The 121,896-nt window shown below is 38.8% G+C and overlaps 1 protein-coding gene across 3 annotated transcripts; it reads right to left on the bottom strand.

Moving 5' to 3' along the window:
• Positions 1-22,317: 22,317 nt before the first annotated feature.
• Positions 22,318-109,278, bottom strand: SCAF8 (SR-related CTD associated factor 8). Of its 3 annotated transcripts, none has more exons than XM_027551912.1 (21): positions 109,084-109,216; positions 108,648-108,781; positions 67,471-67,554; positions 62,444-62,488; positions 57,931-58,092; positions 56,556-56,709; positions 55,535-55,665; positions 52,494-52,670; positions 50,805-50,884; positions 49,062-49,179; positions 43,336-43,467; positions 42,966-43,078; positions 41,360-41,553; positions 39,116-39,216; positions 36,599-36,712; positions 34,797-34,953; positions 32,796-32,929; positions 30,842-30,986; positions 28,928-28,996; positions 25,611-25,829; positions 22,318-24,426 (listed from the first exon to the last, which is right to left on the bottom strand). In XM_027551912.1, exons 1-21 carry the CDS (start codon positions 109,214-109,216, stop codon positions 22,979-22,981), a joined length of 4,044 nt encoding a protein of 1,347 aa, XP_027407713.1. In that variant the 3' UTR covers positions 22,318-22,978. The 3 variants fall into 3 exon arrangements, with proteins under 3 accessions (XP_027407713.1, XP_027407712.1, XP_027407711.1); XM_027551911.1 differs by lacking the exon at positions 109,084-109,216 and adding an exon at positions 103,112-103,175 and having other exon boundaries at positions 108,648-108,730; XM_027551910.1 differs by having other exon boundaries at positions 108,648-109,278.
• Between the last annotated feature and the right edge of the window lie 12,618 nt (positions 109,279-121,896).

The following is a 121,896-nucleotide window of genomic DNA, read 5'->3' as shown; positions in this document are numbered from 1 at the left end:
AAAGCCTCTTGATGAAAATGAAAGAGGAGAGTGAAAAAGTTGGCTTAAAGCTCAACATTCAGAAAACTAAGATCATAGCATCTGGTCCCATCACTTCATGGGAAATAGATGGAGGAACAGTGGAAACAGTGTCAGACTTTATTTTTAGTGGCTCCAAAATCACTGCAGATGGTGACTGCAGCCACGAAATTAAAAGACGCTTACTCCTTGGAAGGAAAGTTATGACCAACCTAGATAGCATATTCAAAAGCAGAGATATTACTTTGCCAACAAAGGTCCGTCTAGTCAAGGCTATGGTTTTTCCAGTGGTCATGTATGGATGTGAGAGTTGGACTGTGAAGAAAGCTGAGCACCGAAGAATTGATGCTTTTGAACCATGGTGCTGGAGAAGACTCTTGAGAGTCCCTTGGACTGCAAGGAGATCCAACCAGTTCATCCTAAAGGAGATCAGTCCAGGGTGTTCATTGGAAGGACTGATGCTAAAGCTGAAACTCCAATACTTTGGCCACCTGATGTGAAGAGCTGACATATTGGAAAAGACCCTGATGCTGGGATGGCTGGATGGCATCACCAACTCGATGCACATGAGTTTGGGTGAACTCCAGGAGTTGGTGATGGACAGGGAGGCCTGGCGTGCTGCGATTCATGGGGTCGCAAAGAGCTGGACACAACCGAGCGACTGAACTGAACTGAAGAATACATATTCAGTGGTTACTATAACACACTCTAAGTTGGAACCTAATAATTACAGAGGATGGGTTCGATCTCTGGGAAGAGAAGATACCTTGGAGAAGGGAATAGCTACCCACTCTACTATTTTTGCCTGGAGAATCTCATGGACAGAGAAACCTGGTGGCCTACATTCCATGGGATCACAAAACGTTGGACCCAACTGAGAGACTAACACTTTCACTTTTTCACTTTTGAAGTAAACAATCTAACAGGTAGAATAGGAATCATTCAACTCCAAACACTGGTAACACTGACATTATTATAGAAAAGGAATTTGATTTAACGAGCTTTGACAAACCAGACACCAGCAACACCAGAAAGGCTGCTTATGTTGCTAGCAGTCAGTCCTTCCAAGGGGGAACTGTTAGCTTTACTACGCAACAAAAACTTGCTTACACTCTAGGAAAAACTGCAGAACTGTGTCCCCCAAATTAGATTATTTAATGTTCATTTAGCTTCCAGCTGAGAGTAAGATGCCACACATAACTTGGTCTACTGAGAAATGTTCCATTAAGACAGAAACTGATCTGAAGGAAATGAAATCTAAGACTACCTGATAGAATAATTCCATAAAAAGTTACAATTCTTTAATCTGTGGTTCTCAAAATTTAGTTATGCCTTTAATATACCTGGATTGCTGGTTTGAAAGGCAGGTTTCCTCTACCTGTTCCCAAAGCTTTTAGCTCCGCTAGGTCTTGGGACGGAGAAGGCAATGGCACCCCACTCCAGTACACTTGCCTGGAAAATCCCATGGATGGAGGAGCCTGGTGGGCTACAGTCCATGGGGTTGCTAGGAGTCGGACACGACTTTCTCTTTTCACTTTCATGCACTGGAAAAGGAAATGGCAACCCACTCCAGTGTTCTTGCCTGGAGAATCCCAGGGACAGGGGAGCCTGGTGGGCTGCCATCTCTGGGGTCACAGAGAGTCGGACACGACTGAAGTGACTTAGCATAGCATAGCATAGGTCTTGGGAGGAGCTAGTTTGCATTTTGAACAATCCTTGCAGATGTTCTAATTCAGGTTACCCTTGGTCCACATTTTGAGAAGCACTGACCTTAAAAAGTGACATGTGGTCCCTTCTTTACTGTGACTCCACTGAGCAGTGAGCCCTGTCCAAAAGTATGAATTTCCTACCATTTTATCATTAGCCTTGTCCAACGAAAATATGACAAAGAAAGCTCTGTTTATAAAATTCACTTACGAAAGTAATTTTTTTGTTAATTACCAACTTAATAAATAACAGCAAATTGTCGTGAAAGGAAAAAGTGAAAAAAAGAAAGCTGACAACGCACTTAGAATTCTGCTGGGACCAGATTTCTGTGTCACAGAGCAGTGACCAGCACCCACACGGGGCACTGCGGAGTGACTCTTCAGGTCTGTCCACTACCATTCGCCTTCTCGACACGCGACTACCGAAATCACCCTCTCCTGAAACACCACTTCATCAGACCATTTTTCAGTTTGAGAACCTATACTAAGTGGTTCCCCACAAGCTAAGTGATGAAATAGGAACCTCTCAGCTCCTGATGCTAAAGATTCTGCGTAACCCAGTCTCACTTAAGCAACCAAACCGTAAGTCACCTGACTCATGGGGTGATTCTACATCTTATCAGCCTCTGAACGGTTGACTACCGTGACTTCAGTCTGCACTGCATCCCTTTTCTGATTAGCTGCAGCATGTCAAACACCTTCACCAAATAGCGAAGCGTCTACTACAGCTGCTCTGTAGAGTTCCACACCCTTCCGTCCCCTGGTGACTTTCCAGTTCCCTGAATGCAGTAACACTGAAAGAATTTCTCACTGTCTCCATCCCAACCCGCTCAACTCCCACTCAAACAAAATACCAGTCATATAATCAACCGGATAATAGTTACCACAATTTCATGTTTTCCTGAAGGAATACCTGCAAATCACCACAAAGATAATCTGAGTATTTGTAGGCACTACAGCTTCACTTAGTAAACTGTCTGTGTCCTCAATCCCCTCTTAGCTGAGTCTTTTAAAACAAAAATGATTTTTTCCCATTTCTGGCATTACATGAAGTTTTATAATACTTCTTCTCTGAAAGTCAGAGTTTTCTACTTGTAGAAGTTCTTAATACTGATACTACAACTAATAGGAGAAGTTAGGGCATTATGCGCTCCCTCCCCGCCCACCCCCTGGCCCAGAACCAAAAGCACGGAATCTGTTTTTTTTAATCATATAACACTTGGAGATGAATTTAAGGTAAGGAGTTTATTTCCTGTGTGCCCTATGCAGTACCTGGCATATATGATCATGAGGTGTTAGCTGCTAATGATTTTGGTTTTACAGTTTCAAAACTAAGGATACATACCATCTGTCATCATTAAAGATTTTTATCTCTATGATTATCTTTTTTGAATTAATAAAAAGAATAGGTCTATAAACATGGTAAATGGAGACTATCCAAGGATAGAAAAATCATTATTAGGCTTGGTATTTATCATCTTCTAAATTGTGGTATAAAATACACAGAATATTAAATTTTACCATTTTAATGACATTTATTCTTATACTAAGAAAACTGTTGAAATAATACTGACTAAAATGTGGAATTTTTTCCTGTTGTTACAACATCTGAATTTGGAATCTAGTGTTAGCAAAAACCTCCTTCACATTATACATACTATTACTGCTGACAAAAAAAATTAAAATACACTATTGAATGGTTAAGTCACCTATAAATGTTTTAGGAGTAAAATAAAATGCTAAGTGTTATACCTGCTAGATTTCCTGCATTTTTCTTCAAATTCACAAATGGTTCCTAGTAACAGTAGCAGATACTCTTTAGAGTATGTTTCAGGTCCTGCTAATAATGCACTTTACATGCATTTCAGATTTTTGTTTTCTTACTGAGGTATAATTCACAGACTATAAAACTCACCCTTTTAAGTGGGCAATTCAGTAGTCTGAAGCATATTCACAAAGTTGTGCAACCATCACCATTATCTAATTTTAGAACATTTTCATCATTCCAAAAATAAACTAGCACCCACCAGTAGTCACCCTCCGTTCCCCCTCAGCCACTAGCAACTACTAATCCACTTTCTGTTTCTACTGATTAGCCTGCTCTGGCCATTTCACAAGAATAAATACACTATGTGGTCTTTTGCATCTGACTTATTTTACTTAAGCATAATATTTTCCAAGGGGTTTCCCAGCTGGCTCAATGGTAAAGAATCCGCCTGCCAATGCAGGAAATGCAAGAGACACAGTAATATCCCTGGGTTGGGAAGATCCCCTGGAGGAGGAAATGGCAACCCACTCCTGTATTCTTGCCTGGGAAAATCCCACGGAGAGGAGCCTGGTGGGCTACAGTCTGTGGGGTTACAAAGAGTCAGACACAACTGAGCAACTGTGCACTCACGGGGTATTTTCCAGATTCAACCATATTGTAGCCTGTATTAGTACCAAGCATTACGTTTTAAGACCTCAAAGTAAACACCTGAGGCAGATTCAACTGGCTCTGGTACACAAAAGAACTTAGACTGAGAGATGAAATAACTTGCCCTTCTTGATCCTCTTTGAATTCTAATTAGTTCACTGCCTCAGTGGAGATGTAGAAAGTATAAACACTATGAGAATTATATACAAACTTTCTATATGGAAGCAACTAGAGTTGACCCTTGAACTGCACGGGTCTATTTATACTCAGATTTCTTGCAATAATAGATAAACACAGTACTGTGTGACCTGAGGTTGGGTGAATCTACCAGTGTGGCACTGCAAATATGGGGAGCCTATTATAGGTTACACACAAATCTTTGAATGTATGGAAACCCCTTTTTTTTGTTCAAGGGTCAGCTGCTGCTGCTGCTGCTACGTTGCTTCAGTCGTGTCCGACCCTGTGAGACCCCATAGATGGCAGCCCACCAGGCTCCCCCGTCCCTGGGATTCTCCAGGCAAGAACACTGGAGTGGGTTGCCATTTCCTTCTCCAACGCATGAAAGTGAAAAGTGAAAGTGAAGACGCTCAGTCATATCCGACTCTTAGCAACCCCATGGACTGCAGCCTACCATGCTCCTCTGTCCATGGGATTTTCCAAGGGTCAGCTACACATGTATTTTTTTTTTTTAAAAACTGCCACCTCTGTCCGCTATCATGGGTAAAAGTCATAATCTTCTAAATTTTGTCATGTTTTAAAAATACAGCCAATGATCTTCATTCAAGCTGTTTTCAAAAGCATTAAGGGGCTTCCCTGGTGGCTCAGACAGTAAAGAATCTGCCTGCCAATGCAGGAGACAAGGGTTCCATCCCTGGGTTGGAGAAGATCCCCTGGAGAAGGAAACGGCAACCCACTTCAGTATTTTCGCCTGGAAAATCCCATGGACAGAGGAGCCTGGCGGGCTACAGTCCATGGGATCACAGAGAAGTCGGACCTGACTTATCGACTAAACAACAGGGGATTATTTACTTTCTCTTCAATTTTTATCTGATTCCCAATCTCTCAGAATAAGTCCTACAACTACATTTACTACTTACAGTTGCTATCTCTCCATATTCTAGAGAATATGGCTTCATATCAGGAATTATACAGTAAACTAAATGGGGCAACAATAGTAATAATAGATTTCATACTATGAAAATGAACTCGGCATTTACTTACATATCTATAAACCCAATTTGCTTTTATAAAAACAAATCAGCAAATAAGAAGTATCATTTTGGGGGCTCCAGAACTTTTTTAAAAAAGGAAGATCCTGATAAGCACTCATGTGGAAATTTCTGGGATGATTTATAGTTTGGTTCTTGGCAAATCAATCTGGAATGTTTGTATAACTGACTACTTCTATTCACTGTAAATTTGCCAGAAGCAGTCAGTAGAGAAACTTTTTAGCCTTTTTGTTATTTTGGCTGGTTTATTCAAAATCACAGCATATCTGTTGATGTGTCTGCCATAATAATAATGTAAAGGGTATATGTGTGCATGCTCAGTTGTGTCCAAATCTTTGCAACGCCATGGACTGCAGCCTACCAGGCTCCTCTGTCCATGGGATTTCCCGGACAAAAATACTAGAGTGGGTTGCCATTTCTTTCTCCAGAGGATATTCCAGACCCAGGAATCGAACCCACGTCTGCAGCACCTCCTACACTCGCAGGCGGATTCTTTACCACTAGCACCACCTGGGAAGCCCTAGTTGCAGTATGAAAACTCTAAATGAATACTGAATATATTTAATTTAATGCAACATTGTTGTCTGTTATCAGAAATAGCATTTTAAAGATGTCTAAAAGTTTTCTCTTAAAACTTCAAGGAAATAAAGAGCCCACTTTTTGGGTCCACTACGATCAGCAATCACCATTTTTTAGAAGAGCACTACAAAACAGAACTTTCTGGCTGTCCAATTTGGGAGCCACAGCCACACGTGGTTCCTGGACATTTTTAAGTGTGGGTGGTGTGACTGGCCAAGAGAATTTTAAATTTTTAGTAACTTAAATAGCCACATATGACTAAGCACTTCCTTGTTGGACAGTGCAGATGTTGAATGAGAGGCAATGTTCCATAAAAGGGCCACACCACTAATATTCTGGAAACTTTTAAAAAGTGAGACAGACTGGGGTTATTTATAATGAAGGAGGAGAACAATGAAGGAAAACGAACTTCCAAAGAAATCTACACCTGACTTCTAAAAACTTTAGAGAGCCTCCTTTAAATCCACAGATGAGGGCTCTGAATAGAGTCCAATTTAAATTTTAGCATTTAAAGTTTTGAAAACAGTTTCAAAGAATCTGGCAAGGAAACTCGGAAATTTAGATGTCTGGTCAAAACATCTAACTTTGAGCCTTCATGGTTTTTCTTTTTAGAACCATTATTCAAAACTATCAGATTTCCCAAAACTTTTGGAAATTATGCTATAAAAAATTTAATACTACAACTGAAGTCCTATTACACAAAATTGTGTTATTTAACACGATTCACCTTTGTGTGTTCATCTTAGAGCAGAGTCACACTGCTTACAGTAACGTTTAAATAAAGCCTTGATAGTTTTCAATCTTTTCATCTCATTTACCAATGACTTTTCTTTTTTAAGCCTTTCATAATTTATTACATCCATTCCTTATGCGGCACATTGCCAGTACCTACAGGGTAAAGTGAGGCCAAGATAAACTTTGGGACCTCCCCCTTCCCAATCAGAAAGGGCCGAAAGGAATCAAGGAATTGATCCAATTCCGTACATCCATAGGCCCACCCTCATCCCAAGATTTATATATATATTATACATTATATACACACACACACAGTCTTTCCTGGTGGCTCAGATGGTAAAGAATCTGCCTCCAGTGCAGGAGACCCGGAAACCCTGGGTCAGGAAGATCCCCTGGAGAAGGACATGGCAATCCACTCCAGTATTTTTGCCTGGAGAATTCCATGGACAAAGGAGCCTGGTGGGCTACAGCCCATGGGGTCCCAAAGAGTCCGACATGACTGAGCTCACACACACACACACATATATGTGTGTGTGTGTGTGTGTATATATATGTGTGTGTGTATGTATATATATATGTGTGTGTGTGTATGTATGTGTATATATATATATATATATATATGTATGTATTCCGTTTGAACATAGGAAATCCCACATTTTTGGGGGAAAAAATGACCTAGAATCCTATTTCTCAAATTTTATAATTACTACAAATCACCTAAGGAACTGATGAGTAAGCAGGTCTGGGAGGGAACCTGCTGGTCAGTAGGGATTCTGAGTTTCTACCAAGCTTCCAAGAGTGTTACTGCAGTTGCAGGTCTAAGGCTTTGTATAGCTGAGAACTGATTTCACTATAGATTTCAGTGATTTTTTTTGTTTTGACTCTAACTTCTTTTCAACGTTCACTTATTCTTTCAACGAAGTTTTTACTGAATGTGTATTATGAGGCAGGCAATTCACTAGGAGGATAAATAAGATCTGATCTCAGCTCTTACGGAAGAGAAGGGCTACTTTCCCAGGGGAAGCAGAAAAGGCTGAAGCTGTGGCCCTTGTACAGAGACTTGGAGATAAAAAGGAGTCTGCAGAGTGGAGAAAATGGGCATTCCTACTCAGGCAGAAGGTACAGCAAGACAGGCTGTAAAGCACTCTCGAGGAACTGTAGATTACATCAAATTGCCATACCACATGGTGAATATGGCAGATATCAGATAGGGGGCCAGGGAAAGGTAAACAGATCAGGGAGCCCAGCATGGCAACCCACTCCAGTGCTCTTGCCTGGAGGATTCCATGGACAGAGGAGCCTGGCAGGCTAGAGGCCATGGGATTGCAAAGAGTTGGACAAGACTGAGCAACCAACACTTTCACTTTCTGCACATTTGAGGTCTCTGTATGATGAGCTCTGATAATGGGCATTAACATATGGAAAAGCCCATGCACTTCACCCAAAACCTGACTACAAATGGTACATAAGCCTACAGCCAAGTGAGCAAAAACATTTACTGGAGGCAAACATGTTCATACAGCAATCAGGGTTATCTCTAAAGCTGTCAGGTTATGTTTTTATTCCTCCAAATACACATGAAAAGCGCACATGATCTGGAAACATGCTGAGAGGTGTTAAGAATTGAGAAAGGCAATGTAAGGACGTTCAAAAAACAGCCTAGATATAAACAATTCAATTATATTTAACAAATCTAAGGGTTTCAATACCTGGCTCAAAACTCAGCTATTGATGAAACAACCCTTATCATCTATTTATTGCTGCAAGCTACTGCATCAATAATTATTTCATGAGGAACATTAAGCAGATAAAACTTCACTGTACACTTTAAGATTCAAGAGAGTCAATAATCTTATCTATAGTACTATTTTTGTTGTAAGCTACTTAAAATTCAGCAACAGAACAGCTAATTGACTAAATGATACAAGATGTGACTGTATCTCAAATGAGGCCACAAACAGAATAATATCTGAACAGCGTTAATCAATGGAAAGTAACATCATGCAATGTCACTTAAGAACTAAAAACCGCACACAGCGAACTGAGAGGACCTGGGGTAACTATCCAAGTCAGGCACATAGTTTTCAATGTTAAAATATTTCAGTGCCACAATGAAGTGGTTTCAGTTCTAACGCTAACAACCGTGACTAGCAGTGGCTGCCGAGAGAGAAGTGGAAAACTCACGGCTTAGCAGGAAAGACTCCCTGGATAGATTAACAGTATCTGTCATAGTTGTACCTGTTAAATATGTGTGTCTTTTGAGGAAAAAAGGAAAATGCTGGTACACCTTCCATACTTTTTAACCTTGCTCTAGATAAAAATTAGAGCACCAATGCACGGTAACAAATTCTGTCACTGAAGAGGATTACAACGCTAACTTTTCCCAGACTCAGGGTTCTTTGTATTGTGCAAGTTACAGGAAAAAGGCACTCTAAAATACGTCAAGTCCTGCTCCTGGGGCTTCACAGATTTTTAATTAACAATGAAAGCTTTAAGATCAGAAGAATACATGAAAGCCAGAAGCAAGAAGGCTGCTAAGTCCTCAGCAATCCCGTTAACAGAAGTGAATTCCACACTGTAAAATGCTTAGAGCAGAGGGGTGTGGGAAGAACCATTGAAAACACTACCAGTTCTCATCTACTAGGATAAGTTGTAATGTTAAAGAGGGCCCTAGGGTGTGGTGATGCTGGTGGTAAAGAACCCGTCTGCCAATGCAGGAGACTAAGAGATGAGTCTTCAATCCCTGGGTAGGGAAGATCCCCTGGAGGAGGGCATGGCAACCCACTCCAGTATTCTTGCCTGGAGAATCCCATGGACAGAGGAGTCTGGCGGGCTACAGTCCACAGGGTCGCAGAGTCAGAGACAACTGCAGCGACTTAGCACGCAAAGGGTGTACATCAGACTGTGTGTAGGAGCACCTGTGAAGTTCTCTTTCCTGGGCTAAATTCTAAAACCATGTAAATGTCTGGGGTTTTTGCATGTTTATCATCACCCCAAGAGGTCTACCGCTTGGGTTTCAAATGCTAACTCTAAATACATGATGAGTCAAACATACTGTCCTTATTCCTATCAATCCTTGCTATGCACCAATGGCTCAATGAAATCATGTATTTTACTCTGAATTTATCAGTTTGATAAAAAGGAGTTCAGAATGGTGGTTCACAAGTTACAACATCCTAAAGAACAGCCATAAAACAGCCTTCAGAAAATTAACAAAAAAGAAAAATAAAAGGTTTCTTTTTGGCAGAACAGTGAATATCAAACAAGTCAGAAGGCCAAGAAGGGGCACATGTGTGCCCACTGCTGTATTCCTCTCACTCCTCTGTCTTCTCTCTGAAGTCGTTCAGTCTCAATTAACTTTTGGCATTATTTGGAACCAGCTAGTCCAAAGAAGCTGGAGAAAATCCACAAAGTGAACCACAGTACTGATGGTATGGAGAGCAGTGGACAGTCCTGATAATTTTAGTCGTGTTCGCAAAGAGTTGGACACGACTGAGCGACTTCACTCACTCACTCAGAGTCCCTTGGACTACAAGGATATCCAACCAGTCCATTCTAAAGGAGATTAGCCCTGGGATTTCTTTGGAAGGACTGATGCTAAAGTTGAAACTCCAGTACTTTGGCCACCTCATGCGAAGAGCTGACTCACTGGAAAAGACTCTGATGCTGGGAGGGATTGGGGGCAGGAGGAGAAGGGGATGACAGAGGATGAGATGGCTGGATGGCATCACTGAATTTGATGGACATGAGTTTGAGTGAACTCTGGGAGTTGGTGATGGACAGGGAGGCCTGGTGTGCTGCAGTTCATGGGGTTGCAGAGTCAGACATGACTGAGCGACTGAACTGAACTGATTAAGTTATAGTAAACCAGAAGATGAATCATTAACTCAAAAATCATTTAAAGTTACTGCTTTTTCTTTTTAAGCCAGCTATCAGAAATATTACTGCTTTAAAAATTAAAGGCAGTTCTCTTATTCACTCTTGGTCTCTGAGAATACATGTAGTATTGAGTAAAATCCTATGGACAGAGGAGCCTGGTGGGCTACAGTCCACTGGATCCCAAAGAGTTAGACACGACTGAGTGACTAAGCACGCATGTGCGTGTGCATGCACACACACAGACAGACACACACACATATTAATTTCCTCTTCTTGGGGCAATTAAAGGAGTCTTTTTTTTTTTTTTCAAGACTGGGTTGAATCTGATGAGGATGTGTCCAGCTTTAAAGATCTAATTCCTAGGAACTACAAGTTTGATAAGCAGATGTGACTCAAAGCAGAAAAAGGAATGGTTTTAAGTTGTCTGATTCCTGAAAGAATATTCAAGTACCATTACAAAGGATCAAAAGAAAATCTACAAGGCTTGCTAAAAAAGGTTCTTTGAGAAGGTGTCTGATATATACACATATGCTTGTGCATATATTTATGTGTGTATACTGTGTTAGACTGTAAGCTGTATTAGATTATTGGAAACCATTTCCAAATGTTAAAACTGTAAACAGTCAAGACAGAAACAAAAGCAAAGTAAGACTACTCATTGAGCAATGGAAAAAAAAAAATTACTGTTAAAAATCAAGTTGGCTCCACCACGTCCAGCCAGAAGAGGTGCTTTGTTTAAGGTGCCAAAGTAGGTATCTGACAACAATCCCAACAACAAGGAGTAAGTAGTCAATAACTCACTTTCTTTTTCCACCAGACCACCAACCACTAGAGCTACAAAAAGGAATACAGAGCTATCTAAACTTTTAGGAACAAAGGGAAAAGTAGCAAAGTATTCCTTTGGAGAAATTTAGAAACGCACACCTTGAAAGGGCTTAATAAGTCATCACAAAATGTCAGCCTTATTCAACTCTCTCAACTTAGATGTCATGACAGTTTTCAAGACCTGGTTATACTACTTCTGTATACTCTTAATTGGAGAAGGAATTGGCAACCCACTCCAGTATTCTTGCCTGGAGAATCCCACTGACAGAGGAGCCTGACAGGCTACAGTCCACGAGATCACAAGAGGCGGACAGGACTTCACGACTAAACCACCACCATATACTCTTAAAATAATTTCCATCTGATATTTAGTGCTTTAGAAACAGTCAAGGCCATACCCTACTCTACAATCCTTGGAGAATTAGAATAATCACACCTGGAGGTTCATGAGATCTAAAGGCTAGTCAGTGCCTTTATTCCCATAGCTTCTCAGCCGAATCCCCCATGAATCAGAATTCTTGTTCATCCATAAACATTCCCACATACCCTACTTTTACTATCAGTTAAATGAAAAATACGGTGTGAAGGAAGCCCTTTGAACACTGACACTAGTTTAGAAATCACTCCGCATCTACCATTAACTAAAACGTACACTACTGATTCTATTTGCTCAGAGTCTAAGAGTCACGTTATGAAGAGAGCATTTAACACACAGCTCAAGTTACAACAAAGGCTTTGAACTGTGAACCTGGTGACAACTACACTTCGTCCTTAGACCTCTGTGAGTCCTAGATCTGCATGTGTGTAGCGTGTGGCAAGGAAAGAGTACGGCTGTAACACAGATGAAGGGGTTGCTGCATTCCAAGGTGAACTTTCTACATCAACAATTCAATTTTACATTATCCTCTTAAGAGTCTAGCTATTATTTTTTTAAAGCTCTGATGAGAAATTAAATTACTGCTTTACATTTGGAAGTACAGGTAACTATGGCTATGGTGGCGTTTCATGATTTCCAACGAAACCAAGATCCCTACTAGGTCTTCCTAAACTGGTTGCTATGAATGACCAAAATAACCTCACTTCTTTCTCTCAAATAGATAACCTCTTTTGAGATCTCAAATTTTATTTGACAGACTTCATTTGGGATAAAATAACACTAAACGTGTTTTTAAAATTCTCAGTATTATACAAAGAGGTCTAATAGAAATGTTTTCAAATCATTTTTCTAAATGTGGTTTCCCCATATAATGGATTGAGTCACACACAATTTTTAAGAAGCTAATTCGTTTATTTCCACAATTAACAACTTTTTTTTTTTTTTTTTTGGTCAAATGGCTGAATGGTGTGGCTTGTGGGATCTTAGTTGTCCAACCAGGGATCGAACCCTTGCCCTCAGCAGTGAAAGCACAGTGTTAACCACTGGACAGCCAAGGAATTCTCAACATTTTTTTAGTATGAATACATTCATGGGAAAAGTATAAATCTTTTTTTCACCTTAATCAGCCTTTTTCAAGTCTCATGAAAAAATATCTACTCTTAAAACTTGAGTTTCTACTTCATTGAATAAGAAAATCAGGAACACTTTTTAGCCACTGAATTCTTCCTATCTGGACACAGGTCTAACTGGCCTGGGCTCTACATGCTTGTGGGTTGCATACCATTGTTAACTTCTCCCACCTGGAAGGGGTTTCAGTATCTGCTGAATAGCTCGAAGATACTGTTGTGTGTATTGATGGGCAAACAGGACCTTGCCCCAAGGCTACTCTAGTCTATCTGTTTCTCCCTGGTCTCTGTATCCCTTCCCATATTTAGACAATCAACAAAAGATGCTGAAAATGAAGCTCCAGTACTTTGGCCACCTGATGCAAAGAGTTGACTCACTGGAACAGACTTTGATGCTGGGAAAGATTCAAGGCAAAATAAGAGGGCAGCAGAGGATGAGATGGTTAGACAGCATCACCTACTCAACGGACATGAATCTGAGCAAACTCTGGGAGATGGGAAAGGGCAGAGAAACCTAGTGTGCTGCAGTCTGTGGGGTCACAGAGTCGCACGTGAACTTAGCAACAGAACCACCACCAAAGAAAGGAAGCCTTCTAACTGTTCTTAGAAAACCGCCATCACTTCCTGATTGGTGAGCCAGGTGCGCCAGCAGGCCTGCCACTGGCCTAGTGAATCAGACCTCCTGTGTTTCAAGACTGGACCAGAAACACAAATACAGCTCGAATAACTAAGTAAGCTTTAGAGGCAGGAAAACTCTGGAGCGTTAAAGCTCCAAGAACTTGTAACTTCACCCATTCCCTCCCTGATATGGGGCTGTAACACAAAACCTGCATAAATTATCCCTTCATTATCTGCAATTAATATAAACCACTGATTTGCATGCCCCCAAAGTCTCTATTGGGTTTCTCAGGTGGTGCTAGTGGTAAAGATCCTGCTTTCCAATGCAGGAGAGGTTAAGAAATTCGATTCCCTGGGTTGAGCGGCTCTCCTGGAGGAGGAAATGGCAACCCACTCCAGTATTCTTGTAATGAAGAATCCCACGGACAGAGGAGCCTGGCCAGCTACAGTCCATAGCGTTGCGGAGTCAGACATGACTGAAGCGACTTAACAGGCACAAAGTCTCAGCCATTTTGGACAATTATAACAATAGCCAACACCAATGTACTCTACAAGCCAGGCAGTGTTCTAAGTGCTTTGGTGCTCTTCAAATGAAAATCAGGGAATTGCCTGTTCAAGTGTCCACAAGTCATAGGGAACACTGTTAAAAGACCTATTTAGTAAAGACCTATATATTCAGACAACTTGGATTCAGTCAGCTACAAAGCTGTTTTTCAACAAAGATTTTGCTGAATAATTATATGAAAAAAAAGAGAAATATATTAAGGTTATACTACTAAATGAAAATAACAAATTGCTAACTTATTTGGTAAATGAGAAAGCTATTTCTAACAAACCACTGAAATAGCAAAATGATAGTCATTATCGCTTGCTTAACAGAAAATCTGGACAAAACAAAAAATACTAACATACTATAAAAAAGAAACAGTAGAAATGAAACACACTGCATATTTTCAGTGAGCTATATTTAATAAAGTCTAAAAAAACCTTCATATTTAAAAGTCAGCATGAATCATTTTAAGTGCAAGAAAAAATTGCAGGAGATGCTTTGCTATATAATGTTAATATTATTGGATCTTCTTTGCTGATTTGTTATGTTAGTTCAAGTATGACTAAAAAACATAAAATTATGGGTATTACAAATTCACCTAAAAAGCTAGGCAGTGTCTATCATATTTAACAATGAAATTCTATAAAGATGTGTTTCGTCACTCTAAAATATGACTATTTTCCCTAAGTATGTTTTAAACTATTCAACGTCTATTTGAAAGTGGAAGTGTCAGTCGCTCAGTCGTTTCCAACTCTTTGGGAAATCAAGGACTGTAGCCTGCCAGGCTCCTCTGTCCATGAATTCTCCAGGCAAGAAAACTGGAGTGGGTAGCATTCCCTTCTCCAGGGGATCTTCCCAACCCAGGGACTGAACTTGGGTTTCCTGCATTGGAGTAGATGCTTTACCATCTGAGCCACCAAGGTTTATTTACTTAGATCTTAAATAGTCACAGAATTCAGTCATAGGCTGTTAACAAAATGTGTCCTCCCAAAATGTGTAAGTTCCAACCTCCAGTACCTCAGAATGGGACCTTGTTTGGAAACAGAGTCATTATAAATATCATTAGTTAAGAAGAGGTCATGCTGGAGTAGGGTGGGCCCCTAATCCAATATAACTAGTATCTAATTGAAGAAGAAAATTTACAGACAGACATAAAAGGAAGGTGATATGAAGACACGTGATCGAAGACAGCAACTTGACGACAGAGGCAGAGACTGAAGTGATGCGTCTACAAGCTGAGAATGACAAGGACTGCTGAGAACTTCCACAAGTTGGGAAGAGACAAGAGAGGCTCTCCTCTAGAGTGTTCAGAGAGAGCACAGTCCTGCCAACAGCTCGATTTCAGATTTTAGCCTCTAGAACAGAATCTAGAGATTCCGTTTCTGTTGTTCTAAGTCACACACTTTTTGGTATGTTGTTACAGCAGCTCTATGGCATTATACAGACCATGTGTTAAAATTAAAATCTGTGGCGCTAGTGCTAAAGAATCCAAGTGCAATGCAGCAGACGTAACGTTGGTTTGATCCCTGGGTCGGGAAGGTCCTCCGGAGGAGGGCATGGCAACCAACTCCAGTATTCTTGACTGGAGAATCTCATGGACAGAGAAGCCTGAGGGGGCTACAGTCCATAGCGTCTTGAAGAGTTGGATGCAACTAAAGTGACTTAGCACACGTCCAAGAGTATCTTTTAAAGTAAAGCACAGCTTTGCCTGGTCAGCAAAAACCTGAGTTCAAATACCTGTACAAATCAAAAGCTGTGTGACTGGGGACTTCAGTTTGCTTATTTGTAAAGAAGGGAAATGGCTCCTACAGAATGGTATGTTTCTGAAGATAAATGATTCAGAATGTCCATGACACAGAGGTTAAAATTTTTCTCTCTCCACTCTCAAACCCTTCTCCCTGTAATGAGAAGGAGTTTTAACATATGGTCAACAGACTATTTGGCTAACAATGCAGAAAGTAATATGATTAAAAAAAAATAAAGGCTGTAATTCATATATTGTTAAATACATATTCTACAAAAAAAAAAAAGCTTTTCTACATGAAGCCCCAATAGCTTCACTACTTAGAAATCTCTAAATCTTTCCTGTGGTGGGTATGACCACAGTGCTATATGCTGTGATTATCTCAGAGTTTTATAGGATGGTAAATGCTACCCTCGCCTATCTAAAAAGCTCAAAGCAGTTTCAATCACCAGAGAAGGAAAGAACAATTCTTACCTAAGTTATCTTTTGTACTTTCAAAGATTATTTTATTTTTTAGTACAAGTCTTCTGATTTTACTAATATCCTTACTAATGTGCCAACTGACCCGACTTCAGTAATAAACACAAGACTCATGTCACTAAAAATCAATTGTTCAAAAGCAAGAACTTTTTATTTCAAATAATAACATAAGCAAAATGGTAATTAACTTTGGCAAGATTAGTAGAAATAGGAGAATAATTCACAGACATGGTAAGCATGTTCCCCTGATGTGTGCATCAGGCAGTAATATGGCCACAGTGTTTAGAACCACATGAGCAAAGCCTGGAAAAGGTCATCGAAGACCAGCACCATGACGTGCTGTGGATTAAACCTCACAAGAATCCAAATTTAGTGACTTGAAGAAAACCTAGAATCAGGTTATATATATTCTAAGAAAGTAAAATAACTGCAAATTATCCACTGCTACCAAAGACAACAGCTAACCTCTAGACTACATGAATTCAAGTGAATAAAAGACTAACACTGAACGCTTACTATATATGTCTAAAACTAACTTTACATATTTCATTTATTTCAAGTCACAAAATATTCCTAATTAGGAGTTTTATACACAAGAAAACTGAGTACTAAGTTTTGGCTAAATATACAGTGTATAACTGGCACAGTTCAGAAAGGAGCTGCCAAAGCCACAACCTAAAATATAAATTTGCAACCTATCACTGGTTCTGCTTTACATACATTAAAACATTAAAATAAAAAAGTTTTGAAATTTTATTTAATTTGTGGGAAAAGGTGCTTTCAAAAAGAAATCTTAAATATCAATGCAATACAAACCTGCCTCTGGAGTAGCAAGTTACTTAAAAGTTAACAATATTATGCTATGGTACCACTTCAGGAAAAAAACAAATCCTGAAAGCAGAATCTAAGCAAATGAACCTGAAGTGAACCTTCAGCCGCTGGAAGAGAAGAAAGCGCCACAGACACTTGAACAACGCAAACACCAGCTGAGTGCTTCCCTGCAGCCTTTCCCTACTTAAGGATAAGCCTGGTAGGGCTGTTCAAGTTTACATTCCTCTGCACCAAATTTATCTGCCTTTTCTAAAGAGAAGAGGAACTAATAGTTGGTGAGCCTCTGCCGCATGTGTCTGGCACTTTATTAAGTGGTTAAGTTTTTAATCTGACAGACTTGGGTTTCAATCTTTGCTGAAACATTTGCGAGCTGTGAGATCTTAGGATATTAAATCTGTGCCTCTCTTTTGTAAGAGATATTAAAATAACAAATACCTCATTGGACTGTCAATGAGAATTACATTATGACGCTAATAAAATCACCCCGGTTCTTGTCACATGGTATATATCTATTAAATATTACCTAATATTATCAACTTAAAAAAAAAAACAAGACAGCCTGCAGGCTAGCTGTTAAGAAATGATGCTGAGAGAGATGCAATCACTTGGCCAAAGACAGACATCTAGAAACATTAAAAGCCAGTTACAAAAACCTAAAGGTAGTAAGAACTGTGTTCTCTTCAAAAGTGTTCCAATATTATTAGCCTTTCTCTCTGTCCAGCCTGCTTCCTCAGCTAGTCTTTTACAGAAGACAAAACTTAATGACTCAAGGTATTTAAATGCTGGAAATGACCTTAGAAATCACTAAGCAAAGGAGCAGCAAACTGCTTTCAACAGACAAACCCAAACTGATAGTCTCTGCTTGGAATGATGGGTTAAAAAGGAGGATGGGAGGCACTATGAGAAGGATAAGAATTCTGAGAAAGGCAGAGAAAATAAGACGAAACAGTGATAGCAGCCCGTGGCTGGTGTAAGGGTGTGGTGTGTATGTGAGATAGTGGTGCAAGGACAAGCATCACAGGCCAGCCAAGTTCTACATCCTGCCACTGCTGTGTAAGTTCAATATGCTCATGAAACGAACCCCTCTATTCTCACTGAACTAAGGGCCCAAGGTCACGAGTTCCAAGAGCGCACTCCACCACCTCCAGGGTTCTGGCTTCTCAGACAGTAGGTCATCCTACTGCCTGAAGCACCTAATGCTTCTCACACAATCTAAAGTTAGCCCACGAGCACCATTTCACCCTGTGACACCCTGCATGTATTTTTTATAAATTACTTGGAATATCTGTTCTGCATTTTGACTAGAACAAGGCAGAGTGATTCCAAGTGTCCATACGAGGCAAAGAGCCTCCTGGTGAATAGAGGGAAGAAAAATGAGCAAAGCTCATGCCAAAACAAAGCACTGGATCGCATTAGCTTTTGATGTGCAACCCACGTCTAAGTAGTCCTACCAGAAACCTTTCTCCTATTCCCTGATAAGACCAGGACTTTTGTTCCAAAGGGGCACTTTCTATAAGCAAAGCATTTAATTACATGGTATCTAGAGGTATCCTATACCAAGGTTTCAGTTGAGTCAAAAATACTTCTTATAAAACCATCTCCTATATACTTCCTTCCATCCCTTGCTATAGTTCATTTTTAGATTAACTCGAATGTAAAACATTTGTGATGATGGACTTTATTCACCCGCCAATACCAATTACCACAATTAAGTATATACTTTATTGAAACAGTAAAAACTCTGTATCACTGTTTTACTTTAAAAAAAAAACAAAACCTTAAAAATCTCAAGTGTATGGTACATTAAGTGTTTACAGATTTTAACATATCTAAAGTGGTAATACATGGAAGGTGTGTGTGTGTCTTTGTGTATGTGTATAAACATGTATCTCCCCAGGAGATTCTGCATTAGTAAGTCTGCAGTGACCACCCCTCAACCCCGTATTTTCAAAGAGCTCCACAGGCGACTCTGTCACACATTTCCTGGCTAAGAGCCACAGAGAAAGTGCATTTCAAACAGCTTTCAGTACCCATGCCCTCTATTTAAAGTATGCCCCCCAAAGAAAACCATCTGGGCCATTAATTTTAAATTCTAGTTCCAGAAAGTTTGCATCAAGGTATCTTGTTTTTAAATCCCCCATTAAAAAATGTAGTAACCTGACTTTTCATTAGTAGAAAATAAATTATTTAGAGCCTACTTATGGTTTAAAATATGTTTCCTATAAAACCACAGCATTATCAATTAAGGAAACATTTATAATTCTCTGCCACACTGTAGTATTTAAGATTGCTTACATAATTTTAATTTATTTTGCCTATCTTAAAAATGAACATACACTTGCTCTCCTCTCCTATATTTAAAGAGTAATATGTTAATGCTTTTCTTTGAAAGAGTTAAAAGCCCTTAAAACATTTTATTAACATAGCACCCAATAATAATGATGAAGGCACATAAGGTATAACAAAGTTATTTTTAACTGAATGTTAAATTTTTTCACTAAATGTTGTGCCCATCTAAAATATATACAATGACAAAAAAATCAAAAATTTTCCTAAATCATTAATGAGTAAAAGAATATATATACACACACACATATATATTCCATATATATATATATACACATACCAAAGAAATACCGTATTTCTTTGATTCTAAGACCCGTTTTACATTTGACATTCCTGAATTACGAATGCATCTTATAATCACTGACATGTCATATTGGGAGCATTTTTAAATTTTTGAATGGTGTTTCTTACAATTAATGGCACCTTAGATCTGATGAACTAGTGTTTATTTAAAACTAGTTAAAAGAGGCAACTTATTCTTTTTAAATGTAACGAAACTGCCCCATTCCCAAAACAATCCCAAATGTGTCACTCCATAAAGCTGTATTTTGTTTGAGTGAAAAATGGCCAACAAATTTGTGGAAGCAACTAAATTATCAGAACAAAGGAAACTGCCCTGGTAAGAATGTATAGCTTAAATAATAACTACATTAATTATTATAGGAAGTGATTTCCAGAGTTTTAAACAAGCAACTTTATACTATTCCATCTTACAATGCTTTCCTAGTCTTCTGTCCACCCTATACAATGAAATAAAATTAAAGTAACATTTCACTGATGATAAGCTATAAAGACTACCTGCTCTAAAAGAAGTTTCTACCTACAACAGAGATGATCAAAGTGCAGTATATGCATTCATGCTAACAGAAGCCAATGTTCAATGGAATGTTTAAAGACGAAAATTTAAAGATGAATATCTATTAATGTTGCAATCTACTAACACCACAGGAAGCCGTATCATTCTCTATCACAAATAAAAACTATGTGACCTCATGTCTGACGTAATTACTGCCTGTGGCAGTTCAAACTATTTTACTGAAATATTTAGGTTACTCCTTGCCCGTTTCGAATTGCTAGCATTCTAGTGACAGCAGTACTGTGAACAAAAGGGTCAAAAATGTGATAGGTCTTAAGTCAAATTTAGCAAAGTAAGACAATTAACTTTTCTCTCCATCACCTTAAAAAAAACAGTGAAAGTATCAGTTTTGGAAATTTGGTATCAGGATGAATACTATCCTTTCACTCAAACATTACACGACAATAAAAGATAAAGTGAGCATAACTAGACATAAATGTTTTTCAGCTGTTTTAAGAGTGTCGCACACTTTCAAGATGGGTCTCGAAGATAACAGTACTGACAGCTGATCAGCAAACTTCCACCATCAGAATCTTCAAGCCAGGGCAATACTTGTACACATTTTGTTTTCAAGTTTGCACATGAAAGCCCAAGGGTGAAAAAAGCTTGGGATCAAAATTCACTGAAAAGTCTCACTTTTTTTGTGGCTACTTAATACAATGTCAATTTTAATAATGATAAATGCAACCAAAGTACTGAGCAGTTTGAAAGAAATTCCACTTAATATAATTTCCTTAAGGGCAAGACAAATCTTTCCAGAACATTAAAACTTTGTACCAGTGTCAGTTCTCCCCACTACCCCAAGGAAATGACAGGAAACCAACTCAAATTACTGGACTGAATTCAATGACCTTAGAAATAAACATCAGATTTCCATTCTCATCTACTTTTCCAAAAAAACAAAATAAATAACATACTATTTCTATTTCAGAACATGTAAGAAGAAAAGAATATTTCTGGTGAGGAACCTTAAGGATCTCTAGATCACAAGAGGTAAGCAAAACCACCCAATTTTAAATGGCTGGTGTCTGGCTATCATTTCTGGGGGAAGCTTGACAAGCATAACTGAAGAATTTTAGATAAAACCAATGATGAATTATCGGAAGAGGAAACAAATGACTATTCACAGGACCAAATGAAAGCCTTCATTAGAAACAAAAAAACACCAATGGTTTTATATATGTGTGTATATATGTAAAACCCAAAGGAGAAACAATCAGCAAATAAATGAAATGCAAAAGCAAATAATAATAAATATAACAGGAAACTAATCCCCAATTTTTCTGCTACTCGGGTTTACCTTGGAGGCTAATCTGAAACAGTGTCACCCAGAGCCTACAAAACCCATGATGGACACACTGTTTCTGGAATACAAATGAATGTTTTTAAATCCATCAACACCCACAACTCTACATTTTGTGCAATTAAGGAATTCACTTTAGGCAAGTGACCAGTAAGTATCAGTAAGTACAAGCACTATCTATGCAGAATAGCAAATATAATGTGAAAGAAAGCAATGCAAGCATTTAGGTGAAATTCGGCTCCATGCTAAATCTGACTTCATGCTTCACTGTACTAAAAAAGAACTGCCATACTGTCAGTGTTATCTCTTTACAATATTTCTTATTTTACCATCATAGAGGCTAGGAGCTGTAACTATGAGCAATGTCAGCCAAATTTCTCTGATTTTCTACCTAGTTTTAAAGAATATTTTATTATCTGAACTATCAACTTTCTATTTTTCTCTGTATGTGCATGAAACAGACATACAGAGAAACAGAAAAATCTACATATGACTTACAGAATAAAAATGCACAGGTATTACACATATACTAATGAGACTGCATGATTTTTTTATATCAAAGTACATGCTTTTTCCACACATGGTTCTTTGTTGTTACTAAGAGTAATAGAAAACTTCTGCAACAACTAAGCACATGCTGCCAATGATTCATGGTTTTAAGAATTTGTAGGTTAAAAAAATACAATTCCTAGAACACTGTTATCAAACAAAGAAGTTTTATTGGCATCTAAAAACAAAGTTCACCCAACATTGAAACGTACTTTAATATTGATGTTGTTTTCTTTTTCTTTTGAACTCACTGCAGTATGAGGAACAAATGACAAACACTTACTTTGGAGAAACAGAGACCAGAGTGTAGATTTTACAAAATCACTTTTTAAAATCTCTGTATTGTGCTCCTCAAATATTTAGAGCCAGTCTTTGCATAAAATATCACAGCTTTGTCTATTACCTTAAAATTCTGCAGCAGCCTAAAGATATGGGTAAGATATACCATCACTTGCTATTCTGAAATATATCTATTACCATATCCAACCTAATGGTAGTATCTAAAAAAAATTCTTTCTTCCATAGGAAGTCTCTGACAAGCTGTTATTCGTTTCCTTGAAGTTAAAAGAATCAGGGGGCAACATTTATATTTTATCAGAAAAATAAAAAAATGTTTACCTACCATGTTCATATTAAGAACAATGTCTATACAAGTCAGTTGTACAATTATTTTAAGAGAAAGGTGCACATGAACATCAGATTAACTTAATTCTGGCGGACGAAAGTGAGCAACTATGGTCCGGTCAGCCATTAATCTATTACAGAGAGATGACAACTTTACAAAATGTATCTTTTACCTACTGAGTGATGATTATGTCCCCTCAGTTTCTGTGCTTTCTACCACTGGTTCACTCTCTACATCAGCAACTGTGTCACTCTTCTTGTTTACCTCACTTGAGGAGGCCAGTTTCTCATACAGTTCAGGATCACTCTGCGCTGGCAAAGGCGGTGGCTGGGCGTGTCTCTCAGTGTTTTCACCATTAACCTGAGGCACGTTATCACCTTTTCGTTGAGAAGTGGCCCCTTCAAAAAACTCAAAAACCCGAGCATGAGGAGGCGGGATCCAGGTGTTCTGAATTCTATCTCGTCCAAGACGATTCCCATTCATTTCTCTGCAGAAATCAAAATCTCTGTCATCCCTGTCCCTCTGCCTCTCCCAGGGTCTTCTGCGGTCATCAAAATCTCTGTGAACCTCTTGTCCGAATCCTCTGTTCCAAGGACCACTTCGAGGATCAAACCGGTAGTTTCCAGACCGAAATCTACCTCTTTCTTCATGTAAGCCTTTCGGACCGCCATAGACAGGTAGAACTCGATGCTCTCGCTCATCAAAATCTCTGGGCCCCCAGGGCTTCTCTGGATTAAAGCCAAAGTGGTCTCTTCGGCCAAGATGATCTATGCCTGGCCTCACGAGATTCTCCCTGATATCTACAGGAGGTCTTCCAAAATGATCTCTAGCGTCTAACGGAGGCCTTCCAGGACCTTCTCGTGGATCAACAGGTCGTCCAACCACATCCCTAACATCCACCGGGGGAGGTCTACTGATGGCTTCCCTGGGTTCAATGGGAGGAAACCGGTAATCTCTGTCACCTTCCTGCTGAATGTTATCATTCCCAAGTGGTATCCTTTTCTCTGGGTTAGGAACATTGTCTACATTTTGTCTTCCAGGAACTAGAAAAGGTCTTTCAGGTGGACTAAAAATATCTCCTGGAGGAAAAGGACCACGGGGTGGTGGATGCAGAGCTGAATCAAGTACTGCTGGGGGAGGGAGTCCCCGCTGGGGTGGAATTCCAGGCTGTATTAAAGGGAATCGTGGTCCAGGCGTCTGTGGGATCAGTCCTGGACGAATGTCTAACATTGGCATTGCAGGCATCCTTTGATTAGGAAGATTTAAAGGGGGTAAGTTTTGAGGCCCAGCTGGTGGTTGTGTTCCCAAAAGCCCAGAAGTACTTGGGATACCAGGTGGCTGTACTCCGATAAGTCCGGAATTATTAGGCATATTTGGGGGGAGCACTCCCAAAAGTCCAGAACTACTTGACACATTTGGTGGCTGTAATCCCAAAATTCCAGAGTTATTTAGAATATTTGGTGGCTGGGGTCCAATAATCCCAGAACTACTGGAAACGTTAGATGGCCGGACTCCAAGAATTTCATTATTACTGGATACGTTTGGTCTTTGGACTCCCAGAATTCCAGAATTGCTTGTCACATTTGGCGGCTGTCCTAAAATCGCAGGGCCACTTGAAATATCATTTGGAATCACTAAAATGGAAAGGAAAACAATAACATAATCAATCACCCTGGTGTGAAAAAGAAATGATACACTTCAGTCCCCTACATACGAACCTTTAAGGTGGGAACTTTCAAAGATGTCAACGTGTGTTCACGCCCAGTCACTAGGTTCATTCACACGTCTAGCATGGTCACCTGCATGCACCCCCGTGTACCTGAATGCCCAGTGCTGCATACAGAGGGCAGCACTATCCCTCCATCCTCCTCTAGGCAGTAACGCTTCTTGCCTGTTCACTCAAGCCAGCCCCTGTCGGCCAGCTGTTATGCTGTACTATTGTACTTTTCAAGGTACTGTACTGTAAGATTAAAAACATTTTCAGTGTTTACTTTTTATGTATTATTTGTGTACAAAGTATTATAAACCTATTACAGTACAGTACTATGTAGCCAATGGTGCTGGTTGGGTACCTAGGCTAACTTTTGTTGGACTTACAAACGTGCTCTCAGAACAGAACTCATTTGTATACAGAAGACTTACTTTATTTATAATTATTCATGCTATAATTTCCAGTAGTCAGCTACTTGTATCTCCCCAAGAATCAAGGTATACCAGATATTAAATAAAAATTAAAGCTAAAATTATAAATACCACACATAGTAAAATTTAAATATGAAAACAAAGTGGACCTCTTACCTAAAATCTTTATATAATATCTTTTTAAGTTAAACTAAAACATCAGGTTTTATATCAATCCTCCACCTTTATTTAACAAAAGCATTTCTAACAGTAATGTCATTAAAAAGAAAAAAGACTTGCCGCTTTCAAACAACACACTTATCTTCTAGACCTAGCTGAATATCTGATAGAAGCTATACCTTTGGTTTGTTTTAATCTTTCTGTTGGTATACATATTTTGTGCAATCTTATTTTGATAACAACACATTAAAAAAGTCCCAATAGGCCAAAAAAACTGAGAAGTCTTAACAAAAAGGTGTCAAAATATATACTATCCTGAATAGAATGCCAAATTTGTTTTTAATAGAAATTTTAGGGGACAGTGTTTTTTTTTCTTTTTTTAAAAGCTGCAATATCCATGCACTGAATCGGTTACATATGCATGACACCTCAGAATTAAACACCAATACAGAGAAGTAGTACTTATGATTTAACTATGTCTTTCTGGGAATTTCTTTTTACTTTTTTTTTTTTTTACCTGATCTGGTGTTTTCTGCAGAAGAAATCTGGTGATCAATAAGATGAGGTACTTTTTCTTCAGGCTCTGCTTGTTTCGTTGGAGGATTAAAAACATTTCCAGCTGGTAGAGTGGCAGTAGCAAGACTGCTGGCAACAGAACCACCTGGTAAAACAAGGCTACCAAATCCAACATCTTTCACAGTTTCTGGAGTCATAGATAATGGCGGCTGCACTAAAGCTGTTTAAAGAAGGAGAATATACAGTTCAGATTTAATTAGCTAATCAATTAATGTGCCAAGTTAAAATATTAAGCATGACGAACACTGGTCTTGAAGTTTTAAATCACCTCCTAGCCTCTTCTCCCAATTATATGGTGAGACTGCTCAGTTGACATGACATTATGTGAATTCTCTTCTGGTCCCTTTATTTCATTTATGATGAAAACTAACCTCTGGGAGCCTGAGTGTTTCATTTAATGGCATCTCTGTATCACTGGAAAAGACGCTGATGCTGGGAAAGATTGAAGTCAGGAGGAGAAGGGGACAATAGAGGATGAGATGGTTGGATGGCATCACCAACTCAATGGACATGAGTTTGAGCAAGCTCTGGGAGTTGGTGATAGACAGGGAAACCTGGCGCACTGCAGTCCGTGAGGTTGCAAAGAGTTGGACATGACTAAGTGACTGAACTGAACTGTATTACCCAGCACATTATAAATATAGTAACTGATACTCAAAATGATAAATAAGACACCATGAAGAGGCTAAATTATACTTAGAAACCTCTTTTAAAAAAATAGGTTCTAAAAAAAAGAAATTTCTAAAAATATTTTAGAAATATTTAGTAGAGAAGGACCCACACTTAAAATCATAATTTTTCAAAGATGGGGCTTCCCTCGTGGCTCAATGGTAAAGAATCCACCTGCCAATGCAGGAGACACTGGTTCAATCCCTGATCCAGGAAGATCCCACATGCCATGGAGCAACTAAGCCTGTACACCACAACTATTTGAGCCTGTGCTCTACAGCCCGCGAGCCTGTCCTCTGCAACGAGAGATGCCACTGCAACAAGAAGTCCACCTACGAGAACTAGAGAGTATTGCCACAACTAGAGAAACGCTCATTCAGCAATGAAGGAAGACCCAGCACAGCCAAAAGTGAATCAATGAAAACAAAACCTAGTAATTTTTCACGGATGTCAGTACGCGACTATCTAAATGTACAGAAATGATTGGTGTAAATACAAAGACGAACAAATGAGAGTGAAAACCTGCCCAATTCTCTAGAAATTCTAAGTACTAGGGTCTTTTACATTCACTACTTTTCGTCAAATGAGGTTAGAAACTCATCAGATTAGAACTACAAATAAAAAGGTACAAAGATTTCGTTTTAAAGAATGGGTAGAAATGTCCTGTTTATATGTCACGTGTATGTTAAAAACTAAGCTAGAGGAATATTAAAATTACAATTGAACAATTAGAAATTCTAGTCAAATTTATGTCACAACACTATTTAGTCATGTACTCTGGGATTCTAAAAAATGTTTTATCCTCACATTTAACTCCAGACTACCTAGACAAACCGTTAACATAGAACAAAGCTGTAAAACAGGGAAAAAATGACCTGAGATCCCATATGGGAATTGTGAGAATTAAATGAGACAGTGTGAACAATCAGGTGAGTATCTGGCACACATGGTATTTCTTTTTTTCCTTTAATTGATCCCAGATTTTCCAAAATAATTAAAATAAGGAGAAGTAAACTTGGTAGAGGGGCTCTTAAGTAAGTAGGATAAGTCTCTGTAAACAGTGAATTCAGAAATGGCTTCTGAACATTTTTCTAATTTTCAGAAAAAATGAACAGTTCTTCCTAATTAATCAACAGTAACATAAAAAGGATCCTCGTGTTGTCTAACAGCACCAGGAGAAAAAGGAGTTTAAAAATATAATAAAAATGAGTTACAATATCAAAAGGTAGGCTCTATAATATACTCTCTTTACAATAAAGTCCTTTGGTCCAATATTATGCCAAAAAGCTAAGAAGCTCCCCAAAACTGATAACAGTCATCCCAAAAGGATAGAGCAGTAACATGAAAGGTCTCATTGTACAAAGATGAACAAACAACTTCAAAAAGAAAAGTGAATTTAACTATTTGAAAGCATAAATCCATGAATCCATACATGTTACTAAAAACGCAGGGGGAACACATAGAGGGAAGGGAGTAGAGAAGAAATAAGAGAAATTCTCCCCTACCTTCAGCCACTGGGTATCACGGATAATAGAATTCGTTACTCTGAAAGATGGCACTTGCAGTAAAGAATTTAGCATCTACCCTGGGTCTCCTGTCCTTCAAGGTAATGAAATATAATTTACAGAACAAATTCTTGCTAAGAAATGTGGAAGGGATCATAAAATTTAGAAGATCACTTTGCAACTAATAAAAGGTAGATTCTGGCAATAATAATCAAAGGATGAAAGCATCAGACGACAATGTGAAAGGCGACTTTTAATGACCAGGTTCCACCATCTGAATGCTCTGACCCATTCTGACATCATTTAACATGAACAAGAAGGCACTGCATGCATGGCTCTTGATGTGAAGTGATATCAAGTCCACAGAACCCCACTTGTTAAGTTTTCTTACCAAAAAAGTTGAAGCATGTTCTAAACAAGCCTATGGTGCTAAAAACTTTCTATCTGCAGGAGGTTCAAGAAGACAAAATAACAAATTCGATACCACAAAGAAGCAAAAAACCCAAATCCATTATTTGGGATCCTATATAGAGAAGGGAGGAATTCCAAGGTGCTGCTGGTGGTAAACAATCTGCCTGCCAATGTGGAGATGTAAGAGATGGGGTTCAATCCCTGGGTCAGAAAGGCCCCTGGAACAGGGTATGGCAACCCACTCCAGACTGTTGCCTGGAGAATCCCTTGGAGAGAGGAGCCTGGTGGGCTACAGTCCATAGGGCTGAAAAGAGCTGGACACGACTAAAGCTACTGAGCACACAGGCACATAAAAATGAACTACTTTTCAACAAGTCAAAGACATGAAGGATTTTTAAAAAGGGAATGTGGGTGGAGCTGCTCCAGATTAAGACATTTTATACATAAAACAAAACAAAAAAACAATGAGAACTTTTGATTAAAATAAAACAATTATAAAAAATCTTGATACAATAGAGCAAATCTGGACTGTCATAGAATACTGCTGATTTGTCAGAAATCATTTAACCCAAAAAACCAAAAAAATGCAACTATCTGACAACTTTCAGAATAAAAAAATTAATAATTCACAGGAATGAGAACCAACACATAATTTTTAATGTAGAAAACTCACATGTTGGTACTACTGGTGGGATAGTAGGTGGTGGTACAACAGGGGGTGGAACTGGAGGAGGCATGAAACCTGCATGGGGGAAAAAAAAGACCAAAAATAAAATAACAAAAAAGTTACTTTCTTTTAAATCAAAGATTTCAATAGCTATAAATGAAATTCTACATTCATTATATAATCCTTACTACAACCTCATATTTATGAATATATTTTCCATTTAAATAATTATTTTTATACACACAACCTTATTTGACACTCAGTAGGCTAAAAAGTAAAAGCACAGAGATCCCTGTCATGAACATATACTATTTGTTTACTCATTCATCTAAATCCTGTGGCACGCGCTGTGATACTCTCAAATCAAACATTAATTCAAGCCAGGCAGTCTGTTTCTATGTTAGCTTGATGACTGCATGAGGGGGAGTTAAGCACTGTATTTCAAGCTGCTGTAATATTATGTGCAATAATGTCACCTGTAAAATGTGCTCCTGTATCTCTCTGATATATATATAGATTCTGTTTTTAGCACTGAAACAAACCTTAATAAAAATAATATCACATGATCCAACTATAAACCTGCTTCTCTGTATTTTTAAAATACAGAGCTATCATTATATTCCATTAGAAAAAGTGGCTAAAAATAATGGGGAAAAAAATATGATTTTCAACAAGTGAATGCAAACGTGTATATGGTTTTTGAAATACCATGTATTTCTTCTGAGAAAACAAATCTAAGTTTAATTTTCAATGACAAATACAGAAGATATTTTATGAGTAATTCTCTAATATTTAAAATATAAAAAGGTACAGTTCTTACTAAAATCTTCATCAACTTCAAGTTATATATTAAACTATAATTTAAAAATTTTACATTACATGATAAATTACAACAGACAATGAGTTTAATTTTTGGTTTGTTTCCAGTTTTTAGGAACTGTATTCAACAATGGCTAAGGATTTAAATTACAGAAATCAATTCAGTCATTCTTTTCATAATATACAAATAATTCATAAAGTTCAAAAAAAGAAACAATTTTGAAAAACAACATATATCATTTGATCCCTTATTCTTCTAAACCTCCCATGATCTAATAATAAAAAGCTCTAAGCTCTCTGTATCTCTTACATATAAGCAACTAATCATATTTAATTGATATGTGTTAGGTAATCCATAGTTTTTACATGGAAACAATGATTTAAGGGCCTTTTTGTTTACCAAAATTAATTAGGTCAAAAGAATTACTACAAATTCAATTAGCACTTTAAGATATACTTTAATTTCTAATGTCAAACTGGAAATAATCTACATATTATTAGATCCAGAGTGGCTCAGATGGTAAAGAATCTGCCTGCAATGCAGGAGACCTGGGTTCAATCTCTGGGTAGGGAAGAACCCCTGGAGAACGGAATGGCAACCCACTCCAGTATACTTGCCTGGAGAATTCCATGGACAGAGGAGCCTGGCAGGCTAGAATCCACGGGGTCGCAGTTGAGCAACTAACACTTTCACTTTTTTCAATCTATATATATTTGATGCATACTTTCTGACAAATGGGTGATAACTGTAGACTTCTATATAAAAAACTTCAACATAAATGTTAAATTATTTTGAAGTATTTCAATGATTTTAAAAGATTCATTTAAATCTTTTCTCTGTCAAATGCTTCTTAAGTGTGGTCTGTGAACAACAAGCATCAGCTGGGAACTTGTTAGAAATGGAACTGTCCTGCCCCACTTCAGTTCCACTGATTCAGAAGGTGGCTCGGCCCAGCAATCTGTGCTTCAACACACCTTACAGGTGATTCGGATGTAAGCTCTGGTTTGAGAATCACTGCTCTTACAGCATTTGAACTTCGAAACAGAACAATTTAAATGACAGAATTCTCAACAGAGTTCATATACAAAATGAATTCTTACCAGGCGGTGGTTGTGAAGGGTTGAAACTTGCTCGGAGAAAAGGAGGCGGAGGGATTGGACTGAAGCCGGGAGGAGGAACTGGCATTGACACAGGAAATGTTGGTGGTACTAAATTAACTGCAGGCACTGCTGGAGCTACCGGAATCTTGGGGGTAGAAAATAAAAAAGTCCATGCACCATGTTATCCATCTGCAACGATTACATCTTAGGACAACCAAGGTAAATGATTTCTGTTTCACAGAAAGGTAAAAACATCATCATATTAAGTTGCTTTTTTTCTTTCTGTATTCTTACAAGTAAACCTACTTGAAGTAGAAGACAGTATTTTTCAACAGAGTCTATGTGGAGATTGTGAAATCTACCTTATAGTCAGGTGATGCAAAAATATGGGCACCTCCTCAACAGTGAATATCATGCTCAATTTTAAACTGCCATCTCCCACTAAGTTTGTAACACCTAACTATGTTATGCACTCTAATCACCATTAGGAAGCACATCACTCACTATCAGCTTTAAAATGGCTGCAATTTCTCATTAACTTGCTTTCTACTCCTAACCATAAATTCTTTTACTCATAATAGGTACAATAATTCCCAAATATTTATCTGCATTTTGGCATGGCTGGCTGTACTTCTCTCCTGAAGAAAAGTTAAAGTCTCTCAGTCATGTCTGACCCTTTGCGACCCCAGGGACTATACAGTCCATGGAATTCTCCAGGCCAGAATACTGGAGTGGGTAGCCATTCCCTTCTCCAGGGGATCATCCCAACCCAGGGATCGAACCCAGGTCTCCCACATTGCAAGTGGATTCTTTACCAGCTGAGCCAGCAGGGAAGCCCACCTCTCTCCTGAAGTTCACATTATATCAATGGTCTATTCAACACCTCAATTTTGTTGTCCAGAAAGACAGTTCAAACTTTCACACACACAAAACTGAACTCCCTCTGTCCTTCCCAAAACCACACTTCCAGAGTCTCACATTCTCAGGTAATGGTAACTCCATCTCTCCAATTTCTCAGACCAAAACCTTGCCTCTGTTCTTTCTCACAACTCAAATCCAATTATGTGCACTGGTTATACCATGACAATACACTTAGTATCTGTCAGCCTTAGCATCTGTCAGCCTCTTGTTGACTTCACTGCCATCAGTCTCGTCCGAGCCACCATCATCTCTTGTCTGAATTGCTGCAATTGTCTTTTAACTTGTCTCTGCTTTAATAAGTGCCCACTATTCTATTCTCAAATCAGTTGCCAGCGCAATCCTTTAAAGCCAGATAGAGTCACTTCTTTCTTCAAAATAAGGGGTCCCCCATCTGAGAGTGAAACCAAAGTCCTCCAAGAAGTCTCACTTTCACTAAGCTGCCTCTCACTCACTATTCTTGCTCACTTGTTTTTCCTGGAACACACCCATAATGTCCCCAGCTGTGGCCTTTGCACTGGTTGTTCCCTCTGCCTCCAAAGCTTTCTTGAGATAGCCACATGATTAACTGCCTCAGCAACTGTAAGTGGTGCTCAAATGTCATTCTCAATAAAGTCTACCCTATTTTAAATTTTAAACTCCTACCGAGGCACTCCTGACATCATAGTTTTATACTACCTTCTCCCTTGCACAGTATCTTATAAACTTACTAATTTCCTAGTTTCTGTCTCTCATAATGAGAACAAATGCTCCAGAAGGGTAGGGATTTATGCGTGTTTTCTTTCCCTGAGGTCTCCCCTATCCCAGGTGACTTGAACAGTGAATGTCACAGAGCAGGCACTCGATAAATTTGTTCAGTAAATAAACATTTAAATATGAATTACTTCTTACCTAAATGAAAATTTTCAAAATACTTATATTTTAATGTTAATCTATTTTGCACAATTTCTCCCAAGTTTTATAAAATAAAAAAATGAGTAAAAACAGAAATGTAAAACAACACCTTGAACAGTTAAAAAAAACACCCAGCACTAACCTGTAACATAGCAACAGGTGGAGGGAAAACCTCTGCCTGGGTTGTGACCACTGTCTCCTTTTCAGCTGGAGGTGGGCTCTGAGTTGTCTGGACCGTCTCTTTAACAGGTTCTGAGCTTTTCACCGTTTCCCACTCTAAATAAAATATTTGAAATTGATTTCCTTTGAGTGGATGCACTTTTTCATTTTCTATTACTATGAATACATTTACTCCAGGTCCAAATGGTCCTTCCTGTACCACGGCTCATCTTCCAGAAGTGTCCACAACTCTAGGTGTTGTGGACAAACTATTTGGTTCTGCTGAGATAAATCCAATTAGGATACTAAGGAGTTCAAAACAACATGAAATGAGGCACAAATCAAAGATGCTAAAATATTTAGTCTAGAGAAAACACATAAAAGGGAAATAAGAGACATATCTCCAAGGCTGCCTGATATAAGAGGAACCAACCTTATTCTATATTTTGTCACAAAGTACAAGGGGAGCCAACAAGGAAAGCATTAACCCAATATAGAAAAATCTTCCTGAAAATACTGAAAAATGCAAAAGCAGCACAAAGAAGCTCCAACGGGTCCTCTAAAGGTTCTTCATCTCCCTTAGAGCACACCCATCAGTAATCAAAATGCTAGTAAGACTTCACATGACCTTGCCACTCTGCCTCTCTGACTTCATCTCCTACTACTCACTTCTCACTATACTCAAGCCATTCTGCTCTTGTAACCATTTAATAGACTTTGCATTCTCTCTGTACGAACCACTCTTTCCCAGAAAGCTGCACATCTCATCCCTCTGAAAATCACCTGCTCCACTAGACCCTCTTCATTCACTTAAAACTGCAAAAGCACCACAATCATGCTGCCTCTCCCTTGCTCTGTTTTTTCTTAGGGCTTACCAACAGTGAAATACTATTAAGTTTATTTACTTTGTTTATTATCCATTTTTCCCCACTAGAACATGGGTTGGCAAACACTTCTTGCTGTAAGTATTCTAGACAGTGCAGGCATGTGTTCTCCATTACAATGACTCAACTGTTGTTGAATTTTAAAGTCATATACAATAGGTAAACACAACTGACCATGGTTATGTTTCAATAAAACTTCATTTACAGAACAGGCAGCCAGTAAGATCTGGCCCAAGGACTGCTGTCCATCCCTGTACTACAGTGCGCACTCTGAGAGGAAGGATTGTTGTCTATCTCCCTGCTATAATCACAGTTCCTAAAATCATGCCTGGCACACAGCAGGAACTGAAACATGCTTTGAATGAATAAATGTTCTGGAAGAGCAGCTATCCAAATGAGAGAGAGAAGGAAATTGCAAGAATACAACAACTGAAAAAAAGTGTTTGAAAACATGTGCACTGGCCAGAGAACAAAAACACTACTCCTAAAATTAAGCTAACTTTAGTAAAGAGCTAAGATGTCAAGAAATGAGGTATATCATATTTCGACTCTTTCCCAAGTATCCATTATCCTGTGAATTTTTTAAAACTAAAAAGACAAATTTTTAAAAAGAACAGGTCAGATTATCACTTGGTTATAAGCTTTATAGAGCTCCATCAATCTGAACTACAGCTCTCTAAACCAAGGTTCTATTCCTGCCATTCTCAACACAGATACTAATCAAAATATTATAATCTTGGAAGATTTTTTTTAAAGAAACACCATCCTAAATCCCCAGTTCTTATTTAAATTCAAGTAAATAAAATAATTAGTCTAAAGATGCCTCCATATTCACAACTCTCTCAAAGACTGAAGCTTTAGAAAAAGGCATACATAAGAAATGCTACATTCAGAGTTTTAGAACACTACACTTTGACACTTATGAATAGATCACAGTAAGCATATACATGGAACAGGGTAATGGTTCATTTTTTTCCCCACTTGTGTGCAAGGGGGAAAAAATCCAGGAAATAACACAATTCACCCCATCATGCAAAATGTTTAGCAGTTACACTTTCAGCGTACTTTTTAAACAATAAAACTCCCCATAGGGTTCTTACCAGTATTTACAGTTTCCTGATCAATCATGCCTCCTTCTGCAAAACCTTCCAAGTCATCCACTTTAACTTTCTCCCATGGTATATACGTAACTCCAAGATCCACATCCCAGAATTGTTTGTATTCTGTTTTCACACCTTTGTTTAAAGCCCAAGCAATCTATAAGAGAAGAAAAAAAAAAGTGCATTTATACTATTAAAAAAAAAGCTAAAACATACAAAATTATAAGCTAATGATGTAAATACAAATAAAATTAGTTTCAAAAATCAGCTGGACAAAAATCACTGCTGGAATAATAATAATCAAAGAATTTTTTCCCATGTGTTTCCTGATTTTGTTTGTAAAATGAAACCTGCATTAGACAGTGACGGTGTCTGTAATATGGGGTTTATTTCCACTTCTTCAGTTCAGCCGCTCAGTCGTGTCCAACTCTTTGTGACCCCATGAATCGCAGCACGCCAGGCCTCCCTGTCCATCACCAACTCCCAGAATTTACTCAAACTCATGTCCATTGAGGCAGTGATGCCATCCAACCATCTCATCCTCTGTCGTCCTCTTTTCTTCCTGCCCACAATCCCTCCCAGCATCAGTCTTTTCCAATGAGTCAACTCTTCACATGAGGTGGCCAAAGTATTCGAGTTTCAGCTTCAGCATCAGTCCTTCCAATGAACACCCAGGACTGATCTCCTTCAGAATGGACTGGTTGGATCCCCTTGCAGTCCAAGGGACTCTCAGGAGTCTTCTCCAACACCACAGTTCAAAAGCATCAATTCTTCGGCGCTCAGCCTTCTTCACAGTCCAACTTTCACATCCATACATGACCACTGGAAAAACCATAGCCTTGACTAGACAGACCTTTGTTGGCAAAGTAATGTCTCTGCTTTTGAATATGTTATCTAGGTTGGTCATAACTTTCCTTCCAAGGAGTAAGCGTCTTTTAATTTCATGGCTGCAATCACCATCTGCAATGATTTTGGAGCCCGAAAGAATAAAGTCTGACACTGTTTCCACTGTTTCCCCATTTATTTCCTATGAAGTGATGGGACCAGATGCCATGATCTTAGTTTTCTGAATGTTGAGCTTTAAGCCAACTTTTTCACTCATCCACTTTCATCAAGAGGCTTTTCAGTTCCTCTTCACTTTCTGACACTTCTTAGTATGATCCTAAAACAATACATTCCTCAATATAATCCAAATCTACTTTTCACCATAAAAATCTCAACTTAGATATAATTATTTAGAAAAAATCTTATAATTAAGCAATTAGATACTTAGATAATTAGCTAAACAAAATCTTGGTACTCCATGAAAGAGACCAGTGACACTTCAGCTTACAAAGAGAAACTCTCTGCCATAAAAGGACAAAGTATGGGTGTATTAACTCCTTTGAAAGTAATTTTAAATTTATTAATTCAGTTACAGAAATTGATAAAATAAATTATCTTCAAAATAGGAGAAATAAAATGTGAATTACAAGATGTTAAAAAGGAGACATCAATAGTATAATTTTGGGTTAGGATTAGGAAGCACTGGCAAGAAAGGAATGAAAGACAAGCCTGATAAAGCTCTGCTCATAAAATGGGGTCCTGGTCGACTAAAGAGCACTGTGCAGGTGCGATTTCAAAGAACTGCTTGAATAAGGTTTTGTTTGGTTGTTGTTTAACCTCAAGCTAATTCTATACTTTAATAATACTGAAATAATAAATTTCTGTCAAGGTTTACCCATAATGCTAAGAAAGGATCCAATACAGGAAACAGAATTCTACAATCTAATAAAACAAGAGCATGTGTCCCCCAGTCTCACCTTAATGACCTTGGATCCAATTTTATACGACCCGGAACTAAGTTTCTGAAGAGCTCGAAATGCATCTTGTCGATGAACCATGCAGACATACGCACAGCCTCTGGGAGGAATCATCTGTTAAAAAATTTTTTTTCTTTAGAAACGGTATTAGGAGGGCAAGTCATTTCTGGCATTTTATGGTTTTAATAGAACAGAACATTGATTACTGATGAATCATTTTCCCCCTTTCTTCCTCTGGCTGTTTATTGGTACAATTCATATACAATTACTTAAAAAGAAAAGTTCAGAAGCTAGCTGGGACTCATTCTAAGCCTAATATACACGAAATCTTAAATATCACATATCAATCAAAGTTTCACTACACAATGAATATTTGAAGCATGTAATTTATTTACAGTAGTATTTATAATTTTACAAATGTTATGTTGGGTATTGTGAGAAGGATTTTTGTTTGGCCAAAATATTTTATCTTTAATATTAAAGTCCAAAATCTACAACAATAAAATGAAAGCTTTTCAATTTTATAAAACTTTACTTTGCCCAACTACTTCCAAAGATTTTAGTATGAATAGGAAGATAGCCTCACCATAAGGATCTCAATTTTTGTAGCATTTAACTACTCTATGAACTGCCAAATCATAAAATTATCTTTAACGTATTAATTCAGAAAAATACATGGAGTATTTCAGTTTATAAAGAACTTACAAGGTCTTCTACCCCTTTATTAGTAGTCATCACATAAGCTTTCGCTGTGAAAATAACCTTTCCCTCAGTCTTGCTAATATCTCAAGCTGCTGCTGCTGCTGCTGCTATCAACTCTTAATTCCAAACTTCTCAAAAGAGAAGCTTATCTAACCCCTTACATAATTCTTCATCTTTCGCAATGTAGATCCAAACCCTCCCCAAACCACCAAAAATATTTTCTTCAAGCTAATGACCTACTAAATTCTAAATCTAATGGACTCTTCTCAGTCTTCAAATTCCCCCCAAACCAACTGAAAGGTTTATTAAGTCTTCCATCAGTGTTTCAAATCCTGGATTTTATCACTAGCCATTTAGTACACTTCACTTCACAAAATAACTTAATGCCTATTACTTGTAAATAATACACTATTATAAGGTAAGACAGAAGAAGAGGGAGACACACTGATGTCCAAATGACTGTGGTGCGAGAAAGCCTAGACATGGCATACACAATGTGAAATACAGCACGCCACTTGGATTCAGGATCTGTGCAGAGCAATGATTCCTGGTTTTGTATCAAATTCACCCGTGTAATTTTGGCACTTTGATAAGAATCTAAAGATACTGATCATGGGCATCATATTTTTTCAAATGTCAGCCCATGTCTGATATGCAGCTAGAGCTGAGAACCATTAGTTTAAACGTAGTACAAAATCAGGAAAAAATTTGAGAGGTTACATGATTACAAACTCTGAAAGATTACTTAAATTCTGACAGGTGAAATTTAAAAAGACAAAAAGAGAAGCCTTCAACACTTTTATGGTATAAAAAGAGGAATCTGAAATACCTAAGTTGAAACATTCAACCAATTATTTATTATTTATTAACTAATCAGTTATTTACTATCCATGTAACTCAGTCAAATCATTTAGGTTCCTCCCTGGTAAAGTAACAATATATGAATAATTATTAACCAGCTTCCTGTGAGGCTCCAATGTGGTCACACTCCACTGAAAGTAAAATTCAAAATGGTCTAATTCAATTTAAATAAACACTGCTGTTACTTATACCAGAAAGTCAAATTTGGCCATATAAGGAACATTGAGACTGTAAGAACTCTAAGACTAGAAAGGAAAAACCAGTTAATTTCCTGGTAAATAATGATGAAAAATGTCCAAAAGACATTAATGTACAGTAACAGTGAATAAAATCAGGATTGAAGTCTCCTCAAACAAATGACTACAAAACATTTCATGGCTTAGTTTTAGCTCCAAGGAGAAACACTAGTCCTTCAGGAAGAAGAAAATATTCAAAGAAGGGGACTGGGTACAGGGAAAGAATCACACTGAGGAGAGAGGGAACTGTGCTCAGGCCACATAGGTTCTCTTGCCTCGGGGTTTGCTCTGAGAGGGCGAGGTGGGGAAGGGGAGGAAGGAGGCTGGCAGAAGACTGGGACCTCCCGTCCAGCTGTGTCTCCACCATCACCGACATGCTCAGGTGCAAATAATGATAATTCTAACTCAGTTTCTCCATTTTCATTAAAAAAGGGAAAAAAAGAATTAAACCAGATCATACATATGGTTCCTGCTAACTCATTTGATGTTTTTAGCAATCAAGTACTACCACACTGTAGTAAGGCCCCTAAAAATATTTTGTTAAGAATTCCATTAAAAAAAGAAAAATTAATTATGGAGACAGCAGGAGAATAAACACAAAAATGATCAGAGTCAAATAATCCTCACAAAAATGTGATTAAAGGCAGATGTAAAGTGACTAAAAACTCCCTATATTTTTCCAAACCCTACACTATTATATTTAAGAATTGATACTTACATTAATGGACTCAATCTGTCCAAACTCTTCAAACAGGTTGGTTAAATCCTGCTGTGTTGCCTTCTTGTCCACCTGACCGACCCACAGAGTAGTACTGCATACTGCCAAGACAGAAGAGACAGATTACCTAAATCGCAGAGAAGTTACTCTTTCAAGTAGCTAAGGAAAAGCACTAGGAACAGTAATAAATTAAAATTTAAGATAGCATATTTTAAATACTTATTAACTGATATTTTTATTTGTTATGTTTAAAATCAACTAAAATGCCAGGTACCCATGTACATCTATGCCAAGACAACATCTTGCATTATTATCACATATTCTCAAGCTTGACAGCACACATTTGTGGATATCTGAGACACACTCTAAAAGATAATCCAAGATACGTGGTACAGAAAATTGGGAACTGGGGTAGTTTAAAAATTCTGTAGGTGATTCTAATGTGCAACAAAGTTTCAAAATCCCTTTTCACTGCAGTCCTATTTGGGAACCTTTTAAGTATCTTTCTGTGCTGAAATGAACAGTTAAATATGAAAACAGTATCTTACCCTTAAGAAAAGAATAATTAGATTAAAAAAAAAAAAAAAGGAAAAGGCTGATTCAGAACTTAACTTGTTACCATGAAAGACCCAGGGATACTAAAAGCCAGAAGCCACCTCCCTTTAATAAGTCCTACACAGGAGACACATCTGGCCTATTTTTGGCTGCACTGTTCATGCCTTCAGAAACATCTCCTTTCCCCGAAAACATTTATTTTAAAAATACTTACAGCTGATATATTTGCAGAGTTTTATTATATTTGGATTTGTGTCAAGGTTATTTAAAAAAAGTCTCCAGCTTTTGGGTTACTGCTTTACTCTAAAGCTAATTCAGCCCTACATTAAAATATGACCATTGCAAGATATCTACTAAATGTGGATTTCAATCAGGCCTCTCTACTCTGGCTGGTCAGAACATGAATGTCTTCCAGACCTAAGAGAGCTTTGGGAATCATTCAGTTAATAGATCCTAAAGACTGTTCTCTCCCTGCTGTTTGTTCTGGGTCTCATGCAGTTCACCTGTCCATTCAACCGAAGTCTCAAAGGGCAATGTATTAGTTTTCTTTTGCTACTGTAACAAAACACCACAAAATCAGTACCTTAAAACACAAAAAGGTAGTCTTCTACACCTCTGGTGGTCTAAAATCAGTGAACAAGTTGCCCTCCTTCTGGAGGCCCTCAGAGCAAATCTGTTTCCTACCTTTGCTGGCTAGCTTCTACAAGTTATCTGCACTCCTCCGCTCATGATCCCAACCCTCATGTTTGAATCAGGGTTACGAGCACCAACATTATTAATCATTTACTACTGGTTCTCATAATCAGGTAAGATTCTGGAAAGACAGCCAAGGCTGGTTCAGATTGCTGGAATGTACTAAGAAGATGCTGTCACCTTTAATGCCACGTAAATGCCATGTAAATGCCATGTAAATGCCTGGGTTTCCAGGATGCTTCAGCAATGTAAGCTGTACCAGTTACCCATCTATCTCCATGGCAGAAAGAATTTGGAGATCTTCAGAAATTAGATAACCTGATCAGTGCTCAGCTCTTGGCAAAGAATGACAATTTGCTCCACTTTATGTACTTCACCCATCTGCAACCTGTTCGTTTACCCTAAAAGTCATACCCCTCTAAATATCGTTTAGGCAGAATCCCACACTGAGTATGACTTACTTTACTACACTTCACGTGCCTGTCAAGTCAATTCTCCTGGAGGTTTCTCCCAAAACAAACCCCCACTAGTACCAAATTTGGTCTAATCATACATTATAGATTAACTATAAAGGAGGGAAAGATTTTACGACAGAACTCTCTCTTTGAGTACTGATCAAGTTTATAATTAGCTTTAAATTGGCATGCTTCCCATAATAATTACTCCTATAGACCTGGTGTTCAAAACTGGTTAGGACACCACACGTGGAAATCATGGTGTCAGTGAAACATTATAGATACAAGGCCTATTCTGCTTTGTAAATCATTAGTCAAGTCATATTTTTAAACTAGTATCAAAAAAAAAAAATCAACTCTCAATGACTTTAGTATTTGAGTAGAAACCTATTACTTATCTTCCTCCTCTGTCACATTACAAAAACCAAACCAGTTTTCAACTTCTCAGTCTGAAAAATCAGGTTGACAGATTGTGTATTAACAGCAGGTAACTATTTTCTCAATGTTACTGAAACCAAAGCTCATAAAGTACATCACTTACCACTTAATGTTTTAGATCTAATTGGAGGTAATCCCTTCTTCTGCCGTTCTTTCTCCCTTTCTCTAGCTCTCCTTTCACTTGAGTATGAACGTGATGATTTCCTTTTTCTTTCTCTAGAGCGGGAGCGTGATCGCTTTCTGTGCTTACGCTTTCGAGAACCAGATCGTGACCTAGACCTTCGTTTTCTTGGTGATCTAACAGTAACCAAAAAAAACGCTTATTTTACTAACGACAATGTTAAAGCATCAAACATGCACTTAAATCTCTATACTGCTTAGGTCCACATTAGACACAGATGTGTGTCTGCAATGATTCTTATTGAGTCTGGGTGATACAAGGAAGAGGAGAAAGAGAATCTAGTTAGGACCTCACTTTCTCTTAGTGTCTAATTTACAAACAAGAGGTCAAGAACAGGGATGAAAGAAAACAGATTCTTTAGGTGACAAAGATGTTGCATTCTTAAAATTAGGAAACAGTGTTTTCAACAGTAGACCACTAAACAATTCAGTTTATAGGTTTTCATCTAATATCTCATAGTACTTGACTTTATAATGTGATACTGAAATACTGTTTCCTTTTTCCTATTAGTCATATGCCACTGAACTCTATTCAAAATACTCCTGTGTTGCAAAGACAAAGAATTTGCTAAGACAAAGATGTTTTCAGGACTAGCACTGTAATTCCCTGGAGAGAAGTCAGTTTAGAGAAAGATGAACTGACAAGCTCTCACTTGCAAGGAAATTCTTGAAAATAAATTCCTGAAACTTTCAAGTAAATACAAGGAAGTTCTTAAAACACACAAGAAATGACTGAAAAAAACATCAAAGATACTGTCCCTCTTCCAGCATTTACTGTTCAGACTTCGTGGGGCATTCATGTGTGGAAAACACAGCATAAAAATGTTACAGATTAATGACTTAAAGTTTTAATTTATAGCAAATACAACATATATTTAAGACAGTTCAAAACAAAAACAAGAAAATTTACCAGATTAAGAATAATGTACCTTAACTCAAATTTGATTGAGCATGTACATTAATGGGCCTTAACATGGCTAAGCCCACAGAGAAAACCATTTCTAGGATATGTTTTTTGAGAGTCCGATATGCTTACTGTTAATAAAAACAATTTTTATAGTTTGATTTTCATGATCATTTTTGGTATTACAAGATGAAACAGAATGTAAAAAAAACAATGGAATTTCTAATACTATTCCTCTATCATGTGATTTAACTGCTGTTCAGGGACAATTACGTCCTAAGCTGACTATCATCATATTATTATTAACTGCAACCATATATAACCCCAAATCCAAGACTCACGATATTGCTGTGACTCATGTAAATAATTCAAATAAAAAGCCACAGACATGTCCAACTGAAAACAAAACAGAACATATTTTCGGTTTTTGAAGTTCTGAGCTACTTTCTCATGAGACAATATGTTACTCTCAAACATACTGAGAGTAACATTTTCTTTTCTCTCAAAACATATTGAGAGAAACATTTTCTTTTACCTTGATGCAAAGAAACAAAGGATGCAAAAAAAGAAAAAGCCAACATTTTAAAAGTTTGCACACAGCTATTTTTAAATAGTACTACAGAACCTTGAACGAGATCGGGAGTGTGTTCTTGATCTTGAACGAACAGCCACTTTCTTTGCTTCCTGTTCAAAGATCTCCTCTTCCACTGCATCTTGCACTTCATCTATATCCATATCCTTGAAAGTCAAAGGAACACAAACAAAATGCCTGGTTGAGATTCAGTTTTTACTGATTATTTCTGCATCCCAAAATATTCACCATAATAACATTAATGCCTAACAGTAAAATGGTTACAATGAACAGCTTAACATGGAGGAAAAAACATTCACATTTATATTATTTTACATAAAATAAAAAATATTACCATATTTTAAGACTTTTTTCTGAAATCAATTTTAGAACTTTATGACCCAAGGAAACATTTACTTTTTACCTGTTGCTGAATATCTATAGAATCATCCAAATTTGCTTCAGGTTCAAGGAAATGCTGCTGACTGCTCCCTTGTGACGGTGATGCAGAATGTTCTGACCCAAATGTTCCTTCTTGACTATCCTGAGGAGTTGCCTGTTGAGTATGTACACAAACACACAAGCATTGGGAAATAATGAATAACATTATAAATGAAAATTTACATGCAAACATCACAATCAAATTTTTAAAAAGAAACCCAATACCAAAAAAATTCTGTTACATCCTTAATGATCAATCTAAAATGGCTCTTTTGTATAAATCCAAGTTTACTTGAAAGCACAGAATACCTCCATAAAGGGGGATACTGTAACACTAGAAGAGACTGGTAAGATTAAGAAAGTCTCCAAACAAAATTTTTCATTGTGAGAAAGATAAACTATCGTGAATAAAGGGACTGTATCATGAATGATATATAAAGAACTAAGTCACCCACTATATATACACAAGCAAAAGCAAAGCTCAAACCTGAATATCAAAATCACTGATCCAGTAAAATCAGTTTAGAACTTGGGTCTTTTTCAACCTCCACTTCTACGAATTCACAAAACAGTATTAGGAGGTGCAATGGCACCCCACTCCAGTACTCTTGCCTGGAAAATCCCATGGATGGAGGAGCCTGGTGGGCTGCCATCTATGGGGTTGCACAGAGTCGGACGCAACTGAAGCGACTTAGCAGCAGCAGCAGCAGCAGCAGATATGTAAAACATTTTAGAAAGACTAAACAAAAGTTAGGCAATGAAGCCTAACTATACGAAAAAAACAAATTTAAATCCCCGCCCCACCCCCCAACCTGGGACTACAATTACAGCAACTTGATACAGGGACTCTGCTTATATGCTGCTGCTGCTGCTCCTTCCGAAGAACTGAGTGTTCTTTGGAAGGAATGATGGTAAAGCTGAAACTCCAATACTTTGGCCACCTCATGAGAAGAGTTGACTCACTGGAAAAGACTCTGATGCTGGGAGGAATTGGGGGCAGGAGGAGGAGGGGATGACAGAGGATGAGATGGCTGGATGGCATCACCGCCTTGATGGACATGAGTTTGAGTGAACTCCAGGAGTTGGTGATGGATAGGGAGGCCTGGCGTGCTGCGATTCATAGGGTCGCAAAGAGTCGGACACAACTGAGCAACTGAACTGAACTGACTGATGATGTTAACTAAAACTGAGAAATTGATTATTATGGAAAAAAAAAATGACTCCCTAATTAAACATCCTAAAACATGATCTCACGGGTGCTAAAAATGAATAAAGAGAGTCCCTGGTAGTACACAAGTTGGGAACTATTGAATATCATAATTATTAACAGAAAAGGATAACTCAAACTACTGTTCCCTTCCTACAAATCTATTACGAAGAACAAAGCTACTCTTGCTATGAATTTGTCTCTGTGTGTAAAAGGAATATAGTACAGTGATTACAGAGAATACTATAAATTTCAAAGTTGCTAAGAGACTAAATCTTAATTGTTCTCATCGCAAAAAAGAAATAATTATTTGACAAGATAGAGGTGTTAGCTAACAATAGAGGTAATCATATCTCAATATATAATCATATCAAATCAATATGTTGTTCACCTTAAACTCACACAATGTTATGTCAATTATATCTCATAAAAAAATTTTTAATTACTCTTATTCTAACGACATTTAAACTGAAAGAAAAGCAAGCAGTAGAAAAACTGAGTCAAAAAAGCATAAAATAACCATTCCAATGTATTAATTTATGAAGGAACAGGCTCCCCAAAGACAAGTAACATTTTCAAGGTTTAGAAATAAATTAAAGCTAAAAAACTTGTTAATTAAATGCCTGCTTTATTCCACACTATTGACCAAAAAGTTGGTAAATTAGTATACTTTTGAGAACAAATCAAAGTGTGTTTTAAGCACAGTCCCAGCCTTCAAAGTGGTACAATAAAAATAAAATTCTTAACACAGCAAGACTATATTCCATTTTATCCCGAGCCCTACTGTTTGGCCCTAATTCAGTACTGCTACACCCCTCACATAATGTACTTCTTAGCTCGCCACCCACCTGGAGCATCCCATCTACCATCCACCCCACCTCTGTCTTTCATCTCTGATTTTCTGTGTAATAGTCTGCTTGGTATAACCAGCAGAATCCACTGCAACCAATGTTAGATTCTGAGGTTCTTTTTGAGCAGTTTTACCTATTTGAAAAGGCTGCGGTTCATGACTCTATTTTTTCTTTGAAATCTTATGAAGAACAAAGAGAAAATTTACTTTAAAAATTCAACTACAGAGCTTCCCAGGTGGCTCAGTGGTAAGAATCTACCTGCCAATGCAGGAGACACAGGTTGGATCCCTTATCTAGGAAGATTCCACGTGCGCCACAACTATTTAGCCTGTGTTCTGGAGCCCGGGAAGTAGCAACTTCTGAGCCCATGTGCTGCAACTTCTGAAGCTCGAGTGTCCTAGAGCCTCTGCTCCGCAACAAGGGAAGCTGCTGCAATGAGAAGCTAGCTCATCCCAACCAGAGAAAAGTCCAAGCAGCAAGGAAGCCCCAGGACAGCCAAAAAATAAAACTGTATTTAAAAATTACAATAAAATTCAACTATAATTTATTTTATGATCTTGCAATTAGCATTAGGACAACTGGACCCTTAACTACATCTAAGGTCTAAGCTATGGAGGAAAAACTATGACAAACCTAGACAGCATATTAAAGAACAGACACATCACTTGGCTGACAAAGGTCCATCTAGTCAAAGCTATGTTTTTTCCAGTAGTCATGTATGGATGTGACAGTTGGACCATAAAGCAAGCAGAGAGCCGAAGAATGGATGCTTTCAAACTGTGGTGCTGGAGAAGATTCTTGGAAGTCCCTTGGATAGTCAATCCTAAAGGAAATCAACCCTGGATATTCACTGGAAGGATTGATGCTGAAGCTGAAGCTCCAATACTATGGCCACCTGATGCAAAGAGTCAACTCACTGGAAAAGACCCTGATGCTGGGAAAGACTGAGCGCAAGAGGAGAAGCAGGCGACGGAGGATAAGATGGTTAGATAATATCACTGACTCAACTGACATGAATATGAGCAAACTCCGGGAGACGGTGAAGGACAGGGAAGCCTGGTGTGCTGCAGACCATGGGGTCGCAAAGTGTTGGAAAAGACAACGACCAAAAACAACAGTACAAAACTACTGAAGCAAAGTTAAGTTACATATTGCTGATATCCCACTGATAGCGCTGTATTATTAATTGGCTGAATCTTTTCTAATCTTTTTATTTCTAACACTTTGTTTAAAGTTCTTTTATTAGTCTTATCACTTTCATCATGAGCATTTCATTCTGAGTTATCTGACATCTTTTGGATATCTGATAAAACAATTATCAAAAGCACAACTCTAACCTACTCAAGACAACAGAAACCATTCCTTTTATGACATGATTGTTAGTTCCTCATGATTCAACCAGTTTCAGAAAGTTCTCCCGTCTTCCACCAGCCTTCCATCATTAGACAAAAGACTTCAAGCCCTTACCCCAGTGTGGTCAGGGCTGCGAGAAACAGAGCAGCACTAGCAATCCTAATACCCTCTTCACTCTGAGACTATGGAAACTTTCAGGTAGCCACACTGAGCTTAGCGGTGACTAGAAACACTTAGCTTTTCTGCATATTCCACCCCATCTTAAATACATAACTGGTTTGGTAGAGCCAATTACACAACTGATTGAATTTAACTGCTACTCTGTTGATGTTTACTCTTCAATTTTAAATTTGTGATAGGTTTTAAACACTATTCATCTTATGCCTAAGAAAAGTTGCTTTTTTTCTTCACTGCCATTTTTGAACAAGGAAACTTTTAAGAACATTTACTCCTTTCAAAGAGATTCTATTACTATACCTTCTAAAATTGTGGAGATGATATATAAGGCAATCAACTATGACCAGAATTCTTTTTTTTCTTTTTCTGTTAAACCTTCATTTTATTGTTTCTGCTAAAACTTCTGAAATGAAATTAGAACTAAGGAAATTCAAAGGTGTCACATTTATAGGTGAGTAAACGTCCATTACTACTACCTCTTGGCTCTGTAATAGCTCTGAAGTTTCTTATATCACTGACAATCTGTTTCCTTTCCTTGAATCACAACTTGTGCTTTTAAATAATATTCAAATGTTTTTTACTCTTTGTCCTCAAGTTCCTAAATTCTCAAGCAGATATATTTTATTTTCCTGACATAAAATAATGCACCTACTTCTATCAGAATTATTTCTTCAAAACAAGGTATGGAATTTCATTCTCATGATTCCAGGTACAAGTTCCAACATACAAATATCAACAAAATCCATTACCATTTGCATTGAAAGGACAATGTCAGACCCTAACAGCGTCTAAGGTTTGCTATCGAAACTAATCTTCCCTCTTCCATATTCCCATAGTCCTTCATTTATACCTCTATTACGAAACCAGTATCCTGCCTTGTAATCAAACAGATATACATGCTCTACTAGAGAAGAGCTTACTTGAGGCAAAATGCTTCTCTGTTCTTCTCTGGATGTATCATCAGTCTAACAATGCTCATACTTTAAAAACATTTGTGGTATTGTATTAAATTCATTAGCGCCAGAAAGATTTGATTAGAAGAAGTATGAGATTCCCAGAAACTCATAATGTAAAGAGTTTTACATCCATAACTATTTCTCAAATAGAGAAAAATCAGGCTTTGCAATGGATTTAACCTTAGCTTCACAATAATTTGACATGTTATCCATTCTAAGGTACAACTTTACATTTCATCATGCCTGAAATTTAGAAGATTCTTAAAACTATACGGAATGTTACATGTAATTTGTGTGTGTGTGTGTCCATTCACTCAGTTCTGTTTGACTCTTTGCAACCCCATGGACTGTAGCTTGCCAGGCTTCTCTGTCCATGGAATTTTCCAGGCAAGAATTCTGGAGCAGTGAATCTTCCTGACTCAGAGACTGAACCTCCATTTCTTGTGTCTCCTGCGTCGGCAAGTGGACTCTTTACCACTGTGCAACCTGGGAAGCCTACATATACTTCAGAAATATTCTAAACTTCTTGGGTATATATAAAATAATGGTGAGTCTTAGGACAGAAGGTATTTCATACTAGCAGTGCACTTTAACAGTGGATGCTTCATTTCACTAAGCTTCAATTTCCTACAGTGTAAATGAGACTCAAAATACCTATATGATAGCATATAAAAGATGTGGTCAAAGAAACTATACCTTTTTAAAGAAAAGGATCAAATGAAAGATAAAAATGAACTGTAAAAAAACTATCTGATAAGCATTAACTGTAATCATGCCTAATAAAGCTCTTGCCATCTACCAAGAGTCTAATTAAAGATAGCAACCTACTTTGTCATCATCAACAACAACAACAGCAAAATCACCATGATCTTGCTTAACAGGTAACTGAGAGGAAAGAAAAGTTTCACACTGTAATACTGAAACACCACCATGTCTTCTGTCCTCTAATTCCTTCCAGTATACTGAAAATAATTTCTATAATTTCTCAACAGATATATAAGCTGCCAGAACACATTTCAAGATTACAAAAAAAAACAGAACAAACAAAAACTGTAAAGGTCCTGAAAAGACTCATCTTCCGAGTAACAACCAGCTGAAGAAAAATCACCAGGTGACAGACAGCAGACAGCAGTAACAAGAAAGACCACAAGGTGGGGTTACCAACCTTTTGAGGCTGCTGCTGTTCCAGGAGTTGCTGTCTGAGATGTTCAAGGTTTTGCTGCTGCAATTGTTCTGCTATCTGATGAAAGATGGAATTGTTCACAGATTCCGAAACATGAGAACTACAATGAAAAAAAAGTGTTAATATATTTTAAAACTCAATAAAGATAATATGAAAGTAAAAGAATATTCAAAAACACCCCAAAATGCCAACAAATGGAATATACTCTATTACAGCGTTTACTTTTAATATTAATACAGAAAACAGAGTAACTCGGAACATTAATATGTTGAAATAGAAATATACTTCTTCAATAGTTTCAACAGATTGACTACATGTTAGACATACTCTGATGAAAATCTGCTATTACTGTCTATAAATTAGTACCTTTTTACATTAGAGCATTTTAAGAAAATCTTAATGAAACACTTATAAACCATGACACAATGGGAAAAATGTTCCATCAATCAGTATATATGCAATCTACAATCAAAACTGATCATACACTTAAAAAAAAACTAATCTGCTTTCACATTATTAGGCATGTTAACAGAAAGAGTGTTTAGATAAGAGGAAATAATAATTTAACTATACTCTGGGAAATTCACACCTGGAATACACCTGGAATTCTGGGTGCCACAAGGTAAGACATGAACAAAAAAGAGGGCACCCCAAAAGGGGCAATCAGGATGGTGAGAAGTCTTGAAACAGTTGGAAAAAAGTGTACTTCATCTGGAGCAAATAAACCTAAGGGGAAGAATGATACCTATCTTCAAATACTGAATGGCTATGTCTCAATAGATTATGGAGCAAATTTGCTTCCTTGCTTCAGAAAGCAAAATGGATCAGTGTGTAGAAAGCAAATCCCGTAGGATTCAGTAACAAAAGATCAAACCGTATATTAACAACTACTTAACTCTGTCATAGGAGGCATTAAAACAACAGATTAAAAAACCTATCAGGACTGTTACAGGAGATTCTTACATTGCTCAGGACACTGATCTACATGATCTCAAATGCTTTGTAGTCTAAAACATTAGTTCTTAATTTTTCAAGTAGAATCTCTTTATCATCAGCATATAACTACATTTATATATATATATTTTAATATATTATCACAATATAGAAAACTAATAACTGCTGAAATAAGACATCCAGAGGCTTTCCCCACTCATCACCTCTTTCCTATTCTCCCACCTTCCACCTTCCTCTCCAACATCCTCCTTCCCACTGGTCCTCTCCTGAACCCTCACAGAACCCAAGGCTCTGCACAATTGTTTCGGGTGAGGAAGCAGGGGAATCACTGATTTAAATCAAAACTCACAATCTATTTCTTTAACAAACAAAATCCCTACAACCCTGTTCCTTACTTCTAATCAGTCTGATACATTCCCAGAATTTACTATATACTTCCTAGAAGCAGCCATGGACACTAGAAGCAACTTATTTCTCCTACTATTTCAACTGAGCTAAATAACCTAAAGCTTACTATATCAACAGCAAATGTTACAACCAAGTTTATCAGTACTTATCAATTTTCCAGTAAAGAATTTTTATATATCCCAACTATCTGCAAAGTTCTTAGAGTCAAAACAATATAGGGAGGCAACAAGCAGCAACTCCCCCATCTTCCTATGTGAGAGCCTGAAACAATGCTCAAAGTATACTGAGTAGCTCAGATGGCAATATTTATAAAGATAACAGAAAAAAGTTATGGTTTATGAAGAAAAACATAGCAACGCTTACAGTTGAGAAGCTGGAATTTCCTTTTTGGGTTCTTCACTATGCTCAGAATCTTCTCCAAAATCAAACCTATCCATCAACTTCTAAGTGGGGAAAAAAAAAAGAGGGAGAGAAAGAGATAAATTTAAAAGTACTTTACACAAATACAAGTTACAAATGCTATTCTAAAGATCATTGACATTCCATTAACTTATCTCTATCATTTAAAATGTAACTATTTCTTTCATATAATTTTATTGTTACATGCTGTTTATTTCATATAATTTTATTGTTTATTGTTATACTATAAAAACATTTTGAATGGACCTTTACTTCTCTTCAAAGAATTCTGACAGACGTTGTCTTATGAAGCAGAACAATCATGACACATAGGATAATTACCAATACTTTAACTTTATAGAAGAGAAGATTAGGGTTTAAATAATTGAGTGGCTTGTCAAATGTAAAACAATTTTATTAAAAAAAAAATCTAGAACTATAATCTACAGAACTATAATCAACAGATCTACTACTAGTACAGTTCTCTCAGAATGCTCCACTGTCTTTTAAATGATCAATATAAAGGCTTTTTGAAAGCTGTGGGCTAAACAAGCCTAAGTAATATAATCTAATAAATCAATATTTATATTTCTATGAAAATAACAGCAGAAATAAAAAGAATATAGATAACATTTCCAAGGGATAATATTCCTATAATCAGCAAGAATACTGAGGATATCACCCGAGTTAAACAGCCAAGATTTTCAACTTTGAAAACACTATTCTTTCCAGTTATATCTCAATTTATCATATTATAGTAGCAACTTATAAAGAAGCTTTCCTTTGAACTTTCACATACTTTACAATTTTACTTTTAGCAGGTTAAAATTACAGGCTAGACACTATAATTAATTAATTTGTAACATCCATAAAAATCAGCTCAAAAACAATCATTTGCCTCAATAGTGAATATACAATTTTACTGACTAGTTTTCTTTAGTCAAAAGAAAATAAATGTTTCAAGTGGATTTATAAAATTACTTAAATTCCTTTCAGAAATTTGAATCTTTTGTAAAATGTATTTCTTAATAAACAGTAATATTTACTTAATAATTGTTAAGTTATTAAGTAACATTTACTTAATAACAGTACATGCACATGTGCTAAGTCGCTTAAGTCATGTCTGACTCTTTGCAACCCTATGGACTGTAGCCCGCCAAGCTCCTCTATCCATAGGATTCTCCAGGCAAGAGTACTCGAGTGGTTGCCATGCCCTCCTCCAGGGGATCTTCCCAATTCAGGGAATGAACCTGCACGTCTTATGTCACCTACACTGGCAGCCATCTGGGAAGCCCCTTATACAGTGCTGTGTTTAGTCGCTCAGTCATGTCCGACCGACTCTTTTCAACCCCATGGACTGTACCCTGCCAGGCTGCTCTGCCCATGGGGATTCTCCAAGTAAGAATACTGGAGAAGGTTGCCATTTCCTTCTCCAGGGGATCTTCTCAACCCTCAGGGATTGAACCCAGGGCTCCCACACTGCAGGTGGGTTCTTTACTGTCTAAGCCACCAGGAAAACCCTTATAGAGTACAATGGATGTTAGAACATAAAACAGTTTTACGGTAAAATGTAGTTTACATAATTGCAATCTACATGATAGTATAGAAAATTCAGTTATTCATATAGAACAGATTGGTTATCCTAATTTCTACCTTGTTAAAAGACACCCCCTGTTCTAGGGGATTAAGGGTGTTGGCTGCTGCAGCTGCTGCTGTAAGCTGTGCTGTAAGAGCCTGCAGCTGGACGACAAGACCAGCATCCAGGGCTTGCAGGATGGAGGGCTGAGGCTTCTGCTGCTGTATCTGTAAAGTCTGTATTAACTGCTGAAGCTGCAGCGGGGTGCGGGGAGAGAAAAGAAAATTGTTACAAACAGGTGTTGGGTTTTACCCATAAGAATGCTCATCTAAACTTTTAGTCAATAAAATTTATCGTTCTACAGTCTAGAGACCAAGAAAAAATATATACTGACTCAACACAATTCATTTTTAAAATAAGATTTGTGTGTGTGCCCTATGGAACAGTTCTAAATAGGTTTGTCTTTACTTCTGGAAAGTCAAGGAACTTTAAACAAAATAAAATGACCATACCATAACAAACAACAAAATAAAAACTCATCACAAGCAGACTTAATTTTTTTTTCACTAGGCTTTTCATTCCCTTCTTCAATGAACTCAATCTATGTAAAACGACAAGCACTTACAACAACTGCTTTTGCTATCATTCAAATTTACCATCTGACAACACATTCCTGAAAGGAGGAAAGAAAATAAGGAATCTTTCCCTTGGAGCAGTCTGAAACTAAGGAAATTAAAGACAAATAGTGTCAATAAGAGTTGAAAGCAACCCTTGTCCCCCCTCTATTCACCTTCTCTCTTAAAAAATAGAAATAATAATAAAATCCTAAAGATATTTCAGGTAAGTAAGCCCTACATATATCCCACAAGTAATTACTTTTCTACTTAAGATGTAAACCGAAGTTAAATCTGAAAATTATCAGTTTGGAATATAAAAATAGCAAAGCTACTGCTAAACAAGACATCTGTATTAAGTTCAATTTACAGTGAGAGAAGATAAAAATATGCATGATGACAGTAGTGAAACAATTCCTTGCCTATCGCCAAAAAGGAACATTGGAAAACAAACCAGTCTCCACCTATCAATCAACATTTACTACAAAGTACTAATTGTGATAGGAAACAAAGTACAAAAGTATATGATAGCTGAGCTACTGCACCAAAGCAGCTCCAAGCCAGACAGGATGGGTGACTAAAAGATGGAGCATTATAGGGAGGAAAGAAGGAAGGAAGGAAACGTCTTCACACCTTCTAAACGCTCCTCCTGACACCTGCACCCCCCTCCACGCCCCCACAGCAGTATCCTTTCCGTCACCCAGGTTCGAAGGCTGCAGCGTCCTACTTCTTCCTCTACTCTGACTTCACATCTCAGATTACTGTGTCCCCTTGACTCTTTGTACTATTTTTCTGGAATACCGATTCTCCTGCCAAAAGCACTTTTTAATAGATACATTTTAAAATTAGATTTGCTTTTATGGGTTCTTTTCAAAATATCATAATCACAGAAAGTTAGTAAATTCTACAATTTAATCTAATATTCAATTTGATTTCACAGCTGTCCCAAAAATGTAGAAACGGGATCCAATCTAAGGCTAAATAAATGAACTGGTTCCATTTGTTTAAAGATTGTCTTTTTAAAGAGTCCACAACTGTACTATTTTTCACATGTGTATTACTGCCTTTCTATTATCATTGTTACCAACAAATATACTCCTTATCTCTAGATTTCTCCTTTTTCCCATCCATTCAAGTACTCTTCAGATCATGTGACTTCAACATAAAAATCTCTGGCAACTCCTCCCTGCTTAGTACATGAATCCTTCACTTCTCAGCCCAGGTCCCACACTTAGGTTTACCACTTCAATGTCATGACTAGTAACTTACATACGTAGACTATCTTATCCTCTAGAAAACTCAATTCTAAGATATCTTCTCTATACCCCAACATTGTTATGCCTCTATACATCAGTCATTCGTTTCACAAAATATACTGAATACCTGCTATAACCTAGACACTGAAAATACAGGAGTGAGCAAAACAGAAAAACCCCTTGCCCGTGTACAGCATACATTACAGTGGAAAGAGACAGTGAATGGAACAAATGAGGAAGGTACATGAGATATTAGGTGCTAGGAAGAAAAGAAGGCAGGTGACAAAGAAAGGGAGCAGACCAGATGAAAGGCAGCATTTGCAGTTTTAAATAGCTGTCTGAAGGCCTTACTGGGCTAGCATTTAAACAAAGACAGGAGGCTGAAATGTGTGAACATGCGGGAAGGACAGCTCGGGGAGTTTTACTATATAGATCACAATTAACCTGGGTTTAAAGGATAAGCTTAAAAACAAACAAACAAAAAACCACAGATGCTAAGGAAAGACAATCTCATATCTGCCGTAACAGGTTCTTCAAATGTCACTTTGTCAAAGATGCTTTCTCTTGGTTACCCTAACTCTGACCCCTTCCTCCAAACCTAGTCACTCTAAAGATCTGCCGTTTTAAGTCATCTGTGCTAAGTCGCTTCAGTAGTGTCCGACTCTGCGCAACCCTATGGACTGTAGCCTGCCAGGCTCCTCTGTCCATGTGATTCTCCAGGCAAGAACACTGGCATGGGTTGCATTTCCTATTCCAGGGGGTCTTCCCAACCCGGGGATCGAACCTATATCTCATTACATCTCCTGCATTGCAGGCAGGCAGGTTCCTTACTGCTAGCGCCACCTGGGAAGTCCCTTTAAGTCATATATCTCTATCTAAATAATGTTTTATACTTCTTTATTGTCTGTCTCCCCTAAACAGAAAGCTATCTTCTCCAAGGCAGAAGGCTTCCCAGTCTCATTACTGGATTAACAATAGCACCTAATAATGCTTGGTAAAACTATGTGCTAAACTAAATCAATTATTCTGGTGTAGAATGAATTATTTGTAAAATAATCTTCAATGATACAAATGTACATGATACACTATTAAATTTAAAAAAGCAAGTTACAAAGTATTGTATGTAGGGTGGTCATTTTAAAAAAACTTAAAAAAAAAAACACTCTTTAGGTGGTACATAATCAAACAATGCATTAGGAAAACAATGAGTTCTAAATCATGTTGACATAACAAAAAAAAGCTGCTCACCTGTTGGCCTTGAGGACTTTGTAAGATCTGAGCTACTGCTGCAAGTGTATCTGTATTTGTTATCTGAGACACCCACGGATCAGGTAAACCTTGGACCACATTGGCTGGAGTAACAGGTGTCACAGGAGTTCCTTTTAGAAAGACATCAAACCCATCCCCAATAAATATGTAAGTAAATAAATAAGATGTAGAAAATTAGATTTGTTCTGTCACTTTTAAAAAATATGTACAAATTTATATAATTTTACTGTCTTCATCTTTAAAAACCATTACAGAATTAGGTTCATTAAATAAAACAAAATGGCAACAACAAAAATGACCAAAAAGAGCTTTTCATACTTATTTTCAATTAACTAAGCTACCATTTTAAAGGAGCTTACAATCCTCGGAAATCATTAAATACTTTACTAAAGAAGAAAATTCAATGACATAAGGAAATATTCAATCTCTGATGAAAAAAGTATTATAAAAGTGTACATAAAATTATTATTGTTCCAAAATGTATATGTACATACTCCAAAATAAACATACATCAAAATGATAACAAATATAATTCTTAGACTGTGGTTAAAAAAAAAAAAATTCAAATGTCATTTAAATACCTCAAAAAAACCTCCATGATTTTGAGATTATTACTCATTCTTGGATCCACTAAATAAATCTTTTCAGGGTTCTCTTTATATATTAAGTACACTTAGCTCACTATGAATATCAAGTTGATATATATGCAAGTTTAGAAGATTACAGTCTATATCAGGAAAAATTTAACTGAAATACCAACTTCCCAAGATGATTATGTTATGTTTCTAGGAACTTTAAAAGCTTAGCTTTTTAATTTTTTTGAAAAGAATGAAACACAAATATAATTTCTGATTTTATTTTTCCTTCAAATTAAGACTTCCTTTCATTTACTTAAAGTGAAACAAATTATCCTGCACTGTCAAATTATTATTTCATATATGAATAATTGCCTGAAATGCATGAGTAGAACACTCAGAAAATCTCTCTCAAAGCAACATACCTGGAGTATTGCTCATAGCAGCAGTAGTACTGGCCAGAACAGGTGTGACAACTGGAGGAGGAATCCCTGCTGCCATATCCAGAAGAGGCTGAATAATCTCACTCTTAAATACATTATTCTTCTGCCATAAGTTTAATACTCTCACTATTTTACTCTAGAGGAAAAAAGAAAACGATTATTTTTATTTTTTTGCTTTCAAAACTTCAGAACAGTCATATCATAGAGGCTCCTCAGGCCATGGACAGGAAGGATGGATTAAAATACTTCTTGGGCACTTAATGGAGTTCAGGCACTGAGATTACAGTATCAGTATAATCTTTCCGACTCTGATTATCAAAAAATCCCTAAACACTAAACTTCATTATAAATGACAAATATTATTATTATGAAGTTTACAAATTCAAGACTGACTTATTCATTGTAACTGACATAAATCCAAGTCCAAATTAGTGAAATTCCTAAATCAAAGTGTCTAAGTTACTTCAAAAATGTTTATATAAAATCTCAAATGAGTTATTTTAGGTGGCGTTCTAAGGTATTTAAGACTCAATCATGATGGATCACATTAAAACTGGAAGCATTCTTTCTGCCTGCAAAGAATCAACGTACCAAGGTTAATCAGAAGGAAAAAACCTGACTTTAGAGGCATATCCAAGAACAATTTACAACTCCTGACACAATAACGTGTTTTCTCCACATCGATCCACTCTAACAAGACTTTGTTCTGATTGCAGACTGTATAACAGTTATTAAAAATAAAAACTACCTAATCTTGTTGTACTTGAGAGGAGGTAAAAGATCTGTGGTAAGCTTTTAAGTCTGGTTGCTCTTCTTCAGAGTAAGTCTTCACCTGTTCTTACTTTTCTACACAATCAACACTGCAATCAAGTCTGTCAGAATAAGGACACTAAATTTCCAAGTCAGCATCCAAGAAATGTAACCTTCTACTATCCCGGTTTCCAGCACTAAGAAAACGCTTCCATAACAAAGGAATTTTGATATGCAGTTATGGTCTACTAATTACTTGGTAAAATCATTTTCCACAGACAACTAAGTAGGTACATATCAGCTAATGTCAAATGACCAAAATTATGAATTGGTTGTGCATGTAAGTAAATAAGATTTTAGGATAATTAAAAATGCTTATTAGAGCCAGTTTCTTTAATACCAATGGCTTTAATAAATTAAAAAGTGGCAAAATCAACTATATCTTTCATTCTGTTTAAGAAAAGTCTAATAACAAAAAGAAACATGGACAGTGCAATAACTATTCAAATTCAGGATAACAAATGGTAATATAAAATGATAAATTATGATAATGTAAAGTCTTATTAAGACCAAAAAGGTAATTACTTCACCAACTTAGGCAGCATACCTTGTCATCTCCAGGGCAACGGTATAAATTCTGGAAAGTGCTAATGATGTTATTACTAAATCTGGGTGCAAACACATCCTTTTCTTGACCAAATTGATGTCGAGATTGTCGTACAATAGAGTCAATAACATAAAGTCCAGGCACCTTATATTCTGGTTTACACTGATGAAAAAAGAAGAATGGGAAAGGAAGCAAATGAGAAGGTTAAAATTCTCAACAGACAAATGTCACCATAAATCTATAAAAACACAAACACACTGCTCACACTGAGGTGATGAACACTCAGAGGTTGACCATTCCACACCATCTGTCTCTGGAATGGCATTTGAAAGACTCTACTTTGGCTACTCTACATATTCAGTTCAACTGCCAATCACCTAAGTTCCAAAACAGCCCTGTGTAACTGGCTTGAACAATAACAAATAAAAGGTGTGGTTAAAATTAAATATATATATATATATAGTTTAATGACTTGTGAATTCAAGCAGTGAATTCAAGAAAGAAAAGCTCTGGTAAAAAACTACTGCCAACAAGCCTTAGACTTCATCCAAAAAACACACAGGAAAAGGATCTCTATATGAATGAAGGAAGGAATCAAATGGCAAATTACAACATTCTAAACACAGTGAGCCTGAAGTTTTAAAACTTTTCTCAAATGCAAACCTATATGAAAGATAAGACACTACCATTATGATTCTAAAAATCTTTCCTACGAAAATATGTTTTAGCTGCTTCACTGATCAGTGTTTCTTATCCTTCTTATAGTCTGAAGAACATGACAGTCTTCTGGGACCTTCCCTAAGCACAACGAAGAACCCTTCACCATCAACTTCACTGCTTCAATTTTTTCCATGTCCAGAAGCATGAGAAAACCTGCCTCCCAAATACATACTAATTAAAATGAAATTATGGCTGCTAAAAGCAGGTTCAAATTTTGAGTGTAATTAGGTAAGCATTTCACCCAGAATCATTTCATAGAAATCATATATAGCACTAAATCAAAACTGCATTCTTGAAAAATTTCTTAGACCCAAGGACCAGTGAGTAAAGGATCTTCAATCCACCTCCAACACACAGATACATGTTTCTAAACAGTATTTTCAGTCAAGACAATGAGTGACTTCATTCTGCAAAAAGACTAGATGATCCATCACTTGTTCCTTCAAATCCCTTCTTCTTAAGGTCATTATTAAAAAAATGAAGAGACTGATACCACCAATTTATAAGTATCTATTGCAAGGTTCTGGCTGTTTAGTACTTGAAATATTTAATAAAAGGGCAGTAATGTTGATGTGTGGACATTAAAGTTTTAGGTTTAACCAACCAAAGGTTCAAAACTGTCTGCTCTGTTCAAAGTTATTGTTTTAGAAGTCTGAAATAGTTTTCACTGATGTTCCCCCCAAATCTAGCATATTTGTTCCTCAGTTCATATATCTGACTTATTTTCCTTTGACTACCGTTCAGTTCAGTTCAGTCACTCAGTCACGTCTGACTCTTTGCGACACCATGAAGTGCAGCACACCAGGACTCCCTGTCCATCACCAACTCCCGGAGTTCACTCAAACTCATGTCCATCAAGTTGGTGACGCCATCCAGCCATCTCATCCTCTGTCGTCCTCTTCTCCTCCTGCCCCCAATCCCTCCCAGCATCAGAGTCTTTTCCAATGAGTCAACTCTTTGCATGAGGTGGCCAAAGTATTGGAGCTTCAGCTTTAGCATCAGTCCTTTCAAAGAACACCCAGGACCGATCTCCTTTAGAATGGACTAGTTGGATCTCCTTGCAGTCCAAGGGACTCTCAAGAGTCTTCTCCAACACCACAGTTCAAAAGCATCAATTCTTTGGCGCTCAGCTTTCTTCACAGTCCAACTCTCACATCCATACATGACCACAGGAAAAACCATAGCCTTGACTAGACGGACCTCTGTTGGCAAAGTAATGTCTCTGCTTTTGAATATGCTGTCTAGGCTGGTCATAACTTTCCTTCCAAGGAGTAAGCGTCTTTTAATTTCATGGCTGCAATCACCATCTGCAGTGATTTTGGAGCCCAAAAAAGAAAGTCTGACACTGTTTCCCCATCTATTTCCCATGAAGTGATGGGACCAGATGCCATGTTCTCAGTTTTCTGAAATGTTGAGCTTTAAGCTAACTTTTTCACTCTCCTCTTTCACTTTCATCAAGAGGCTTTTTAGTTCCTCTTCACTTTCTGTCATAAGGTGGTATACAAGCAAATAATTATCTACCTAGCCAGGCAAATAATACATCCACTAAAAAAATTGTTTAAATTTAATGAAAACCCAACACATTTCTTTGTTAAAAGTCATCTATTCCTCAATGCTGAAAAAACAGACAAAATAATCTCATATTTAATGTATTATTTTATAGAAATGATTATCTTGAGAGTAAGGCTAAATAAAATTGCTAAGTTGCTGGTAAGAGTTTTTAAATACTGAGTGGTAAGTAATAAAAGCGATTAGTGTAGTGAGTTTAAAAAAAAAACAAATACACCTTTTTCTTTGATTTATAACAAAAATTCTTGATTATAAACTCACAGTACATAAGAATCATGAGTACACAACACAATGAATGGGCCTTTCTTCCCTACTATGAAGATTCCAAAGCTTCAAAAGTGTCAGGGGTTTTAGTATTAAGCTATAAAGATGAACACTTCTTTCACAATAACCTTTAGAAACACCATATTATGATGTTACAGTACGGAATTTCCTTCACTGGTAACACTAGGTATTTTTATGTGCCTGCCACATAAAATGGCAAAAAAAAAAAAAAAAAAAAAACTTATGTATGATTTAAATGTAGAAAAGCTTTAAAAGAACAGTATTTGGTAAACTTGGTTACGTTACCAACTAGAAACTTGAGAGAAGAATTAAGACTAAAAAAATCTGAAATGTTTTTCAACTGTTCAAGTTCTATCAGCAAAAACACAAGAATTCCTAAGCCTCCAATATCATGAGGGATTTTTTTATACTTTGAATTAATTGTGGCACTTACAAAGCACTAAATGATGCTGACAGCAGCATGTAAGAAAAGAGGGCTGTCTCAGGACACAGTTATACCTGATACCAAACGAATTCTGAAGTGAATACTGCATGCTTCCAACAGAAGGAGAGGAAAAGGAACCTTTCCAAGAGAGTCAGAGCATCCAGGGCTTTAACAAGGTCTACTCTCAGGGAAGCCTGGTGTGCTGCAGTCATAGGGTCGCACAGAGTTGGATACCAATGAGAGACTGAACAACTCTCAGGACACACTTAATCAGAGCCTGATCTGCTTTGGTTTTCCAGAGTCTAAATGACCCACCCTCAGGGAATCAGAACCTGCATTTCAACAAGATCCCTAGGTAATCTGTGCAAGTTTCTTATGCACAAAAAAAGTTTAAGACACACTGTTTAGACATTTGAATCTTTTTAAAGTTTTATAACAATGAAACTTTCTAACCACCAACATTTCTATCTTACAGCTAGATTTACCTTAGTCATACAGCATACCTGTTATTTTACCCCATACCTTAAGCTTCAATTCACTAGCTGTTCATCTCAAAATATGTTTTATCAACACTTTAAGTTTTGAGAAAACAAGATATTAAGAGGGGAAAAAAGCTGAATCAAATAAAAGTTAACTGATTTATTCAAGATTATCCAGATAGTTTGGAGACGCAGTAACACTACTCTGATCCACGCACCCTCCTCCGGTCAGCTATTTTCACTCAAGAAACACACTGCAATTTATGTCCTTTGATTCACCTCTGATTGTCACACTGGTTCTGCTCACATCTAGGCAAGTGAACAAAGGGCAGAATACTAAACCTCAATTCAGTGACAGATTTCCTACAGTATCATTTTACAAATCCTAAGTCTTATGGTACTCCTGCCCAAAAAAAGCGGCAGAGATAAGGCACTGATCACAAGGGGCAAAGAAATATAACCTAGCCACCTTGGGCTTTGGTTACCAAAAAAATTACTAAATGTATGCAGAAACAGCTGTTTTCAACTTTGTCTCCCTCTGCTTACCCTGGAAAATGGAACTTCAGGTCTAATAATAAGAAGTAGAGATGCATACTGTCCTAACGGATGAACAAAATGAATCAGCAGAAGAAAAGCGGCTAGCATTTTTACTACATTTACTACATCTTATCTACAAGGAAGACTGCTCTCTAGGCATTAAGCTTGAAATGAATAAGGAGAATTTCTCTAAAGGCTATATAAAAAGCAATGAATCTAAAATTTCATTAAAAAAATCATACTGAAATATTTTCTTCATGGAACAGATGCTCACTATGGCAATGCAAATTAACAAACACATCTACCTGAAAGCTTTCGTTTTTAGAATTATTTGAAAGGCAGTTTCATTTTATTTCTTAATTAGAAATTAAAACAAATGGAATCACTTTTGAACAGTCATCAAAACAATTTAAAGTTGGGTATTTGAAAAGAGAATAGCACAAGGTGTTAGTCTACAGTTACAGAACTTTAGCATGTACATGGAAAACTATATACTTACTTTCTGAATGAATTTCTCAACACTCTGTACCACATGTTTATAGAACTAAAAGAAAAAAAAAGAGGTTTTAAATGTTTGATTAGAACTTTCCTGCTAAATTTACGGTTTAAAAAAGCTTCAAAGATCTTCAAAATTCATTATCAACAAAGCAATGAATTTTAATCATGAATTCTGAGATAAACGTAACATAAACAAACATAAACATGAGCACCAGCTATGGTCAGTAAAGGTCCTTGAAGCAGGTATACAGTCAATATACCCAAAGTGTGTTACATGCAAAATACGGTGGTAGGCCACTGGTAGATATACACTCTTCCTTCCTGGAAGGAAAAGTAAAGATCTCCTGTAGTAACGTTTTATTGGCTAAATTAGGTTAGTGCTGCTAAGTTGCGTCAGTCGTATCCGACTCTGCGACCCCATAGACGGCACCCCACCAGGCTCCCAGTCCCTGGGATCCTCCAGGCAAGAATACTCGAGTGGGTTGCCATAGAAAAATCAAATAACTGAAAATAAAGAACATTAATAAATGTATGCAAGGGAGTTGCCTTCAACTTCATTATCTTCTGCTTCTCCTAGAATATTAAGCTAGCAAGTATATATAACAAAATATAGAGATGTACAATGTTTGAATGGATCAGTCAAAATGAATTCAGCAGAAGAGAAGGGAGCACATGGATTAAAAATCAGAAATGAGCTTTTATTAATTTTGAGAAAACCCTTTATGTTTAAGTTTTATAAAACAACACTATGAATAAACTTGAAAATGAAAAAATAAAAATTATAGGTTAAACAAAAACTATCTGGAATTTGTACCTAATAGCTCAGTGGCAATCGCATAATCAACATATTTGTTTAAAAAACTAGCCTCAATTGTGCTTTGTTTTATATGTGTGATCCCATAATTTAGGCTTTTAAGGCGCATCCACTTAGACTGAGACACAAGACCATTCAACTGCAGCATAAAATCCAACATTTATAAAGTAAAAAACATAGGAAACCCTCATTAATCATATTCACCAAATCAAAATCTACAATACAGTTTCCTTACTGCAAAGTAACAGTCTACTCAACAGAAAGTTAAGCAAAAAAAAAAAACCTGCCAAAACAACTACTTAAAAGTTATCAGGCACTTTATAAATAACTAAATATTTTAAATCAATATATAAAATGTTATTTACACACTGAGTGGTTTTTATTAAATAATAATTCTTCTGGAAAATACCTTGCCAGAGCTTCTTACTTCTAGTTACTTTATGTATGATTTGTAATTCAGACTAAAACTAAATGTTAGCTTCAGTTCAGTTCAGTCGCTCAGTTGTGTTCGACTCTTTGTGACCCCATGAATCGCAGCACACCAGGACTCCCTGTCCATCACCAACTCCCAAAGCTTGCTCAGACTCATGTCCATCAAGTCGGTGATGCCATCCAACCATCTCATCCTCTGCTGTCCCCTTCTCCTCCTGCCCCCAATCTTTCCCAGCATCAGAGTCTTTTCCAATGAGTCAACTCTTCACATGAGGTGGCCAAAGTCTTGGAGTTTCAGCTTCAGCATCATTCCTTCCAAAGAACACCCAGGGCTGATCTCCTTTAGGATGGACTGGTTGGATCTCCTTGCAGTCCAAGGGACTCTCAAGAGTCTTCTCCAACACCACAGTTCAAAAGCATCAAATCTTCGGCACTCAGCTTTCTTCACAGTCCAACTCTCACATCCATACATGACCACAGGAAAAACCATAGCCTTGACTAGACGGACCTTTATTGGCAAAGTAATGTCTCTGCTTTTGAATATGCTCTCTAGGTTGGTCATAACTTTCCTTCCAAGGAGTAAGCATCTTTTAATTGCATGGCTGCAGTCACCATCTGCAGTGATTTTGGAGCCCAGAAAAATAAAGTCTGACACTGTTTCCACTGTTTCCCCATCTATTTCCCATGATGTGATGGGACCAGATGCCATGATCTTCGTTCTCTGAATGTTGAGCTTTAAGCCAACCTTTTCACTCTCCTCTTTCACTTTCATCAAGAGGCTTTTTAGTTCCTCTTCACTTTCTGCCATGTTAGCTTGCTGCTACTGCTACTGCTAAGTCGCTTCAGTCGTGTCTGACTCTGTGTGACCCCACAGACAGCAGCCCATTAGGTTCCTCTGTCCCTGGGATTCTCCGGGCAAGAATACTGGAGTGGGTTGCTATTTCCTTCTCCAATGCATGAAAGTAAAAAGTGAAAGTAAAGTCACTCAGTCGTGTCCAACTGAGCGACCCCATGGACTGCAGCCTACCAGGCTCCTCCGTCCATGGGATTTTCCAGGCAAGAGTACTGGAGTTGGGTGCCATTGCCTTTTCCAATGTTAGCTTACTAAATGTTAATTCGAAGATTCTATTCACATAGGTCTTTTTCCATAACAGGTGATCAGAGGTTTTGTTGACAGCGTGCAATGGTAACAAACACCCATCAAAATAATCATCTCTTAACACTGACAAAAAACCAATGACTTACCTTAACATGAAACACAGTGTCATTTAACTGAAAAAGGCAGTTCAAATATCAATTTATATATGCATCAAATTCAGTTTAAAGTAATGCAGTACTGCAAAACCGTTGGTCTAAACTCTTCAAAAACGTCAATGAAAAACAAAAGAAAAACAAAGCAAAAGGCTGGGTAAAGGACAAATACAGGACAGGATCTTGACCGGATCCAGAAAATGCACAAGTGCAGGGATTAGCTACTAAAGTTAGTATTTAGACAACTGATAAATCAAAGTGTAGATTATATTAGATAATAATGTTGCATCAAAGTAAAATTTCTTGCATGGGATGTGTTTTGCTGATCTATGAAATCTCTTTGTTTTAGGACATTAAAATTCTAGTATTTAGGGATTATGTACTATTCTAAATGAATTCTGAAATGAGTTCTCAAATGACTCAGTCAAAAAAACCTGACAAAGTATGTGTGTGTGTCTGTGTGTACATGCAGAGAACTAACTAAATATACTAGCCAAGATGCTAATACCTGGCAATGCTAAGCGGCTATGTACTGCTCACTGTATTTTGCAACATGCTTTTATTTTTTCAAAATTAAAAAAACTAAGACCAGTAAATCAAAATAGTACAGTAAACCATGTTTAGACTGTAAACCATGCTTTCTCTCTTGACTAAGAGAAAAATTAAAATCTAGCTGTTTTTATTCTGACTGTTGCAAATTAATTTTCTTAGACACTTCCAACATCTGAAAAATGTAAACAATGTTAATACCTATTCCTTAAAGGTCATGAATTAAAAAGTATTCTGTCCAACAAAAGCTTTTATTAAAATGCATCAACCACTCCGAGAATGAAAACTCGGAAAAAAAAAAATGCATCAACCATTTAACAGAACAAAAATGATAATATGTATGCTGCACACTCTCAGGATCACACAGAAATCAGACCACAAAGATGGAGAACAAAAAGAAAGCACAAGAAACTATTACTCATCAGAGTCCCTGAAAAATCACTTCTTTGAAGAAAATTCTCCAGGTTAAACGTGTTTATTGCTCACTGTCCTTATCTCTCTTTCATATTCTACATTTGAACTCTAATACTGTTTAGACATTGATTACAAGTATGAAAACTAAGGTTTGGCCGTTAGAATGCTGCAAAATCAACTATCTAAATTTTCTCCTAATAGAGACTGTCTATGAAGAATCATCTGTTAAATCTAACAGATAATGCTGTTATTCAAAGATAACTTATCCAGGGAATTCCCTGGCAGTTCAGTGGGTAGGACTTAGCGCTTTCACTGCTGGGAGCCGAGGGCTGGATCCCTGGTTGAGGAACCAAAATTCAAAAAGCTCCTCTGTGAGGCTAAAAACACAAACAAAAACAAAAAAATAAAGGTAACTTACTTAAATAATGGTGCCTCTGGTTATGGCTGATGTTCTTACACAGAGTAGAAAAACATATCACTGAAAATCTACAGCAGATCTACTTAATTAAAAATAAGCACTCACTCATACTCACTTTTAACAACCAGACTAGAATAGGGAGTCTTAGCTTTGGGGACAAGGACATTGTGGAGAGGTGTCTATGGCTGAGCTTCAGAAGGTCCCTAAAGCCAAGAACTTCTATTCACAATTTTGTACATATGTGCATTTCTCTAGAAACAGTCCAACCTTCTGAGGCAAAATTTTTTATATGTGTGTATTTCTCTGGACAGTCCAATCGTCTGAGATTTTCAGAAGTATCCATAAGTCACAGAGAAGGCAATGCCAACCCACTCCAGTACCCTTGCCTGGAAAATCCCATGGATGGAGGAGCCCGGTAGGCTGCAGTCCATGGGGTCGCTAAGAGTTGGACACGACTGAGCGACTTCACTTTCACTTTTCACTTTCATGCATTGGAGAAGGAAATGGCAACCCACTCCAGTGTTCGTGCCTGGAGAATCCCAGGGACGGGGGACCTGGTGGGCTGCCGTCTTCAGGGTCGCAGAGAGTCGGACACGACTGAAGCGACAAAGCAGTAGCAGTACCCATATGTCAACACAGGTTCAAAACTACTGTGTCAAAGTAACAGCTAAATACCTGTGGCCTCTTCCCAGAGTTTAAATGTCCTATGTACAATGTAATCCAATTATTTTCCATAAAGGTCCATTTTCAAATCTATAGTATAATCAATAGGATAAAAAAACCAACACATTAAGTTTTATTTAGAAAACTCTTCTTAACTAGTATTTCAAGATTCTATAAAGTCAGTGTGACAAATAACAGTGTTAAACACATTCTCCACAATGTGCCTGAATCCAAAATCTTACCTATGAAAAGGGAAAATGACTGCTTCAAAGTTTGTGTAAGAATATTTATGAAAATATTAAATGTTTATCTCTAGTTGGGAGGGTATGTACGTGACAGATTTTCATTTTTGTGTTTTTCCAACCTTGGAACATGTACTAACTTTGTAAAGATGAAGAAAATACATAATCTGTAAAAATTAACCTTCCTCCAAAATATTAGTGGAGTATTTCCTTTTGAAAACAGCAGAGTAAAAAGTGTTACTCACCTTTATAGCTTTGATGGCTGCCTTAGTAATTTGGGTCATTTTCGCTTTAGAAATGGGTGGCTTGTAGTCATTCAGGGAATACAACTGATGAAAAAGAACAAATTTTAAACACAGTAAAACTAATGGTCTCTATGCAATTACATGAAATTACCAAACATTTCTATTTTTACATCCTCAGTGAAATTAAAAGTGCTGCTTTTCTTTTAAAAGTCAAGTTCAGCATCATTAGCCATCAAGCAAATACAAATTAAAACCACTATGAGATTATCACTTTACACTTACTTGCTTATAATCAAAGAGACAGACAAGTGTTAGCAAGAATGTAGAGAAATTGGAACCCTGACATATCCCTAATGGAATGCAAAATGGTACAGCAGCTTTGGAAAACAGTTTGACAGTTCTTAAAAAAATTAAACATAATAATATGCAGTATGAGGCAACAATTCCACTCCCAGGTATATACCCAACAGATGTGAAAATATATGTTCCCATAAAAAGTTGTACACAGTCACTGCAGCATTATTAAAAATTCATTTAAAAATTGGAAAGTAGCTAAATGTCCATCAGATGAGGAATGAATAAGCAAAATGTGTTCTACCGAATTAATGAAATATTAACCATGAAAATGGAATGAGGTACTGATGCATGCTACAGCACAGATGAACCTTGAAAACAGGCTCAGTTAAAAAAGTCGCACTTAAAAGACCACGTTATAGAAACGCATTTATATGAAATGTCCAGAAAAAGAAATCTACTGGGGACTGTCCACAGCTGGGCCAGTTGGGGAGAAATGAGGAGTGATGATTATGAGTACAGCATTTCTTTTTCAGGTGATGAAAATATTCTAAAATGGACTGAGGTGAAGACTGCACAACCATACCAAAACCCACTGAATTACACACTTTCAATTGGTTAATTGTGTGGTATGTGAAGGATGTCTCCATATAATTGCTTTCAGAAGTCAAGAGACCTCATGTTTAGCAACAATCCCACCATTCCCCCCAAAATTTGTTTTAAAATTTCTCATATAAGCAAAGAATACTACTGCTTAGAGAGAAAACAATTGAAGACAAGGTAGGGGAATTAACCAAAAGACAACTAAGCTTAAACAAATCTGGATGAAAAGTGGGTACTAGGTAATGCTAGGAATTTAACTACAATTAACTAGAAGTCGAGAGACCAAGCTTTGGCCATCATGATCCTGAAAAACCAACCTGAACAGGGCTTCCCTGGTGGCTCAGTGGTAGAGAATCTGCCTGCCAAAGCAGGAGACACAGGTTCAGTCCCTGGTCTGGAAGATGTGACATGCCGCCGAGCAACTAAATCCGTCCGCCACAACTACTGAGCCTGCGCTCTAGAAGCCCAGGACCCACGATGACTGAGCCCACGAGCCCAAACTGCTAAAGCCCTTGTGCTCCCCAACAAGACAACAGCAATGAGCAGCCTGCACACTGCAACTAGAGCAGCCCCACTCGCCAAACAAGAGAAAAGCCCTCTCCAAAAAGACCCAGCGCAGCCAAAAAAAAAACTGGAACAGACTATGAAAGCAATTCAAAACAGCTTTAGCTGGTTAACCAACTAGGTAGTCCTCTAACGTATTTGCTCCAGCACCCCTTATAACCTATTTATCACTGAATTCTACTGAATTTTACCCAGTTTTCCCCATATTTATCTCTTCTTCCTCCATCCACCACCATGACCCACATCCAAATTACCTTCAGCTCTCACATGGAGATAGCATGCCTATCTTTTCAAAAACTGATCTGATCAGGTGACTGATACTCACCCACCTCCTCTACCACCTTAAAAAGTTCAATGATTTTCCACTCGCTACACAAACAAAAATCTAAGTAAACAATGCCCGTGCCTGGTTTAATTTCTGTCTCATCTCCTGCCATGCGCCCTTCCCCAGCTCTTTGCCCTGGGCACAATGGCCTTTTTTCAGTTCCCTACCACAGAGCCTTCCTCTATTTGGTACAGAACCAGGGTATCCCCACTGGTTTTCCTAATGAGGAAAGCCTTCCCTACATGTGCCCAATCAGAACTGTCTCCTTTATACCCTCACTGTACTGTCATTCACCTTTGAAACATTCATCACAGTTATGTGACACTTGTATGATTATTTAACAAATATCTGATTTTTAAAAGGACTGTTCCAAAGGATGACAAAGACTGACAATCATGAGACAAATGATATAAGTTCCTTTAAAAGGAGTTTAAGCAGTAAGAGGTGAACTGTACCCCAAGAACTATGCAAGCTGAAATGAACCCTGGTAGAAATATAAACATCTTTCCCTTTAAGTTCCCACAGAGGTGTCCACTTGTTGATGTAATCCTAACCAGGGTCACAATCTCATCATATCCTTTAAGAAGCCTCCTCTGTTAAACTCACACCAAATTTTAATATGCTCATGGCCTCAATTTCTACTTGACTGTTTTATAAAATCTAACTGCATGCAAGTCAACTCGCCAGGAGCAAAATAACATGAACACGTTCTGCAGTATCTACAGTAAACTGTGTAAAGCAAAGTTCAATTTCCCAGAAATTGTTGGCAGGTACAGACTGCAGCCCATCTGAGATCCAGACCTGCCCTCTCCTAAGTGGTAAAGAATCCACCTGCAATGTGGGAGCCCTGGGTTTAATCCCTGGGTTGGGAAGATCCCCTGGAAAAGGAAATGGCAACCCACTTCAGTATTCCTGCCTGGATAATTCCATGGACAGTCAGGAGCCTGGCAGTTTACAATCCAGGGGGTCGCAAAGAGTCAGACATGACTGAGCACCACTCTACTTCTGCTGCTACTACTCTACTAGAAAACAAGCTCTAAGAACAGAAACTCTGCCTTTTCTGCTTACATCTTTGTTTCCCTTTATCCACTCTATCCTCAGTGTCTGATAGAGAATAAGAATTTGTTAAGAATAAATTTAAGCGGACAAATACATATAAGACACAGGATTGTACAAGCTTTGCACAGAAACACCTGAATTTGAATTCCAACTATGTTACAAGCTGCCAAACCTCTGAACCTTAGTTTTCTCATTTACAAAATAGAAAAAATATTAATTTCACAGAAACACTGCATATAAAGCTTTAAAACACACTTAAATCACTCAACAGGGTTAGCCATTATTAAAATTATCTTTGGTAGGCATTTTCCATTTAAATGAACAATATTCAAGTGTGCATCAAACACCTATTCCCTCAGGTTCCTGAAGGGACATTCCACGCTAATTTATATTACTGGGACAACGAAGACGCCTCAAGGTCTTCCCAGAGCTGACAATTCACTTCATTTTGTGTGGTAAAGCCCTAAAGTCTCAATCACCCTAAAGTTTCAATCAAGCACTAGTCCATATTCTAGCAGATCAAAAGCTTTCTTCTTTTTGGGAGGGAGGGAGGCGCTGGGGGTGGGGTGGGAAGAACCAAGTAGGGGAAATGTAATTTAGACTTACAAAACATTTCAACAGTGTCAAAAGTCAGCTCTTATCAGAGACGCTCTTTTAAAAAATGTACCTACTGCAAAAACTTAAAAGTACTACTTAGAGAAATACTAAGCAATTAGTAAGTACTTTTCAAAGGTTCACTTAATACATATGCTTTCAACTAACTATCCAACAAGATTCTCTAAAATCTCACTTCTTCTTAAAATCTAATCACCAGAGAAGAGGCATAGATCATGTCATCTAATTCTTCACAGAATGCCTTTACTCAGATTTAACAACATCCCAGTATTGCCCTTTCTTTGGCTTATTGATTCACAGGAAAGATTGACTTATTGATTCACAGGAAAGATACTAAACAGCAGCCTGGCTTTTCAGTCCAATTCAGGTATTCTTTTGTTTTTCCAACTCCCTTCAGGTACACTGAAGAATCAGTAACATTTAAATTTTCTACTTTATCACTTGTAGGCACCATATGAAATGAGTATTTTTAGATCTGAAAATAACTTCAAATCAAATCCGTTTCTAATGACTTTAATCAAGGCCTGAGGAATCTTTAACCTAAACAGTTTCTTAGTTGCTGTCTGGCTACCCCACCAAAAAGCTTATTTCTAACAAAGACTTTTAAAGTTGTCCACTACTGAGTAGGCCAGGGTTCAGCACAGCACGTATTTTAGTCTTTGAAGGCTACACAGCTGCTATCACATAAGAGGCATCTTTCACTTCACTGTGTTTTGCAGACATACTGAAGGCTGTGGCAACTCTGGGTTAGTTAGTGAAGAGGACATGCTAATAAGCCTCCTGCACCAGTTAAGCTGTAAATGCAAAGGAAAAGTTCTTGAAGGACATTAAGTGCGACTCCAATGAACACACAAATGATGAGCCAGCAAAGTGGCCTTACTGCGGATACAGAGAAAGTTTTAGTCTGGAGAGAAGAGTAAACCAGCTGCCACATTCCGGAAAGCCAAAGCCAGAGCAAGTTTCTACTCTGCTCAATTCTCTGAAGGCTGAGAGGTGAGGAGGCTGCAGAAGTGTGAAGCTAGCAGAGCTGATTCATGAGATTTAAGCAAAGAAGTCATCTCGCAACATAAAAGCGCAAGTGAAGCACCAAATGCTGATGGAGAAGATGCAGCAAGTTATGCAGAGGATCTAGCTTCAATAATTAATGAAGGAATCTCCATAAACAACAGATTTTCAGTGTAAACAAAACAGCCTTAAGCTGGAAGAAGTCAGGTAGACTTTCATAGCTAACGAGAAATCAATGCCTGCCTTCAAAGTTTCAAAAGACAGGCTGACACTCTGGTAAGGGGCCAATGCAGCCAATGACTAGTAGAAGCCAATACTCATCCACCCTGTGAAAATTCTACCGCCTTGAAGGATCATGCTCAATCCTCTATGCCTGGGCTCTCTAACTGGAACAACAACACTTGGATGACAGCACATCTATGTACAATGTGGCTGACTGAAAATACTTTAAATCCATCGTTGAGATCTACTGCTCAGGAAAAAAACCCTTTCAAGATATTACTGCTCATCAACAACACATCTGATCATGCCAGAGCTCTGATGGAGATTGGTGTTCACATGACTGCTAACACAACATCCATTCTGTAGCTCATAGATCAAGGATTCATTTCAACTTTCGACCAAGGATTCATTTCAACTTTCAAGTCTTAATAAGAAATATATCTAGTAAGGTTATAGCTGCAACAGATAGTGATTCCTCTAATGGTTCTAGGCAAAGTAAACGGAACACCTACTGGAAAGGATTCACCATTCTTGGTGCCACTGAGAACACTCATGGTTCATAGGAGGGGTCAACATAGCAATGTTAACAGGGGTCTGAAAGAAGTTGATTTCAACCCTCATGGTATTTGACTTTGAGGGGTTCAAGACTTCATGGAGGAAGCTAACTGCAGATGTGGTGGAAATGGCAAGACAGCAGGCAATTTTATTTCTTAATCTTATAAACAGTTTCGTTCACTTGTCTACCTTTGAATAAACACAACGATCTCATGTCCTGCAAAGTGTATTCAGGTGCTCCCTCATCTATGTACTGAGTAACGCTCATTACCCAAAATTCAACAAAATGTTGTACTTCATGCTTGCTATTTCAAGCAAACGCTTCACTACAAAAAGTTTAGTGCCTTTCCAATTTAAGCAATAGTAAATGAATTCTACTATGACCCTGAAAAGAATGCAACAAAAAACTTATGACATGAAAAATCCAAGAGAACCAGCAAATTAGGGTGAAGTATTGCTCATTTACAGATCAATCTTATGCTTCAAGACTGCTGATTCTAGGTCTAATAGGAATTAAACTTAAGTGTGAACCTAAGATGTTAATCAACCCAATTTATTCTTCCCAACAGTGGTCCGTTAGGCCTTGAGGATACTAGTCAGGATCCTTCAAATGCCCTTAGAAATCAGAAATCACAGAAGTTCCTGGAACTGACGCAATTTTAGTACTTTCGATCCAAGATAGCATGCTAACCACTTTTTCCTTTTCTTCCCCTTACTGGCACGGTAAAAAAGGAATAATCTCTTACAGGTGTTACGAGTAGGGGAAAAGGTTAAGCTGTCACCTACTTCCAGAAAGTGGAAACGTGATGAGGACTGGTTAACTGATGAAACAAAGGGGAAACCACAAGCCACAATATACACAAGATACAGCCAAAGAGGGAAATAACTTGCTCTGCAAAAATCCAGAGTCTCATCCATTAAAATCAAGGTACTCAGAGAGCATGAGCAGCACAATGAACTAACACCTCATCCAAAACGTCAATAAATAATGTCTAAAACTGAACATTAAAGAAACACATATAAAATTATTGGTTAGTGATATGAACATTATCAGAAGAACTGAAGTTGTTTGGAGATCCACCATAGGATGAGAAGGAAGAGATTCCAATAAAATCTCTTTTGTACTTGAAAAAAAATTACATGCATACATTATTCTGAAAAATATAACAATTATATTTTAATACAACCCTGTTCTAATTCTAAGGCCAATCCTGGCCTTCCAGAGTGTATCTGTCCCCAAAACTCATATGTTGAAGTCCCAACCCCTAGTGTGACTGTGTAGTGACCACTGAACAACCCAAGAGTTACGGATGATGACCCTCCACATGGTCAAAAATCCACACACAACTTATAGTCAGTCCTTACTACCTAAGGTCCTACATCTATGGGTTCAACCAACCACAGGTTGCGTAGTACTGTACTATTTACCACTGAAAAATTTCCACATGTAAGTGAACCCTCACAGTTCAAACCTATGTTGTTAAAGTCAACTGTACTTGGAAACAGCCTTGATGGAGGGGTGGGCTTCCCAGGCAATGCAGTGGTACAGAATCCGCCTGCCAATGCAGGAGATGCAGGGTTTGATCCCTGGGTCAGGAAGAACTCCTGGAGAAGGAAACGGCAACTCACTCCCGTACTCTTCCCTGGGAAATCCCGCAGATAGAGGAGCCTGGTGGGGTACAGTCCACAGGGTCGCAGAGACTCAGACACAGCTCAGCGAGTGAGCAAGCACACAGGCACGTGGTCTTGAGAGTGAAGTCCTCATCCAGCAGAACTATGCCCTCCTAAGAAGAGACTCCTGGGCCTCCTAAGTGGCACTGGTGGTAAAGAACCCACCTGCCGATCCAGGAGACATAAGGGACACAGGTTCAATCCCTGGGTCAGGAAGATTCCCTGGAGGAGGAAACGGCAACCCACTCCAGTATTCTTGCCTAGAGAATCCCATGGACAGAGGAGACTGACAGGCTACAGTCCATAAAGTCACACAGAGTCCGGCACAACTGAAGCGACTTAGCACATGCACACGAGAGACACCAGAGAACTAGCCCCGTTATGGCCATGTGAATACACACGTGAGAAGGCTACATGACAAGCAGGACCCGAGGGTGGCTGCTAGGAACTCAGGGACTCCTCCACCCCCACCCAGCAAATACAATGAGGCCTCGATCCATCTACAACGCTAAGAAACCATATTCCCAACAATGTGAATGAACCGGGGGAGAGGAGAGCACAAATCTTAAATGAGAGCACAACCCTGCTGACGCATTGACCTCGCCCTGCTGAGACCATAAGCAGAGGATCCAGCTAACCCGTACCTGGTTCTGATCCATGGAAACTGTGAAATAAACACATGGTGCTTTAAGCCTCGAGCTGAATTTGTGGCAATGTGTCACACAGCAACAGAAAATGAATAAAGCAGAAGAAAGCTGTGAGTGATTATCTGAAGTTTTCTAACTTGACTGTACAGACTTTTTACTTTACATAAATATTTTTGCAAAAAAAATCATTTTTATAATTCAAAGCAGAAACTATAACTTCAAAATAAAAAACTTCTCTGCCTTTTCCTAAATAACTTTAAAAAACAGAAACTCAGTATTCTGCATATAGGAATGAAAAGTTGAGTAACAGTCTAGTTTCACTGATAGTCATTTTAAAGAGCATAATATTCACCAACTTTAATACCTGAAAATCAATACACTTCATTACAAATTCTGCCTCAACAAATCAAAAATTATATATTCTCTATATCCAAAATTTCTCACTCCCTAATATATAAGGTCTCCTTTCTTTATATGACACAATCTTCCATATTAATTTTGGTTTGGAACACAACATAAAAATGTTTGATACCAAAAAAAAAAAAAAAGTTTGATACCAGAAGCATGTAACAAAGTGACATATAAAATCAGACACACAGGACATAACAAAATGTGACCAGAGAACACTAACATTAGACTAACAGTAGTAGATTCAACATGAAGAAAATCATATTCTGCAAGAATAATGTGAACAATATTGACTTTTTCCTAAGGTTCTGAAAGCATATCTCTGTAAAAAGTAAAACAAAACTCTCCAAAAACTTGGGTTAATTTCTACTGAAGCAGCAATATTCTTGAGCAAACAGAATGTTTTAAAGAGCAAAGGCTAAGTAAAAGACATATCACAGATTCTGTGAGGACCATCACATCAGGCTTTTAACCAAGGCAGCACTCCCAATTTTATACTGAATCCTGTGACAGTATGGAAACTTCCCTGGTGGTTCAAATGGAGAAGAGAATGGTTACCCACCCCAGTATTCCTGCCTGGATAAGTCCAAAGACAGAGAAGACTGTTGGGCTACAGTCCATGGGGTCACAAAGAGTCGGACAAGACTGAGGGACTAACATTAACACACTATGACAACTTCAGAACAAAGTTTCAAATGCATCTTAAAGGAAGAAAAAAAAAGGGGGGGGGCCCTTAAAATAATTGCAAACATCAAAGCACAAAACCTGAGATGTGACATCTAAAAACCAGTGAGAGAACATAAAAAATAATATTAAAAAAAAGTCTTAATAAGTTTTTTTTCTGGTTATAAAAATATTTTAGAATGGAAAAACTGAAAAATGCAAAAAAAAAGCATGTAGACGGCAAAATATGCACATCACCCATGCTGCTAAGTCATTTCAGTTGTGTCTGACTCTGTGTGACCCCATAGACGGCAGCCCACCAGGCTCCCCCGTCCCTGGGATTCTCCAGGCAAGAACACTGGAGTGGGTTGCCATTTCCTTCTCCAATTCATGAAAGTGAAAAGTGAAAGTGAAGTCGCTCAGTCGTGTCTGACTCTTAGCGACCCCGTGGACTGCTGCCCACCAGGCTCCCCCATCCATGGGATTTTCCAGGCAAGAGTACTGGAGTGGGGTGCCATTGCCTTCTCTGAAATCACCCATAATCCAACAATTCATCACTCATTCCAAAGATACTCAATTAATGCCAGGCACTATGGGTCCAATAGAGCGCAAGTATATATAGTCCCTTCTCACGAACTGCCGGGCTGCTTCTGGAGATGGACAACGTTCCAATGAACAAACAGACACACCTTGGACAGTATAGTTGAGTAAACAATGAAGGTAACAACGTGACATGGGGAAGAGTATTGTACATCTTTCTCAGAATGTCAAAACCAGAATCCCTTTAAATTATAAGATATTATAAAAAGGAAACGCCTATTTAAAAATTTTTAAATCTGAATTATGCAAAAATCTATCCAATAAGATCAAATCTATATACCAAGCTTTTGGAGAGAGAAGGAGAAATTCTCTAGTTTAAAAAATGGCGGGGGGCGGGGCCAGAATTTGGTCATATATATATAAAGGTGCCAACAAGAGTACTGTAACGAACACAAATGTTTATATCCTTCATAATAATTATCTTTAACTATCAGCTACAAGCAGTTTCACATAAATAATTAGCTTATTATTAAGCTGCTGCTGCTGCTAGTCGTGTCCGACTCTGTGCAACCCCACAGATGGCAGCCCACCAGGCTCTGCCGTCCCCGGGATTCTCCAGGCAAGAACACTGGAGTGGGCTGCCATTTCCTTCTCCAATGCATGAAAGCAGAATACCTCATTTCTCAAGCATGACAGACATCTAAGGTTAATATTACAGTTCTGAATACTGTCAAAAAGGAACACTTAACACTGCATTAGTAACGAAGAAAAACTATCAACTCTCCCCCAAAAGGTTATCCTTTAGAAAACTAAATACAGGCCACAAGAACTTATCTGCATGGTCCTTTCATTCAACATTCAAATTTATACAACCTTTCCAAGTGCCTGGAATAAATGGGGTTAAAAAACACTCTTAAAAAAAAGAGAAGGAGAAATAACCTATGACATCCCTTTCATGTGGAATCTAAAAAGAAATGATACAAATGAACTTACCAACAGAAAAAGACTCATAGACTTAGAGAAGGAACTTAGGGTTTGCAGTGGGGGGGTGTGGGGAAGGGATGGTTAGGGAGTTTATAATAGACATGTTATTTAGTTGCTAAGTTGCGTCTGACTCTTTTGCGACCCCAAGAACTGTAGGCTCCTCCAGGCTCCTCTCTGTCCATGGGATTCCCAGGCAAGAATACTAGAGTGGGTTGCCATTTCCTCCTCCAGGGAATCTTCCTGATCCAGGGATCGAACCCAGGTCTCCTGCATTGACAGGTGGATTCTTTACCACTGAGCTACCAGGAAAGCCCAATGAATATATATATACACTGCTATGTTTAAAATGGATAACCAACAAGGACCTACCATATAGTACACGGAACTCTGCTCAATGTTCTGTGGCAGCCTGGATGGGAGGGGAGTTGGGGGAGCATGGGTACATGCATATGCATGGCTGAGTCCCTCCACTGTTCACCTAAAACTACCACAATACTGTCAATCGGCTCTACTCCAGTACAAAATAAAAAGTTTAAGTTAAAAAAGTACACAGGAGTTAGTCAAAACGGAGTAAGCAACTGTGGTGTCTCTCCCCTACTGTCAAAAGTAAACCCTACAGACTAATATAAAAAAGTAACTAGCTACACGAGAACTCTGAAAAGGGGACACCAGACCGACTGGAGTTAAACTTGAATAATGACTAGTTACAGCGGGGGAGGGAGCTGCGTGTGGATGTTGAAGTAAATTTCACGGTCTTCTGTGTTCCTCTGTTGTCTCTGGCTTTGATCCCAGAGCTGGCGTTATCAAATGGTGCAGACAATACTATAATCAAAAAGTGAAGTCGCTCAGTTGTGTCCAACTCTTTGCAACCCCATGGACTGTAGCCTACCAAGCTCCTCCATCCATGGGATGTTCCAGGCAAAAGTACTGGAGTGGGTTGCCACTGCCTTCTCCACAGGATCTTCCTGACCCAGGGATTGAACCCAGGTCTCCCGCATTGCGGGCAGACGCTTTACCCTCTGAGCCACCAGGGAAGCCCATACTACAATCAAAAGCACTGAAGGGAAATCCCCTTCAGCCACCCAAAAGACTAGGTAAAAGGAATCTTCCCTGCTACTGGGGGGAGGCTGGGGTGAGGGAAGAAAAACTCCTGCTCCCCCTGATCTTCCCAGGCCCTGCTAAGTGTTAAAGGTGAGCCACTGGTGCCACTTCAGCACCAAAAACCCAAGAGAAAAGCCATCTCCAGACAGGAAAAAAGGCCCATACTACCCAAAAAACACCATTTTCTTTTTCTTGTCACTTCTCTCTGAAGGCTAACTTTCTGGCCAGAGAACAGGGAAAAGGATGCACTGGGATCTGGAGAGAGAAGGGGAATCCCAGAGAGAACTAGAGAAGGGGCGCCCCTGAATCTGTGCACCAACTGAAGTCCTGGACTCATCCGAAATGCGCCTGCGTGAAACAGACCCAAAGAAGCCGTGAAAAGGCTTTGAGAATTAATACCTATGTAAACCACTACCCAGAACCCAGACAACTGAGTGGCACAAATGCTGAGCACATCCAAACAGCGTAAGAAATGCTTTGAAAACTGAACTGACATTCGATCATTGAAAAAGCAAGAGAGTTCCAGAAAAACATCTATTTCTGCTTTATTGGCCATGTCAAAGCCTTTGACTGTGTGGATCACAATAAACTGTGGAAAATTCTGAAAGAGATGGGAATACCAGACCACCTGACCTGCCTCTTGAGAAACCTGTACGCAAGTCAGGAAGCAACAGTTAGAAATGGACATGGAACAACAGACTGGTTCCAAATAGGGAAAGGAGTATGTCAAGGCTGTATATTGTTACTCTACTTATTTAACTTATATGCAGAGTACATCATGAGAAACGCTGGACTGGAAGAAGCACAAGCTGGAATCAAGATTGCTGGGAGAAATATCAATCACCTCAGATATGCAGATGACACCACCCTTATGGCAGAAAGTGAAGAGGAACTAAAAAGCCTCTTGATGAAAGTGAAAATGGAGAGTGAAAAAGTTTGCTTAAAGCTCAACATTCAGAAAACGAAGATCATGGCATCCGGTCCCATCACTTCATGGCAAATAGATGGGGTAAACAGTGGCTGACTTTATTTTGGGGGGGCTCCAAAATCACTGCAGATGGAGACTGCAGCCATGAAATTAAAAGCCGCTTACTCCTTGGAAGGAAAGTTATGACCTACCTAGATAGCATATTGAAAAGCAGAGATAGTACTTTGCCAAAAAGGTCCGTCTAGTCAAGGCTATGGTTTTTCCAGTGGTCATGTATGGATGTGAGAGCTGGACTATAAAGAAAGCTGATCGCAGAAGAATTGATGCTTTTGAACTGTGGTGTTGGAGAAGACTCTTGAGAGTCCCTTGGACTGCAAGGAGATCCAACCAGTCAATCCAAGGAAATGAGTCCTGAATGTTCATTGGAAGGCCTGAGGTTGAAGCTGAAACTCCAATACTTTGTCCACCTGATGCGAAGAGCTGACTCATCTGAAAAGACCCTGATGCTGGGAAAGATTGAAGGCAAGAGGAGAAGGGGACGACAGGATGAGATGGTTGGATGGCATCACTGACTCAATCGACATGAGTCTGAGTAAACTCTGGGAGTTGGTGATGGACAGTGAGGCCTGGCGTGCTGCAGTCCATGGGGTAGCAAAGAGTTGGGACATGACTGAGGGACTGAACTGAACTGAAAAAGGCAAGACAGAACTTGCATCCTGAATCAAACCAACCTAAATGTCTGCTAAACAAAAATCAACATTTTTCAGAGAATAAAGTAACACAATACTGAAAATATCCAGTATATGAGCCAAATGTATTTGACACAGCAAAACACACACACACACTCTGTCTCGCTCTCTCGCTCTCACTCACTCACCCACTCTCCCAGAAAATCTGTCCACACTGATCAAGGGAAAAAAAATAACCAACAGATGCTAACAACAAGATAGTGCTTCTGTTGCAATTATCACTAAGAACTTTAAAGAAGTTATAATCATTACAAATAAGGTAAAGGAGAAAACTCTTCCAATAAATGCTATGTTTTCAGCAAAGAATGAGAAACTACAAAAAAGAACCAAATGAAAATGTCAGAAGTGAAAAATACAATATCTTGAGGGAAATGATAGTATACCATTGTATCCAATAGCTGTAAATTTTACTAAGCACTCTTGCCTGGAAAATCCCATGGATGGAGGAGCCTGGTAGGCTACAGTCCATGGGGTCGCAAAGAGTCGGACACAACTCAGCAACTTCACTTTCACTTTATATAATTGCAACTTCATAAATAAAAGAAGTGCAAAAACAAGACCAGGAAAAATGTTCAGAAAAATTTCTAAAAACTGAATACGATTTATTCGACATAGACAATTTTTTAGTCTTATCACACATTTCTTTTTCCATTTCACACCATTCCTTCCACCATAGAATATATCTTTTCTTCATCTTTTACTTTCCTTCAAGTTATAATTTAACCTACTAAATAAAAAGGTTCTCAAGGTAATTCTAGTCCAATTCAAACAAAACAGAACAAAATGGAAAATAATAAAGCACAATGACTAATCCCTGATGAGATTTTTTTCCCTGTTATATATTTACATATGTAACTACTGGCTCATGATACAAACTATATTTCTTACAATGGGCTGCAGCAAAAAAAATAATTTTGAGAAGCACTGCTCTAGCTCACACTTGTAGGTAGAAAGTAATACTAAAATTAATTATACAGAAAATAAAACATGATTAACTTCTCTCTGGATAATTCAGCTTGCCAAAAGATAGGCTTAAAGGGCAATCTTTGTTTTCTTTCTTTTTTTAAAAGATTAGCAAAGATCTAAAGATGCAAAAGACACAAGTATAAAATTCAGAGTTGTTTTTCTTAGTTGTAATCAGAAGAATGGGAATGGGAGAAATTTTCGTATCTAAAATCATACCCTAAAAAATAAATAAAATAAAACCATACCCCGCCAACAGTGCTATGTATGTATTTATATATGTGTGCAGACAAAATAGACACAGATCCTTCTCCTCCTGTAAGTGTTATACACCCTGCTCACTCTCTTCATGGCAACTTAATCACAATGTAAAATTGTTTTGCCCATAATCTGTTTCCTGTTTGGTCCATTTCCCAATATCTCCATTCATCCATCCACTTCAGAAAACAATGACATTACATACTACAAATTCTCAATAAACACTTACCAATATCAGTCTTTTTTTATATCCTCTGCAATGTCTAAAGTAGTTCCTTGCACACATCAGTCAGATAGAAACTGATTTAAATGATAAATTAGCTTACTAGGTTCTAAAGATAATCATGTAAACAAATTCCAGCTAGAAAAAGAAATGTATCCAGCTTCTTCATATCTAAATGCACCTGAATGCAACAGATCTATTTGGCTCAAAGGAGCAGAATGCCAAGGCCAGACTGATGGTGTACATTTCTTAACTCGCCATTCCCCCAAACTTTACTTTTAATAATCTTTGCAACCCTGTATCTACAACCCTATGCCAGTATCCATGGAAATAAAGAATTATTTCAAAGAAGCAGAATGTCTCTGAAACAATCGCCAACATAATTTATGACTGATGTATCATAATCACCCTTGTATACTTATTTTCAAATTTACTTTGAGAGTTAATCATAAGCACTCACAAAATAACCTTTCTCAGATCACTAAGTTTTTTCCAGGTAAAACCAACTAAAACAAAGAACTGAGAAATATGAAGCCAAACTGAACCAATTAACAGGTCAAAGCTAATCAGTGACTTAAATCAATATCCACTGATAAGCCACTGTAGATATGCACAATACATTAAGCTCTTGAGGGGATAAAAGGTAACATGAAGACCTTCACCCCAACTATCTAACAATCTACTACAGTGGAAAGGGAGGGTAATAGACACACAATTGCTGTAGTATTATACAACACCATCCTTATGGCAGAAAGCAAAGAAGAATTAAAGAGCCTCTTGAAGGTGAAAGAGAAGAGTGAAAAAGCTGGCTTAAAACTCAACATTTAAAAAACTAAGATTATAGCATCCAGTCCCATCACTTCTTGGCAAACAGATGAGGAAACAATGGAAACAGTAAGACTTTCTTTTCTTGGGCTTCAAAATAATTGTAGATGGTGACTGCAGCCATGAAATTAAAACACGCTTCATCCTTGGAAGAAAAGTTATGACAAACCTAGATAGCATATTAAAAAGTAGAGACATTACTTCACCTACAAATGTCCGTCTAGTCAAAGCTATGGTTTTTCCAGTATTCATGTATGGAGGTGAGAGCTGGACAATAAAAAAGGCTGCATACTGCACTGAAGAACTGGTGCTTTAGAACTGTGGTGGCTGGAGAGGACTCTTGAAGAGTCCCTTGGACAGCTGGACAGCAGGGAGATCAAACCAGTCAATCCTAAAGGAAATCAGTCCTGAATATTCATTGGAAGGAGTGATGCTGAGACTGAAACTCCAATACTCTGGTAACCTTGTGCCAAGAGCTGACTCAATGGAAAAGACCTGATGCTGGGAAAGATAGAGGGCAGGAGGAGAAGGGGGCGACAGAGGATGAGATGGTTGGATGGATCATCAACTCAATGGACATGAGTTTGAGCAGACTCCAGGAGATAGTGAAAAGACAGGGAAGCCTGGTGTGCTGCAGTCCATGGGGCCACAAAGAGTCAGACACGACTGAGTGACTGAACAACAACAATAGATTCTCGATATTCTGAGATTTACCATTGTCAGCTCTGATAGTTCACTAATGATTTCAAAGGTCTCTGAAATGTGGTGGTGATGTTCAGCTGCTCAGTCGTGTCTGACTCACAGGTAATTTTTTGGAGACACTAATTTGAAATGCATATATTAAAAAGTTGTGTAAGGTCAACAATTAGTGCCTGAGCACCTTTATTTTTTCCCCTCTCATGTTCCCACATGCATTTTAAAAAAGAGTAACTTACTAAAATAGTATTCAGAAACTGCGGGATCCATGAGAACCTTAAGACTTTGCCTCATGAAAATAAGAACACAGGGAATATATTTCAGTGCCAAAATAAAAAATGCTACTGGGAAGGGCATTCAGACAAATGAAATGTAGTCAGAAATAACAAAAGGTTTAATAAAGAAAATGGAACTGATTGTACAGAGTGAAGTAAGCCAGAAAGAAAAACACCAATACAGTATACTGACGAATATATGTGGAATTTAGAAAGATGGTAACAATAACCCTGTGTACGAGACAGCAAAAGAGACACTGATGTATAGATAAGTCTTATGGACTCTGTGGGAGAGGGAGAGGGTGGGGAGATTTGGGAGAATGGCATTGAAACATGTATAATATCATGTATGAGACAAGTCGCCAGTCCAGGTTCGATGCATGATACTGGATGCTTGGGGCTGGCGCACTGGGACGACCCAGAGGGAGGGTATGGGGAGGGAGGAGGGAGGAGGGTTCAGGATGGGGAACACAGGTATATCTGTGGCGGATTCATTTCGACGTTTGGCAAAACTAATACAATATTGTAAAGTTTAAAAATAAAATAAAATTAAAAAAAAAAAAGAAAATGGAAGTGAAATGGACTGGAAAAGAGAGCATGCCTGTGACAGCTATGATTCTGCTTCTAAACGGTTTACATGTACAGCATATTCATCAACAAACCTCTCCTGACAAGCAGTAATGTTCACAAAGGACTGAAGAAGTGGCTATTTTCTAATGGGAATGCATTAAAATCTCAACAGACTGCGTGCTTTCCTACTGGAGGATCACTAAGTGCCAAAAATAAGACACAAGGATGGGAATATATACTGTATAGCTTTGGATATGGTAAATCTTCCCATTTCACAGCATTTGCAAATATGCATTGCATATGATAAGTATGCTGCTGCTGCTAAGTCGCTTCAGTCATGTCCGACTCTGTGCGACCCCACAGACGGCAGCCTACCAGGCTCCCCCGTCCCTGGGATTCTCCAGGCAAGAACACTGGAGTGGGTTGCCATTTCCTTCTCCAATGCATGAAAGTGTAAAGTGAAAGTGAAGTTGCTCAGTCGTGTCTGACTCTCAGCAACCCCATGGACTGCAGCCTACCAGGCTCCTCCGTCCATGGGATTTTCCAGGCAAGAGTACTGGAGTGGGGTGCCATTGCCTTCTCCAATATGATAAGTACATTTACATGTAAATAACTTATTTATAAGGGTCTTATAAAAAGCCTTTGTCAGCTACAAATTGGCACTTACCAATTACACTGCCAACAGCTGAGCAAGGGTACTTGCCATCTGCCTCTGCAGAGACTGAACCCTGTGCTGCTGCAGCTGCTGACCCTCAACATCCCCTGAGGGAATTCAGGGGAGTGACGCACTGTGTCTTTAGTTTCTAGGAACATTATAATCTCAATCCTTTCGGCCCCTCATACCTAGAAAAGCACTAAACCCCTTCATGGTAACATCTGATGCTCTGGAACTAGCAGAAAACCTTTTGTAAAACGAGTGCTTAACGGTACTGAACTCAACCTTCACCAAAACCTCATGTATTGATGGTCCTCCCACTGCCTCTTTGGAGCAGTCTCTCAGAGCTATCTGATGTGCTGCCTCCCTGGCTGCAATCAATCATTTTGCCCCAGATAAACTTAACTCACAACTCTCAAATTGTGCTCTTTTCAGTGGACACCTTGAATCCACAGTTAAAAATCTGTACAAGTTCTGGTTCAAGATGGTGGAGTAGAAGGATGTGCGCTCATCTCCTCTGAGAGCACCAAAATTCCAATTAGCTGTTGAACGACCATCAACAGGACGACATGGGAAACCATCAAAGACACCCCAGGTCCAAAGACAAAGAAGAAACAGCAGTGAGTTGGTAGGAGGAGCACAATCACGATAAAATCAAATCCCATAACCACCGGGTGGGTGACCCACAAACTGGAGAACAATAATACAAAAGTTCTAGCACTGTTCTGAAGGTTCTGAATCCCAGTCTTCCAGGCCTGGGGATTCAAAAAAGGGACTGGGAATCCCCAGGGAATCTGACCTTGAAGGTCAGTGGGATTTGATTATAGGACTTTCAGAGGACTGGAGGAAAGAGACTCCAGTCTTGATGGCCACAAACAAAATTTTGCACGCACCAAGACCCAGAGGAAAGGAGCAGTGTACCCAGAGGAGACCGAACCAAAACTACCTGCTGTGTTGGAGGGCCTCCTATTGGAGGCAAGGGTCAGTAGGGGCTGCCACAGGGATGAGGCCAGAAAGGTTTCCCTTGGCGTAAATCCTCTTGGAGTTCCTAACCCTACCACAGTCTGGGTCATCTTGGGCCAAACAACTACCAGGGAGGGAGAACAACCCAACCCATCAGCAGATAACTGGAGTGAAGTTTTACTGAGCAAGGCCCTGCCCACTAGAGCAAAAAATAGTTTTTCCCATTGCCAGTCCCTCCCGTCAACAAGCTTACACAAGCTTCTTAGCCTCATCCATCAGAAGGCAGACAGAAGAATCTGCACAGCCTCACAGAGGCTGAAGCAAAAACCATATTACGGGAAGTTAATCATGATGAAAAAGCAGAAAGTTATGTTCCAGATGAAGGGACAAGATAAAACCCCAGAAAAACAATCAAATGAAATGGAGACAGGCAAACTTCCAGAAAAAGAATTCAGGATAATGATAATGAAGATAATTCTGGGTCTCAGAAAAGGAATGGAGGCAAAGATTGAGAAGATGCAAGAAATGTTCACCAAAGACCTACAGGAATTAAAGAACCATACAGAGATGAATAATAAAGACGAATAATACACTAGAAGGCATCCATAGCAGAATAACTGAGGCAGAAGAACAGATAAATGACCTGGAGGACAGAATGGTAGAAATCACTGCCACAGGACAGAATATACAGAAAAGAATGAAAAGAAATAATGACAGCCTAAGAGACATCTGGGACAACATTAAACACACCAACATTTACATTATACGGGTCCCAGAAAGAGAAGAGAGAAAGGACCTGAGAAAATATTTGAAGAGGTAACAGCTGAAAACTTCCCTAACATGGGAAAGGAAATGGTGAACCAAATCCAGGAAGCAGAGTCTCCCAGGAAGGATAAACCAAAAGAGGAACACACCAAGATACACAGTAATCAAACTGACAAAAATTAAAGACAGAGATAAAATATTAAAAGCAACAAGGGGGAAATGACAAATAATGTGCAAGTGTAACAAAAGGGAAAGGGGCAGAGCACAGCTTTTCAAAGAATGACACAGTCCAGGACAGAACATAAACTGATTGGAATCGATCGGGACCAAGATGGCAGACTGCAGCTCCGATCCTTTGGCCACCTGATGCAAAGAACTGACTCACTGGAAAGACCCTGATGCTGGGAAAGACTGAAGGCAGGAGGAGAAGGGGACGACAGAGGATGAGATGGTTGGATGGCATCACTGACTCGATGGACATGAGTTTGAGCAAGCTCTGGGAGATAGTGAAGGACAGGGAAGCCTGGGGTATTGCAGTCCATGGGATCGCAAAGAGTCAGATATGACTGAGCTGAAGATAGCAGACAAAACTAGACCTTGATCCTCAATTCAGCAAGTGAAATGACACACTCAGAGGTGCCATGACAGTTCCAAGGCACTGTTAAAAGACCAAGGAGTGGGCGGTGGCCCAAATTCTGGAAATCTCCGCCCCTTCCCAAAAACAGTTGGAATAATCCTCCCGCTCATTAGTATGAAATTACTCAGCCTATAAAAACTAACCACGCCACATTTCCTGGCCACCCTCTGAGATGGCCCACACTGTCTGTGGAGTGTGCTTCTCTCTTAATCTGAAAAAATCCAGTTCTCACCTTTCATTTTCTCTCTCATTTAATTGTTTCTGTGGTGAGACATTAAGAACCTGAGCTTCATTAGGTCCTGAAACCAAGTACTGTGGGTTTTGGCTGGGTTCGAGTCCCAGTCATGTGGGTTTGAGTCCCAAACTGGGTTTCGGCTGGGTTCGAGTTCTAGCACATGGGTTCAAATCTCAATCCCTGGTAAATGGTTTCACAAGGAAACATCACTCAGGCTATCAGCTGATTTCTCAACAGAAACTCTACAAGCCAGAAGGGAATGACATAATATACTTAAAGTGATGAAAGGAAATAACCTAAAACCAATAATACTCTACCCAGCAACTTTCCTTCAGATTTGATGGAAAAATCAAGCTTTTCAGACAAGGAAAATTTAAGAGAATTCAGCACCACCAAATCAGCTTTACAACAAAGCTAAAGGAACGTCTCTAGGTAGAAAAACAAGAGAAGGAAAAGACCTACCTACAGAAAATAAACCCAAAACAATTAAGAAAATAGGATATATATCAATAATACGGTTCAAAATTGGGAAAGGAATACGTCAAGATTGTATATTGTCACCCTGCTTATATAACTTATATGCAGAAGCTGGAGTGAAGATTCATCCAGCATCCTTATTGATTCCAGCACAAGCTGGAATCAAGATTGCTGGGAGAAATATCAATAACCTCAGAAATGCAGATGATACCACCATTCTGGCAGAAACCCAAGAGGAACTAAAAAGCCTCTTAATTAACGTGAAAGTGAAAAAGCTGGCTTAAAACTCAACATTCAAAAAACTAAGACTGTGGCATCAGGTCCCATCACTTCATGACAAAGAGATGGGAAAAAAAGCAAACAGTGACAGACTTTATTTTCTTGGGCTCCAAAATCACTACAGATGGCGACTCCAGCCATGAAATCAAAGAAGCTATGGCCAACCTAGACAGCGTGTTAAAAAGCAGGGACATTACTTTGCAGACAAAGTCCATCTAGTCAAAGCTGTGGTTTTTCCTGTAATTATGTATGGATGTGAGAGTTGGACCATAAAGAAAGTTGAGCGCCGAAGAACTGATGCTTCTGAACTGTGGTGTTGGAGAAGACTCTTGAGAGTCCATTGGACTGAAAAGAGATCAAACCAGTCAATCCTAAAGGAAATCAGTCCTGAATATTCATTGGAAGGACTGATGTTGAGGCTGAGGCCGAAGCTCCAATACTTTGGCCATCTGATGCTAAGAGCCAATTCACTGGAAAAGACCCTGATGCCAGGAAAGAGTGAAGGTAGGAGGAGAAGGGGATGACAGAGGACGAGATGGTTGGATGGCATCACCAACTCAATGCACGTGAGTTTTACCAAGTTCTGGGAGATAGTAAAGAACAGGGAAGGTTGGCGTGCTGCAGTCCATGGGGTCGCAAAGAGTGGAACATGACTGAGTGAACAACAACAACAAATCGATAATTACAGGTAAATGGATTAAATGCACCAACCAAAAGATGTAGACTGGCTGGGTGGATGAAAAATATGCACGTATGCACTTTCCACGGGCTTCCCTGGTGGCTCAGATGGTAAAAAGAATCTGACTGCAATGTGGGAGACCTGGGTTTGATCCCTGGGTTGGGAAGATCCCCTGGAGGAAGGCATGGCAACCCACCCCAGTATTTTTGCCTGGAGGAGGAGCCTGGCGCACTACAGTCCATGGAGTTGCAAAGAGTAAGACATCACTGAGCATCTAAGCACAGCACAAGCTCTTTCATTTATCACATCACTCTGCTTGACCCCCCTCACACTGTATGTAATTATTTTACATTGTTAAGTTAATCATGTTCCCATTATGGCTTGTAATTGTAATTATCTTTTATTTTTTGTCCGGCTCTTGACTGTGAAAGCTGATAAACTTTTAAAACTGATAAATCTTTTACTACTGTGATTATGCAACTATTACTTAAAACTACTGTATCATGACTGGTCAATAGAAAAATTATATGATTTACTAGAAAAACCTGTAATCACTTTTTAAAATCCAGATGCATACCAGAATTATCTTGAAATTTGTTGAAAAATACAGATGCCCAGGTATAGCTCTCTCCAGAGCTCCATATGTTTCCAATGAGCAGCCATGTTTAAAAACCACTAAACTGTATGATGATCTTTTACTTTTACCTAGTTTGTTTCACTTTTTCTATTTCATATTCAGTGCTCCCATTTCATTAAGTTTTCCAATTTTTTCCAATATTTTCCAACTCCTTCTTTTCTGATGTTCTTTCTCAAACCTTTATTTTATCAAGTGTAGTAGAAAAGCTTTTGTATATGGATACATGCTGCTGCTGCTAAGTTACTTCAGTCGTGTTCAACTCTGCGACCCCATAGACGGCAGCCCATCAGGCTCCCCCGTCCCTGGGATTCTCCAGGCAAGAACACTGGAGTGGGTTGCCATTTCCTTCTCCAATGCATGAAAGTGAAAAGTGAAAGTGAAGTCGCTCAGTCGTGTCCGACTCTTCACGACACCATGGACTGTGGCCTACCAGGCTCCTCCGTCCATGGGATTTTCCAGGCAAGAGTACTGGAGTGGGGTGCCATTGCCTTCTCTGATACGGACATATAAATATGTGTAATATATGTATTTTAGAAAACATTAATTTTTGCCTAACTAAAAAAATTATGACTTTTGATTCTACTTGTTTGACTCAGTATGAGTAGAATGCTAGATTTTTAATTAAAAAACAGATATGCAACAAGCAACAAAGGTTTACTGTATAAAACGGAAATACAGGCAATATCTTGTAATAACATGACGGAAAATAATTTTAAAAATAACGTGTATTTGAATAACTGAATCACCTTGCTGTGCACTTGAAACACTGTAAATCAACTACACTTCAGTAAAATATATATATTAAGAAAATAAAATCTGTACACTTGAAGGCAAAGGAACCTAGAAGGTTTCTCAAAATACAAGGTGATTAAAAGCTAAGTTGTTGAGATTAATTTAGTAATCTAAAAAAATGTACTCCTACTGTATGAACTGAAGAGAACAAAGAATAATACATTAAAAACCAATTAAACCAAGCAGAGAGCCATGAGAACCTGTACTAAAGTATTCGTACTAAGAAGAAAAAGGAAGGGAAGCACAGAAAATGTGTTTTTAAAAGTAATTCATAGAATTTCACAACTGAAAAGATACAAATCAAAGAGAGGCACCTATGAAAAATCCAAGTTTTCAGGTCTGAGTGTCAGGAACACATTTTTACTACTAACATAAAGAGGAGATCTAAAAGTAAGTTTTAGAAGAAAGAGAAGTTTAGATTGGGGGATAACAGTATCATTTTATGTACACACAGTACTCAGAAGATATGGGACTAAATTCCCTAAGAATTCAGAGAAAAGCAAAAAACACAGTCTTTCCTAAAGAGCTAAGAGTTGAAGCGATGAAGAATAAATAATGAAAACTAAATATCAGAAAAAGAATAGACCAAAAGCATACTAGGCCTTAGAGTAAAATCATTTCTGAAATATGAGCAACAAATACAAAGACTGAAAAAGAGAGACAGGCAGTAGTGTAATAAAGGAGGGTAATAATTACTTTTTACTTCTATGGCACGCTGTTAACTCTTACGCACGATCATATGTACTGTATCGCTTTTAGCTTCAGAATGGCCCAGTAAGATTAGTATTTAATTATTCTCATTTTGTCACTTTATAGATATATAAACTTATGGTAACTGACCTAACAAAATTCAAACTGGTATTAAGCTTCAGAAGCATGTCTCAAACCCAATTATTCTGGCTAACCCCCCAACATTCAGTTTCCAAAATAAAGCAAAGTCCACCAGGTAGCAACCAACTAGATATACACAACTGAGTCATGGAGTTGATGGTAGACAACTGTGGAGACAACCACGTAACAGCATCAACCTAACTGATAACCAAGAAGATCTGAAGACAACACATTACGAAGCTTATATGTCTACTGATCAAATAACAGCTAAGTTTTAAGTCGTCCAACCCTTAACAAGGAAGCTCACTTTCTCTAAAAGATTTAAGTCAATTAACATTATCACAGACCAACTCCATCTTTCTCACCAAAGCTAAGACACAAGATATTTTGGGTTTGAAGGCAGTATTACAAAACTAACATGGCAATAAACATGGAATGTGAAAAATTCCAAACATTGAAAACTCTCATTCTCCTAAACACCTGCTTCTCTCCTAAGAAATAACCACTGCTAAAGGCTGACAGGCTACTTATCAGAATTTTCTATAGGCATCTATGTATGTATGTGTGTGTGTATAAAGGTAAATGTATACATGTATGTATGCGACATACATACTTTAAATACAATCTGGTGCAAAATTATACTATTAACTACTTAATAATTGATTCTCTTAAAAGCCTTGCTGGATTTAGTACAACACTGAAACTCTTATAAATGAAGACCAATAATAACACTGATCCAAAATACATCATGGTCTGTATTTTGTTAGTGTCTGACATTCAAAAGTTTTGTTCAAGTATTTCTCCAACTTGGAAAATATGCCGAATATAATCTAGCTCTTTATACCTCATATTTTCCAAAACTTTTACCCATTATCAAAATATTACAATATTAAAATACTTTCCAGGGCCGCAAAGACATCCACAATGACACTAAATGGTCCCAGATTTGCTTCTTTTTAAAAAAAAAAAAAAAGGCAGTTTTCTTGCTAGGCTGAGTTGCTTCAGTCCTGTCTGACTCTACTTTGAAAACAGCTATTATTAATTTTGTAGCATTGTTGTGCTTTAAAATACCTGTACTAGCAGCTTTCTAAACAGCAGTCTGTGAAAAATTAAGAAAGAAGTTACAGAGTAGTCACATTATTAAAATCAAAAACGTGCTACCAATACAGGCTTACAGAGTAACTGTATCCTTCTCCTACAAGGAAGCTACAAGGCATGTTACTCAAAGGGTTTTTTCCCTTCACTTTTCTGCAGAGGGTGTACTGCCTGTTGTATAATACGTCTTTGCCAAGGAATGCAGGTTTCCTATGGCATCTTATTCTATGAGCAGGAAAGCAGCAGCCCAGGAGTTTGTTGCTCATTCTGGTCCAAGTTCAGCATAATGCAATAATAATTTACTACAAATCACCAATTCCTATTCCGCCTCCACCTACAACATACAGAAAAATCTCACTCAGTTATACTGAAAAAGTGAAAACAATGAACCAAGACAGAGAGCAGAAACTTCTAATTTGGCTGCTAACTATGTGCCTCTCATAAGCTGTGACTCAACAAATTTCATCATCTTTGGGTCTTGATTCTTCACCCATCTATTAAATGATATACTATCACAAGTGTTTCTGGTCTAAAACTTGTAATTTCTGGAAATCAAGTTGAAGCATTAACAAGGAAGTAAACAAGGAACCCAATCATAGAACTGATAACTACAAATGTGTAACATGAGTGTAAGGGTCTCTGCTGGGTGCTGTGCTCAGTCCCGTCTGACTCTGCAACCCCGTGGACTGTATTCCACCAAGCTTCTCCGTCCATGGAATTTTCCAGACAAGAATACTGGAGGGTATTGTCATTTCCTCCTCCAGGGGATCTTCCTGATCCAGGGACTGAACCCATCTCTTGCATTGGCAGGCAAATTCTTTACCACTGTGCCACCTGGGAAGCCAAGGGTCTCTAGCTACATCATTCTAAAATCAAAGAGAACAGGACTTTCCCAGTGGTACAGTTGATAAGACCTGCCAATGCAGGAGATGTGGGTTCTATGCCTGATCCAGGAAGATTCCACATGTTGTTGAGCAACCAAATCCATGCAACACAACCACCGAGCCCAGAAAGAGCCCACACTGCAATTACTGAAGCTCACGTGCCCCAGAGCCCACGTGCCACAAAAGGAGAAGTCACCACAGTGAGAAGCCTGTGCAGTGAAGGAAGAGTAGTAGCCTCCACTTGCTTCAACTAGAGATGGCCTGTGCACAGCAACAAAGACCCAGCACAGCCAAAAATAAATATAATTCATTTTTAAAAATCAGAGAACAGAAATGATTCTCCATGGGAGAAAACAAAAGGTATAAACACACACACACATATATAAAAATAACTTCAGTTTACTGGGTTCTATTTCTAATAATATAGCATTTAAATTCACCACAATTCCATGCTCACAATAAACTGGTTATTGTAGACAGGGTTAAAATAAAAAACTATGTAACCAAGAGGAGCTAATGAAACACGTGATCATATGAGTAGGCTCAATGTTAAGGAATTCTAATAAAATCTCATTGAACAAAATTTAAATCTTTACTTCTAGTTCACACAATTCACTACTTAACTTTTAATTATATATAAGAATCAGATGCTTGTATAAACAGAATTTAAAATCAAGCAAATTCCAAGCAGAGTTGCTTTAAGATGTCCTTATATTCACAAACACAAAATGATAGAAAAGGTCAAGCCTAAAAAACAAACAAAAACTGACTAAAAGAGTCTACAACATTTTGCCTTAAGCCTTTTTGTCTTCATCATCTCCCCCTAATCTCCATCTCTAGCCTATTCTTTAAGTACTTGACCTATATCCACCTCCACCCTGATGACATCAAATTGTCCAGATGCATGGAACTACTGTTGTATTTAACAAACCAGTGGTCTTTGGGGGTTGAGATATATGGGTGATTTCAATTCTCCCCACCCCAACTCTTTTATTCTAGGTGGGAAAAAAATGCCCCCTCATCTGACCCATCCTGCCAAATTACCTTCCTCCTCAAACGTTTTGCTCCTCCTGATTTACCATCACTGTAACTGGACCACATCATCTTATCTACCCTGTAACTCAAAGCCATGGCACCACACTCTTCCTTAAAACCCTTCAGAATCTCCATTCTCCTGATTAAAAAGGAAATCTCGGGCATTGTATATACAAAGACCCTTCATCTGAAGATCCTTACCCATTTCCCTGAAAAAGATCTTTTGACTTTGCCTTATACATGTCTCATACTCTGTCCAACATTATATACAGAGAATAGTGTACACATACTACAAATGTCTACACCACTACTCTTTGTATCATAGGATTCATATTATCTTTATTCTTTGTGATAATCCATTCACAACCCCAACCCTTTTAAAATATGAGCTGAGAAAAAGGATGTAATAAACATGGTAACCACTCTGCAATGCCTGATAGATGGCAAACACGCATAAATAACAAAGCTCAAAGGACCTGCCAACTACATTCTAGTATTCCTTCCAACCACTAGTTGCTGTTACATTAGAACTTTCATGGGTTATTACTGTGTTCTAGCAATTTGACAACTGTATTATAATTAAAATAGAATGAAAAAATTAGTCTGACAATCCTGTTGTTCTGTCGCTCAGTCATGTCTGACTCTGCAACCCCATGGACTGCAGCATGCCAGGCTTCCCTGTCCTTCACAATCTCCTGGAGTTTACTCAAACTCATGTCCATTCAATCGATGATGCCATCCAACCATCTCATCCTGTCGCCCCTTTCTCCTCCAATCTTGAAGGACTAGCAAAACAAAGTAAGCACTCACAGAATTATTTGGAATTACTCCCTGCTTAACAGCTCTAAGAGGTCTGAGATAGCTAATCTTTTGATTTTTGCAAAGGATCAAATCAACCCAAGTACTGACTGGGAAATTTTGTACTAGCAACAAAACTGCGGTAGTGGTAGCCTCCTTTAGGGCAACTCCTTTAGAATATTAATTGTCTTCAGCTAAGTTCGTCACAACCCTTTTTCTTGTAATCACTACCAAGGCCTTTTCATACTGTTCATGGGTTCTCAAGGCAGGAATACTAAAGTATTCCTCAGTGATCACTGCAAAGAAATAGAGGAAAACAATAGAATGGGAAAGACTAGAGATCTCTTCAAGAAAATTAGATACACCAAGGGAACATCTCATGCAAAGATGGGTACAATAAAGGACAGAAACAGTACAGACCTAACAGAAGCAGATGTTAAGAAGAGGTGGCAAGAATACACAGAAGAACTATACAAAAAAGATATTAATGACCCAGATAATCACAATAGTGTGATCACTGACCTAGAGCCAGACATCCTGGAATGTGAAGTCAAGCGGGCCCTAGAAAGCATCACTATGAACAAAGCTTGCGGAGGTGACGGAATTCCAGCTGAGCTATTTCAAATTCTAAAAGATGCTGCTGTGTAAGTGGTGCACTCAATATGCTAGCAAATTTGGAAAACTCAGCAGTGGCCACAGGACTGGAAAAGGTCAGTTTTCATTCCAACCCCTAAGAAAAGCAATACCAAAGAATGCTCAAACTACTGCACAATTGCACCCATGTCACACGCTAGTAAAGTAATGCTCAAAACTCTCTAAGCCAGGCTTCAGCAATACGTGAACCGTGAACTTCCAGATGTTCAAGCTGGTTTTAGAAAAGGCAGAGGAACCAGAGATCAAATTGCCAAGATCCGCTGGATCCTGGAAAAAGCAAGCAAGTTCCAGAAAAACATCTATTTCTGCTTTACTGACTATGCCAAAGCCTTTGACTGCTTTATTGACTATGCCAAAGCCTTTATTGTGGATCACAATAATCTGTGGAAAATTCTGAAAGAGATGGGAATACCAGACCACCTGACCTGCCTCTTGAGACACCCTGCATGCAGGTCAGGAAGCAACAGTTAGAACTGGACATGAAACAACAGACTGGTTCCAAATGGGAAAAGGAGTACGTCAAGGCTGTAAATTGTCACACTGCTTATATAACTTACATGCAGAGTACATCATGAGAAACGCTGGGCTGGATGAAGCACAAGCTGGAATCAAGATTGCCAGGAGAAATATCAATAACCTCAGATATGCAGATGACACCACCCTTATGGCAGAAAATGAAGAAGAACTAAAGAGCCTCTTGATGAAAGTGAAAGAGAAGAGTGAAAAAATTGACTTAAACAAGGATCATGGAATCCGTTCCCATCACTTCATGGCAAATAGATGGGGAAACAGTGGCAGACTATTTTGGGGGTCTCCAAAATCACTGCAGATGGTGACTGTAGCCATGAAATTAAAAACGCTTACTCCTTGGAAGAGAAGTTATGACCAACCTAGACAGCATATTAAAAAGCAGAGACATTACTTTGCCAACAAAGGTCCGTCTAGTCAAGGCTATGGTTTTTCTAGTGGTCATGTATGGATGTGAGAGTTGGACTGTGAAGAAAGCTGAGCCCCGATGAATTGATGCTTTTGAACTGTGGTGCTGGAGAAGACTCTTGAGAGTCCCTTGGACTGCAAGGAGATCCAACCAGTCCATCCTAAAGGAAATCAGTTCTGAATGTTCACTGGAGGGACTGATATTGAAGCTGAAGTTCCAATACTTTGTCCACCTGATGCGAAGAGGTAACTCACTTGAAAAGACCCTGATGCTGGGAAAGATTGAAGGTGAGAGAGAAGGGGACGAAAGAGGATGAGATGGTTGGATGGCATCACCAACTCAATGGACATGAGTTTGAGTAAACTCCGGTAGTTGGTGATAGACAGAGGACTGGCGTGCTGCAGTCCATGGGGTCACAAAGAGTCAGACACGACTCAGCGACTGAACTGAACTATCTGAACTACCAAAGCAGAGATAGATCTCTATGAGAGGTTCTGAGTGCTCTGACAGAACAAGAACATGAACTGGGATTGAGAAACTCCTGTCCAATAAGAGAAATTGTTACATGGCATATTAAAAAAAAAAAAAGCCAAATATGCTAAGGATCCTAACAAAAAGCAGTCACTATTACAGCTCAATAATCTTCCCTTGTGGCTCAGATAGTAAAGAGCCTGCCTGCAATGTGGGAGATCCAAATTAGATCCTGGAGTCTGAAAGATCCCCTGGAGAAGGAAATGGCAACCCACTCCAGTATTCTTGCCTGGAAAATCCCACAGACCGAGGAGCCTGGCAGGGCCCCAATCCATGTTGTTGCAGAGTCGGACATGACTAAGCGACTCACACACAAACCTCAATAAAGCATTTAAAGGTGGAGGGCACTTGCTGGCTTGTTAAATGCTTACAGAAAAACTACTCAGAGAAAGAAGTCATTTCAGCAACTAACATGCAATATGGAAAAAAAAACTCACTTTGATGATTTTTATTCAAAGGGGTTGACATTTAGCCAGGTACAAGATAAATAACCTGCATATAGTTTTTAAGATTTTATTAGGTAAATGCACATTAGCATTATCAGGAAACTTCCTATTTCAAGAAAACTACACAAGCCAACTACTTTCAGAGTCCCTCAACTGTGGGTAATATTTTTAAACAGTATTTTCTTAAGAGTCCATTGTACATGTTTGCATGAATGCTCAGTCGCGTCCAACTCTTTGCAGTCCCAAGGACTGTAGTCCACGGAGGCTCCTCCGTCCATAGGATTTCCCAGGCAAGAACACTGGCATGAGCTGCCATTTCCTCCTCCAGGGGATCTTCCTGACCCAGGGATTGAACCTGCATCTCCTGCACTGGCAGACGGATTCTTTACCACTAAGCCAAGGAGAATACATGTGTCCTTATCACTAAATGAGGTCTGCGTTCTGTGCCCAGTTAATGGGGTTTCTCTTCTCTTCCTTTAATGAGTCAGTGTAGCTACATAATGAAAGTGTCACAAATGGGAGATCAGAAGAAAGGAACGAAGCTTTTCAAAGTTTGCCCCTTTGGCTGCATTGTTTGTCACGTTTTCAAGAAAGAATGCTCGCTCTGCAGTTAATATGAAAAAGAATTTAGTTGCTCAATCTCACTACGTGCGGAAAAATAAGAAACATGCGTTTCCAGTACACACCCACACACCAAAACTTAGTACAAATTCCACGAGGGCGGAGGCTTTTTTTTTTTTTGGGTCTGTTTTGTACACTTACATCTCTAGAGCCTAGAGTAAGTGTCTGCACATGTGTACATGGTGGCAGGTGTTCAAAAAACCATGTTGAATAAATATTTTCACTAAGGCAGCTTTTAAAAGTATTTTGTTTCTGTTTTTGATGTTAAAATAAGGCTTATAAAGCTCAATTATAATTCTGATTTGCAAATAGTATACTATTAACCAAGTTCTCAGGTTTCAGATTAAAGCAGGGTCATAAAAATTATGGCCCAGGGCCCATTTCTGTAGCCCCTCAGGCCAAGACTGGTTTACATTTTAAAAGAATTGTGAAAAAAACAAGATTATGCAAAAGAGACCTTAAGCAGCCCATTAAACCTAATTTTTACCATCTGACCCTCTACAGAAAGTCTACTGACCCTGTGAATTGAGATTTCATTCAAAAGAAAACCAAAGTTGGGACTTTCCTGATAGTCCAGTGATTAAGATCCCATGCTTCCCTGCATGGGGCAAGGGTTCAAACCCTGGTTAGGGAGCTAAGATTCTGCATGTTAGACAGTGCAGCAAAAAATTAAAAAAAAAAAAAAGAGAGAGAGAGAGAATGAAAGCTTTAACTTACTTTCACCTATGAACTGAAAATCTGTGTTACCAGAAACATCTTTCACTTAAGACCTCCATTGTCTAAATCTCTAAATTAGCTTATTTGATTTGAAGAATACCAAGGAAATGACCTTTGTTTTTTTTTTTTAACCAGAGGATAAGTGGTTATAATGACAAAGATAATAAGTAAAGAAGGATTACAGTTGATTTACATTTAATATTTTACATACTAAAACATAAAAATGGATAAAAAAACAAAATGGAATACAAACAGAAAAAGAAAAAAAGAAGCCAAATTATATTTCAAAGGAATAGCAAGAATACATTAAGAGGGAAAAAACTAACCAAGCAACTTTGAACGCAGCATTTTGACTTTATACCCTCAGGCTAAAAAAGATGAACAAATACTCAATTGTAGTTAATAGGCTTGTTTTGAGATACATGGGTTAGCAACTCTGAAACTACTTTCTGTGTATTTTAGGATCAAACAATACACAAATATATTGTGGACAACGGAAACTAGTGTTTTCTCACTACCGAAAAAGGAATTACAAATCTGCAAAGGGGAAAGACTAGAATGAACCAGTGAACAGTGTTGGACTGTTACTGGAGACAGGATGAATTCATGGCATTTTAGAGACACAGATGGACAAAAAAAATTTCTTGTATATTGATATAATATATATATATGTATATATATATATATAAGCATGTTCAAACAAATACACAATTTCTAGCTCAATAACCACCAAAAGAAACTAAGGTTCCTCAGAGAAATGGCTGATTCTAGAGTTGGGGTGGGAATATCTTATTATACAAGAAGTGAATACCCAAAAACTGATGAGCACATGTTGAAGATACAGGAGCCAGCGTGAAGGAGCTGTGCCATCAAAAGACCCCAATGAATAAAAAATAATCTTTGAATTCATACTGATATGCATACATACATAAACGGGGAGAAGAAACAGCTATTGTAGGAGGCCGATAATTAAACAATAGACTCAGAAAATGACCATCTGAGTACTGATTCAGGCAAGAATTGGATGCTTAAAAAAATAAAGGGTGAAAGTTTGATGAGTAACAAGCTATTTGTATAGTTTCAAAAATGACTTCCCATAAGATATTTGTTACAGGTAATTCCCTAACAGTTCAGTGGTTAGGACTCCACATTTCCACTACAGGGAGCACAGGTTCAATCCCTGGTCAGGGAAGTAAGATCCTGCAAGCCTTGCAGCATGGCCAAAAATAAATAAATCCATTTTTTAAAGAAATATTTGTTACAAAAGGAAAAAAGACATTTTACAACAGAAAAACCTTGCAGAAAAAAGTTAACATCCTTTTTAATGGGATACGTCATGCGCTTCCTGAGGACACAGTATCTCTTTTGGATTACTCCTGCCAAAAACGCCTAACCTGAAACTAATCATGAAGCATCAGAGGACAATTCCAGATTGAGGGAATTCTAAAAATAACTGGCCCATTCTCATCAATCATCAAAGGGCATAAAAGACAAATAACCAACTGCTCCAGATTAAAGGACACTAGAGAGACAAGTGTGATGTGATTTAGATTTCCTTTCTACTCAAGACTTAACTGATACAATTAGTGAAATCTGAAGGTCTGCAGACAACTGCATCAACTTCCTGATTTTGATACCTGTACTGTGGTTGTTTTCAGAAAATACAGTTAATATTTAGAAATAAAAGGCATTAATTGCAATTTACTCCCCAAATGTTCAGAAACAAGGTTTACAAGTCATTTATGTGCACTGCAAAGAGAATAAGAAAGCAAATATGATTACATGTACTAAATAGTGAAATCAGGATGAAGTGTATATAAAAATTCTTTATCATTCTTGCAACTCTTCTGTAAATCTGAAGTTGTACAAATAAAGTTTAAAAAGTGGGGAAGAACCGTTAATTTATATTTGGACATCATACCAGCAAACAGAATTGTGAAAGATCGAGTGATGGCTCCCCTGTACACAGCTGGCTGTCCTTTACATCTCAACCAGGAGCTGAGTGAGACCTGGTCCTTCCAGTCTCGGCTCTAACACAAGCGGCGCTTCCTTGGGAAGGTCACACTGGCCGGCCTCAGAGTCCTCGTTTGTGAAATGAGGACAGCACCTATCCTACCTTTCTCACAAGTTTATCCTAAGACCCACTGAAACATAATAATGGCTGGGGAAAATAAGCACATATAAAACACCATATATTATAAAGTGGTTCGCTTTTTAAAATGTTTGGTAAATAAAAAGTACTTTAAAATTACCCAAGCCAGACATTTTTTTTTTTCATCACAGCAAGCGGCTGTTTTAGAAACTAGACATTTGCTATGTGTTTTGGTTTGGAAAAATTTTTAACTTATCCAACATTCTTCTTACCATTTCAATAAATTCAAATACCTGTATCTTTTTTAAACCATAAAACTTTATAGTAGCAAGACATTACTAAAGAAAGTAATTAACCAAGGCATTATCAACCTTTTTAAAAAAAAAAATAAGATACAGTTGACATAAAACCTGTATTAGTGTCAAGGGTACTGGTCAATCTTTTAGATACCATGACCCAAAATAAAAAGACCATTATATCATTTCCCAAGTTTCCAAAATCATAAAATACATAATCCAAACTTTCATCCTGCACTTACAAGCTACTCAAATCAGCCCCAAGGAATCAAATCAAATTCAGAAAACAGTGTTCATAAAAGAGAAAGAGACACCAAATTTTTTTCATGTACTTAATTAAAGAAAAAGTTTTAGAAATAAAAATAATCAATCCTCCCCAATTCATAAGGGTTTGATCACCACTTAAAATTATTTAATATTTGCAGAGACTAATTAATATATCATGACAAAAGAAAATATCCCTAAAGCTATACTTTCTAAAAACAGTTATGATTCCAAAATACCAAATGGAGATTCAATAGGATAGGCAAATTAGTATAAAATGGAACAGTGTAGCTTGTCTTCCTTCCCCATTGTTGAAAAGATCAGATCACATTCATGTTTAAGAAGTCTACTCCCTCAATCTCTATTTTGAACAGTAGACAAGCAACCTGGACTCTGTAAAAGTGAAATATTGAGAGTAGACCAGGCAGAACTGAGCATAGAGAGAAGTGCTGCAGCCACCCCGGCCCTAGCAAAGAAGCAAGCCCGGAGTCAGTAACGCCTGCGCAGCCGCACCAGCTCTGCAGCAAGGGCACTGCGCTCAACGCTGATGAGGTGAAAGAGAAAGGATGACAAGTGCATAAGCTCCAAGACGGTGTGCTTTTTGCCAGTCTTGTTTACAACTGTACCTCAGCAGATAGAAAAGTGCCTGGTAAATAGTAAGTATTCATTAAGTATTGGTTAAATGAATAAACAAATAAATCAAATCCTAGGTCTTTCAAGTCAGCCTCTACAAATCATACTAAGTTGCAGAATTATCTTAATGAATTTAACATACATTGAATTAAAAGCCATAAACTTTTTTTAAAAACATGAACAAATCATCTCTATTCCCCATTCTGACTAACTACAGCAATGTCAGAGTTCCTAATGTATCTCCTGACCTATAGTAGATAGCATATTTACATACTCTTCCTTGAGTTTAAAATATGGTGTATCAGAAACTGGTACAGCAGAAATAGAAAGATGAAATAAACGCATAAAATCAAAATCAGAGAGACCAAACACATCGTGTTTACCACCAAACTTAAGAGAACTAACTCAGACAAGGAATCAGAAGCCATGGTAACATTTCTCACGGGCATTTATGTCTTATAATAGTACCTCTAACAAAATCTGCTCCTCTATAATTAGAAAATCCAAAATTTGATTTAGTCTTGTGTCTCCAATACTACAGAGTATCTGCCAGTTATCATCTTATAGTTTGAAGAACTTCCTCAAAATATAAGATGTATTTCATTTCCAACCATCAAATTCAGAAATTAGCAATTCACCCATCTCACATAAGTAATATTTCTTTTACAAAAAATTACGTGGAGCAGAATGCAAGTAAATGCACAAGAGTTTAGATATGATTGATGCTCACTCGTAAGCACAACTTTTTTTTCACTTCACCTATTTTTTGTGAAGAAATTCAACTCATTCCCTACATGCTTGCTTTAAGCTTACCAATATATTCTAAGTGACAACTTCATTCTGCTTCCCAAGCACTTCCCATACAATCAAGACATCATTTGACTACCAATTTAAACCTCATCATTTTCCAAAGGGCCTGCCTTATGTGGGTTATAATCATCTTACTATGCTTCTTGTGTCCATGCTGCTGGAAAGCAGTCTGTACAAGCAGGAGTAGAGAGGCACAATCCTGAGAGAAAGGAGCAGAGAAAGATGTTGAGAAAACAAAACCAGATAAAGTGCGCTCACTCAAGAGTTCAGGAGCCCAGCCAGTGTTCAAGGTCAAGGTTGATTACATTCTCTCATACCATTACGAGTTAGCAGTTGTCCAGTACAGGAAAACTGGCCCTAGAAAGAAATACCTAAAATTTCATGTACAAGCAGCAATATCAGCATTAATTCTATGCCAACTATAGTTCTAAAAAAAGAGGAGCAAGTGATCATAAAATATGACTATTTAGAAGACTGGGGAATACTGTCCCCCAAATGCCAATCAAATTACTGTAACAAACTCACTGCTAGCCTAAAATAAAAATGACTGAACTATATATATCTCATGAATTTCAATGTTGCCAAAAAAATTTTATGCTTAATCCTGAAAATGACTAAAACACTCTCAAATCATACAGTCCCCCAAATCATTATCAACCTCAATTATGCTTGTACTCTAACTTTATTCATTAAAAAAACTTTTACCATATGTTGTTTTAAAATGAAAAAACAAAGCATAAAGGGCTTGAAAATACCATAATTACAATATAAAACTTAGGACTGATTCAGCCTAACTGGAACTTTCAATGAAATAGTCCCCTCCCTGCTCTCCCCTTAGTAAGAATCGTAAGCAGAGTTTTTATTTTAAATTTTCCATCTAAACTACTATAAACCTACAATTTCATAAAATGACCCTCAAAACAATGCTTATACCTACTAAGTCCTCCAAAGTATTAATTTCATATTTAGTCAGTGAATCTTGCAACTAATAGGAAACCTAAAAATCTCATATCATTTATTTTACACCAGAGAAAACCAAATGTTCAAAAATGTTAACTGCCTTGGTCCAAGTCATTCAGCTGCCTACTATATCATCAATCCATGCATTTGAGAATCTTTATTTAGCATATACCAAGGCATTATGCTATGTACCAAGGATATGAAGCAATGAAATTATGTGGTCACTGTCCTCATGGAACTTATAAGGTGGGGGAAATTACTCCTAATTACTTAAAACTGTAGTCATCATTACAAGGAAAAACACAATGTTTCAAGGCAGTTTAACAGGGGACCTAAATCAGTGATTCTCAACCACGGTTGACTTTGGCCCCCAAGGGACACCTGGTACTATCTGGAGCCATTTCTGGTTGTCACAACAAGGGACTCTAGTGGGTAGAGACCAGGGCTGCTGCTGAACAGCCTGCAGTGCACAAATCAGCTCCTCACAGCAAACGATTATCCAGCGGAAAAGACCAACAAAGCCCAGGCTGAGGATCCCTAACCTGAACACCGGGGCAGGGAGAGGGCAGTGAAGGCTTCTTTTCTAATACTAAGACTGCTACATCTTTAAGAGATTTTCACAAAGTAGAAACCAAAAAAATCTTCTAATCGTTACAATTAACCAAAACTCCCACTGGAAAGTTAAACCAGAAGAGACAGAGATATTCCCTGATACATGAAAATCAAAGAAAAAGGCAATGGTCTATAGCTGCTTCACATAACTTCCCCTTCCTGAACTGCAAGGGGAAAATATAAAATCACATTTCACACGCTTTTATTACTTCCACTACCTTTGCCACTGTCCTCTACCACCCCATGCCTACTACCAGATACTGGTGGAAAGACTGTAAGTCCTCTAGATAGGCAAACGAATACCCTGGATACAAACTTGGAAATGGAATAAAACAAAGAAGGGATTTCACTACTGGTGTAAAGACAAGGCAGAGAAGAGGAAAATATACTGGGTGTTAAACTGACTCTGGAAAGTCTACAACCTGACAGTTTAAAGGGTGAGCTATGTGACTAACCAAAGGATCCTAAGAACAAAAGACACTAATAATTTAGATATCCTACAGATGAGTAAAGAATTTAAGAACCAAGGTAAATCCAAAAATTAATCTGCAATAATTTTACACACACAAGCATAACAGATTCTTATATTCTTAATGTAATAATTCTTATATTTTCCACATATTAAGAGTTCCTATATTACTAAAGTGCCCTCGCCAATTAAATTATAATTTTCTAAGAAAAGGGTTATGAACTGATTTTGTATTTTCCTTCTTTAAAAAAAAAAAACCTACCATAATGACCTCCATAAAGAAGCATTCTTAAGGACTGAGTACAGATATGCAACTCACGTATAAAACTGCTGCATTCCAGTAATAAACTGGTCCTAAGGTGAATACACAGATTTAAAAAGATGAACAGGAGACCCTTCCAACCGAGGTGAGGGCTCTAAACGATCCTAACAAGTAAGCGCCACCATCTCTGAGCAGCAGCAACTGCGATACCTTGTAATGATGATAACTCTTCTGGAGTCAACTGCTCGGGTCAAGCACTGACCCTTAGGGAATCCTGTATTTCAATCTGGACAATATTCTTTCATCATTTCAGAACTGACATTAGTGGTCATGGGATTAAACTTTCATCACAATGATGCTTAACTGGAAATTAAAGTTTCCCAACAAAACCAGCACAGAGGGCACTTAATCAATTCCTGAGCCTCAATCTCATTTCACTGATGACAATTAAGAGGAATTTACCACACACAAAAAAAGATCCTCCGACAGTGAATGTGAAAGTGGGGTGGGGAGGCCATAAAGCGCCTTTGACAAAAGGGGAGGGAAGGCTGGCAGGCAGGAAGACATGCCAATCATGACTGCTTCCTAGCGTTATGCATAAGACCAGATTTTCGGACCGAAACTTAGCCACAATTTTCAGATTAAAGACCTATATTCTTAACTTTACAAATCCATGGCACATTTCTGTTTTCAAGCCAATGTTCGCTTGTTTTTTTAAGCAAGTCATAAAAGCTAAGCATTTCATATTTTGAACATTATGCTTACAGATAAATTGTGTTGCCTTATCAAGTACGTGGCATTTGACAATTCAGTGCTTCAAAGATAATTTTAAATTTGCCAGAGAAAGTTTTGTTGGGCTCAGCCCAAGGATAAATGCCTTTAAAAGCCAAATTAATTTTAAGGAAACATTCTAAAACATCCTTGTCTCCTAATTCTGTAATTCAGATTCCTTTATTTTTGCACTTTGTAACATATGATTTAATGGAAAAATATTACTGAACTATTTCCCACTATATACTTTCAACCACAAATTTTTACTATACTAGCAAGCATAGATATTCACAGAAACTTTTTTCAAAAATCAGGAAAAAAAATTATCTATTTTGAGTTTAAACCCCCTTAAAAAGTACATTCTTCTGAATCTTCTTCAAAATATATTTCCCTTCCTCAATTCTATAACTATGCTGTGCGCCAACCCCATTTTCAGAGGTGTGAGCATAATACTAGTAAACAAGAGAGTAAAAAGATGGTTTAAGTTCTTTGAAAATATATAAGGGGGAAAAAATACATACGGGGAAAGGAGACAGTGTTACATAAACTAAAGTGGGAATACCACTACAAATCTCAAGTTCTTGTGAAGATTAGATGAGAAAAGAGCTGAAACATCAAGCTAGTCATGTAAATATTAGGCTCCTTATCCTTCATGTCAACAGTAAAATAAATAAAACCAACTGTAACATTTCTACTCCTCCCTGCTCCATTGTGATCAACCACAGTGTACTAACCACTTGTTTGTATCTATCACATGGCAGGGAGGGCTGAGAATGGAGGGTACATATTAGGAACCCCCAAGATAAACAGGAGACACCCATCAAAAAAGTCTAGGGTACATCAAATAATTGGAAGGCAACAGGAGAAACCTTTTTTATATATAATTTAAATGAAGACCACTACTTAGTGCTTGTAGCACTACATGTAGCAAATAAAAAAGCTACACAGACCTGTTTTTCCCCCTCCCCTGCAGAGCTGTGAAATTATCAACAATAAATTTCATATAGTATGCTTATTTTTTATTTCAGATTTTAAGGACAAGTGAAAGCAGATTTTATAAATTTGATCCAAATTATCAGCTACAAATTCATAAATAAAATGGAAAAGATTCCGAAGTTTACACTCTAATCTCTATCAAAAAGCAGTAAAGAAAACCTTGTATTCAAATGAAAATCCTTTCAAAAAAAAAGGCTTTCTTTCATATAACTGTCACAGCTATCTGCTTTAATATGGAAAGTCTAATTCACATGATTGTTAGATCTAACTTTTAGCCTCTTCTAAGTTTCTCAAATGCTAATTCTCCAAAGAAGGAAGGAAGGATAGAAGGGAGGGAGGGAGGAGGGAAGAAGAAAAGAAGAATTGTTTAGACTATCACTATTAGACTATACTGAACAGAGTATTAGTGCCTCCACATGAAAAGTTCATAAAATTGATGCAAATCTAATTAACATCATATTAAAATATTTGTATCTAAGGCATACAAGTACGGATAAGCTGTGTAGACATCTACTTGTTAAATGTTTAACATAATTAAGTCTATTCACATTAGAGTGTTTAAAAGGTTTTAAAATATTTTAGGGCTTCCAGGGTGGCTACACAGTAAAGAAGCTGCCTGCAATGCAGGAGACCCGGGTTTGATCCCTGGGTGGGGAAGATCCCTGGAAAACGAAATAACTATCTATTCCAGTAATCTTGACTGGATAGAGCCTGGCAGCCCATGGGATCGCAGAGTCGGACACGACTATTTTTATCGAAACGTGTCTCCCTTCAGACTAGCAAACTCAATCAAATAGTGAAAACTGGACAGCTGCTTATTTAAAATCTAGCCTTATGTATGACACGTGAAGGAACCCGTGGGAAATGCCTCTCCCACATCTTTCCTCTCGGCATGCACAGCTCTGTTGCTTTATGTCGTGATGATGAGAAGAGTTTGGGGGGGGGGGGGTAAAGACAGGGGAAATTTGCAGAATAACCTCGCCTCCCGACCAACCATCCCCTTAAGCTTAAGTCCCCGGTTGGCAGGTTACCTAGCCAACAATATCTCGGTTATAAACAAACACTGCTTGCAATGTGACCACAGACGATCATCCCAGGAGGTGCTTTTCCACCACTTCCCACCCCCTACTACCCCCATCAGTGCCTGCCTCATTAAGGACCGGGGGAAGGCCTGAAGTGGGGATGCCTGGCCTCCAAGTTAAAAATCCCGCAGGCCCAGGAAAAGAGGTGGGCGGGCCAGGCCTCGGCGGAACTGACCCGCAGAGAGACCCGTCGGGAGCCTCCGGGGGAGGGCCCAACCGGTGGCCTCCCCTTCCACCCCCGCAGCCACTCGGGAGTAGGTGCTGGAGACACCGGAACCTCCCCCGCCCCCACCACCACCCCGGGATCGGGGGAGGGGCGCCGGGACCGAGAAACACCCCTCCCCCACGGGCACGGCCAGCAGCCGCTCGCCCCACCCTGGAGAAAGCCCTGCGGGCCCGTGCCCAGTCCTCCCGCGGCGGGCCTTGTCCTGGGCCGGGGGTCGAGGGTCGGAGGTCGGGTGGGGAGCGTGGGCAGGAGCGGGGGAGGGGAAGAGGAGAGGCGAAGACTGCAATACCAACCTCGCTATTGAAGGTTTTCACAGCCTCCATGTTGTCGGTGCGGAGGCCCGGAGCCCGGCGGCGGAAGAGGCGGCGGCCACTGCACTGGGTGGGGAGAGCGAGACGGGGACGGCGGCGGCGCCGCGAGGAGGGTGGGGGGTGTGAGGGGGCGGGCGCGCCGACGGCGGCGGGGACGGGGGGTGGGGGGCCGGGCCGCTGCGACCCCCCCGGGCCCGAGGGAAAAGGCGAGGCAAGCACTGGTGGGGAAGGGCTCTCCCTTAGGGGCGGCGAGGCCCCGGCATGGCCGCTAGGGCAGGCGGAGCGCCGGGCAGGGGAACAGAGGCGCTGCCGGGGCGGGTCGGCGGCGGCGGACGGGGGGGGAGGGGCCGGGCCGCGGCGCCTTCTCTTCTCCGCCCCGCTCGGTCTCGGGCTTCCACCCTCTAGCCCCGGTCCCCGACTTCTTTCCACCCCCTCCTTCCTCTTTCCTCCGGCGGGCTCCTGTTTCGCCTCCCCGCCGCTCGGGGCCCGTAGGAACCAGCGGCGCGCCGCGAAGACGGAGGAGGAAGCGCTGGCAGCGGCGGCTGCGGCATCCAATATGGCGGACGCGAGTCGGGCCGCGCAGCTCGGAGATCCGCGGCGCCGGCCAGCGCGCCCCCTGGCGTCGGGACCGCGCGGGCCTGGGCCGCCGCGCGGAACCATCGAGCGCGCGCGCGCGCGCGGGCGGGCCAGAGCGTCGCCGCCGGGAGGCCGGGCTCAGCTCTACCCACCCCCACCCCCGCGTCCCCCCCACACACCACCTCCTCGCCGCTGCGGGAATGCGGGCTGCAGCCCCTTGGAGCGCCCTTGCAGGGGGAGAGAGCCACTGCAAAGCGTAGATGTTAAGAAAAACCCAAATCCCGCCCCCACTGCCCTCCTGGCAAGTTTAGGCAATAATATCCGCGTTTCCGTTGTTTCCATAGGGACTGGCCTCTTTACACGAGGTTTAGTTGATTTTTTCAAAACTTTACTGGACGTTGGCCTCGAGGTTAATAGGCAGAAAACTTCCTAGTTGGTCACTTATTTGGGAACGATGTGCCCAAGCATTTTTAATAGCGTCGGGAGAAAACGTTTAGAAACAAAAGCTTGGGATTCGGGCGGGGGCAGGGGAACGAGGGAAGCACGCCTGCAGCCAGCTTCTCGGTGCAGGAAATGCACGCTGCATAAAATCCGGGGGGGACTGGCGTGGTGCAGACAATGAGTGCATTTGTCTGCGCGGCGGGAAGCGGTGCCCAGAACGCACGAGATCTGCATAGGCGAAAGGGCACCCGTCCTCTATAAACAGTTAATTATTCTAAAGGAATTTTGCCCCAGGTTGCTGAGAATCAGATGGTGAATACAGTTTTTCTAGATGAAGTAGGAGATGCTGCTAGCAAAATGCCTCCTCTGTCACTTGATGCGATGTAAGATAACCGATACCAAATTAAAAGTGAGCATTTAAATGAAAAGTTAGGTGTGTATCAGTGAACCCCAGACACCACTGTCGTTTTGCTGGGAGTCGTTTTTCAGCAGTTGCTGCTCGTCAAAGGAAAGGGAGATAGATGACTGCGGGATTTTTCTCTATAGGATTATTGGAATCAAGGTAAGAGCTGAGCCCTGAGCCCTGTGAAACAGGGAGACAGACCCTTCTTCACTTGGTAGGGCCTAGTTTTTATGAGTCTTCTTCATTGACAACTTTAATATGGCCGCTGGCTACTTAGAAGGTAAAATGGAAAACTTCTTAAGAGCTTCTATTTCCACCTTAAAAAATCTCAGATACTTTCCAGAGCTCCTTTTGCCTCCCATCCTCATAGGCTAAGCCGTTGTGATCTCTTGCCAACAATTGCAGTAGCCTCCTAAACTGGTCCCTATCCCTCCTCTAGCCAGAATGGGTAATTCTTTTTTAAGACCCAAATCAGATCAGCTCACTCCCTGTTTTAAATCTTTTTTAAGACTTTCCCATTGCACTTCAGGTTTTATCTTATCCAGTTACCTTGGCTTAAAGGCCCTGCCTATCAGCTCACACTACTTTTCCCCCTGCTGTCTGCTCTGGCCACTCTGGTTTCCTTTGTTGCTTGACCACACTGAGCGCTTTCCTACCTAGGCCACGGGATGTGCCTTTGCCCTCGGGTGCTATTGCTCTGTTCTTTACTACCTGACTCCTCATCCTCTTCCCTCCTGCCAGAGGAGGTTTCTCCTAATAGTTCATCTGCAGTAGCATGCTGGGACTTGCAGAGGTGCCCACTCAGTTCTGGTCCCGTGGGATCCTAACACTCACCATTTGCTGCTCTGGCCTGTGAGGGATTATCGATTCAGTCGTTGATGAATGTTGACTGAATTATTTAGGCCTGAGAGATTAAAGTGCTATACAAGCTGAAGAATTACATTAAAAAAAAAAAAAGATTTAAATCCATTGTTAACAGTAGTACAGGACTTGATTTCCTAAAGCTTCCATAGCCAGAATTGCAGAAGGCATATTTTGATCAAGGGAAGGAAAAGAATTAAGAAAGCAGAGGACAACCTAAGCACACTTTGAGTGAGAAGGAGGTTAAAAGTAGGAAAAGGAAAAGTAGTCTGGGAGCCCAGTGTGATGACTTAATGCAAAGTTTGTGTACAACTATGCACACCTCTGTGTTGTATGTCGATGCCTGTGTGTGTAGTTTATGGATGCATGTATGTTAGGACTCTTGGGTCCCAGATAATAAGCCAGTTGGAGCTAGCTTAAGCATTAAATAATTTACTGTTAGGATGCAGACTTGTCTCCTGTAACGCAAAGTTATGGATGCTGATGGGCCTGAGAAAGGAACCTGAACCCAGAATTTGAAAGTCCAAAGCAATTTAATCTCCGCTTACCTGCTTGAGCTTTCTTTCCATTGCTATATCCAGCTCAGTTTTACATAGTGGGATATGACTGTTTCTCCTAAATTTATAGTTCTAAACAGCTGGAGGACCACCTGACTGACAATCTCTCCCAGTTCCAAATACCTTAAGGGAAAAGTAAGGAACTGGATTGACCCAGCTTGGATTAGGCGACCATCAGTAACAAATTTAAGACCAGGAATTCATACTCTGAAGAACACTTGACGTGGGAAACAGCAGGCAGGGGTAGTCCAGCCACTGGAAGAGATATTCCCAGTGGTGAATTTTGAAACTCACATTCCAGAGTTTATGGTATTCTCTTCTGAATGTGTTTAACATTGGCCTTTCTCCTAGGATTTAATCATTTGGGGGAGTAACTCATAGGCTCTGATTCAGCTAACAAAGTGGTCAGAGTCAAAAACAGTCTGGAGCAGCACTCGCCATAGAGCTTTCTGAGATGGTGGAAATGTTCTGTATCCATGATGCCCAATTCAGTAGCACAAGCTCCTTGTGACTGTCATGTACTTGAAATATGTCAGGTGCGACTGAGAAAATGAGTTTTTAATTTTATTTCCCTCTAATTGACTCAAGTTTAAATATATGCTAGTGGCCCCCACATGGGAAAGCAGAGATCAAGCTAGACAGGATTTACTCCCATCAATGGGGCACATCCTTGAGAAGGGGAGTCATTTTGAGGTGGCAGTAAGCAAAAACAGTTATCAGCTATCAGGGGTAATGTTACCAGAAGGTGGGAGGCAGCTGCTTGCCACTCAAAAGCCAGTAAGCAGGCCAGGCTGGTAGAAAGAAAGATTTGCTTTATTTCAGTTACCAGCAACCAGTAGGGAGGGCAGACATGTGTTCAAAGGCCAGCTCTCTCCACTGACGATCAATTGTGCAAGAGCTTTTCTAGCCGGGGGTGGGGTGGGCTACATGCAGAAACAGCACAGTCAGCTCTGACAGTCATCAGATTGATCACTGATGGTCTGACCACCCTCATCTTGATTGTACAGTTAATTCTTCAGTTCCAGGGTCAGTTTGTTTCCATGTCCTTGAGGCCAGTTCTTGGAACTGTGGCAGCTTATGTCTCAGGTACAGTCTGATCATCATGTAGTTAACTTCTTCACCCTTGCAGAGTGGGGACGGGGATCACTTTTAGGACAGCTCACTGGATATGGCTCAGAATATTATTGATAGCCCTTGAGAAGGAACTAAAGGTCTTTGACTATGCTAAAAGACCCTGATGCTGGGAAAGATTGAAGGTAGGAGGAGAAGGGGACGACAGAGGATAAGGTGGTTGGATGGCATCAATGACTCAGTGGGCATGAGTTTGAGTAAACTTTGGGAGTTGGTGATGGACAGGGAGGCCTGGCATGCTACAGTCCACGGAGTTGCAAAGAGTTGGACATGACTGAGCGACTGAACTGAAATGACTATGTTATTATTATTTGGTCTTTGACAGTTTTTCTATTTTTTTGGTTTTCTTTTGCACGTTCTCATGTCTCTGATCAAACATATTCTTTGACTAAAGTTTCCATAGATGAAAGACAGGCAGAGGACATTGGGGGCTGGGGGGTGGGGGCAAGAACCATAGGGTCCTGCTCCGTTTCAGTAAAATGTATGTATATGAGTTATTTTTAAACTAGGGCAAAAAAATCTGAAGCATTGTCTAAGCCAGAACTAACTTCCATCCAACAGAGAAAATGAAAACTTGAGATTCCTCAGGAAACACTTCTGGAGTGGTTTAGTATTAGGGCATAGAAACAAAATGGAATATTATACAGCCAATAAAATGATGAGACTATGAGAAACAACAGGATGGTTCCTCAAAATTTTAATAGAATTAGCCTATGCTCCAGCTATTCCACTCCTGGTATTCATCCAAAAGAACTGAAAAAGGCGGCAGCACCCCCAGTGTCCATTGACAGACATTGTTTAGTTGCTAAGTCGTGTCCAACTCTTTTGCAACGTCATGGACTATAGCCCACCAGTCTCCTCTCTTCATGGGATTTCCCAGGCAAGATACTGGAGTGTGTTGGCATTTCCATCTCCAGGGCATCTTCCCAACCCAGGGATCAAACCCAAGTCTCCTGCTTTGTCAGGTAGATTCTTTACCACTGAGCCACCAGGAAAGCCACTACTGCCAGATACATTTATGTAAGTATATACATTTATATAAACAAAGCAGACTAGGGTATATGCATACAATGTAATATCACTAAGCCTTAACATGAAAGGAATAATGATGTACCCTACAACATGAATGAAACTTGAAGACTATTCTAGGTACCCCATATAAGTTGGAATCCTACAATATCTGCCTCTGGCTTATTTCACTTAAAGGCAAATATTGTATGATTCCACTTACATGGGGTACCTAGAATAGTCACATTCATGAAGGCAGAAAGTAGAATGGTGGTTGCCAGAGGAGGAGAAATGGGGAATTAGTACTCGATGGGCATAGAGTTCATTTTGGGAAGATGATAAAGTTCTATAAATGAATGGTGATGATGGTTGCACAAGAGTATGAAGTATTTATATTTAGTGTTATATGACTGTACACTTAAAAATAGTTAAAATGGTAAATACTATGTTCAGCTCAGTTCAGTCGCTCAGTCGTGTCCGACTCTTTGTGACCCCATGAATCGCAGCACGCCAGGCCTCCCTGTCCATCACCAACTCCCGGAGTTCACCCAGACTCGTGTCCATCGATTGAGTTGGTGATGCCATCCACCCATCTCATCCTCTGTTGTCCCCTTCTCTTCCTGCCCCTAGTCCCTCCCAGCATCAGGGGCTTTTCCAATGAGTCAACTCTTCTCATGAGGTGGCCACAGTATTGGAGTTTCAGCTTCAGCACCAGTCCTTCCAATGAACACCCAGGACTGACCTCCTTTAGAATGGACTGGTTGGATCTCCTTGCAGTCCAAGAGACTCTCAAGAGTATTCTCCAACGCCACAGTTCAAAAGCATCAATTCTTTGGCACTCAGCTTTCTTCACAGTCCAACTCTCACATAGCCTTGACTAGACGGACCTTTGTTGGCAAAGTAATGTCTCTGCTTTTGAATATGCTATCTAGGTTGGTCATAACTTTCCTTCCAAGGAGTAAGCGTCTTTTAATTTCATGGCTGCAGTCACCATCTGCAGTGATTTTGGAGCCCGAAAAAATAAAGTCTGACACTGTTTCCACTGTTTTCCCATCTATTTCCCGTGAAGTGAGGGGACCAGATGCCATGGTCTTAGTTTTCTGAATGTTGAGCTTTAAGCCAACTTTTTCACTCTCCTCTTCCACTTTCATCAAGAGGCTCTTTAGTTCCTCTTCACTTTCTGCTATAAGGGTGGTGTCATCTGCATATCTGAGGTTATTGATATTTAATTACAATTTTTAAAATATTTTAATGGTTAGAAAAAGATTAGAAATATAGGAAAGGATAAATGCATATGTTAAATACTTATGTTATTAAATACAAAGGAATGTGAATCAAATCACTAATATATTTTAGTTTTAAGAATATATATGCAAAGATTGAAAATGATACAAAAATAGTTATATTAGCGTGCTGAGTTGGCAAAGGTTTTTTAAAAAATATTTTTGCCTGGTTTCAGTAATTCAGTAATTTGTATCTTTTGGGCTTCCTTGGTGGCTCAGACAGTAAAGAATCTGTCTGCAATGCAGGAGAGCTGGGTTTGATCCCTGGGTTGGGACGATCCTCTGGAGAAGGAACTGGAAGTCCCATGGACAGAGGAGCCTGGTGGGCTACAGTAAATGGGGTCACAAAGAGCCAGAAATGACTGAGAGACTAACACACACATACATTTTATTTTTATTCTTTTTGCCTGTGCCATGCATTTTGTGGAATCTTATTCCCAACCAGGGATTGAACCCAGACCCACACAGTGAAAGCATGAAGTCCTAACCACTGGACCACCGGGAATTCCCAATCTTATTATTTTAGATGGACCCAAAATAACTCACCAAACTTGATACTGAAACCAAGTATATTTCCTGAAAGAATCACAACATGTTAAAGGTACATAGTAAATATTTTACTTCTACCAGTTTCACTTTTAGAAATTTTGATTTTGGCAGGTGTGTTTTATTGCGCGTTAAAGAAGTGGTTCTTCAAACAGCTAAAAGTAAAACATCACACATTGTCAGTAATAGTGATCAACGATTAAAAAAAAACCTCTAGATTTTCAGGCTTTGTAGTTTGAATATTGATTTAAGCATAACATTTGCTCCTCAATGAGTAAACCAACAGATCTGTGTCTTTTTCTCGTTCACGATGAATCTTTTCTTACTTCTTGGACACACTCCTGACCCAATATATTTGCCCAACCCACATACACATCCTTCAGTGTTTCCCCAGACTTTCCAAATGGACACTACTTCAAGTTGCTGGTGAGAGGAAGCTGTTTTGCGTGCCTTAAAGTTTTATGCAGCTATTGTGAAATGACAGGAATTTTCTGACTATAGAAATTTTCATTCATTTCAGATCATTGAAAAGGAGACCAAATTATTTTGTTGCAATAGAATGAGAGAAGACTCAGGGTGTAACGAAAGAAGTTATATCGGCCAGAAGGCATTGCCTTACATTCCTAGACTCAGTTTAACTTCCTGGTACAAACAGCTGTTATAAATTGAAGGCATTATGACAAGTGGCATCAAGGTGGCTGTCCAAATAATGCTTCACGTGGTGACAATATCTTGTGACCATTGTATTCCTCATATGTTGGTGGACTAGTAACCCAATGTAATTCACCCAGATTAGATCAGAGCCTCATGGACAAACCAACAACAACCAAACACAAGACGCTGATGTATGCCCCCCAGAATGCAAGTCTATTAATTTGCTGTATCATTTATCTCATTCAAGTGACTAGAATTCTCATGTCAGCTATTCAGGTCAAAGTCTTCTACACCAAGGTACCTGGGAAACTAATAATCTGACAGTTGCTTTGAATTATTAAGTTGTAAAAAAGAAAATTTTAGTGACTAGAACTTTTATATCCTTCCCCCTGATTTATACCCCAGCATCAGTTTTTCTTTTTCCTACACCATGTTGAATAACACTGCAAACATCTCTCTGATACCTCTTTTGTTTTTACGCTAATATCTTTTGGCTAAATTCAAAGCCTATAATACGACAAGCAAAACCATGGCTTTCTGACGATTTGACTTTATTCCTTATATATTAATTTGTATAGATTTTAATCTAAATCCAAAAGTTTCAAGACACTTTAAAAAAGAAATGTTTTTAGTTTATCTTGGCTGTGCTGAGTCTTCGCTGCCGCGTGGGCTTTTCTCCAGCCGCAAGCGGTGGGGCTACTCTCTGGTTGCAGTGTGTGGGCTTCTCACGGTGGTGGCTTCTCGCTGCAGAGCATGGGCTCCAGGTGAACAGGCTTCCGTAGTTGCAGCGTGTATGTTCAGTAGTTGGGGTTCCCAGGTGAGCACAGACTCAATAGTTGTAGCACATGGACTTAGTTGTTCAGCAAGCATGGAGGATCTTCAAGGATCAAAGACTGAACCCATGTCTCCTGCATTGGCAGGCAGAGCCACAGGGGAAGCCCTTCAAGGCAGATTTTAAAAATCAATTTTGGGTGGTGTTATACACTGCTGCTGCTGCTGCTGCTAAGTCACTTCAGTCGTGTCCGACTCTGTGCGACCCCATGGACTGCAGCTTACTAGGCTTCTCCATCCATGGAATTCTCCAGGCAAGAGTACTGGAGTGGGGTGCCATTGCCTTTTCCAGTGTTATACACTATATAGCTTCAGGCTTAGCTTAGCTTCAGGCTTCAGCAATACGTGAACCATGAACTTCCAGATGTTCAAGCTGGTTTTAGAAAAGGCAGAGGAACCAGAGACCAAATTGCCAACATCTGCTGGATCATCAAAAAAGCAAGAGAGTTCCAGAAAAACATCTATTTCTGCTTTATTGACTATACCAAAGCCTTTGACTGTGTGGATCACAATAAACTGGAAAATTCTGAAAGAGATGGGAATACCAGACCACCTGACCTGCCTCTTGAGAAATTTGTATGCAGGTCAGGAAGCAACAGTTAGAACTGGACATGAAACAACAGACTGGTTCCAAATAGGAAAAGGAGTCCGTGAAGGCTGTATATTGTCACCCTGCTTATTTAACTTACATGCAGAGTACATCATGAGAAATGCTGGACTGGAAGAAGCACAAGCTGGAATCAAGATTGCCGGGAGAAATATCAATAACCTCAGATATGCAGATGATACCACCCTTATGGCAGAAAGTGAAGAGGAACTAAAAAGCCTCTTGATGAAGGTGAAAGAGGAGAGTGAGAAAGTTGGCTTAGAACTCAACATTCAGAAAACGAAGATCATGGCATCTGGTCCCATCACTTCATGGGAAATAGATGGGGAAACAGTGGAGACAGTGTCAGACTTTATTTTTCTGGGCTCCAAAATCACTGCAGATGGTGATTGCAGCCATGAAATTAAAAGATGCTTACTCCTTGGAAGGAAAGTTATGACCAACCTAGATAGCATATTGAAAAGCAGAGACATTGCTTTGCCAATAAAGGTCCGTCTGGTCAAGGCTATGGTTTTTCCTGTGGTCATGTATGGATGTGAGAGTTGCACTGTGAAGAAAGCTGAGCGCTAAAGAATTGATGCTTTTGAACTGTAGTGTTGGAGAAGACTCTTGAGAGTCCCTTGGACTGCAAGGAAATCCAACCAGTCCATTCTGAAGGAGATCAGCCCTGGGATTTCTTTGGAAGGAATGATGCTAAAGCTGAAACTCCAGTACTTTGGCCACCTCATGCGAAGAGTTGACTCATTGGAAAAGACTCTGATGCTGGGAGGGATTGGGGGCAGGAGGAGAAGGGGATGACAGAGGATGAGATGTCTGGATGGCATCACTGACTCAATGGACCTGAGTCTGAGTGAACTCCAGGAGTTGGTGATGGACAGGGAGGCCTGGCGTGCTGCGATTCATGGGGTCGCAAAGAGTCAGACATGACTGAGCGACTGAACTAACTAACTAATACACTATATTGTGTCTCCCCAAAATCCATATGTGAAGACCTAACCCCCAGTACTTCAGAGTGTGGCTGTATGTGGAAATAAGGTCTTTCCTGCACCCCAGCTTGAGACATAATTGACAAAATTATATATATTTAAAGTTTCAAGGTGGTTTAGATGTACATTGTGAAATGCATGCCACAATCAAGCTAATTAACATATCCATCACTTCCCACAGTAACCACTTTTTTGGGGAAATGGAAACACGTGAGATTTACTCTCAGCAAATTTCAAGTATAATTTATAGTATACACTATTAATTATACTTTATTATAATATTAATATTATATATTATATATATTATTACATTAATGTATATAATCAATATATTAATTATAATTTATAGTATACACTATTGATTAATAAATACTAATACTATAGTATTACATTATTATTAACTACAGTCATCATGCTATCTTTTTGGGGAAAAAAACCACTTTTTTGGGGAAATGGAAACACCTGAGATTTACTCTCAGCAAATTTCAAGTGTAATTTATAGTATACACTATTAATTATACTTTATTATATTATAATATTAATATATATTATATATATAATTAATATATTAATTATAATTTATATTATACACTATTAATTAATAAATACTAATACTATAGTATTACAATATTATTAACTACAGTCATCATGCTATCTCCAGAACCTATTCATTTTTGTAACTAAAAGTTTGTATCCTCTCCCCCCTCCCCCAATCCCCAGCCTTTGGTAATAACCATTCTACTCTGTGTTACTGTGAGTTTAACTTTAAAAAAAAAAAAATTCACAGATAAGTAAGATTGCATATTTTTTTCTATGTCTAGGTTATTTCACTTCAGAGTGTCCCCCAAGTTCATCCATGTTGTTGCAAATAGCAGAATTTCCTTCTTTTTATTTTTTAGGTATTCTTTGCATATACATGCAAAAAAAATTTTAAAAAAAAAAAGAAGGAAATCCTGCTATTTGCAACAACATGGATGAACTTGGGGGACATGTATATAAATTGTGAAATAGTTGATGTACAATATTATATGTTTCAGACATAAAACATAGTGACCCATTGGTTGTTCAGTAGCATGTTGTTTAATCTCCACATACTTATGAATTTTCCAGTTTTCTTTATGTAATTAATTTCTAGTTTCACACCATTGTAGTTAGAAAACTAATGAGCACTGTAATGGTAGAGCTCTGCCAATCTCTAGTCACTAAACTTTGCTTTTGATAACTGTACACAATTATAGGGACGAGGGAAAAGCACAGACATTCCTGCATCTGTATCAACAGGAACTGAGTGAAGAGAGGAAAAAACTTCCCCTGAGAATGTATAACCACAAGTCAAACTTCTTGCATGTTTGTGGTCTAACTCGTAATACCTGGGTAATGTGAAAAACCTCAAGCAAAGGAATTGTTTTAAATCGGAACTGTGTTGGCCTGCCTCCAGGCAACTGAAAGCACAACAGCAGTCCTTTTTTTCTGCGGGAAAGTGACATGAATGTAACCTTCCAAGAAGTTTGACAAATACAGGTTTACTGAGGATAATCAAAGTGAAAGTGAAGTCGTTCAGTCTTGTCCGACTCTTTGTGACCCCACGGACTGTGTAGCCTAACAGGCTTCTCCGTCCATGGGACTTTCCAAGCAAGAATACTGGAATGGGTTGCCATTTCCTTCTCCAGGGGATCTTCCCGACCCAGGGATTGAACCCAGGTCTATGGGGACTTCTCTGATGGTCCAGTGGTCCAGAAGTTTTCGCCTTCCAATGCAGGGATTGCAGCTTTAATCCCTGGTTGGGAAGCTAAGATCCCACATACCTTGTAGCCAAAAAAAATAAATAAAAGAAATAAAACCAAAATATAAAATAGAAGCAATATTGTAACAAATTTAATAAAGTCTTTTAAAATGAGATTATAATTAAATGAACAAACGAATGAACAGGAAAACAGAACATCAGGAGTGGGAGCCAACAGAAATACAAGACAGCAAAATCAGACCAGCCAAAAGTTTAGATGGTGGAATTGACAGATTCGGAAGAAACAAAGTTTTAACAGGTGTCCAGGAATATTTTGGGCCAGGTTATTCAGATCAGCCCCATCACTAAAAACCGCAGTGAATGCTGGTTAAAAGAAAGGTAAGTGAGAAAAACTCTGAAAGCATTGCAAACAGGACAAGGCTTAAAGAAAGAGAACCAGAAAGAACCTTGAAATTGCTTTTGCCTTGGGTGCATTTTCTATTCTGGGCAAACTTGAACTTTGGATTTTGACAGCCTTCTGGGGTAGAAGGGGCAGAAATCAAAGCCTGGTGGCCCCAAGTTGAGGAGTCTAAGAGGAGGGTCTCACTACACTGAGCTGGACCCGCAGAGAGTGACAACTCAGGATTAGGGTGAAACAGAAGTAAACTCACTCTCTCTTTCTCCACCCAGGGACTCTGAGAAATTTTTCCTTGTCTAACAGAGCGAGAAGAGAGAGGAGGGACTTCCCTGGTGGTCCAGTGGTTGAGATTCCATGCTTTCCATACAGTGGGCACAGGTTCCATCCCTCGTTGGGGAACTAAGATCCTGAGTGCCATATGGTGCAGCCAAAAAAAAGAGAAAGAAAATAGTGAAAAGTATAACATAGCTTAGCCTTTACATGGACTTGCTCAAAACACATTACCTTAAGCCCTTAATGTAGTTTGAAGCATTTCCAGGCTAGTGCCCCGAAACGACTAGGAGAAAGAAACACAAGTCCTCGTTGAAAGACTGGTCCTTCCTCTAAGGCCTCAAGGAAATCCTTCAAATGAATTCATAAGGCAAATGAGTGTATTTGTTTCCCATTGCTGCTGTGACAAGTTACTGCAAACTTGGTCGAGGCTTATAACACAAATTTATTGTCTTACGGTTCCAGAGGTCAGAAGTCAATGATGGGTCTCACTGTGCTAAAATCAAGGTGTCTACAGCGAGTGTCATCTACTCGATGGACATGAGTTTGAGCAAGCTCCAGGAGTTGGTGATGGACAGGGAAACCTGGGTGCTACAGTCCATGGAGTCGCAAAGTCGGACACAACTGAGCAACTGAACTGAACAGGGCTATGTTTCTTCTAGCTAGAGACTCTAGGGGCAACATTTGAAAATTATAGACCATGAATGAGAATCAGCAGAAAAGACAGATGAAACATACATGCCTGCACATATATTGATATATCATGAACCAGTTGGGTTTATTGTAGGAATGGGGGGTTGGTTTAACATGGCTTAACATCAGAGAATCTCATTAGTGTAATTCACATTTTGAGAGATTAAAAGAGAAAAACTATATGCTTGTTCCAGTGGATTAAAAAAAAAAAAACCTTTGAGGTAGTTGAATGTGCTAAGTCGC

This window comes from Bos indicus x Bos taurus, chromosome 9 (assembly GCF_003369695.1).
Source record: "Bos indicus x Bos taurus breed Angus x Brahman F1 hybrid chromosome 9, Bos_hybrid_MaternalHap_v2.0, whole genome shotgun sequence".
Taxonomy (NCBI): domain Eukaryota; kingdom Metazoa; phylum Chordata; class Mammalia; order Artiodactyla; family Bovidae; genus Bos; species Bos indicus x Bos taurus.
Note: the sequence above shows the minus strand (reverse complement) of the source record. Positions and strands in the feature narration are given on the sequence as shown.

Coding starts and splice junctions, on each gene's coding strand:
- SCAF8 (XM_027551912.1), bottom strand. CDS start 109,216: ATGCCGCAGCCGCCGCTGCCAGCGCTTCCTCCTCCGTCTTCGCGGCGC. Junction 62,489..67,470: donor CAGCCATCAAAGCTATAAAG/GTGAGTAACACT, acceptor TTTTTCTTTTAG/TTCTATAAACATGTGGTACA. Junction 25,830..28,927: donor CCCACCAGTAGTACCAACAT/GTGAGTTTTCTA, acceptor TTCTTTAAACAG/CTTTAGTGCAGCCGCCATTA.